At 36.4% G+C, this 132,334-nt stretch overlaps 1 protein-coding gene across 5 annotated transcripts; it reads right to left on the reverse strand.

Moving 5' to 3' along the window:
- Nucleotides 1-18,611: 18,611 nt before the first annotated feature.
- LOC137393636 (uncharacterized) lies at nt 18,612-119,730 on the reverse strand. 5 transcript variants are annotated; one of them, XR_010978309.1, is made up of 11 exons: nt 119,613-119,730; nt 106,051-106,170; nt 89,623-89,737; nt 88,043-88,174; nt 87,616-87,701; nt 81,473-81,594; nt 70,158-70,255; nt 67,616-67,737; nt 49,214-49,284; nt 20,483-20,693; nt 18,612-19,420 (listed from the first exon to the last, which is right to left on the reverse strand). XR_010978309.1 is itself a non-coding variant. In XM_068080274.1 (8 exons), exons 5-8 carry the CDS (start codon nt 87,660-87,662, stop codon nt 19,150-19,152), a joined length of 600 nt encoding a protein of 199 aa, XP_067936375.1. In that variant the 5' UTR covers nt 87,663-87,701; nt 88,043-88,174; nt 89,623-89,737; nt 106,051-106,170; nt 119,613-119,730; the 3' UTR covers nt 18,612-19,149. The 5 variants fall into 5 exon arrangements, 2 of the variants coding, with proteins under 2 accessions (XP_067936375.1, XP_067936376.1); XR_010978308.1 differs by lacking the exons at nt 18,612-19,420; nt 20,483-20,693 and adding an exon at nt 29,161-29,867; XR_010978310.1 differs by lacking the exons at nt 18,612-19,420; nt 20,483-20,693; nt 81,473-81,594 and adding an exon at nt 29,161-29,867.
- Between the last annotated feature and the right edge of the window lie 12,604 nt (nt 119,731-132,334).

Genomic DNA, 132,334 nt, shown 5'->3' on the forward strand with positions numbered 1-132,334 from the left:
ATACATATATATGTATATATACATTATATATACATATATATTTATATGGTTTATATTTGTCAAAGTGTCTGATTTCATACATTAAAAAGATCTTTAGGGAACAGTTATCATTATAACGGCTTACTTCAGTGAAAGTTCAGTGAAAGCACAACTCCAAAGATCTATGAATGATTCCGAAGTGCTTAGGATTGACTTACCACATGACTTGCGCTTGCTCATTGAACTCTTCAGACACTGATCTTTCATCAATGCTCTTGGAACACGTCTGGCGGAATGTTTTTATCTAAAACCAAAAAGAAATTATAGAAAATGGAAAATCTGGCACCGTCAGCAACTTGCTGACCTTGTATCTTGTTCCTGTTGAACAACCAACAATATTTTGACAATCATGGCCTTTAGCTTTATTTTTTTCATGTTCTCTACAAAACAAAGTTTTCTTACGTAAAATATTGTTTTATTAGGATCAAAAACAAAAACAGTGTGATAACTGATTTCTTAGTACCCTAAATGTGCATTAAGGAACTTTGGCACACCTTCCTGTTCTCTTAAAGTTAGCCCATTGTTGCTCTTACCTAAAAAGTAGTTAGCCTTAAATTTTGCTGTTAAACAACCTGATAATGAGCAGTATTCGGGGTGTTTACTCTCCCACCCCCAACATTCTCTTCCTGTTTACTTTTCTTTCTTCTTTACTTAGCGCTGTTTTATCTTTGGTTTTTTCTCTCTCGTAACATAAGCTCTACCGCAGAATGTAACTTGAGCTTGCTCATTGTACGCATACTTTGTGACACTCTCTTCTCAACCTACACACACTAGTTCATACACATTAGTCTTCGAAACATCTTACCGTATAGAGTTTAAGACTGCTCCAATTTTTAATCAATGGAATGTCCTCCACTCGCTTATCCATTCTTGCCAGTATGAGCATTTTCTGCAAAGATTTCCGTGAAGGTGTAGGACACCAAGCTGACAAGTTGTGTTGACCTTTTGACCTACTCTGACCACTTCTTTGGTAGCTTTTCCATCGACCAGAGACAGTGCTCAGCAGAGCTAAAGTCGCTGCAAGTTTCCAAACTTCCATTTTTATGTGTTTGAGGTTAGAGTGCAACTTGACCACTGCAAAAGAGAACTTGTCAAAAACTCTTGTCTGTTGGTCTTATATACAAGCTGATTAATGTTACAGGTGCTCTGGTTGGTTGAGTGGTTCAGTAATAAAGCGCCTCCTGTTACGGCTGCTGTGATTGGTCCATTGAGTCTATAATCTTATGACTAATAGGAGTTTGGAAATTCCATCCCAACAAATAGTTACATCATCTACAAGGAAATCAGAATAATGACTAATTGATAGTGCTATGGAAAGTCTGCTCTGAATCCAACTTTAATACGGATACAGTAGCTTAGATGATAGACTGGATATGATAACTTCTCTTAATGGAGTAGGAAGATAAAACAACGATAACGGCTTTGTTGGTGAGAAAAAGAGATTACCTCAATGGCTTGTAATATAAGTATTCCAACTGAACCGAGCTTTCCATTAGTAAAGTAAATGGAAAGAGTAAATGAGCAGAAGTCCGGGAGCCGCCGTCTCCCCAAGGCTTGATAACAAGCTGTGCATTCTTGGTTAGTCATAAAACACTTATTCTATTTGTTCATGTGAGTCACCCAACCCTTGCATAGTTCTCAAGCAGGATCTTCAGTAAGCTTGTATGCCATCTCTATTGACGGTATAATCCATGATATAACTTAGAAGTATGTGCGATGCCCCAAATCCCTGTCAAACATTTCTAAAGAAGTTTCCTTAGCTTCAGGCTTCACCACCATAGAGCTAATTTCATTCAAGACTATAATAACGATATCAGTGTTTTATGAGGATCTCAGTGAGACTTTCAGATTGTTGTAGCCCAAGTCCCTAGCTAATGCTAACAAAAGAACTATGTCATAGACTACCCTCTGAACATTCAGTAATTAGCTACGCTAGTAACCTGGCAGTCTGTTACTTCTGTTACTGGCAGTCTGTTATTAAAAAACTTACATTCACTTGCACCAAGAGAGGTTGTCAAGTGTAATAACTATGTGCACAATTATTCTATGATGTAGTACGGTTTTATTACAGTGTAGTTGGTAGCAGGCCTGTCTGCTAAGCTAAATGTGGGAGGTTAGATTCCATGCAATGCAATTTGTTTTCCTAATGTAATGTTTTTCTAATGGCTTTGGACAAACACATGTCTTGCTATAGTAAAAACTAGCTATGCTACCCGGCGTTACCGGGTAGTACCCGGGTACTACCCGGTAAACGCTACCGCGTTTACCCGGGTAATAGAAAAGTCTTTGAACAGAAAATTGATTTGTATTTAACATATAACAGCATCTGCCATTCTAATTTTCAAATTACATATCATGAGAAAAGTGTTTTGTCTTATAAACAATGGGAAGTAGTCAGAGTTGCTCGCTATTAGCCTGCGTGCTATCAGCCAGTAAAGTTAATAATGTGAGCGAACAGCTTTTCGTGACGTTATGCTATGATCGGGTCGCACGCAAAGCCGCTAGGTATTTGCTCTTATATAATGACTTTTATTGGCAAGCTAGCAATTCAATTTTTGAGGTCTAGTGGGTAGGGCGTCAGACTGGTCAACGGCAGGGTCTGAGATCAAATCTTTTTCGGTATGGAATCATTATTCCAAAATTTTAAGATCTACAGCCAGACAATCAAACCTACGAATACACATACAATGACCAACTTTGAGAAATATATATATATAGATTAAAGCAAAGAGCGGTGTCGCATCATGAAAACATAACAACAAGGCACATTTAACGGGTCGTGACAAAAAAAATCAACACGAAGCATTGCTTTATTATTTCATGTTCAAAATATTTTTAGTTACCTCTTTTAAAACAAATGGTTTAATTTGTTATTAGTTTACTTCTGGCCATGATGTCATGTATTTTAGACACCACCATTGCACATATTCTGTAGATTAGCAAACGTTATTTAGAACTACTTCCTATAATTAAGTTGACAGACATATTAAGTTTGAACATCTTTTCAAACTACGTGTCAATTTCAAACTATAAGCTTTTTAGCAAGCAGCTAGTTATAGGAAAGTAGCTGTCTTATTATTTTGATCAGATCAGAAGATAAGCATCTTAACTTTCTGTTTGGAGCAGCATGTACATGTATGTATGCTGTCTGTCTTCAAAGTGTTCTACAGTATGAGCCACACAGAAGCGCAGAGAACATCTTTATTTCCACCCCTGATGTCTATGTTTATCTTAAGATAGTTTTCATTGTAGTCAGTGCAATGATAGCTCTATGCTATGCATGTTTATAGCTGGGCATAGTTGTCAGTATAAATGTTTGTATACTACAAAAATATGCATTATAGCATATACTATCAATTGAGTTGTGAAATATTCTATTAATAGTATATGATTTTTCATATTATGTATGCCATACTGGTTGCTAACTATGCCCATAAGTACTACACATAGTATACATAAAGAAAGCTTCTTGGCAGCTGTGGTGTAACGAGTTCCACTCTGGACTCACGAGCAGCAGGTTAGTGGTTGAAGACCCACTAGGGGATGTCAGAAATGGCATCTGGTTTTAAATTGCTGCTGTGCCGTAGGACACACTGGTGATGCTGTCAGTGACATGGCGGTGTTGTCACCGACCTTGCCAGCAAGGTTAGTGACAAACTCCGCCACCCCATAAAACTTCTGCTAGTCAGTTGAGTTGTTCCATGGAAGTTGTTTCAGATTTTCCAAAAATGTCCAAAAGGCACATACATAGAGTTGAAATACTATCTTGATTTATGTACATGAATGAAGCTAGCCAGTAAGTGTTTACTATATGATGAGCTGTGTCCACTCTGAAAGCATTAGAAAAAAAGACAACCTCACACAGGAATCAAACTTAGATATGCTGTTTTGCAGCCAGGCATAATACCAACTGTCCCGCTGGAGTGAGGGTTACTTACATATATAGTATAACGTATAATCCTCCATATGTTACAATTATAATGTATAACGAAAACACATAATGATCTCTCAAGGCGCATGAGACTATCAGAGTATTAGTTTGGATAACTTGTGAAGAACATCATACTGACAAATAAACTATTTCTGAAGCCTGTGGTTTCTGAAGGAATTATCACCTACCTTCAAAAACCTAACTAACTTGTCAGAAGTTGCACACGCTGTTACAGATAAATATAGCGCTTTAGATCAGCGCTGCAGCACTTGGTAACTCCTCAGACACTGATATTTCATTAATGCTCTTTAAACATATCTGACGGAATGTTTCTATATCTAAAACCAAAAAGACATTATAGAAAACAGAAAATCTTGCACGGTCAGCAACTTGCTGACCTTGTATCTTGTTGCTGTTGAACAACCAACAATACTTTGACAATCATGGCTTTTAGCATTATTGTTGTTTTATTTTCTCTACAAAACAAGGTTCTCTTACGTAAAATATTGTTTTATTAGGTTCAAAAACAAAAACAGTATGATAATTGATTTTTAGTAGCTTAAATGTGCATTAAAGAAATTTGGTGCACCTTCCTGTTTTCCTAAAGTGATCCCATTGTTGCTCTTACCTAAAAAATAGTTAGCCTTAAATTTTGCTGTTAAACAACCTGATAATGCGCAGTATTCGGGGTGTTTATTCTCCCACCCCCAACATTCTCTTCCTGTTTAGTTTTCTTTCTTCTTTACTTAGCGCTGTTTCATCTTTGGTTTTTTCTTTTTCGTATCATAAGCTCTACGGAAGAATGTGCTTGCACTTGCTCATTGAACTCCTCAGACACTGATCCTTCATCAATGCTCTGAACATGTCTGACGGAATGTTTCTTTCTAAAACTAAAAAGACATTATAGAAAACAGAAAATCTGGATGGTCTTGTATGATCTTGCGATTCGCTGATCTGGCACGGTCAGCGACAGCGACTTGCTGTCTTGCGACTTGCTGACTTGCTGATTCAGCACGATCTTGAGTAAACTTGTATGCTTCATTGGCATCATAGTCCGTGATTAAATTCAGAAGTGCATGGGCTGCCCAAACTACAGCGCTACAGTGCTTTTTCATTATCAATGACTTTAATGAAATATGTAATGAATTTTTCTATTTACTGAATTCTTTTGCTAATATGATTTTTATCGATAAAATGTTGACATGATAACAAACTACAGCAAGATAAGAATGTATCCAACAGCCCGGTATCAGTTGAGTTTGGAGTTTAGCTACATGGAGGCATCGATAATCTAATACTCTGTGAGCTTTTATTTGACCCCTGTTGTTTTTCTTATGGAAAAATGAGAAAAAATTTTTGCTCGAACTGTGTTTCAACTTCTATGCTCTCAAGCTTTCAAATGCAAAGGTCAACAACAAACCAATGATCGTTGGTTTTTATGATGTATTGTAACAGCAATTTCTAGGATCTTTCAAATGTATTATTCTCCATTGCTATTAGTTCCTGTTTGTCTTCAATGAGGAAAATAGAGTTTAAGTAAAAATTAAATTTTATTAACAAATTAAATTGTATTAACAAATTAAATTGTTTTTGCATCTGGATCAGCACAAGTAGTTTGTTACTTAACTCACAAATTTTCTGCTCATAAAACGAGGGGAGGCATGCGACGTCCCCCAGACATTTGCACTCACTTCATGGACCCGTTTCAGTTACTCATCAGACTACAACAAGCTTTTATAAGGCCTTCCTACCTTCCCCACTGAATGTAGCTGAATGATTGAAATCAAATATCGAAAAGTTGGAGACGTGTATGCGAATGCCTCAATCTCAAACTTAACCTTTTTCCAGTTCTTCTAAATTACAGCTAGAGTTGTATAGGTCTGATACAACCATAGACATTGTGTTATAACTGCTGCTTTGCTTGCGGACGATAAAGATTTTTACATCATGTCCGTGTTCATCGGCTTAAATATTGGCTTTCTTCTTTTACTTTTAATGTTTTAAGAAGTATCTCAATTGTCTCAGTGTAAACCGCTCAAATAAACTTGCAAATATTTCAGGAATGATTCAGCTAAAGCGAATTCAGAAAAAAGGTTTCTTGCATTCTCTTTGCTTATTGGTTGACCAAAACCCGCTTACAAGTACAATGAGAGGTGCTAACGAGGAATTGATAGCTTGCTCGTGACTGGATGAAATTTGAACCCAGAAAAATGTGAAAATGTTCTCACCTCAAGTTCAACATTGGCAGTCACGCTATCAGATTACAGAAAGTGTGGGCGAAATATGTAAACAAATAATATGTGTGATACGCAGACTAAAAGACTATCGACTAAGAAAAACTGACAAAATACAATCATTGTATCTGCTCGACTGCCTCCCACGCGGCTAATAATATCACAAAGTGAGACAAGCTGTTTGTGAGCAGGAAGGCGCAGCCAGAGCTTCCTTATTGTCAAAAACCATTTCTTGATAAGAAAAAGCAGATAAATGATTACGAAATTAGAATGGATTGATGAGAAAGAGAGAGTAAGAGAGTACACGTGCTATTCTCTATCCAATTGAGTCATCGAGTCACATGGATGTCGGAAACAAGTAGACCAAGAGTTTATCATTGCTCAAACTTGACATATTTTCCAGAGTCGTCATTTCTGTCAGTGCACTCACCAGCAGCAAGCGTCAGCTCTGTTCATCTCTTTAAAAGGTGACAGAACAAAACTTATTGCATGCATTAATACGGAAAAGGGGATTGTACAATAGGCAGCAGTTAGTAGCTACTAGGGATATATGATCACAGCCTATGCTTGTTTGTAAATACAGTCCAAACTCTGCATAGGAACTCAGTTTGTTCCGGCATCTGTTTTGTACGTTAAAAATGTGCTCACTAAAACATATTAAAATTGAATTAATTCATTCCACAGCACTAAACGAAGTTTCAAATAAATACTTCATTCAGCATTAAAACAAATACATTATCCAAAAATTATTATTTTATTAAGAAGCTGAATTACACATAAAAAAATAAATTTTTCATTGTCAAAAAAAGTGTTTTACTGGTTCTACCGTACCTTAGATGTATTCAACTAAAAGTTTAGATTTTACGTTGGAGGTGCAGACACAGCGTAACTTACTACAAACAAGACCAAAGGATGTTTAAACTATTTAGCTTATATATATTTTAATTCTTCAAATGTTTGTTAGTTTCATCAGCCTCCTCACTTTTAAAACTGCATCAGGGTTCTTACTAACACTTTCAAAACTATGAGGCTTAAAAAACTTCAAACATCGCATACTGAAAAGATTTCCACGTGTGGAGCAACATATTTACTGCAATCATACATCTTGCGCTGAAATATTTGTACTTTAATGCAACTGTACGTACAGGACTGGCTGTACAGTGCTAGGTCTGTATCTCTTCAAGTTAACTCAAATGTCATATTTTGCAACAAATATAGGTGAGACCCTCATGTTTTGAAGCAAGTAAAAAAATGTTTGACGTTCATCGTAAGCACATGTTTACTAGACTATCAACCCCTGCTCTAATTCAGCTTATAGAAAGATAAGTGTAAAAAAGGCTTATCACTATTTTACCAGAATCATATATTGCTCATTTTGTATTACGCTGCTCAAACCAAAAAATTAAACCGCTTTCAAAAACTGTGCTTCAGGGTTATGCTACCTAATATGAACAGTTAAGACCAGCGTTTGAATGCCCTTAATGCATTGGCATTATAACTAAAGGTGATATCTATTTTACCACATTGATAATAAAATTTCCTTTCTTGATGTGTTGACTTGATAGTGTTGTGAATATTTAATAATATGGAAAATCCTTTGAAAACATAAATAAAACATGAGCTCGCACAACTGGTATTCCCAGTCAATGAACCTAGGCAAGGCACCTGGCTTAATGTCACAGTACTAAAAAAATTAAACTGCCTAGCCTCAGTTCTTGCTACGGTAGCTCGGCGGTAAGGGTGGAGACAACTAGCTGTCTGGTTAAGGTCTAACTGTGGTCTAGCTATTATTCTTTGCACTTGTCCTTTTATCAGTAAACCATGTGAGATTATTTACGCAGGATGGTCTCAATGGAAACTAACAGAGTCATTGCATAAAAATGTTGAGAATTTCTGAAAACCTTCACAACATGACCTATGATAATGAAGTCAAAGTATGCCTTGGTCTAAACTCTCTCCACAATATTATTGGAAATTTTATATGTTGGAATTCATGTAATATTCCATCAATGGAAACATTCATGCATTATCAACTATGTAATAATGTAGACTCGGGTCTTTACACTTGGCTTTTAATCAGCAAACCGGATGAGGAGTGTACACAGGATGGGCTCTATGTAGAAAAATGTGAAAACTTTCACAACATGACCTATGATAAAGAAGTCAAAATATGCCTTGGTCAAAACTCTTTCCACAATATTATTGGAAAATTTATATGTTGTCATTCATGGTAATATTCCATCGATGGAAATATTCATGCATTTTCATCTATGGAGTATTTTAGCTAACTGATTAGGAAAATCTCCACAACCATTAAATATTTTTGTGCTGGAATCTTTTAATACGGATGTCTCCATTCCTTCACCAAAATGCTAACTTCCAGTTTAATCTCAGTCTGTTTTAACGCTTCGCCTAGAATGACTTATGATAGTCTTACAGACTCTCATCTACCCAATAGATTTATGATAGTCTTAGAGACTCTCATCTACCCAATAGACTTATGATAGTCTTAGAGACTCTCATCTACCCAATCGACTTATGATAGTCTTAGAGACTCTCATCTACCCAATAGACTTATGATAGTCTTAGAGACTCTCATCTACCCAATAGACTTATGATAGTCTTAGAGACTCTCATCTACCCAATAGACTTACGATAGTCTTAGAGACTCTCATCTACCCAATAGACTTATGATAGTCTTACAGACTCTCATCTACCCAATAGACTTATGATAGTCTTAGAGACTCTCATCTACCCAATCGACTTATGATAGTCTTAGAGACTCTCATCTACCCAATAGACTTATGATAGTCTTAGAGACTCTCATCTACCCAATAGACTTATGATAGTCTTAGAGACTCTCATCTACCCAATAGACTTATGATAGTCTTAGAGACTCTCATCTACCCAATAGACTTATGATAGTCTTACAGACTCTCATCTACCCAATAGACTTATGATAGTCTTAGAGACTCTCATCTACCCAATCGACTTATGATAGTCTTAGAGACTCTCATCTACCCAATAGACTTATGATAGTCTTAGAGACTCTCATCTACCCAATAGACTTATGATAGTCTTAGAGACTCTCATCTACCCAATAGACTTATGATAGTCTTAGAGACTCTCATCTACCCAATAGACTTATGATAGTCTTAGAGACTCTCATCTACTCAATAGAAGGAGGTAAAGATTGTAGCAAAATGCCACTAGCGTTTACGCCGCAACAAATTACCCAGCTGAATGTTTGGACACATGACCATATGATTTTGATAACTTTTATTCGAGATGTGCTATATATTCTCATAACTAACAACATAAAAACTGCATCCTTCTAAATTATGATTGGACCAACAGAGAGATTGGTCTCTTCGGCAGCATTGTAAAATTTTGAGCAATTGTGACTGATCTCACTTCAGTCCTTAAAGGTATAACTGGTCATTTATTGTTGGAACTACCTAAACCAAGTAGAGGAATATATGAGCCACTGCTGCCAGTTATAGCTCATAAACTATACATGCAATATAAATTATTATATTATAGTAGTCAGCCGATACTATAATATTTTATGAATAATGCACTATATATGCATTCGATACAAAATATATTACATATTTATATTAATAAGTTCTACTTCGTCATTGTTTGTGTTTGTTAATTCAAGTGAGTGCTACTCGCTTCCACATTTCTGGCTGATTTTCTCCAATTTTTCCCAAGCATATGCTCTGTACTTTCTACCAGGTCGCTAAAATATTCTAAACTCCATCTGGTTCCTGAGAATCAACCTCTCAAAAACCCACCACTGTGCTATTTGAGTGAATATGAAACAAATCGCAGACATCGATGAGCTTACCACTTATTTTTATACATAATACACAGTATTAACTTGATATTTTTGGTATAATAATTTTTACACGCATTAACTAATAGTCATATTTCATATATAATTTGTATTATGTACCGTGTGTATATATTATACTGTAACGAAAAAAATTGCATCAAATGACCTGATCTTCTGCAATTTCCTTCTAGTTAGTGGCTCTATAAAATTGATAACTTTGCAGCCTGCTGAAAAAGGCCAAAATATCTACAGATATTTACATTTTATTACCATTTTTTGCAAAATACATTACCAATAATATTGCAAAAACATGTTGTATCAGTTGAATGTTTCCACCATACTAAATGTGCATGCGTGGGGATAAGTCAATTGATGCTTTTAGTACAAATTTACTCGAACTAGCTGGGCTAATACTGCAGTTAGACCTAGGTCACAAGGTCACTAGGTCACAAGGTCAATAGGTCACAAGGTCACAAGATCACATGGCTTTTGCTTCAGACTGCAATATTTTAGTGTGAAAAAAGTTTTGAGTTGAAAAATTCTAGTATTTCACATCAAAAGACACTTTCTAAAAAAAACACTTAGAATGTTTGTGATATATTAATAGTTTCTTATAGAGATATTTTAAAATCACCGAATTAAGATTTAATAGCTGTCTGTTTTGTTTTTATTCCGCTTCAGACAGCTGATAAATTTTCAAGTTAAGTTTTCAGAATATATATTACTACTTGTATTAGCAAACAAAATAATTCAACGAATATTTTGATTTCGTTCTAATCAAATCTTTGGAGTAATGGGTATCATTTAAAAATGCTAAAATCTTTTCGAAAAATATAAGTACATGTATATCACAGTTGAGATACTTGTCTGTAGATTTGAGCATATCGTTGTGACATTCAGGCACTAAAATGTCTAAATATTTTCAACTGGTAAACTGGTAACTACCAACCCTCAAAATGAGAGCAGCCTAATGGTTTAGATCTCCTGACCTACAAACAGGTTGCGGTTGAATTCCACAAACATGTTTGTGTTGCTTGCAGTAAGCTCATCGAAGACATCACACTCGATCCTTGAGCGATTGCTCATATACCCAACTCTTATCAGTATCAGCTGTTTCTTGGAACATTTTCTTTTACCTTTTGAAATTAAGAGGGGAAGTTGCGATGTCCTTGATTTGCGTTTGAAGGAAAATAGTTACTACCATAACAGGTATCTCTCATCAATTTCTTTGGGTAACTTTTGTAATACCAACCAGCAGTTGGCTGTTTGAAGCTTTCATGGATTTTTTAGTGTTTATTAATTCCAAACAGAATTATTCTGAGATCAACTAATTATTTATGTGAACTTTTCCAAGAGCTAAAGCCTGGTTTTTGGCTATCAGCCAAGCGCTTCGAACAAACACCCAAGAAAATGCATCAGCACAACAACTGGCCTACAAAGCAACCCCATTAGCAATGATAGTTATAATTTATGACAAATGAAGCGGGTGAGATGTCAAATGTGTTACATAATGACCTTGAGTGGAAAGTTAGAGGCGAATCATGGCAGAATCGTGACAATTTTGGAAAAATTCACTGGAAGACCACTTTAGAGGTATGACAACTAGTAGCGAGTGAGAGACCCATCATGTGACAGTTGTGAAAGCTAAAAGTGTGTGAGAGACTGATCATAGAAAAATTATGACAACTAGTAGCAAGTGATGTGGCAAATCATGTGAGAGTTATGAAAACTAGAAGACATGTTAGTGGAAGTTTTCTATTTTAGTGGAAAATTTCTGAATGGCTTATGCTTTTTTCATGATAACGCAATTACCAGAATGCTAATGTTTCTTATGACAACGGATTTACCAAAATGCTAATGTTTCTTATGACAACGGATTTACCAAAATGCTAATGTTTTTTATGACAATGGAATTACCAAAATGCTAATGTTTCTTATGACAATGGAGTTACCAAGATGCTAAAGTTCAAGTAAAAGATCTAAGTCATACTTAATTGTAAAACTACTAACCATTTGAGGGCATGATTATTGTCACATTTGGAAATTTCTAATATAATATGGAAAGAATAACAGGATTGATCAATTCTTCTATTGGTTGTTAATTAAGCAGGACTTCCCTGTTATACAAGGCAAACCTTTTCTTCTCTTACTCTCACCCCACCTACCTTTCTAGCACTTTGCTATTGTAGTGTAATTAGGTTCTACCTCGAAATACAATAATCTTTTGTAGCCTTTTCTTTATGGATCAAAATTCATATTCTCCAAGCACTCCTGCGTCGCATTGATGTTAACATTTCGAATAACTTCACTTACAAAATCAACAGTCACGCCTACATTACATAGGGAACCTCAAATGGTGGAGCATTGTATGGAATGAAACCAGCTTCTTATTAGCAATGCTAGAAATAATAAAGAATGCCATTTAGTACTTTCAACCTTATTATTATTTATTATTTATTGTATCGTTGCTCTTTTGAAATATCAGTACTAAAATTTTGCTAGCTTTCTATCAGTTCAATTAACTTGTTCGAGTGACAGCAATCTTGGCAATCAATCAATCAATTAATCTTGGCAATAAATTTACTCACTCATCTATACTATGTTAAAGTTTGCAAAAGAAACAGCTAGACAAATACTGTATTTCCTGAACTATAAGTAGAAGTTTTTTTCCATGGTTTAGTGTGGGGTGTGCCTTATACTCGGGAGTGACTTAGGTATGAAATTATTGACACATTGTTGGTGGTATACCATTTCAGATGTTGTTTTGGCACTAAACCACTCTATGCCTGTTCTGTTAATTTCAACCTTGACGGTAGCTTTGCATATAGTGAAATATGCAGCCGAAAACGGTGATCGAGAAACAGAAAAGTTGGGAGTCAACGAAAAACTCGCAAGGGACAGGCGAAAAGCGGAAGTCAGTTTTACTGAAATGTAGAAAACAAAAAAGTTAATCACTGACTATAAGCTAAGTGGCTGGCCGCATGCTCTACCTATTGATCCAGCGGAGTCAATGAAGGGTTACACTGATGATGGTTTCATTAAAGGTTGACTTGCAACAAAATTCACATTACAGTTATTTGGTACCAAAAGATTCCCCATGTCTTACTCTGTTGTGTTGTAGGTGCAAAATATATGGGAATGTGATTACAAGCTCTTAAAAGCTCAAAAACGAACAGTTAATCGCAGCCACACGAGACTGCCGTAGTTTGGATTCGCTTTCCAAAACGGCTCAAATGGGACGTAGTTGTTACAGGATGGTTACTGTTTACACTTTCATGCAACCTCATTCGTCGAAATATTTTCACAATTATACTTCACGCATTCAATAAAACCACGTCTATTGTTTTTACGCGTCTGTTTTATCGTCATTGTAATGCTATCACTTTTAGCACTGATATCTTATAACTTACCGTAAAAATCTTTAAACTTTTTAACATTACCTCGAAGGACTATATATCATTGTCTGATAATCATGATGAGCCTGTTGGTTACCTGTGATAATCGAAAAGAGCTGCAAAAATTATTGGGTCACATGATCAGATTATGACTTGACGATTGAATAATGCCGAAAGAAAACTGTTAAGTAGCGAGCATTTATATTTGATACGGGGTCTTCGGTAAAACTCGAAGTGTTTGTCATAAACTAGTGCTACGATAAGTTTTACATTAAGCTTTTTATTGGCCTTTCAATTCATGTGAGAACATACGTGACAAGGCGATAACCAAACTGGAATGACTACGTCAAATAAATAAACAGATTCCAATCTACGGCGGCTTTTCGTTTTTGAGCTTTTAAGAGCTGGTAATTACATTTCCACGTATTTGACACCTGCAACACAACAGAGTAAGACATGGTGACTCTTTTGATATCAAATAACTGTAATGTGAATTTTGTTGCAAGTCAACCTTTAAGTTTTAGCTTTTAGATTTTTAGCTTACAGGGTATGTGGAGGGTCACAGATGTGTTTGGCAAACTCCTTAAGGTACGGCCACCCGTAACGAATTTTTCATTGATTCTGACCAAAATCTTGAAATGGACGAAAAACGCTGAACCGTTCGGCAGAAATTCACAGGATTGTCAAAGCTGTGCATGCACACCGAAATCGTTGACGAAACGGTTTTAATTGGCTAAACAAATTATTAGCGAGCACGATTCTAGCAGCTTTTGCAATTTATATAGTCCAAGACACTTATTACGACACACAATAAAAGTACCAGCACAATTCGACATGATCCATACGATGCAACTGCTTAACTTGCGCTGTTGTTGATTCTTCATTGTTCGAACACCATGGCTACAAATCGGTTTTTTTAATAATAGCAATATCTTTTTAGCAGCGAAATTTCAGTTGTAGAAAGAGTTTGCCATCTTTGGCGCTATCAAGTCAGTTGCATTGTATTTACTATGGCAAATTGCGTTAGTATTCTCTTGTGTGTCGCGTTATATGCCTCGGACTATATAAATTGCAAAAGCTGCTAAATACGTACTCGCTGATAATTTGTTTAGCCAATTAAAAGCGTTCCGTCAACAATTTCGGTGTGCATGCACAGCTCAGACAATTCTGTGAATTTTGGCAGAATATTTCTGTGTGTTTCATTCATTTTGTGATTTTGGTCAAAATCAACGGAAAAATCATTACATGTGGCCGTACCTTAAGTGTGTTATTTACGCAGTTATCAAAATAACTCTTACAATGTTATGCCAACATACCAGGTACAGCCTCAGTTGCGTCATGTAATGTAAGCACACTGTTCAGCCTGTTGCCTCTATTCTATTTTTATTTTAACTAGTTCATTATTTTGATTTTAAATGACATGTTTATTCTTGGTGTTGGATTCTATCCAATAAATTTCCTCCAAAAATGTCACTTCGGAGAGACTTTTATGTTTTCTCTTCCTTATTATGCATTTTATGGCCGGTACAACTTGCACTCAAAAACAAATTATACTCCGAAATACACTTCTATCAGTGTGAGAAATTAAGATGCGGGAGACATGCGGGAGCTTCTTGTTAAAATTATGTCGATATGCAATGCTTTCATTAGAGGTGGAACGAGACACGAGACGTCTCGAGTAACGACCTGTCTCGTCTCGTATCGGTCTCGTCTCGACTTAGCTATTGCCAAACTCGAGACAGGAAATAGAACTAAAGCGCCTGCGCACGGTTGTTAAAACATGGCTTCTTGCGGTAGCAACAACTCCATATATTGTAACGGATTGCGGGCAGCTGCCTTTAAAGTTATACCCGGTCCGTTACTACCTGTTGCTATTGATTATGTTGGCCACTGAGTCTAATCATGTAGTCCGGACAACGGCCTTGTTATATTTTAGTTCGGTTCTGTGTCCTTAAAACAGATACCGGGTCGTATCTAATTACTCTTCGGATAATCCAATTTAATAAATTGGATAACTTTTGCGGGTAAAATGTCTGTATTTTATCGTATCGTGTCTAAACACCAACTGCCCTTCATAAAATTCGGGCCTCTTTTACGTATATACTACTAATGGCGGGTAAAACTTGCCCGGACACGGAGAAACGAACGAAAGGCCGTGTCGACCATAGTCCGTGTTCAGTTAACAATGACGTTTTGTTAACTCAATATAAGATTATACATGTGCATGTATACAGTAATTAATATAATTTCATGAGTACAATTTAAATATAATTCACATACTACAGTTAATACACAAACAAAACTTAACATTAATGAAACGATAAGAATGAAAGTGTTATCGTGTGTTCTTTTAGTTGCGGTATTTCTTTGTAGAGCGACGGCTATCGGTTTCATTACACATTACATTAAATGTAAGACTTATTCAATAGATGTTAAAAATATACATGTACAAAGCAATATGTTTTTTAATAATTATGATCAATCAAGCTCAATATTCTTAGAATATATAACTTAGGTATTTTAGAGCTGTTTGTGTCACTTTTGTTTACAAAAACTACATGCATATCACTATTAAAATGTTGTATTCAAATCGTTTACACCAGGTGAAAATTCAATTTAAAAAGAGGTTTATCAATTTTATATATACCAAGTACGCTAGTACTTGTGTTGTGATATCATCACCAAATGCTCATTATTTCACTGTCTCGTGTCTCGAGTCTCAAATTTTCACAAGACAGTGTCTCGAGTCTCGTCTGAACTTGAAAAACCTGTCTCGTTCCACCTCTAGCTTTCACACTTCAAACAGCAGTTACTGCAGCCTCTCTGTTTTCAATCAAATATAACTAGACGAAAGGCATGTGGTATGGTGACAGACGTTAACAATTCAACATGATGAGCATTTAACAGTTTGTATTGTTCATGCATATTCAGGGGTGGTACAGGTCAAGGCCATGATATAGATTGATCCATAATATTTACAATATCAAGATATAAATAAAAACAGTAGTCACAACAGCGAGTCCTGACATATGGATAAAACATTAAACAACTCTTAATCGAACTTGTAATTTTACGTTGTGATTCTGTGTGCAGTTTTTCGTTTTGCAGGCACACCAGTCTAGGCTGGAGGAAGAGCTGGTGCACAGGGCTCTACAATTTTTAGGACTCTATGACCACTGCTGTCGCACTAGGAGAGAATACAACCCTAACTAACTGGTACTCAAGCTAACATATGAGAATATGATGCCGATACGCATGGCAAGGATGTTCTTTAGGCACTGAAATATCTTCTGTTGATGGTATTAGTTTGGTCTCCTTTGTTTTCAGCTGTTGCAATCCTTAGCTATGTCATTGGCATGCGTTGTAAGCACTTGGAATATCACCAAGTTTTTACCTAATTTCAAAAATAAAATTTTACAAAACAGGGAAAGAGACTCATAACAATTACCAAATCTATACAGACTTCAGACACCTTAAACTTAACATATTTAAATCTAAAATATAATATAGTATATAATATAATATAGTAACTGCCTCTGTACGTCTGCCCCATCTGTTTTTTTGTGCGCCTTCAATACGGCAATTACTTCTCCTTCCAGCATAACTAATGCTTCTCGCAATATCCCGCATCATCTCTCGGCCTTTCTGAGGGCCACCCATTTCATAAAGGTTGTGTTCTACTTAGTAAACACACTAAGGTTGTAGGCATGATTATTGCCACACACAGAAATTTTTAATATAACATGGGGAGAATAGCAGGATTGATCAATTTTCCTATTGATCTATTTTAGGTCTATTATTCTCCTAAGCAAGACTTTCCTGTTATACAAGACAAGCCTTTTCTTCTCTTACTCTCACCCCACCCACCTTTCTAGCACTTTGCTATTGTAGTGTAATTACGTTCTACCTCGAAATACAATAATCTCTTATAGCCTTTTCTTTATGGATCAAAATTCATATTCGCCAAGCACTTCTGCGTCGCATTGATGCTAACATTTTGAATAACTTCACTAACAAAATCATCAGTCACGCCTACATTCCATATGTATTGTGCTAGTTATGCCATTCTTCCTAGTCTAGTTCTGGTCAATACAGACGGTAGTATTATACATGCATATGCATTGTTCTACTCATTTTACCCAACATATATGACAACGAAAATAGCAATCTATTTATAGCGCTTTGAGAGGAACCTCAAATGGCTGAGCATTGTACAGAATGAAACCAGTTTCTTATTAGGAATGCTAGAAGCGCCCTTTCCATGCTTTTCAAACTAGCAGGTAAATTTCTCAAAACAGACTGTCAGATTTGATCTGTGATCATACTCTATGCATCCGCAATCCTACTCAGTGTGTCAGCGATCATGCTCTATGTGTCTGTGATCATATACCATGTGTCTGCGATCATACCCCATGTGTCTGTGACCATACCCATTATTGTTGTTTACTGAGTGTAAATGGTAAATCTTATTACTCAGGCTGCAGAAGGAATCGTCACTACAGAAATGTAAAACACTTGGCCAGAAATTATGATAAACTTATTGAAAACTGCTGCAAAATGAAAATCTGTTCAAAATAATAGTAAAAGCTGCAAATATTATAAGCAAAACCTGATGTCGATATGTAGGATTTAAAAACTAATCATTAAATTTATGATTGCCTTGTATAGCTTTAATTTGAGTTGACTAACATGTACAGAATACAGCAATAAATTCCATACTAGCAAAGATATGCTTCAGTACATCCAAGCCTTAGCAAGGCTGAGGTCATTAGACCAAGAAGTCAGGCATTCTCTATAGCTCAAGTAGAACTAAGTCGGCTAAATAGATAAACTTCCTGAAAGCTTCACCAATGACTAGTCAGGGTATCTACAGGGTCAGCTACTTCTAAATGAATCCCATATAATAAACATACACAAGACCTAAGGCTAACTTTTGCTGTGCGCTTTGGGCATACTGCATAGTCATGCAGAGTGTTTAAACTCATCAGCCAGTCGTTGCGTAGTGTCCAAAAATGGTACCTGATTGGTTAATCTCAATCCAACCAATGTTACTCATATCCGCATTACATTGTTTCATTAGGAGGTGCTGCAACAGCGATGAGGAAGCTTTTAAACAATGAACTGCAAGACAAGTCAAGCGTAAAGATATGTTTTATTAAAGAGTCGATACCCTATGATTTGTACAAAGTAAAAAGCATATAAAAATGGAAGTTTTGGAAAGAATATTATTTTGTTGAGTAGTATAACAAAACATGATTAGATAAAATATAAAATAGTGTTTTATCATCTCTTAGAACCATGACATATTCAAATAAATAATACCATAGATTGACTAATGATCAAAACTAGATTGCTGAATTGGTGCATAAGCTGTTAGAATTGCTCATGACCCAGTCCTGCAAATCAAAAATTGTTGATTGTTGGTGCACTTAATCTAATATCTAAGGCCCTAAACATAATAATATAACAAATGGCAGAACGAGTACGGAACACTTTTTCATCGTGCCATGAGTTAGATCTTGTCAATTGTCACAGGTTTCACAAGGACTGATGGTAAAAAATATTAAAATATTTGATAGATAAATAAATAATAAATACAACATATAGATTTCTATCGTTAAATAAATAAATATATTTATGTTCTTATTTTGGTTCAAGCTAGATTAGAATGTGAAGATATCTGTTCTTCGCTGCCATCTAGGACAGCAGCTATGAGCAGTACCAAGTGGTGGAATTATATTTTTGAATAACTATTTTTTTCATAATGTAGGTACTCCCGTCATCAGTGCACTCGTTTGGATTGTATGCTAGAAACTTTTGAGAGTTGATTTTCTCGCCGGGGTCAGCACTTAAGCCGTTGCTGCAATAGAATACATTTTCACGCCGAAAAGCTGGGCATCCGTCACGTGCAGATATGCTTGTCAGTGATGGATAGACTATTCTATCATCTCCGACCAGGTTGCCAAGAGTTAGAGAATATCTGAAATATACACAATATTTCAATAGATTTTGGTAATTACATAGTTTATTGAATTGAGATCAGGCTGAAAGCTTCTCTCGTACCTACTGTAATAGTATATGCACAAACACTTCACATCAATCAACAGTTCCTGTAAAAGATGAGTCACCGCAAACAAGGAAACCATCACGCAGTTTTCATTAATTGTTGTATATGGGAGTTGTCCCATCATTAATTATCAATCAAAGATGGTAGAGTTGATATTGATATCATCATTGGCAGTTATTTGTCAACTTCTATACACAAAAACCACGAATGGTTAAGAATGCACAAACCTACTAAATCAATCCAGTGTATTTGATGGATTATGTATTTTACTCCTTAAAAGAGAGCAAGCCTGTTTTACCAGTACGTTTTTTCTTTTCTAACCCAGCAAAATGTGAGTTAATTTAGGATCTTCGTTAAATAAAACTATATTGTCAGATAAGTTTTTGGCACAAGATCTTTACGCATAGAAGCTGTGGTTACAATAAAAATAGAAAACAATTTGAAGTGCAATAGTAACGTAAATGAATGAAAAAGCAATTGGCTTTTTATAGAACCGCATTTCTTTGATCTCCGATTCCTGCAGTGAAGGATATGCTTTAGATATGCGAAAAACAAAAACGCGAGCTTATTCCATGTTTCATCAAGATCATCAGATATCAATTTGAGACACAAAAACTTTTTTCCATAATAAGCTTGCAGCCTATGCCAGCTAACTGTTCAATGCCACGAAGAAGCTTTGAAGGCCACTATTGTGGTATAGCATCTTCGAATATCCATATTTTAAATAGAACATAACCATACACTGATGCTTATCCCCTATCATGTTTGCGTAGCAAAAGTTCCTCCTCCGTGAGCTACCGTAAGTTCAAATAAGTCAAATCTGAATGGTTCTTTGCCAAGCTAGCTCTCCGTCCGCTAGTCTAATTATTATTCCATTTACCAAGTCTCCCTTATTACTTAAACCTCTTAAAACCCTACACTACTATAATATATAATTCCATTGAAGCCTTTTTTAGATCATACTGAATAACATACGTTTTGACTTCGTTGTCTGGTTGGTAATCTTTGCTCGTCTCTGGACAGGTGCTGCTGCTGTTGGAGACTACGTTAAGCTCATACCATTGTCGTAGATGAATAGTCAATTCTTTGGCGTACTCAGCGGCTAGGTCGGATGGCACTCTGGCGTTTATACAACTCGCTGCACTTCTTCTCACGATATTTCCTAATGAAGCGGAATGTGCTGTTCCTATGAACAGGAATATGAAGAATAAAGGAGAAGAGATGTAAGACATAGTGTAAGAGATGATGCACACTCTTCAATCGTCAGTCCAAATATGAATATAACAGTTTCAACTCAAGCATTTTTATAGGCATAGGCAAATGCAAAATACATGTAGGAACTGGGAAAGTTGGTGATGTCACAGCCAATCAGCTTTGCTCAAAACGATATCCTTGTTGATCATTTGTCAACATATACAATGTGAAAGGGTCTGCAATATCATTAGTAGCAATGTTACCCTAGAAAAGCAAAATGTGTAAAACATTTTTATAGAAAATCAGTCGGCAGGGCTCTGGCTAAAGTTGGTGAAAAATGAGGGAGGAAGAAAAACCTGCTCTTATTCTATGATATCACAATATCACATGCTATGTGTATCCTTTTTCTCATCTAACATGAGTCAGTCTGGAAAACTGTTATCATAGAACATTTAGGAAAAAACTGTTTTTTCCAAAGATTATGTCATAAGATATGAAACTTTGTTAGATACATAGAAAATTGTTTCCTCACTACAGTTTACCCAAGCGAGTGAAGACCTTTTACGCATTGCATATGTGCTAAATGCTGCGCATGAATGTTTTGCTCTGCCAAAAAATTGTTTGGACGCTAATACTGATTAGTTCAGCAGAGCAGAAAAAGATTTGTGGTCAGAAGACATTGTGGAAGGTATTGGACAATTAAAAGATGTTTGTTCCATCGAAAGCAACAATCAGAACGCAGTTATCCCAGCAAATGATGAAAATATTTCTGTTTTAAAAGCGTCAATTTTTGTTTCTGCATGTAATATAAGTATGGTCCGTTTGTGTCATTTGTTCATGAATATATATTTGTAGCATTTAGTAAATTATCATTATACAGCTTGAAAATTTGCAAATTTATAGCATATTATTTGATAGCATCAAATCTGATCTTACAATTGATCGATGCTCATAACTCCTCTTCTATTGCACGTAAAAAGCTAGCTTTGGCTGAAAACGGTAGCAAACATATCAATGAGTGCAATGAGATTTTATGCAACATTGGTAAATATAAATATAAAATGAAAATATGTTTTTAAATTTAGGATAAATTGAAAATTGAGAGTACCAACAAATTGTAAAGAAGGACACAGGCTATAATATCATCGCAGGTCAATTGCAAGCAATAGATATCGCCTGGTCGAGTATTTCTCAGTTTCTCAATGCATATTTATTAAGAGATATTTGACAAGTTGGAGGTAAGTTAGCAGATTTATTGCATCTAAAAGATTTAATATCGCTCCACCGGAAAGAGAGCAAAATATAAGCAACATCCGCGCCCCCGTAACAGGGCTAAATTTATCTTCTGAAAATTCTGACGAGCCATTTGAAAAATACACCACCAGCCTCTATTTGAACGCCACCTCTATTTGAACACCACCTCCAATTGACCGCTACTATAAAGAAAGGGTTAAAAAATAGAGCGTCATGGCGTTCAATTAGAGGTTTTACGGTATATATATAATCATAATAAATATAATAATCGGTTGTCTTATAAAACATGAGCTGCTCTGTATAGCAACGGCGCAGTTTGGTAACTTTACTACAAATGTGGATAGACACTTATCATTGGTCACATTGATTTAAAGGAAAAATTTGCAATTATTGAGTGCAGGTATATCATTTCTGTGTTGTTATTATTATACATGCAAAAAATGATTAACTCACAGTCAAACCTGATAGCGACTACTGTAAGTCCAAGGGTACAAAGCAATAATATTGTAACACTTTCACCTAGGCTTACTATGATTGGATTTCTCTACCAATGAAAGCAATTCTTTGTGAATTACAGCACTGTAAAAAAATGTCTTGTACCCTTACTCAAATATTTCTATCAAACCATTATTCTCGCTGTATAATTGGCTGCCTCACATAACATTGCCATTCGCCTTTTTTCAAAATTCATCTATGTCTTCGTCTCATTGATGCCTTGCTTTAGATAAGCATCAGCTATATAAACAGCTTATCTTCCCCGGTTCCTCGATGATTACATTGAAATAGTTATGCCTTGTTTAAACAAGCTGATTGGCCGAGCCTGTTGCATAGCTGCCCAAACAGTTTGCGCAGCGACTGAGTAGCTGCCATTGGGTGAAAGCGGCCCAAGTAGGAAAATGACTAAGTAGGAGCCGACACTTAACATAGATACCTGATTATATTTTGAGTGTTATAATAAAAGAGCTCATTGGTCGAACCGAAAAATGCTACAAATTGCTAGAATGCAGATCAAGATCGTATTGGTTCTAATAAGCCGCTTCAATCAGACCTTCCTTGGCAACTGAATTACCCAAGGTCATCTAAATTTTGTCTACAAGAAATAGTGCAAACTGTACCAGGGGCTGATGTGTTTAGCGCAGTATCTACCGCAACATACAGAGAATATTTGCACTGCTGTGACAAATTTGAGCATGTGGTTAAACATTACCATCTCTATTTATCCCACCTTTGTGTCATTGTGTTCGTATGCTCGTTGGTTTGTGTGAACGATTTCATTTAAACTTTACCTTCATATGCGCCGTAATTTCCGCCAGATCGCTATTACCCTAAGACACTTATGTATTCGCCTCATCTAACTTTCGCGTTTTCGCGGAGTCATTCTCTCGCGAACATTTCATGAGCGAAACTAAACTATCATAACGAACGAGCGAAAACGCGGAATTAAATAGCTTTGTTCATTGATAGTCCAAGAAACAAATGGCAGCAAGCGATCAAATTGCATTATCGATGTCGCCCACATAATTCTACCTGCGGTTCACAATTACAAACTAGTCCCAAATTGAAATTTTTTTTCTTACCGGTGAACCGATCCTGAGAAATCTAATTATGTTTGTTCCACTGCATTTATTTTCACATCACTATATTTTCGCACTCATCAGAGCTGCGAAATTAAGTTGCAGCGAAATTTTACTCTGCATGCTACTCACAAAACTAAATACTAGCGAAATATAAGTGTCCTAGGGTATTTAGATTTAAAACTCCGTCTGGTTCCTGGCAACCAGCCTCTTAACAATGAACTTGCACACGTATTTAACAAATTTTATTAGAAAATATCGCTATTTTTTTAGCCTTTGCGGTTGTTTTTGATGTCTGAGGTGCTTTGACTGCCAGGATGTCTCAACATTAAAGTCGATAAAACTTGATCATAGAGAAAGATAGAAATGCTCAATAGAGAAAGACTTCTTCAAAAGTTTGTCAGTAGTCTCACTTTCCGTTTGTCCTTCTCATTATGACATTGGCTAATGCATTCAGGTCGCATCGTTATTGACATATACGTGTAGTTTATTTCGCAATGATAGATAAACATCTATACTTTCTTATGAAATCTACTGAAAAATTGGACAAAAAGCTCATCTTTAAATATTAGAAACTAAAGATTGCGTTAAATATGCATTAAATATAATTGCCTTCAATGAACACGTTTATGGGTTGGTATTGTGGAGGTGCACCAGGTTCTCTGATTGAAAACAAAAGACATTCCAGGCAATGCCAGGCTTACCCCTTATCACTATGTTTTTATGACACGCACGGTGCACAAATTTGAGCCAATCCACAAGTTAACCGCATCATGGAAGCAGCATATATCCGCAAGCTAAACGAGTTTTGCGATTCGCAAAACTTTATCGAATCCATCATGCTAGCGAATGATGAAAGCGGCACTCCCGAATGATACGCATTAAAATATTGCGCAGGCTACCCAGTCCAAACATTTTCATGCTTCAGTCGTTTTTATTTCAATTTCAGCAGTCTCAATGCCCCAGTGTTTAGGGCTATAAATAGGACTGCGCAGCTATTTATAGAGTCATTAATTAGGTTAATATTTGACCTATGGGGTCAAGAGCTAGCGGTAAATGTTCATTAGATGTTCATTGAAAGACTGGATTGCAAAGTATTTCAACTTGAGGACAGCCCGAATGCGCATCATTCCAGCCATGGAAACAGCGAGTGCTTCAATAGAACTAAAATGGCATCACCACCAAATACTCTAGCTTTTCGATAGAGAACACACTCAATGCTTCAACACCAAGAATGTCGATCAATGCAAATGGTTTGGACATAATGAACAGATTTTTCCTAGATATGCAATTTCAAACCAGCGTGACAATTTTATATTAAAGAACATCAAGCTAACAGTAACAAATTTTTATTACAGTCATTATTTAGCATGTGATCTCGCTTAGCATGTGATCTCGCTGAAATAAATAACAAATTTGTGAAGAATAAAACAATTTCCATTATAGAACGATGCGCCTACATAGACTAGGATGCACTCGTACTGAAATGGTACAAAACTTGTAGTTTACCTTAAATAAAATATAGCTGATCTAAAAGTTGAAACACTAATCTTTCGCATGGCAGCAGATTCGACAAGGTGTCTGTGGAAAGCCCCTGATGAAGGGCAGAGCTTCGGCGTATCTCCTTGGCTGAAGCTCGAGTTTTGTCGATTTTAATCTTGAAACATTTTGGCACTCAGATCACCTCAAACATCAATAATAATCGCAAATGATAGAAAAATGCTGATACTTTCTGATAAAATCTACTAGTATTTTGTGTAAGTGTATCTTTAAGTATAGTAAGGAGAGGGTAAACTGATTGCTGTGTGCTTCTGTTGGTATAGGAACTGTTTGCTAAACTGGGTTCTATTTTAAATAATCAGCACTGGAAGATTCCTTTTAGAAGAGTCTAGAACATTCAACCAAACTATTAATGATGATCATTTTAAATTGAATCCGGTATGGAAAACGTTTCCCAATCTACCAGAAGTGAACAGCAATCAATTTATCATTCTTTGTTCTTTTCGCTTTCCTACAGAATTGAACAAACGGGAGAGAGTTAATGCTATACTAATGATTCTGTTGGTGTTCGCTGAGAATCAAATGAGGAAATTGGTTTTCCTATCAGTTTCCATAAACTTCAGTCTGCGAATGACACTCAGTGAGCAAAAGAGCTCTTCAACCATTCTAATACTGATAGTTACCAACATGCTTGTAAGTAATTATTTACCTTCAAAACTTAGGAATGTCTTGAGAGGACTCTGAGCCAGCGGAGGCAATAAAAATATTACTATAGTGGCTCTGAAAGGTATCTAGCGGTAAAATCAAACCTTTATTGAGGACGGACTCATGATTGTAGGATTGGTCAAGGAGAAAATATATGATGTCCACTCCTTTGCCTGCTGCTATTAGGAGTAGGTCAAAGGAAAAATCTCTGATCGATCTCTAGTTCAACTGTAGTAAACTTACAGTAAATCAGATTACATAGTTTTGGAAATCTCTGTTCATTCTATGAAACTATACAAATAGGGTACAGAACTAAATCTTTTTGAGTAGCGAACTGTCGTAAAAACACCTCAATTTGAACTCCATTTCACTGTATTTTTCAACCCTTCTCCTATAGCATTTTGGTATATGGGCTATTGAAAATGTGTATAGAATCTTGTATCCTGTATATAGACTCTTGTATCTTGTATATAGAATCTTAAGAGCTCTCGTGTCGTATAGATATGAGAACTATATAGAGCTATTATTCATTCTATGATGTCTGAGGGTGAAGGAAAGAGAAATTTCCATTTCAAAGTTGTAGTCAAAATTACAGTGAATGATATCATCTGAATTCAATTAGTGAAACTCTGAAAAAACTTCCAAAATAAAAGATTTGGGAAAGTTTACATGATTAGATTCTCAGGACTATGAGATTATTTATAATCATATGAATAGTTGGCGTCATAACACTGTGGTTTCCATAGCGACCAGTGTGTTCCTATACACAGTCAAGGCTGTATGTATGACCATCTTCACATATAAATTTACTAACATAAGATCTTGCTCTACACATTATTATTTAGCTTTTCTACATATAATTTGGTTTTTACGTTTAGTTTTTCACAGATTTTCATATAACGCAAGTTTTAATGTTATATATATGAACTTGAAAAATGTTATTAAGGAATTACCAAATATTTCTAGACTGTGGAACTAACTGTACAAATGTAAAAAATTCTTATAGCAATACAAGTAGCATCGAAGAAGCGTTTTACATGTGAAGCATACAAATCTCTACACAAAATTCGTGAGCAGTGGTTTGATTGTATAGAACAATTCCGCGGAATAAAAGATTTTTAGAAAAATAAAAATAACTTTTAGCACAATTTCTTCCAGTTCAGTGTCTTCAAATCATAAACATTAGTATATATGCACGTGAGTTTCTAAATATATTGTCATTTAAATATATCCAAATGAAAGTCGACACCTTGATCGAGTTTATCAGTAATCTGCCTGACCGACTTCGTGTGGGGAAATAGGGTTGGCCACTCAGCAGCAGAACTGAATCTTCTGTGGTTATGAAGCAGCTGCATAAAACGAGAAAGCTCGCAGTGAAAAACTGCGTGTTCAATTTGATCTGGCTGGGTGTACCCAAGCTCACGTATGATTGGATAACGTGTTATTAGTGAGTGCATTGTTCACTCTATTTGTTATAGTCTGCTGATTCAACCACGATTCGGAATGCCTCAACTGGAATTGCAAAACAATAGAGCATGCAAATGGGAAGAATAATGCTGTGTCCTGAGTTTAGGAGCCATGTGGCTGCTCTTTGTAATTTTTGATTACTTTAGTCCCTGTGCACATAATTTCATAAATGATGGCAGTTGTCACATCAAACATGAAAAACATATCTTTCGTTTTTTTGTGATGTCATTTTATCGTTCGGCCATCTTTATAGACAATTTTATCGTTAAAAACACAAAGCTTTTGTAATGAATTTTTGAAAACGATGCTTTGCTTTGCAATTTTTTTATTATAGTATCAAAACAACAGCGAAAAGTACTGTTAAATAAAAGAAAAACGATCGTTTTCTACAAATATGGTGGCTTTTTCGTGAATGAGCGCATGTGCAAACGACTTGATGACGTAAAAAATGATGGATTGGGACGTGGGAAGCAGTGATATTAGACAGGAACGATTTCTGACCTAAAGTTAAACTTACCCAAATTTTGGTAGATTTTTTCAAAAAGTAAGTATTTTTCAGATTTACGATTGTTTTTTGATGTTTGATGTGATCTGATTGCGTGGATGTTTCAAGATTAAAACCGATAAAACTTAATCGTGATTCAAACACTCAGACGGAAAATACGCACAAAATGACTTCACTAGTTGCTATAGCTGATATCGACGTTTATAGATATCATAATCGCACTCTCGCTAAAATCTGAGCATTTTAACAGCGATCAAATTTTGTTGATTTTTATTGTGAAACATCCTTGCAGTCAGGTCACCTCAAACATCAAGAACAATCGCAAATCATAGAAAAATACGGACACTTTCTGATAAAAGCCACTAGAATTGTGTGCAGGTTCATCTTTATGTCTAGTTTATCCTTTAAAGAATAGACTGAGATCTGCAACGAAACCTTTAAATAAAATCCTTCAACCAGCTTTTTGGATACAACTACCGCAAGCTTCCAATTTATACAATTCTTTCCATCAACGTTCCAATTTTTACCTTTATAGGTTATCGCATAACTGCGGCTATCTTGCAACTATTCAGACATTTCATAACAATATAAGGGAGTCTAATCTATAACACGATTAGCAGGTAGAACTGAACAACTAAAGGCTGATGCACGCTATATATCGCTGAATGTACATATTAATCCCACAATAATTCGGTGATCGTCTGTGGTAACAACATTCACGCTATCACAAACCTATTGATGTTTATATCCGCAAATAGTTTGCGATATAGCGTTTTCATTATACAATGCGCTACAGACGATGAAATACTAGTTCTTTAGCAACCTTCACGGGAGAAACGATAGATCAAGCTATCGATGCTATAGCCAATCATCATCACTGAAATGGTGCACATTGTAATTGGCTGTCGCAGATGATTGGTGACTACCGGCAAAGTTTGTTTGACGAAGTCCTAGCTTAAAGTTCATTTTTAAGCTATGACAATAATTGTCACCTAATGCATTAACTCTCAGCTACTCCCGCCGACTGTTTGACAAACACAGGTTTTTTTCTGAACTGGTAGCTCAATAACTACTGCTTGCACAGTATCCGATCTTAAACTTGGGACAACCACTTGCTAGCGAGTGTCAGACTAACATCTAATCCTTGGACAACCACTTACTAGCGAGTGTCAGACTAACATCTAGTCTAGAGACTGACCACATGTTATTGGTTAGTTCACACAAAAAGACGACTAGAGCATGAAAACACTGTTTCCGTTATTAACAGTGCATCCTATATAACAAGACACGAGAGAATCGTATAAAAACTATATCAATAGAGAACTAAAAACCATATTATAATATCCAAAACCATCTACTTATAATTTAAATAAATAATAATACATAACATATTTTAGAATAACTTAAATAACTAGCTATTTAATCAAAAAGGATATTAGCTGAAGTGAGCTATCACGACAAGAATTACAAAGAGAATAACATTATAACAATATAATATTACAATTATAACAATATAATATTACAATTATAACAATATAATATTACAATTATAACAATATAATATTACAATTATAACAATATAATATTACAATTATAACAATATAATTGTTGTTCATGCAAGCAAACAACAGACCATTCTATATATCGTTAAAACAGATATGAGATATACTACTGAAACATCACTAATACAATCTAAATTTACTTAAACAATGCAATGAATCATTCATTGTATACCTATTATAGCTTTTTATAATGTGCCAATCCATAAAACCAACAACACTACTAAATTTCCACAATAAGTGCGCCAATTTTATATAATCACATGTACTGGAATGAGAGTTTCTTCAGTTCCATTCAAATTTTCATCCACTCTCCGCAAGTGATGCCCTGTCTTTCCACAGCGATGGAACTGGAGATTGGTACACATTCACACCCGCCGTAAATGTTGAGGTAAAGTGGTTCATATTCTATGCCCCCTGTACATACTCCGGTTTGTCTCATAATAACCAAAGTAGTATTGGTGTGCCTCACGTAACCGAGTTTATTTCTACCAGCTCTTTCGGTCACACAACTCGGTGTCGTGTTATTGCACATTTTGACTTCGATGATCTGTGGTATTATAAATAGGGTACCGAAGCTAGATACCATCATCTGACGCGTACTACAATAAATGGAATAAATGGAATAGACATATGCTTGCCATTGGTAAAGAATATGGAAAATATGGAATAGATATAAGGCACTATACGAATGCCGGGGTAATAAATAAGTCTTTACGCAAAAACTCAATTGTATTTAACATATACAACGTTTACCATTCTAACTTTCAAACTTGTTATTACGAAAAAAGCGCAAGAGGATTCCTATACTTAAGAGAATACCACTACCGTGTGAAAAGCATTTAGCTTTTACAGTGTCATTGAAAACGGAAATATGAGTGTAACGGCATCAGAAATTGAAACGCAAATTTTAAAACTACAAATTAAACAATAGGATGCAATAAGAAAAGAATAGCTTGTAAAAAAATAAAAACAAACGCAAAAGGTTATATTAATTAATAACAAAAAGTGCACATTAAGCATGTGCAGTCCAAAATGGATACACAGCATACGGTAAGAATAATGGGAATGATAAAAGCGGCTTCGTCTTGTGTTTATGCGCACTTGTTTGTATAGACTTACGATTTGAATGTCGTGAATTCAAATCTGGTACAAAAATGATATTTTGTTGCTATAACTTTATCTATATGACTGGACAGACGAAAAACACTGAGATTTATATGGATAGAATAGGTAAACTATGGAAAAATATAATAAAATAAAACATAGAATAAATAAAATATTGAAATTATGGAACAAATATAATAAATAAACAAAATATGGGAATTATGGGTTGTTTTTTATATAACAGGGTTAACACTGATTGGGTTTGTTGTACGTTTAAATATTTTAAAGGAAATAAGCAGTCAAATTACTTGTCTACAATGTATTTCCGTGATTAAAAACTAACATATTTGGTCAAGTAGCTTAGTCAAACTTTGAAATGTTCATGCTTACATCTACACTATGGAAATGATCCATTTTAACCCACCAAAGCTTGACAGCAGAATGCAAAAAATATGCTCAACATTATTGTCAAATTCTACGCAGGTCTGAAACCCCTCATCAAAACGAAAATGTAGTGTAGAGAAAATAAAAAGAAACTTCTACAATAAGAAATCTGGGAAAGTTTTCACACAACTAAAATCCTAAAAACTATCATCATCATGAATAACTAGTATCCTAACATTTAGGTTTCCATAGTGACCAGTGAGTTCATATACATGGGCAAACATCTATATATAGATATGTAGATATATACATGTAGATATATGATTATTCAGCTGGAAATTCCACCTGAAGAGTGCAGAAGCACCAAACAGACATGTAGAGACCCCAAAAAAGAACACAGAGCCGAAAAATAAATACGGTTAACATATTCCAACACTCGGCACTTTTCAGAGTGTAGAGTGCTGTTAGCAGTAGGCCTGACTACTCATCTATTTTATATATGGAAAAAACGCTGAGTGAATATTTTTAACTGCGAATCTTGTTGTAATGTTTGTGTTATACCATCTTCATGTGCTCGGGATTTTGAATTTTGGTACACGCAAGCACGCATATGTATATGCAAGTATATATATCTATGAAGGTTATGATTGCGATAGCCAATGATGCCTTCCTATTAAAACCAAAATCCCGAACCTGCGAAGATGGAATAACCAAAAAAGTACAACAAAATTCACAGCTAAAAATATTCACTCAACGTGTTTGTCCAACATTGTTCCCCATTCGCGTTGTAAAATAAATTTTCATTGAACAAATTAAAAACATCTATTTTTTTTTAGTAATAGTAGAAAAACTGTTCACCAGCAATTGTATGTAGAATAGCTTATACGTGACCGTATCGGTTGTATTTCTGTGCGATTTTGCCGTTGTGTGATCATTATTTTCGCAACACGACAAATTACTATTAGGAATTATGATGCAGTAGTGTATCTGGTAGATAATCAAACACCGAGATGATTGATTTTTTCTAACACTATGTTTCCATGACCCGCATGGTGCACAAATTTGAGCCAATCCGCAAGTTAATCATGCCATGGAAACGACATAAATCTGCAAGCTCAGCGGGTTTCGCGATTCGCAAAACTTAATTAAATCCATCACGCTTGCGAATAATGGAAACAGCACTTGCGAATGATGCGCATTCAAATACCACGCCAGATATTCAATATTAAACACTTCAATATTTCCGTTAGTCCTTTCTCGATCGAGTTTCATGTATTTGCGTCGCTAACTGCGTCACCATTTATTAACTTATAGCGTACCATTCCTTACATTTTTTCAAAAAGCTCTGGAGTCAATCCGCATCATGCGAATGTCCATAGAAACACTTATTTCGCAACGTGCACACAACTCCATATCCACATTAGCACATCATGGAAACATATTGTATGAGGCCGTATAAGAACAAGCGCTACGCTTAAATATCAGAATGCTAGATGTTTTAAGACTCTCCAAATCAGACAAGAGAAGATTAGTTTGACGCCTGTTATCACCAACAACCCAAAGAAACAACTGAAAAATGGCAAGGAAAGTTGTAAACTATAAAGCCCAAACATATCATAACAAACCCATTAAATATGTGTAGTCCACTTTCCAGTTCGCAAATCAATAATCTATCTAAAGACCAGTTGATTTTAACAAGAGAATCATTAATTGGACGCCAGAAAACTCTACTATATATAGAAACTAGATTTTTTATCTATTACAAGCCAACATACCCGGCCTTGCCTGGGTAAACAATACAATACTTTATTATTTTATTCTAATAATTTCTAAACAAATATAACAAAAAATAAACAAAAGAAAGATACACGTAAGCAGTCTTTATTCATGTTTGGCATAAGATGGCTGATTGGCTCTCTTTCAGCCTCACTGCCCAATGCATATTTTTGGCACGTGTGCTGCTTATAGTTGCTGCCACAAAGTTTCCAATTGTAAACACGCATTTATTTTAACATTTATTATTAACATCGAACATGTATTTTAAACTTTAGAGGGCTAATGAAAACCGGTAACTTAAACATATTTCTCTAGACTAAGAATTAGGTTCTTATAAGCCAACCAATTTTGCGAAGCGAAATGACGTTGAATTCGTTCGGATTTTACTGTTTCTATGGTTTGGAGTGGAAAAACTCCTAACCCATTCAAAGTATAGAAGCCCAGTGATAATGTTTTTTCGGTTCAAACGTTAAGGCATGGTGACCCTAAAATACCTTTGGGCCCTAAAACCTGGGAGAATATTAACAAAAGGCACATGCAATTTTATAGAGTGGTTTATAGACAAAATTATATATAGATCACTGATGAACAATTTGAGAGAGCTCTATTGCAGGTAGGCAGGCATTCATGATCACATAATTCGCATGTATTCACCCCAGGTGAAAAAGACATGAGAACAATATCAAACTTACCATCCAAGAGAACCACAAGAGATGGTAGATAAACTCTCACGTACAAATCCTACATCAACAAGCGAAACATTATTGACGGTTGCATTAGCCGGAGCGTCAGCAATGCCACAGCGCACTCTATCCCAGTATTCTTGGCAAGCTTGAGGATCTGCTGATCCATTGGGACAGCTTGACGAGCAATATCGCAGAGAGGAACATGTTAGAAAATTTAACCCGAGAAATACTACTACTCCGTATAACGTATGCATTGTGAAAAGTATTGACTATCTTTATGATGCTGAATGTTTTCACTAGTTGAAAGAAAGTGTAAAAATTCAGGTAATTTTTTTCTTTATATTTCCTCGACTATTGCATTTTAGCCAATCATTTCTTGGAAAAGAAAAATTTGACTAAATTACATTAAATTCCACCACATATTTTTGACACGTGTGCTGTCAGGATTTCCTAATTGTAAACACGCAATACAAAACATGCATTTTGAATTTTACAGTCAATGAAAGCAGGTAATTTAAATTTATTCCCTTAGACTATGAACCAAAGTTTTAATGAGTCAAAAATGCTGAGGCAAACAAAACATATACATAGTGTTTCCACGAGCTGTGCTTGTATACTATAATAACGAAACTGATCAGACTACTATTACAACAGACAGAATTACTTCACAGGTGATGTTTCCGGTTTATATAAATATCGCTGATTCATGTTGCATTTATTCCAAATGCATGTATCAAATGCATTGCAAATAGACCTATCCACCATGGCAATGCTTATGAACTTTAGACAGCCAGGAAAATCGGATATGGTGAATGAAAGTCAAGTAGTGAGCTCTGCACAGTCGTGTTGTTCTAAAAATAAAAAAGCCTCTACCATTGCTATTCTGTCTACCTTGATTACCTCTCAATATATTGGGCAACTTTCAGTCATAAGATTCACCTTACCGCAAGGAATTAAACATTATCAAGAAGAAATGTATGTCAAAAATGACTAAAATACGGTTTCTGTAATAATTTGAAAATAAATTTTACGCATAATGTAATAGTGAAAGGCTAATGGAAGTTCGTTTATTTGAAAAATAAGAGGCTAATCTTGCAGGCTAGAGGGCTGAGAATTGTACAGATGTGATTGACGAAAACGGTTTGACTCAAGTTTCCCGTGAAATTCTATAAATCTGTAGATCATATGACAACTCCAATATTAATAGCAATTCATCGACAGACGGAGCCATTGAAAAATTTGAAAATGCGAACAAAGAACAGGGAGGCATTGAACAGATTGCCTAATCACTTCCAAATCAAAGTAGCTCACTTTTCTTTCTCATGTGGCAAGAGCATTGCGAGGCCCCAATAGTAAAGTTTTTAAAAATAATGAATTATTCTAGGGTTGGTCACCGACCATGCCATGACATGACTGTCAGCCATGGCTAACATGGCCATTCCAGCCAATGACTTCGGCTGGAATGGCCAGTCATGCTCCATGGCAGCAGCTAATGCTGAAAATCCAGCATCTGCAACAATGTGTGAATTCCAATAACGAATGCCTGCCTGAACAGAGAACCTGGATAACAATGCGTATACACAGACTAGGAAGCTAAACGCTGATGCTAGTCAGCTCATAGAAACTGCTACTCACAAGTATGACAAACAAAAGGAGAGTGTGAAAAGCTCTCTGTAGTCCCGTTTCATTCATGTCAACATAATTTTCTAGAGCGATTCAAGGTTGACGTGCAACAAAATTCACATTTTAGTTATTTGGTATCAAAAGATTCACCATGTCGTCCTCTGCTGTGTTGTAGGTACAAAATATGTGGAAATGTCATTACAAGCTCTTAAAAGCTGAAAAACGAACAGTTAATCTCCGCCATTACAAAACCGCTGTAGATTCGAATCTCTTTCCAAAACAGCACAAATGGGATGCAGTTGTACAAGATGGCTTCTGTTTACAGTTTCAGGCAACCTCATTCGTCGAAATATTTTTACAAATATACTTCACAGTATCAATAAAACCATGTCTATTGTTCTTACGCGTCTATTTTATTATCATTGTAACGCTGTCACTTTCAGCACCGATATCTTATAGCCTACAGTGAAAATTTGTTTAATATTTTAACTTTAGCTCGAAGGAGTACATATCATTGTCTGATAATCATGACGAGTCTGTTGGTCACCCGTGATAATCGAAAAATGCTGCAGAAATTCTTCGCCAAGTATGGGTCACATGATCAGATTACGACTAGACGATTAGACCAAGTCGAAACAAAACTGTAAAGTAGCGAGCATCTATATTTGATACGGGGTCTTCGGTAAAACCCGAAGTGTTTGTCATAAACTAGTACTACGATAAGTTTTATATTGAGCTTTGTATTGGCCTTTCAATTCACGTGAGAACATCGCGTGACAAAACAATAACCAAATGTAATGACTACCGTAAGTCCTCATGCTCGTGCTTGTGCTCAAAAACAGATGACTCACGAAAGAAAAAATAATCCTCCAACAAGCCGGCTGTGGTATCTAGCTGCCCTTACCAACAAGCCGCATATGCCCACTGACCGCGCTAATGACTGAGGTTTTGTCGACCTTGACTCCTTTGGGAGCGAGAGTGTTGAGACGGGTTTCGCTATACTCCTGTCCTCTTGAATAAGAAGGCAGGCTACATCAGTACATGTGAAAAGAATTTTCTTTTACTTCCATGTTTGAATTAAAATTCCTGAACCCTTGCATCAAGAACTTACTTGCCATGTCTTAGCTAGATTTTTATTCTCCTCGATGTAAGCAGGTATTAACACGTTCCCAACCACTTGTCTCTCCCTCGTGTGTCACGAATTCATATTGGATTAGAGCGATAAATTCTTCTTCAGTCTAAAGTATTTCATAAACATGACCTTTAAAACAAACGAGTAGGTCACCAAAACCCCGTACATGAAAGTGTATAATGGCTGCGATTCTATGGTTATAGCGCAGAACTGAGCAGAGACCAAATTTATCGAGAAGCCGCCCTGAGCCGCACGTAAGTTTTAAAAACTTGGCTTTAGCCGCGGTCTATGACCTTGAACCAGAAGCCGCGCCCAACGACAAGCCGCGTGGCTTGAGCATAAGGACTTACGGTACGTCAGAGAATTAATTCCATAAATAATGATTCCAATTTACGATGGCTTTTCGTTTTTGAGCTTTTAAGAGCTTGTAATCACATTTCCCCACATATTTTGCACTTACAACACAGCAGAGTAAGATATGGTAAATCTTTTGATACCAAATAACTGTAATGTGAATTTTGTTGCAAGTCAACCTTTAAGCATCACCTAATATGGCACACATGAGGTAGCATACAAAAACAGAATCTCAACGTTTCTAATATTGGTTGTCTCTAATCTTTTTCACAGATAAAATGTTCGTACCAAATTTTATCTTTGAAGAACTGATCTCCTAAGTGATCTTTCAATCATTGCAAACAGTAATCATCAAATATTTCTAATATAAAAATATTATAAAATACAATATGATAATTTATCATGGTTACTCATATCTGATCAAATTACTGTAATAAATAATTAAACTAACTTATCGATGTAGTAATTTTATGATGTGATTAGATTTGGTTATCTAGATGCAACAGACAGTTTTGATTCACAGGTTCAACAATACAATTTTTTAGTTTTAGTTTATTTAAAAGTTTAGTTGTAATTAGTATTTACTCTGTCTGTTATAAACTAGGAATATTTGGAAATGAAAAGTGCTTAAACAACGTATTCAAGATAATCACCTAGAACAGCTTAACCATTGTGCAAAATGTGCAGTGAGTTTATCAGTTTGAAAGTGTGCATATCCTTTGAATTTACTAATTTGATTCTATGAATATATGGAAGTCTGCAATCGCTCTGTCGAAAAATATGACCCTTACTAAGAATATCAATGAATCAGGTGAACGGTGATACTGACCGTTGCTGCAAAAACACTCTGGCACCATCACATTAGTCCGTACCAATTATAACGTAATCTAAAAATAAAAATTCTCTCTAAAGCCACCATTTGGTATGCGACAGGTTAGTAAAAAATAAAAATGGTACATACTGTCCTTGTTTAGTTTATAAGACAGTTTGTTGACTACCACATGCAAATTCCTATTCAAACTCACAACTGAAAGATCAGTTTTCTGGGAGCCACAAAAATTTTTAATAAAAACTTATGTGGTTGAGATGAAAAATCATTTAGCCGCAAGGCTTCAAGTTTTTCAGCATGCTCCATGTCAATAACACGATTTCATTAAAATTTTATAGTGGCTTGCACCATGTAAAATCTTTTTTAATTAGTGAAACGACCAAGATCTGCATGTTGCCTCACCTTCCACCTAGTATTCACTAATTAACCACAATTCCTCAGTCTTAGCGATTCGACTGGTTGTAGTTAAGTTTTATGCCTCATGACACGTCGTGGTCACCAAATCTACCATTACAGATTGTTCTAGGTGCTGACGATGCTTTGCAACCAAGACTACACCCGCTAAAATTCATCGAAATGAATTGGCTGCAAAACCGATGATAGCATTTCATTACATTTTAATATCATTACGCTATTGTTAACATTAGGTTATTTGACTGTGACAAGCTTAACATTTGACTGTTTGGTGGTTGTCTCACGAAAAACTGCATGATTTTGAACAGTACAATAAAAAACCAACATATAAAACTAATCCATTCCAACATTTGCTTTGCATGTCAAAAGCATTTTATGCTGGATAAAATATTCTTATGTAATTATATATTTTGGTCAAACTCTTTGAGAAAGTACACACAACATCAAAATAAAAGAATTATATAAATAATTATAAGTAAAAACAAAACTTAAAACGTTTCTACAAAAAAAATTAATAAAGAAACAGATTTTATTTGTTAATGTACTTTAAAGAGATGTGAACTGAAGTGTAGGTCTATTGGTAATATATGCATCGTAATGTACTATGACTTCTGATAGAGTTTAAATTAACTGAATTTCTATACTTTTATACTGTTAACATTTTTGTTATATTTTAAAAAATTTTACCGGTTTTTTTTTTACTTTTACCAAGAAAATGGAAATGCTTCAAAAAATTCCGTCTGTCGAAACTAATATTTGTACAGAGTTTACTTCGACAGAGATTGACATTTAACTACACGTAAATGAGCTCAAGGTGGCCTGACTAAACTGAGATGGCTTTTAGCTGGTGTTAAGTCCACAGGCCAACTACATAACGTATGAGGTAATAAACCGTGATAGCATAGCTAGAACGCATAAAGATGATGACTGATGAACCCTTCCCTGGTTTCCCAATACATATTCAAATTAATCAACAGACAGACAACTTAGCATAACAAAATATTTGATGAAAAAAAACTTTCCAATCTGTTGGCAGCTGCCAATTTTTCAAGCTGTTGGCCTAGGCCTACAAACTTTATTATTGCAGCACACTAGATGACTAGAAAACAACACAACAACATAAACAAACAACATATTATTTGGAAATAAATCCCATGTTTTTTTACAAACTACAGCTTTTATGACGGTATACAAACAGCTGAGCAAATAAAGTTTTTGCGCATTGGTTGGCAGCGGCGTCACTCCTTCACATTGTTTCCTTCTTCTGCTACATTATACACGAAAAAGGTAGCCAATCTTAGCTCACTACCTGAGATATAGATTATTAGGAAAAGAGAATGGGACATGAAAAACAGGTGACTCGTAAAAATGCTGACCAGTCACAGCTCATCAGATATCTTCCCTTTCCGGGGAGAGGAATGACTGGTTTGTAAACTAACTTTAAATTGTGTACATCATGTGAAGCAAAACCTTTCCTAAAATTGAATACGGTCTAGAAGGGGAAAGAGTACATAGGTAACTAGAGACTTGGCCCTTTGAACTTTGGCTGTCTTCATCAAAATATGTCAGTAGCTCAGGGCAATTTGTCAAACAGTAAGATGTTTTGAAACTTTTATTAAATATATCGAAATATTCTCATAATCAAATGATATTTGGTAAAACACTAAAAAAACTAGTCCAACAACACACAGCGATTGTCACCAAATATAAATAAAAAAAATTGTTTTAGTTCTTTAGGCTAAAACCATGAAAATGTTTATGCTTTTAATAAATTCTAAAAATGTTTGCAGTAGCATCTTATCCATCACGCACACGCTCATCATCATTTGCCAACTCGAAATAATCCGCAAAATTATAGTTAGCATCACATAGTCATCTGCATCACAATCATCTATCACAGACCAACAAATGAGTCATATCAAGTCATCCCAGTAAAATTGTTATAATAATGAAGTAAGTTGAAGATATTTGAACCCGATGAAATTGGAAGTAAAATTTTCGGTCCAATGCCCTATGCAAGAATTATTTTGATTGGTTTGCGCCGTTACATAGAAACAGGATTTGTAAACAGAGCCATGTGGATGCCGCTATACTGGCATTCAGGAATTCTGACACGTAACGCAACGCAATGCCAGAATACAGGCTGTCGAGGTTCAAAGGGTTAACGTTCTAATATTTACCAACTTTTCATACAGCGATTATGCAACGCAACGAAACTTGGGTGTACCAGTGCCCAAGCCACCAAGCAGGCTAGGCCACGAAGCAGATCATGTTTTCATAGAGCAATAAAAGAAGAGCGAAAGTTGTGCTACGCCTTATGCCAAGGTTGTATCTTTACCTATGCGCACGAACAAGTGCGAGGTCGTTGGTCGCTAAGGCCATATCTGCAGCAAATAGACATAGCAACACATGACTTCCAAACAGCAACATAACCATAATCAATAGTAGGAGAATTATAACGGAATGAGTGCGACAGGTCTGTTGCCTAGGTAGCATTGTACATCAATGCTATCAAAGTAACATGATATGCCATAAGGGTCGAGTAATTACGCTATCACTACCACTCCCTAACTCATGACATTTACCCAATCACTCCCCGAGACTATCTAGAGTCTATACATAACAGACTTTACTTCAAATGCTACTTTACCCAAATTTTTTAAACAAAGTTAATTGTTAACACAGAAGCATAATCTTGTATATACGAACAGGTTTCCTGATCCTAGACTGTATAGACACCATTCATTTGACCGCTTAGCATTTAGCATAGCGCAGTTCCTCTAGAACTGAATAGGCTACCATATTGAAGCTCTAAGCTTGCAGAGCTCATAGGAAAGAACAGAAATTAAATAGAGTAAATAGTTTTTTCTCCTCACTTTTTCAAAAAAATGATGTTTTAGATAAAACTGATGAAACATAATTGCGATACACTGAGTCTGACAGAGTGTGTATATTTGATAAGATGAAAAACAAACAGTTTAGTGGAGAGCTCTTTGCTGAAGAGAAGAGGTTTTCTAGCTTTGCCTATTTTTGAGGCTTCATTACCAAGAATTTTAACTGGTCTGTCATTAGAAATTACTGTACTGTCAGCAGCCTCTTCCCTTTCACATTGGGTTAAAAACACCCTCTGTATTTCGGTGATATCTAAAGATGATATCATCTAAAGGTGATATCTACATGTAAATATCTAAAGCAAGGTTATCTTAGTCTAAACGCAATTGGCATGTAGGCTACTCGGAATAAAAGATATGCTGATACGCAGGAGATAAATGTGTCACTCATATCGTTCTCAAGCTAAATGCTTTTAACTAAATGCTTAAATATAACAATAATATGTTTGTAAAACGCTATTTTTATAGATCTATTCATTCCACGAAAGCAAAATGTTGAAAGAGAAATAATTAAGAGAAACCAGTGTCACGAATAGTCAGGCATGTTTGCAGAAGGCATTCTCGCTACAGTAAATTGTGAAACCACAAAAGATAAGGTAAAGTCTAATAAAAACTAAAAAGTTCCTTGATGAAATGTTTATAGGCAATTATTGCAGATATGTAGATGTTAAATCAATAAACAATTGGAAGACGCCCAGCACAATCGGTTGGCTTACAGGATTAATGGGTGTGGTCTACTAGATAATAACAACGGGTGTCAAAATTCTCAGCTTACGCAAGTAACAAACCAATAAAAAATTATGCTTCAGCTGAAGTCTGTGCTAATCTAGTTGTAGCTGCAGCCCTAGCGTGATCAACACACTTATATGTATTTTAAAGGGTTTCATGGTGGTGCCATATTCATGTATTTGGGTTGGCTATTTATTTTCCTGTTTGCTGTTAATTTGACTCGGAGGATGATTAATCGGTAGGCTGCCTGAACTGGTCATTATATATTGCGCATTGCACTTTCAATGATGAATATGTAGTGACAAAGTTGTCAACTTTGATAAAAGCAACCAAAAAATGAATTAGTGAAATCTTATTGCTTACAAATTGCAAACGTTATTTTAGTGATTTATTAGTTCTAATTTTATACTTACCGGTAGTTGTTTACATATTTACAAGATTGCCACTGTATAAAAGCGAGATATCATTTCAGGGCAGCGGTACAGCATGAACAACGAAGAGGTGCGCTCAAAGGTATGAGTGACACTCTCAACTGTATCTCTCATGTAGATTATAGTATTAGCTAGTTTCGTTACAGAGAGTACAAGGTATGTGATTTCTCATTTTTTGCATAGCTAGTATATATTACTCAACTGTAAGTTTATAGTTTCAGCAGAATGGCTATAGTTTAACATTTCAATGCTTGTTACAGCTGTTTATTGCTGTGCCAATACAGGATATATATTTCAATATACTACTGCTTGTAATTTGCTGCCTAGTGGCCTATCAATGAGTTAGCTGCAAACCTCTTTCTGTATGACTACTTATCAATTCTACTTCTACCAATGATATCTTTCATAACTGCTTAAAGGTTGACTTGCAACAAAAATCACATTACAGTTATTTGGTATCAAAAGATTCACCATGTCTTACTCTGCTGTGTTGTAGGTTCAAAATATGTGGAAACGTGATTACAAGTTCTTAAAAGCTCAAAAACGAACAATTGACCACAGCCATCACAAAACCGCCGTAGATCGAAATCAGTTTATTTCTCTGACGGAGTCATTACATTTGGTTATTGTTTTGACACGTGATGTTCTCCCGTGAATTGAAAGGCCAATATGAAACTTATTGTAGCACTAGTTTATGACAAACACTTCAGGTTTTACCGAAGACCCCCGTATCAAATATAGATGCTCGCTACTTTACAGTTTTGTTTCGGCTTGGTCTAATCTTCTAGTCGTAATCTGATCATGTGGCCCATACTGCGCGATTAATTTCTGCAGCATTTTTCGATTATCACAGGTGACCAACAAGCTCGGCATGTTTATCAGGCAATGATATGTACTCTTTCGAGCTATGGTTAAAAAATTAAATGAGTTTTCATGGTAGGTTATAAGATATCAGTGCCGAAAGTGACAGCATTACAATGACGATAAAGCAGACGCGTTATAAGAACAATAGACATGGTTTTATTGAATGCGTGAAGTATATTTGTGAAAATATTTCGACGAATGAGGTTGCGTGAAAGTGTAAACAGAAGCCATCTTGTACAACTACATCCCATTTGAGCCATTTTGAAAAGAGATTCTAATCTATGGCGGTTTTGTGATGACTGCGATTAACTGTTCGTTTTTGAGCTTTTAAGAGCTTGTAATCACATTTCCACATATTTGGCTCTTACAACACAACAGAGTAAGACATGGTGAATCTTTTGATTTCCAATAACTGTAACGTGAATTTTGTTGCAAGTCAACCTTTGAAGAGTGATGTAAAACTATTATATATTATGTAACTGGTGTAAATTTTGACTGCATGACGAAATGTTGTCTATTGACGCCTTGTTATAATACACATAATTCTATTGTAGTTTTTGCGTTGTAAACTTTGGTCAATAAAGTTTGCATCAGTCACAAACCCCTCTCATATCTACACGGTATCTAGCTACACTAATAACTATATGTATATGTATGCTATCTGAGAGTAATAGAGCTATAACTTTGCATACCCATCAGCTAAGATGTTATATTCAAATTTTTAACAATCTTTCTATAAGATAGTAGGTAAAGTCTATAAAAGATAAGGTAAAGTGTAAAGAAAACCAAAAAATTCATCTCTTAAATGTTTATAGACAGACATTCATCGCAGATATGTAGATGTTAGATCAATAAAAAAATGGAACTGCGCCCAGCACAATTGGGTAGTTCACAGGATTAATGGATTTGGTCTACCAGATAGTAATCCATTTGCTATGCTGTCACTTGAAGTCTCATTTTTAATACAAATAGAGACAATATTTCTTCTCCAAGTATTGATTAATACAACAAAAATCTAATTTTTCAATGTGAAATTCAAAAAGTAAACTAACACGAACATAATTCACTAATACTATAGCCTGCTTACAATCTACTATAAATCCTTTAGAAGCAGTTAAAAACGCAATGTCATCATTATTATAGGCTCCATGAATAGGTTGAGTACAGAGAAACAAGTTTTAAACAACTTCGGTGAATTCTAACTGTTTACGATCACCGGGTTTCCATGCTTCGAATGGATTCGGAACTGACCTCTGCCAATAAATTCGTACCTTACCTTTCCAATGATTCAACGTTGCACTTTATCGATATTTTTCATAGACTAGCGATGTACTCCTCAAAACAGAATTGCAAAAGTGGACTCGCTTTCTGGTCATGGTCGCTTTTCAATTCACGTTTTGTACATTTGTTGCATTCACTCACCCTTGATGCCTGATGAGTTTTTTCTTTTGTTTTGTTTATTGCCACCGTCTATATTACAAAAGAGCAACATAATTTACTACTCGATACACAGTTATTACTTGAGAGGTCGCATGAATGATAGTCTCTTTTATGATGATGAATTCTATATAGAATCGAATAGGAAAAAAAGCCTATTTGCAGACAAGATGAAAGCATGATATTAACAACATAGATAATATAGTCAAAACAGAAGAATGATACTACAGGATGTTGTAACCATAATTAAATAAATAGATAAAAATATGATTATTTCGTTGCCGTCATATGAGCAATCCACCGTTTGCGATAGTAATTAGAAGAGATCCGCGTGGTGGTGTGATAAATGCGCTGAAATTCTTTAACTCCAATGAGGAGAGCTTATCCAGATAGCGCTATTCATATGCAGCGAATGTTTTGAATAGTAGTCTCACTGCAAGTGCTTTCGAACAAATTTAGCGAAGTGAAATGGCGCTGAATCTGTTTGAATTTTACCGTTCCTATGATTCCGAGTGGACGAAACTCCAAATCAATTCGAAACATGGAAGCCCAGTAAAACTTAAAAACATATGTTGGGGCTATCCAGTGGAGTGGGCTATAGAATAGCTACAAATATTGGGGCTATCCAGTGGAGTGGGCTGGAGAATAACTATATATATCGGGGCTATCCATTGGGCTAGGAAATAACTACATATATATTCAGTCCATATTTTTGAATTTTTTGCCTACATAAAAAATATAATATTATTTTTAAGCTGTAATCCAGACAGTCCAACATTACAAAAATAAGTGAGGTGACAATGCTCTATCTGGTTGACAATAGCTGAGACAATTAAAAATCAACAGACATTAGACTGACACAGACTGATACAATTTTTGACCATATAAATCATCTCAGTGAAATACTGCTGATGGGAGATAAATTGCCCTGAAAGGATGAATCAATTGTACCAAAAGGTAGTCATAACACCACAATGTAATAAATATGTTGACTGCTTTGCTCCGAGGTTGACACTTTAGGTTGTCACTAAAGTATTCAAAAACAGAATTATAACTTGTCTTCTTTTAATTAGGTTTGTTTGAGATCATCCAATTTTTTCTATTCCAACTTTTAGAATTCTCTTTGCAAATATGCAGACAGACGAAGCTGAGTCAACTGCATGTGTCACACTGTTTTTCTGAATGACTATCACATGTATTAATTTGATGTCCAACAACAAAAAATGATAAGTTTTGGATTGTATTAAAAATGTTGCCCTTGAAGCTTCCTGATGAGGCTGATGAATATCGGTACTTTATATATTCCAAAAATTGATCTTGTTGAGAATCAAAGAGTTTTCAGTCACCGGCAGTGGCTAGTTGAACAAAACCTTCTGTCTCGCTGAAATCACACACTTTAGGACGTATGACACGGCAAGGGAGACTGAAGAATTGAAAACTGACATCTTTTAGCCTAAGTTGTCAATAACATGAATCATCAAAAACAACAGAACCCGTGGGTAATCAGAAATAGTAAGTCATGTTTTTGTAATAGGAATGTCGCAGCCATAATATACTGCCAATTTTGTGGTTCAGCTGATTTTGTGGTTAGCTAAACGCTACATTAACGCTTTACATGTTGTTTAGTAAACTGTTACTAACCACTTCAGCTATTTAATGCCATTAAGTCACAGACTGCATTTCGTCACAAAATTACCATAAAACCCCTATTTGCACGCCATAGCCCTCTATTTTTCAACCCTTCCCCTATAGTGGCATTTTCGCCTATATTTTTCAATGTTTTCGGCATTTAGTATTTTCCGACTAACTCGTCAGAATTTTGGAAACATAAATTCAACCCTTTTACGGGCAAAGTGATGCTAATGTCGCCAATATTTTCACTCTCCTTCGGGTGGATCGACATTAATGCCAGCGACCTCAGCATTTTTGTTAAACCGTTTTTCAAATACCTCGAAGTATCAGATCGAGTTAAATATGGAACTGCTTCGATTGTAAATTATTAGCCTGATACAGTTATTAATGATTTCGATGGTGTTGCTTTCAAAGTTTAAAAAAACATTAAGCTTTTGAGTTAGAAAACGGACATTACGGTTTTAATTTTTAAAGACGCTTTTAGGTTAAAATACGCCGTAATGGCTGCAGTTAAGTCATACGATGTTCCTGAAGAGTATTCTCATCATTCGTCAAAACATTTAAAGTCTTCAGGTAAGGTCGCCAACCACATTATGGACGAAGGTGAAAACAATGGATATGGTTAGACGCTGGTCACTTCGAATCGGAGTATAGTTCTGATGATTGTGACAATTGATCTTATCAGGTACACCGGCACTAAAATCATGGCAACCACTACAGTAACAACAAAAGAATTAACTGTTATTGATATAGCTCAGTCATTATTAGTACTATTTTGTGGACACTTTGCTACTGATCACTTTCTAAATTATGGGTTCGTAAAGACCAAAGAATGTCAGTGGTGGGCAAGTAGAGGTGGTATCCAATTAATTAGTGGAGCTGTATTTTTCAACTCTTTTCTATAGTGGCATTCTATTAGAAGTGGTGTTCAAATATAAGTGACATTCAAATCGAGATTTTACGATAATCACATTTAACATGTTCAACAGAAAATATAACACATTCCACAACTGCACACATATTTTAGTTGCAAGCATTTTCACTTGAAGCCTCAAGATCTCACATTTGAGACCTTTTCATCAAATGTGCAAAGTTATTGTACCACTTTTTTAAATGAATTAGGCCTAACTTATTATGTATTTCTATATGTAATTTGTCTTCTGTTGCCTGTTTGTTTATGCCCTACAAACACTAACTTGTTATTAAATTATCTGTCCACATGTGGTTCTCTCTGATACACCCAAGGTTTTAGAGCTAAAAAAGTTTTGGGGTCACTAACCTGAACAGGCAGTAAGGCGAAAAAAATACATTTTGGTGAATGAAGATGACGCTAAATACTATTTTGTAATGACAATTTAAATTTTGGCCAATGAGGGCTTGAGCACATGACACTCCATTAATTAAGCTGACACTCCGATCAACTGAGTTAATCAACCACCTTCCAAAGCCTCAGAATAATTGTGTCAATCAGAGACAAAGACTGATTATTTAGATCTATGTTTTATTTATTTGTTCCAAATATACTAGAATAAGGGAATAAAAACTAGAAATTGAAGTTGTATTTTTACCCAGGAATTCCAGGTTTGTTAGATTAAAAACTTATAAATCATGTTGCAGACTTTAAACATAATTCTACAAAGACTCAAACTAATTCACATAGAAGAGGCAAACAAAAAGTATATGCGAAGCGAGTTTATTTGTTTAAGATCGGCCAGTAGAGATCATCTGGTAATCAGTCTATGACTCTATGTAAATGTCTAAGAAGTAGGCAGTTTACAGCCTCTATAGAAATAATATAAAGCCAATTCCTTAAAGTTGATAGCAGTGATGGAACATACAGAAAATAGTCGGACAATTTCTTCGGCAAATATTCTTACAAATTTTAAATGCTTTAGTACAAATATAAAAAATTTTAAACTAGTAATCGGTTTCATATACATTATTTTATTCACAATGTAATATCATACTGTTTTTAAAGTATTAATGACTCGCGATAAACATGACACATATAAATGTGACACATATAAATGTGACACATATAAATGTAACACATAAATGTGACACATATAAATGTGACACATATAAATGTGACACATAAATGTGACACATATAAATGTGACACATAAAGCTGAAAATGTGAAGATGACACATGTTAAAGTGACTCATGTTAACATTACACACAGAGACATAAACGTGACACCAACCACAATAGCATTTGCAGGATTGTTGAGTTTTTAATGTACTGACCAAATGAAAGCAATTGGTCCATAAATGACTGAAGCAAACTGCCCAGAGTAATCAGCAGGTGTAATAGCTATGCGTACAATTATTCTGAAATGCCATTGGGCTGTCGGTTGGAGCAGTTGTTAAGCTGCTAATGTTGTGAGTTGCTAGAGTTGTTAACGCTATATCTGGGCCTCGGACAAACAGACAGACGTATATCTTATTATAGTAAAGGTGATTGAAGTAACTAGTCTGTTCTGAAGTGTAATGTTGCAATAAAATTGGGTTATTGTTGTTATTGAAGCAATTAAATTTGAGTGAAACTTCCTTAAAATAATTGCCATACCAATTACAGAAATGACTGACAGCAAGCACTTGTTCATTAGATCACCAAAATCCCATATTCCACTACACTCCACTACGCAGCTATTCGTTGAAAATATATATGTGACATCGTCGCAAAAACAATCTTCATGAGAACTTATTTTGAATAGGCAGCAATAGTATTGCTGCCATCACACAATCTCTCGGAGATGTATAAGAATACCCAGCATGAAGAGAGTTAGTAAACTCAACCCTGTATATATAACTCATATGTTGGAGCAACTAGTAGTCATGTATACAATGTAACTAGTTAAACTCATTTCTCAAAGTTCTCTTATAACTCCCTGATAAATACTTCACAGAATGACACATAACCTTAAAACAAATGCATTATATAAAATCTTTAAACAATCAAACGTGAAAAACAATGCAAAACTGTGCAAGCTATTTAAAACCCGCAATAATCAGGTAATAATCAGCAAACAATTTTATTTAGTGTTTTGTTTTACAGCCAGACGAATGGAAATGTAGAATTGAGGTATCAAAACAGAGGTATTGTTGTTATTGAAGCAATTAAATTTGGTAAATTAAAACTTCACCTGGTCTACAGTAGAGGTAGACCAGGTGAAGTTTCAACTAATTTACCTCGCATCATTTCTATTATTTATTCATGTATATAGTTCATGTTTAATTTTTTATTAGTTATTTACGTATGTATATAGTTCATGATTAATTTTAGATTATTTATCTATGTATATAGTTCATGATTAATTTTAGCCTACTTCTGCGCTCGCACTTACTCGGCTGCAATGCCGTAAGAAACTTAAAATGTCATATGCTTAAAAATACTTCTCGTGTAGTTGAAATTTAAGGCAGCAAATTTGAACGAAAATTGGCATTACTTTATTTGGCAACCATAGAAGATGAAGTAAACCGTTGGTGGGTGTTAAAACCATCCGAATGTTGAGCTTTTCGCTAAAAAACTTTATTTTAAAAATGTTGGAAAAGTTCTTTATACAACTAGCCTGTGGTCTACTTATAGCAGCACGGAAAGAAGCGCAATGAAAATTCAAGGGAGACATCAGCTATGAACTAGAAAATCAGACGCTAACCTTTATAGTCCTCGGAGTTGTGCCAAGTCGTAGCATCATCTCTAGAGTAGATTATATACAACCTCTTAGACCTGCAACACAAAGCTGAAGTCAGCATTTTAAAAAGTCATAAAGTGGAAAAACAATTACTTAAAGATGAGCTTACACAAAGCTTTAGTATATTTTATCATAAAGTATCAGTATTTTTCTATCATTTATAATTGTTTTTTATGTTTGAGGTGATCTGACTGCCAGGATGTTTCAAGATTAAAATCGACAAAACTTGATCACGATTGAAAGACTGAGATTTAAGCGCAAGTGTGATTGTGACGTCTATAGTTATTGACGACATAATAGAGACGTCTATAGTTATTGACGACATAATAGAGACGTCTATAGTTATTGACGACATAATAGAGACGTCTATAGTTATTGACGACATAATAGAGACGTCTATAGTTATTGACGACATAATAGAGACGTCTATAGTTATTGACGACATAATAGAGACGTCTATAGTTATTGATGACATAATAGAGACGTCTATAGTTATTGATGACATAATAGAGACGTCTATAGTTATTGACGACATAATAGAGACGTCTATAGTTATTGACGACATAATAGAGACGTCTATAGTTATTGACGACATAATAGAGACGTCTATAGTTATTGACGACATAATAGAGACGTCTATAGTTATTGACGACATAATAGAGACGTCTATAGTTATTGACGACATAATAGAGACGTCTATAGTTATTGACGACATAATAGAGACGTCTATAGTTATTGACGACATAATAGAGACGTCTATAGTTATTGACGACATAATAGAGACGTCTATAGTTATTGACGACATAATAGAGACGTCTATAGTTATTGACGACATAATAGAGACGTGTAAAGCTGCAACTTGAACACAATTATAGCGAGGTCAATAACTAGAGAGACAGGCAGTAGGAGCATTTAGTAACTCCATTTTTGTTAGTAATTTTCTTCTTGAGTATTTGATTTGTTGATTTTAATCATGAAACATTATGGCAGTCAGATCATGAGTAGTCATAACTATTGTGTATGCTTACATGTAAGTAGTCATATCTATTGTGTATGCTTACATGTAGGTAGTCATAACTATTGGGTATGCTTACATGTAAGTAGTCATAGCTATTGGGTATGCTTACATGTAAGTAGTCATACATATTGTGTATGCTTACATGTAAGTAGTCATTACTATTGTGTATGCTTACATGTAAGTAATCATAACTATTGTGTATGCTTACATGTGAGTAGTCATACCTATTGTGTATGCTTACAAGTAAGTAGTCATAACTATTGTGTACGCTTACATGTAATTGGTCACAACTATTGTGTATGCTTACATGTAAGTAGTCATACCTATTGTGTATGCTTACATGTAAGTAGTCATAACTATTGTGTATGCTTACATGTAAGTAGTCATATCTATTGTGTATGCTTACATGTAGGTAGTCATAACTATTGGGTATGCTTACATGTAAGTAGTCATAGCTATTGGGTATGCTTACATGTAAGTAGTCATACATATTGTGTATGCTTACATGTAAGTAGTCATTACTATTGTGTTTGCTTACATGTAAGTAATCATAACTATTGTGTATGCTTACATGTGAGTAGTCATACCTATTGTGTATGCTTACAAGTAAGTAGTCATAACTATTGTGTACGCTTACATGTAATTGGTCACAACTATTGTGTATGCTTACATGTAAGTAGTCATACCTATTGTGTATGCTTACATGTAAGTAGTCATAACTATTGGGTATGCTTACATGTAAGTAGTCATAACTATTGTGTATGCTTACATGTAAGCAGTCATACCTATTGTTTATGCTTACATGTAAGTAGTCATAGCTATTGGGTATGCTTACATGTAAGTAGTCATAACTATTGGGTATGCTTACATGTAAGTAGTCATACCTATTGTGCATGCTCACATATAAGTCATAACTATTGTGACAGTATTTTATGTTTATCATTGACCTGACGATGCCGTTCATCTTCATTGATTCACAAGATATTCATGGGATATTCACGAGATTCCTTGATTGTAATTATTCATGGAAAACGCATAGAGTATGGCAGTCAATGCATTTTCTTTTCATACAAATTATTGTGACTCTTACAGCTAAAATCAAATTTGGAACAATAACGATTGTGTCAGCTTTATCTGGGAAAACTTTGCGTTTTCCCCACCTTTATCACAATGGGCCAAGCAGGAACTTTCAGACTTCTCTGTAATGGAAATTCTTTTTTCCAGAACCAAGACTGCGCCACGCATACTAATGAAATTATAACAATGCAACAGTTCCACAGACACTATTGTCATCGCGGATTGTCCGCAGTCTATGTTGAATAATTGATAACTGATGTCATAGTCATAACAGTGAAAACCCAGAGTGTCACAACTCACACCTAGACAAGGTGTGAGTGCAGTTACAGCTTTTATTGACAGAAAACGTGTATTTAATCATTAAGCAGGGTTGAGAAAAAATACTGCTCTATACCTACATTAAGAACTAAATGACCTATACTTGCAATAAACTACCATTCGTTTAGTATTTACAGTAAGTATATGTGTCTCATGAATGATGCAATGCATAATGAATCTATTATAACACTATAAACTATTAATATACTATAATCTTCCTGGAAATTTCTCAAAGCCAAGATATGCCACTGCGTGGCAATTGACGCTCTAAACTGACAGCCTCGTAGAATGTAAAGTTGCTCTGACATGCCTAGAGCACTGGCTCAGGCAATCGATAGCAACGCTTCTGACAGCTAGTAAACTCCTTAGAGCACCAAGGTGTCATGACATAAGCCTAGATCATGCCTTATCACAAGGTAATATATGAAGTGCTACTGAGATGAAACCCATATACGAAGCAAAGAAAATTTAAATGGCCAGTGGCAGGGACTGACACAATACCCCTAAAAAGCTAAGGGGAGAAACTTATATTTTTAAAAGAACAATATAGTGGGAAATGTGCCTCATGTTTATCTTAGCATTGGAAGGGGAGGTAAAAATAATTACAGACAGCACAAAGATGCGTTTATGACAATAATAAATTTTTATCCTGCCAAGCTATGGCGAGCTATATGTTAATTGTACAACAGGTGACCACATCGCCTCTTTAATCAGGCAAAGCCTATGCTAATCACTTTTGAACAAATAGTAGAGTAGAAGTGTTGGAATGTAAAGGACACTCAACTCTGGCTACAGCTAATCTTTTCTAAGCATCGAGATTAATCTCAATTGGGGAGAGGGAACAATTTGCGATCAAATCTCCCTCTTGGTAACACCAGTGACATTTGTTGGAATAGAACTCCAACAAATGTCGGCGATAGCCTGTTTTTCTTTAGACCGACGGGCTGTTTCTTTAGACCGTTTTAAAACGTCTAGTTATTGAAGACATGCCCAGTAGCAGAAAACAATTTAAGGTTGGATGTCCTTCCTGTCACCACCAGTCACCTTTTTAGGAATTGAACCTCAGCATGTGTTTGGGAATTAAATACCAACGTGTTGCTGGCAGGTCGGACGTTCTAGACCATTACGCTATAGCTGCTCCCACCTCATGGTAGATTCTGTGAAGCAACAGTTGTACAATCCTAATTATATATGACACTGATAATTTACACATCATTTACCAGGCACCAATTATTCTTGGTTTTTACACTTATACACATTGTGTATTAGTGCTTGGAAATCAATTTTGCGGAAGTAAATGTCAAAAGTTAACTAAGCAACATGGATATCACCATAATAACACGTGGTGAATCTTTTGATACCAAATAACTGTAATGTGAATTTTATTGCAAGTCAACCTTTAAGGTTGGATGTCATTTCTATCACCACCAGTGACCTTTTTTAGGAATTGAACCTCAGTTTGCTGTTTGCAGGCCAGCTGTTCTAGATCACAGGCTATGGAAGATATATCAGCCAAATCTTGACGCACAAATTTAATTCGTTCTAATATCTGCTTTGCGCGTTGAAACTGAAATGTTACAACCAACATTCTAATAACCAAAAATTGCCATTCACCTAATTCAACGCAGGGCCAAAAACCAAACAATAAATATTTGAAGTAATTACATATTTGTACTAAAACAGATGCATTATATAAAACTTTGTAAAAGCTAAAATAATTTCATTAAATAATTAAGCTTTTACAAATTTTTGTAAAAGATGTTTGTTTGAATTTTTAACAAACAACTTTTATGTTTGTTTGAAAAAAAATGTTTGTTTGAATTTCAAAAAGACTATTGCTATGCTTCCTCATATACCTCGCTACTTGCTCAAAAAGTCTCACGAATGAGGTATACATGATTATATACCTAGACATCTGATATCATGCGGTCCTGGAGAACTTCATGACTAAACCTTGAAGATTCCATGACATCAAATTTTTCGTTCAATCATGACTAGCAGTTACATAAGAGTTCAAAGTCATTTTGGAACGAGCAAGGCATTATGTTCCAACCACTCATCCAGTAATATAGCCTATTTGATTTGCTAGAAATAATAAAATGAAAGTATATATACAGAAGCTCGGCTAATGGGAAAAACATGAGATGCGATAATAAAACCAAGCATAGGAGAGACAATGGAATACCTCACAACGTGCCATGAGCTTGGAAAAGTGTCTATTCTTGACGGAAGATTAATGCAACAAATATGAAGTGACTGAAATTTGTAATTCAAATCAAAGAATAGCATAAGTACATTTTACATACGAGTGCCTCAACGTACGACAAAATCGAGATATGTGCAAAATTTCGAACAAGTTTTTACCTTGAGATATAAGAAAACTTGAAGATACGAGCATATGAATTGTTTTTTATGTGTCTAGTAAGGGGCCAAGTATGCGTGAGGCCTTGTTCAGGAACAGCTTCGATCAGTTTTGTCATCAAATCAGTTCAAAAGAATTTTTAAAAGGCTGGCGAAAAGTTATTGAAAGCAAAGCAAAAAGCGCCCAGTCGAAAAAAATAATAAAAAACTAAAACGAAGGCAAGATTAAAATTAAATTTAGTAAAGGAATAAAAACTTAGCTTCAAGTGTGTGTTTAGTAAGCTAAATTAATTTATATTTAATTAATATATATCAGAAATTAATTAATATATATTAAATTCATAGTTCATGTTATGTAGCGCCATAAAGTCAGGTGTACCGAACGCGTTGCTGTCAAGTACATATCTCATAGTGCCCTTAGCCTCTATACATCCGCCTTGAAGGTAGGAACTCCATGCAGTTCTGTACGTAGTAATATTACATTTTGTTGCAGATCATGACCGCTAAATAGGTATTTGTTACTTTGTAACCATTGGTAGTAAAGTGCAACAATTAAAAACACATTTTTTCATCGAAATATCCTGTTTTTATAGTATAGGAATGATTTAATTTGTATTTAGTTATTTTATATAGGAACGATTGATTTGAGACACAAGAAAATTGTCATACGAGCTCAGTGCTGGAATGTATCAAGCTCGTATGTTAAAGTATGACAGTAAATTATAACAACGGGAGAATGAGATGACAATCACTAAAAATAAGCGACTTTCTTTTTAACAAAGGAACATTGCTTTCATTGTTTCCTGGTTCACAATCACGCGATTTACTTTTTAGCAAACATTCAATTGTCTGATGAAATTTCATTAATATTACATTATTAAATTAGTCGAGCTTCACTCAGCTCACGCCATATAAATCTAAACAAAGATCATTTGTGTAATTTCAAGTAATGACGGCTGATGATAGCCCACTTTAGGAGTGCCTTTTACTTCAATCTAATAAGTGACTCAACAAATATCTTCAGAGACATTTTGTAAAAGGTCTGGGCCACCTGACATCTATGTCATCATTTTGCAATGAAGCTCACGGATTACACTCAATTACAATTAATCTAAGAGAGTGCAGAATGACTCAAACACTTAATCAGAAATAAAATCAAATGGAAAGAAATGATGAACAAAAAAACATACTGATTAAAGCGCATGATGCAATTCAGAAACACCGGACCAGACTTAATACTGAGGCATACTATAACAAACACTACAGGCAAAAATCCAGACCAATTTTGATTATAACACTTGTAATATAGATTAGATATTTTCGTAATAAGTTTAGTAATTTGATCCTTTCAGAATATCGTGGCTTGAAAAGCTTTTATATAATTTTAAAGCACTCCATTTTTGTTAAAATTGAAATTTGTAGAAAAACCTCTACTTAGGAAGTTCTTCATATAGCACTACACTTGAACTAACTTTCAATATACAATTGTTTAATTGTATATAATATAATTTATATAAAATTATATATAATAATATATAATATAAAATAATATTATATATTATTATATATATTATATATAATAATATAATATAAAATTATATATAATATATAATTTTCAATATACAATGTTTAAAGTTTCATGAACCTTCACTGTTTTATTAGTTGAAAGTAAAGAGTGTAAAGAGAGTAAGGGAGCTAATTAATAAGAATGAATAAAAAGATTAAAAGCATAACAACTTCGCAAGGTAAGTTAGTCGATACTTCTTGTAGTGTAAGTACGAGTGCGTTAGACCACATACCACTGTCACCTATCTTCCGACCTACACACATTGAAACTTATACTTTTGCTCTATTGTTGCTGATGTTAGTGCCAATAAAAACCTATTTTTATCAATTTAGTTCATAAAACCAACTTTCTATATGCAATGTTTTACATCATTTTATATTACCATTTGTTTGGTTGTTCTGTGTAATCACCACTATCATTTATTAATGAGTTATTATGATTTTAATAGGCTGTGACCCCCACGAATTGCTAGCTATCCTTATATTACTATTTGTACTATAATTTAGTCTGAGCATATGAACTCCATCAAGTAACTCCATACATAGAGATTTGAATTTAGTTTTCTGGTAAATTTTGAATTATGTTTTCAAAATATACTCGCTAGTAAACTGTAAGGTAAACTCATCAGGAGGTAAGCCTAAAAGTCAAGCATTCATCGTAAAGGCAAAATCATCAGCATTCATTGAAAGCGTCAGAGCTCATGAACTGCCGCCTCGAACCCCTCTCAGATTTTCATACTTTTCCAACGCACTGGCACAAACTACTGATTAGTAAATGTGCCTCATTCCATTCATTCACATTATTTCATAGACATGCTTCTTTCTCTTACGGTAACCAATGTAGCACTTTAACAAATCCATTTTCTACTTCTTTAATGCAAGCTGTCTGCAAATGCACAAAAAGGTCACGCTAGGTGCATATCCTTTCTCCTGCAGTCTCAAGTGAGCACCAGATGCATCAACTGAACCTATGACAGTATCAGAACTCAATGTTTTTGTGCCCACATACGCTTAGTTCGAGCGTCTCATGTCGCAATGCCCTAGCATTTGCAAGTGCCATCACACTTTGATATGACTTCATACCCTGTATGTTAGCTATATTTGTAGAATAAAGGACCCAAACATAGCCAGCACATCGTGAAGCTGCATGATACAGAACTAGATATGTTATAAAGTGTAGTAAACAGCTTCTGGTCAATGGCTGCACCCAAAATAAGTTATTGCATTGCGCTACTCTCTAGCTAGTTTGCAGGGAACATGCGTTTTGATTGGTGAAGACACGTAGTTAATTTAGCCAATAAAATTAATTGCTTAAATTAGAAACTATGATTTATTGTGACTATAGAATGCTATTATAGTACATAAATACATTGGTGATATGCCTTAAAGCCAGATCATATACCATAAACACTTTAGGCTATGTATATACAAACACAATACTTCCGTGTTTGCGTTGAAAATTGAAGTTATTTTCAATAGCATAGTTATATATGGCTCAATTAATTGTCCAATTGTTGTCAAATATTTATTCCAGTATCTTGACAACAAAACACACAAGAACCTGGAGGCTACAAGAAGAGAAAACAACTAAGAACCAATGGCTGCAGCACTCCAAGGACGCCCAAGAAACAAACAGATTGTAATATATTTTCAACTTTTACAGACAAATGCTACAAAATGGGCATATTATAATGATAATTTCTAATCATTAAATTATTATGAGACGCCAAGGTCAATTTTTAATAAAATGGTTCCTGAGCTGAAAAGGACAACCTGAAATATTTCCACAACTAATAACATGAGCATTCACATCCTTAAATCATGATTTACTTGGAAACACTCAAATATAACTGGCAGCCCAAACCTGAGTTACATTAACTTATCTGCGGTCCGCGCTTCTTTACCTTTCATTGGCTTACATCAGTATTTGATTCAATGCCATTGTGAAGGGACGCATGGCACGCAAACATGGGTAAGCGCGAGAGAAGACAACTCACGCATAAAACACGACTAGTTAGAGTGGAACGTAGACGTAAGTAAAACACATTTGTCAACTTGATGTAGGTAGGTTGGGGTGAGATAGGAATGTGTGAAAGGCGCCATTTTAAACAAAGCAAGTGTGGGATGTGTAGATGAGTACAGCTCGTCAGTGTCAACTTTAAGTGAGTAGGTTTATGTGGGACGCAGAGGTGTCTAAAGGCGTGGTCACACGAGCACCGAACCGACGTAGGATCGGTTCGGTTCGGAGGCTGGTTCGGTTCGGGGCACATGTCACACGGCCACCGAAGTAACTTCGCTTCTTAGATACCATACGTATAGAGACAAGACACGGTTTCATTAGTAGTTTTTATGTATTTGAGTTAAATATTTCTATTGTAAACAAAAAACTTTGAGGAAAAATTATAATTACACAGCAGATTTATCAGAAGATCGTTCAGTTGCTCAAAATAAATCACTCGATACAAAGATTTTGCTAACTCTTCCCATCAACATAATTACATTTTTTTTATTAACATATGAATGTTTTTCTTTGCTGAGTACATAACAAACAAAATCAGTCTTTATCATAGTACTGTGGTTTTACATAAATAAATCAGTCAACGATAGTTCATCAGGATGAGTATGACACATTACTTATATTCCACACAAAAGAAAATCACAACCATTCCCTTACATTTATGCAAAACTTAAGTGCAACATCTTACATTTATGCAACCCAATCACAAGTCCGGGTGAACCTTGTCGTAAATTGCTTCATGTTGTTTATTTAACGAAATAAAAGTATCGTCCCATTTCTTTTTTAACTGTACTCACACGCACGTAAGAAAAAATGTGACGCGTGCTCGCTAGAATTCTAGAATTTTAACCAGCCAATAAGAGCAAGGGTTCGGCACGAAATTTCGAGCAGTACCGAAATAGTTCGTTTCGGTCAGAAATGTCCTCAGCCGAACTTTTTAGAGCTGAAAACGACGTCATTTTGCGTCATTTAGTTCGGTTCGGTGCCCGTGTGACCACGGCTTAAAGGTCCTCTCAACTTGTATTGAACTGGTTACTAAAAATTAGTAAGTATGCAGACACAAATACCAGTTAGCAAACAGGGCTTTACGATGATGCGTATTCACTAAGGTTAATTCTATTCCACCCAGTTCCTCATACCTTTCTCCATTACTCAAGACATCACCTCATGCAACACCTCAGTAGCAACACGCCACTGGTGATCAGGCAAGGAATGACTCATCCCTGTTCATTAGTTACACAAATAATTGCACACAGACATCAGTTAGCCTTTTTATATTATAATGTATATAAGAGGAGCTAGTTGAATGGCTTAGGATTGACACTAGGTAACTTTAGGTAACTTTTGCTGACACTTACTTGTATATGCACACATATATGCACACATATGTATGTATGGATGTATGTATATACATGTATGTACCAGTCCTGTGTCTAAAATAGTGATGATTTAAATATTTGAAACCGATCTCCTATGTAGTGATTCGAGTCAGCTTTCATTCAATTTGAGTACAAAAGTGATATAGAATTTGATATGCAAATTAATCAAGTGATTTAATATTTAGATGTGATAAACAAATCGCATTGTTAACAGATATTTTTCCTTGAAATGTTTTGAAGATAACTGATTGGCTCTGAATGCTGTCCCCAGCAGATTAGCCCTTGTGAAATTACTATCAGAAGCAGTTGGGGTGATATGATGGTGGTATTACAAGGCCCAGCCTAATGCAAGGTATCCTGTGCTGTCAATAATATTTTCACCTGCCAATGCATTGATGAAAAAAATCTATCACACATTAACAAACAGCAATGGTAGGAAAATTACATCTCTTAATTTAACCATTTGATGTCCTTCCCATTCGCAAATTTGGAAATTTTTATATGATAACTTTTGGTTAATAGCTACTTGATTTAATAATAATACTGGAAGAAATTTAAGAATATGCCTATTCTTAGGTAATGACCTGTGATGACCTTCTACCAATAATGACCTGTGAATTATTATTATATTATAAGAATTTTATTACATCTAGAATGGTAGGTAGAACCGCATTATAAATTATGTAATTCCTCAAACTGACAAAATAACATAGAGCAAAATTTGCTCTATGTTATGTTAGCATTTAGTGCTATCTAAGGTTGTTCTCAGGATATTGCCAATCCCTCCAACATCTGCTTCAACAGCATATCTATATATATTTCTCAAAATTTGTCGTATGAGTATTCATTGTTTTGATTGTCCAGCTATAGCTATTATTTTAGCATTACATCCGCACGTTATGATGCCCTTGTTAAGAAATTTTTTTTTGTAAGGTTCAATTACTATATATGAGGTCAAGGCCAATTCTTCTTACGCGGACATTTATGGGAAGAGCTGCGACATTTTCCTCCGTTCGATCAGATAAAGACAGTATGATATCTCATTTATACATTTGCACCAGTATCGATTGAGTAGTAGTTCTGGTAGTGCTTTGTGTTGTTGAAATAAATTAAAACAATAAATAAAAACAACTGTGAAGGTTTTCAAACTTTGTCAAACAACTGTAACTTTCAAACTGCATATCATGAGGAGAATGTTTTGTGCAGGTCAAATAAATTAAAAAAATAAAATGATTATGAAAAGCTTTAGATGTAAATGTGAAATAATTAACAAGTCAAGTCTGCTTTGTTGCGATTACGATAAGAGCTGATTTGGTAATGATATAATTAATACCAACTGAGAAAACAAAATAAAAATTCTGACTATGTTGAATTAATAATAACAATTCTTGCATAGAAGTGTGTGTGTGTGTGTGTATAAAAAAGGTTACTGTACTGTACTATCAGAAGCTATCTATCAAAACTTTAAATACGATGATAGCGGTAATAAAAAGGTCTTTGCGCAAAAAATTGATTTGTATTAAACATATAACAACATTTGCCATTCTAACTTCCAATCTACATATCATGAGAAAAGTGTTTTGTGTAGTTGAAATAATTTGAAAGAAAATAAAAACAACTAAAGGTTTTCAAACTTTGTCAAACAACTGTAACTTTCAAACTTCATATTATGAAGGAAATGTTTTGCGCAGGTCAAATGTATTAAGAAACAAAATAAAATAACTATAAGAGGGTTTAGATACAAATGTGAAATAATTAGCAAGTAATAGCTACATTTAGTCAGTTTTTTTACGTTTCCATAACAGATCATTCGATAATTCGGTAATGATATAATTAATACAAACTGAAAAAACAAGATAAAAATTCTGAATATGTTGAATTAATAATAACAATTATCTGCATATAGAAGTGTTTGTTTGAAGGTTACTGTTCTATCAGAAGCTATCCATCAAAACCTTTCTCATGATTTGCAGTTTCAAAGTTAGAATTGCAAATGTTGTTATATGATAAATACAAATATTATTAAATTTTCTGAGCAAAGACTTTTTTAATACCCGGGCAACGCTGGGTCGCACAGCAAGTCATAGTATATATCATAGCGTATATCCTAGTGTATATCATAGTGTATATCATGGTGCATACCGTAGTGTAAATCATAGTATATATCATAGTGTATATCAATGGATGTACCATAATATATATCACAGTAAATATCATCGTACATACAATAGTATATATCATGGTGTATAGCATAGCATATATCATGTATACCGTAGTATATATCATTGTGTATATCCTAGTGTATATCTTAATGTATATCGTAGAGTATATCATAGTATATATTAGTGTATACCATGGAGCATATCATAGTGCATATCTATATACTGTATATATTTCTCTGTGTGTCGATCTATCTGACTGTCATTTTGGCTATAGATATAGCGCAAGCTGATTATTTTACCAATGCGACCATGCGTTACGATGCCCCTGTTAATAAATATGTTTCGTAAGGTTCAATCACTATATCTGGGGTCAAGGCCAATTCTTCTCACGCGAACAATTGTTTCCATATCGTCATAGTCAAAGTTTTGATAGTTTCTGGTGGAACAGTAACCTTTTTTATACACAAACTTCTATGCAATAATCGTTGTTATTAATTCTACTTATTCAGGATTTTTATTTTGTTTTCTCAGTTTGTATTGATTGTATCATTACCGAAGCAACAATAGCAAATAGTGACATCATTTTGCACACATTGTTTTTCTGAATGTGGTAACAGCGATCAGTTTTGTAGATTTTAATCTTGAAACATTTTAGCAGTCAGATTGCCTCAAATATCAAAAAATATCGCAAATGATAGAAAAATACTTTCTGATAGAATCTACTAAAATTTTGAGCAAATTCATCCTTAAATGTGAAAATGTACAGAGTACTTGAATTTAGGATACTGTTCATATGTACTAAATATATATTCTATATATAATATACTAATATATTATATTGAATATATTAAGTATATTCAATGAAAAGAGCAACTAGACATGCCATTTATTTACTTGGATCAGACGAAGCTAACAGAGTCATCAGATTAATAAGCGGGTATTTCTGAAAACTTTTCTGAAATGTGAGCAACGATAAAAAGGCCTTAGTCATAACTCTCTCCATAATACTATCGGGAAAATTTATATGTTGGTATTCATGTAATATTCCATCCATAATTTACTTGGAAGAACGCATATTTCTTTTGGAAACCTGAATATTTTATTAGCTTAAAAAATCTACTTACGTACCACATCTTCACTCGAATCATGAGAATGACTGCAAAAAAATTGTTGTCACATATTTGAAAAAGTGGTATAACATGAAGAATCTATTTTAAGAAGAATTGATAATCCTTTGTAAGAGGCTCGAAAGATTGTTATAACACGATTAGCTGACAGAAGATAACGTCCTATCACATGAAGTACAAAAATTCGGAGTAATAGAAGAGTTTTACGACATGAGGATTTAATTGTTTGGAGGCTAGTTTCAGAGATATTTATCACTGTGTAGCGATTTATCTCATACCCGACAGTTTTCCGATGGAGCGATACTGAAACTAAAACGCACGAGCTTCTAGTCTTATAATAGGCTCATTACACGGCCTTCCAAGCACGCAAGCATTCATGTAATAAATCTTTTTGATTACAACAACACAAAACAGTTTCATTTCACGCTACCATTAATAAAAGCATTAGCAATAATTTACTGTTTTGTTTACATAATAATATCATGATATATCGTGAATCGTCTATTTTCAATGTCGAATCGTCTGGTGATTTTTGGAAATTATAAAAATTTAAGTAATAATGTAGATGGCTAAAAGCAAACAAAATTATCTTGGAAGAGAATATCAGATTAGGTGAAATCATTAAGAACAGGCGGTACCAAATTTCTGAAAGTTTCTTTTAAAGATAGTCTAATAAGTCTTATTTCGCGACAGAAACACAAAGCCGCTTTCTTAATGACCTTTGAGACACAAAATACTTTTGGTTTGTGACTCTCAAAGCCCATGACAAGAATAAAGCTACAGGCAAAGCATCAAATGTTGAAGTGGCTTAACTCAACAAGGTCATGTACAAAGATAATAGTCTGTATGATTTATGCAGACCAGGCTGGCCTCAAATATTTTGTGGTACTTGTAGATATTATAGGGTCAAGGTGGCAGATTATGACGCCGCAACCACCATGTGGCAGAAATACACAGCAGATATAATTATGAGCTTACTTATTCACTTATTACAAAAACTTGTACCCTAGTAGTCTAGTGTGCCATGAGAGATCGTTAGGTGTGCCGCTAAACGTACAGCTACAAGTGCCAAAGGTTTCAGCCGAAATCATGAAATATATGAAAATTTTCGGAAACACAAAGATATTTGCTTCGTATTAAATTGAAAATTCAATAGAACGTGGAAAGTTTAATTGGTGTAAGTAGACAAGCTTGATTTGAATAACAGGAGTCTTATAGATAGCCTATGGCTAAGATAGGTAGCCAAAGCCTCAACCATGGTTTTTTATCTTGCCGCACTTCGGAGAGAAAATTATATGTATGGTAGCCTTATATTATATATACTAGTACCCTAGCAGTCTAGCATGTTGTGAGAGATTGTCAGGTCGATAAAGCAAAGAGACTAAGTAACTCCACAATTATTCAGAATTACTTGAAGGTGGTCGGTTGGTGCAGGTGTCAGAGTGTCAGTCTACCAATCTGATTGTCATGAATTGATGTCTCAATAAAATCAATCTTTTAGCCTAACTCCTAACTTTAGCTTCCGACAGACAGACAGACAGACAGACACCACTCTTATGATAGGAAATATATAATTCTGTGTTACTTTATCCATACAATTTTTCATTTTTATCTTTCCACTGCAGATCTTGCTGTTTAGAAAAAGAAAGCAAAAAATTGATTTAAATTGACATTGAAGGTGTACGCTCCTTCAAATTAGCGTAAAATTACTGTCATCCCGAATGCTGAACCAAAGTGAAGGTGATAAGAAGAGAAAAGTTGTCGATACAAATAAATGATACTACAGTTACTATACCGCCACTAAATTAAAAAGTTAAGTTTAGTTTTTTTATTTTAAGGGCCAAAGGGGTAAGTTTGGGATAATCTTGGAATGAATTAGGCAGTTTACTGTTTGTATAACATAAGATCCCTATATAACGTTTGTAGAACATAATATCCCTATATAACGTTTGTATAACATAATATCCCTATATAACGTTTGTATAACATAATATCCCTATATAACGTTTGTATAACATAAGATCCCCTATATAACGTTTGTATAACATAAGATCCCTATATAACGTTTGTATAACATAAGATCCCTATATAACTTTTGTATAACATAAGATCCCTATATAACGTTTGTATAACATAAGATCCCTATATAACGTTTGTATAACATAAGATCCCTATATAACGTTTGTATAACATAAGATCCCTATATAACTTTTGTATAACATAAGATCCCTATATAACGTTTGTATAACATAAGATCCCTATATAACGTATATATAATATAACGTATAACATAAGATCCCTATATAACATATGTATAACATAAGATCCCTATATAACGTAAACGCTCTCGAAAAGGATTATTTATGTCGAAGGAACGTTTCCTGCAATAGTATTTTAATCATTTCACGCATAAGTGTTCAAAGTGGAATGAAATACTTTGATCTTAAGTTGTGTCGTTTTAAAATATTTTTATTTTGCATTATAATTTTAATTTTATCTTTTATTAAAATAAAACACATTGGCTATTTCTATATATTTTTATTTTTTATTCTCAGATTACGATATGAGCCTGTACCGATATAACAACACATTCCCTAGCCTTCTCTAGTAATAAGGTATGATGAGAAGTTCAAGGTACTGGTGCTTTATTAATTACCGGCCGTCTCAAATTTCATGCTAGGAAATAATGTAAAATAATATATAAAAATTCAATTTTTAGTTTACGAACTAATAAAAACTGTCAATATTTATTTTAAGAAAAACAATTTGTTTAAAATTTCAAACAATTCTCTTCTCGAAGAGCCTTCTGAAATGAATTGTGGTCAACAAAAAAACCCGAAGAGTCAGGTTGTATTTTAAGATTAAGCTTTCAAATGTTTAGAGAGTAAATAGTTTATATTCTAACAATTAAGACACTAAACAGTTTCTCTTTTTCTCTCAAGACACGAGCAGTCTTTTGATGGTTAGACTCCGTGCGCTATAACTGTTCATCAGAATCGACTCATCCTTCGTGCGATAAAACTGTCAAATGTCGGAGCAAATTTTCTTATAATAGAGTAATAAGCTCCCTGGATATTTTAGTTACCATAGCAATAAAACAGATGCATTACATAAAACTAAATAAGCATCAAAACAAAAAATAAATTAAGTATATAAACTATTAATAAATGAAAATAAGTTTCTATTGCCACTTAACGGTTAAATTAAAGACAGGCGAATGGTAGATGTAGTCTAACTCAAGACTAAATGAGATCCGCATTTGACAGCTGTTATACCCTATCTTTGATCTTCACAACCAGTCTTTTTTCTCTCTCATTATAGGATATTTTTTCTATTTTCGCTCTGTAGCCTGCTAGTCAGCTAGAAAGATTTCTTTAAAAAAATAGCCCAAACTTTTCTTCATGTTTTTTATTATTTTTTTGTTTGTTTAATTCTAAAAAGAAATTTTTTCCCCCTTTGTTGCTATCACTCAGACTGATCTTCTTGGAATGCTTGATTTAAACCTATAAAAAGGAGATTTAAAGCACTGCTTAATATAATTTAGGTAAATTAGGACAACACTAAGCAAAGGAGAACTGAGTATTCCGTAAAACCTGTATTGGAACGCCACCTCTATTTGAAAGCTACTATAGGAGAAGGGTTAAAAAATAGAGCGCCACCCTTTAATTGTATGCCATCTCTATTTGAACATCACTTTGACATTCTTTGATCTTCCCAAACCAATAATAGCATGAGATCAGTAGAAAAGTGTCTACAAAATGGTGCTAATAATGACTCCTTACTAAATCATTACTAATTAATTCTTTCATGGTTGCTGTTTGTATTGAAGTCAGTTTTATAACTCCAAACCTTATGATTTGTTCTTTAAAACTTTGAAAGCAATGACATAGACATAATTAATAACTATATCAGGCTGATAGAAGTTCCCTGTGAAACGCGGCCTGGATAACTTGATACTTCGACGTTTATGAAAAATGATATGGCAATTACGACGCTTCAGAGAACTTGTGCTAGGAGCGCATATGGCTAAAAGGTTATCATTATTTTCATGAAAAGTTTTTCATATAGCAACACGTAAAACTTTTGCTGAAGAAATGCAGAAGAAAACAGTGCAGAAGAAAAGTTCAGGTTCGCAGACTGTGGAAGGTATTGAACAGCCAGATGATGAAATAGTTCCATATGAAAGCAATAATCAAAACTATGTAGATATTTTTGTTTCGGAAATGTTAATTTTCATTTCTGTGTGTATTATAATTATGGTTTGTTTATGTCACTTGTTCATGAATATATATTTGTAGCATTTGATAGATGATTATTATATAACTTATAAACTCGCAGGTTTATAGCATGCTATTTGATAGCATCATTGAGGTTATCTTAACACGGCTTACAATGGAGCGATGCTCATAACTACTCCTCTTTTATTGCACATAAAGAGCCAGTTTTGGCTGCAAATTGTAGCAAACTTACCAATGAGTGCAATGAGTTTTTATGCAACATTGGCAAATATACATATGAAATAAAAATTTGCTTTCAAATTTAGAATGAAAGAAAAAATTGAAAGCTCCAACAAATTGCAAGGCAGGATATAAGATCATCGTAGGTTAATCGCAAGCAATCAATCAACTGATAGAGATATTTCTCAGCTTACCAAGGCATATTTATTTAGAAATAAATTATAGCAGATTTAGTGCACCCAAAAGGGTTAATGTCGCTCTGCTCGAAGGAGAGTGAAAAATAAAGGTGGCATTCGGTCTGTCCGTAAAAGGGGTAAATTTATCTTCCCAAATTTCTAACAAGCTATTTAATAAAAGAACACCAGCCTCTATTCGAATTCCACCTCTATTTGACAACCATTATAGGGGAAGGATTGAACATTAGAGCGCCATGGCGTTCAAATAGAGGGTTTATGGTATATGCCTTGACTTGCACAACTGCATTGTTTTGAGAAACCTCTAATGTTGCATGTTTGAACATCATTTGATTGGAGGTTGAAAAATGGCAAGGTTTGAGTGCTTTCAGTGTACAAAAAACATGTCAGGAACTTTCTTTTAATGTTATAGTTGCACATCTTCCAGTATAAATTATCACATGCTTTTAAAATCCTGCAAAGGTACGCATCCGTCACTTGCATCATCAGGATGTGCAATTCAGGAATATCTCTCCGCGTCTCAAGTGCGCTCACTACTACACTGGACCAGGCACGAGATTTGTCAGGAGTTGAGATACGAGGGACTCTACCCGTGCTAGCTGTGTAAGAGTGGGACTCCACCCATGCTAGCCTACTGAGCAAACCTTCAGCATAAAATTAACGATAAAAAAAATTCATCGTTGCACTCACCAACTGAGTATGGCTGTTTGACCCAACCAACTTGCTAAGCCAACCCATATCTCTATTATTCCTGTTAACTATTCACTTAGGAGTTCTGTGTGTGCGTGTGTGAGGATGTAATGGGTAAAGACCTACAACAGAGTGTATAAACACGCATTATACAGCAAAAACTATCTATATGAAATTAATCTGTTCCAAAATTGGCTTCATATGCCGAAACAGCTGTTGGAGTAAAAATCTTTAAATAGGAATATTTTGTTAAATTTGTTACAAAGTTAAAAACCTACCTTTAAATACTTCAAGTGATTAATTACCTCCATTCTATCTTTAAATATAACAGCCAGCTTTTTTATTTTCATTTTCACTTTCCTTTCCACACTTTCGGTTTTATCACTTTCACTTTCCTACTGGTACTAGTGCATTATTATTATATGATGCTTTTCTATTATATTATTTATATATAGATTTAATAATATATATTAAACATTAATGAATATTCATTATGATATATATTATTAATATTATAATATATATTACATTTATTATATATATTATATTATTGATATATTACTGTATAAATAAATATATATAATAATATACATTTATACATGTATTATTTATATATAAATATTCCATTGTCGTCATTCTGAGAAAAATTGTTTTTTAATTTCATGACTACTTCTACTTATACTAGCCCTCTTACGAACATTTTAAAACAAAAAAAACAGAAAGTTTATCTCTAATACATTTGCAGAATGAGGTTTCTTATGTGCAGAACAACAGGCTAGCAGATGGTAAGATATGACATAATGACAATTACTAAACTGTTATGAGGCTTTGTCCTTTTAATACGTTTGCTTGATTTTTATCTTCGACATCAGCTTGTGTTTTTATGAGAATTGGCCTCTAAAGATTGCTACAGTGTTTATCGATAGTCGGCTCATGATTCTACGAAACAAGGTTAGATTTTAAAACAAAAAACAGAAGGTATGCAGCACAGTTTAATATTATTTAAAGACTACAGAACCAAGATATGAAATAGAAAAATGGGAACATAAGTACTGATTTATACCGCATCATTGAGAGAAACTTAATGCTTTACGTAAGGAGTCACTTTGTCAATAACATTTTTGGTACAAGTTTAGGTCAGATGTCAAAATAGTTGTAGGATGAAGCGATGATTATTCAAGGTTTGATTGTATATTGTCAGTCAGATCTCTGTGGCTGTTGAGTTGAAGACAAACTTTCATAAAATCTTAGCAAGTTTCATCAGAAGGCATCAATACTTTTCTTGATTGTTGCGATTGAGATTGTTTTTTATGTTTGAGGTCATCTGACTGCCAGAATGTTTCAAGATTAAAATTGACATACAAGATTAACATCGATTTAACTTTATCACAGTTAAAATGCTCAGAAGAAAAATTTGTGCAAAATAATGCTACTAGTTAGTATTGCTGTGATAGTTGATATCGGCTATTGCATTCAAGTTGCAATGTTCTGTATTCTGTCTCTATGTTCTGTCTGTCTCTATGTTCTGTCGGCCTCTATGTTCTGTCTGTCTCTATGTTCTGTCTGTCTCTATGTTCTGTCTGTCTCTATGTTCTGTCTGTCTCTATGTTCTGTCTGTCTCTATGTTCTGTCTGTCTCTATGTTCTGTCTCTCTTTGCTACTATGGGAGCTATAGTCACACTTTTCCTTAATCTGAACATTTTAATAATAAGACTAGACCCATGATAAAATCACGGGTCTGGTGTAACTCAAGACTAAATGAGATCTACATAAGACAGTTGTTATACCGTATTTTTAATCCTCACAGCCAGTCTTTTCTCTCTCACTTACTATAGGATATCTTCCTCCTATCACTTCCAATCTCTTCCTCGCTAGTTAACTTGGAAAATGTGTTTAAAAAATGGCCCAAATGTTTCTTCACGTTCTGCGTCAGTTATCCGTTGGTTTAATTTAAAAAACCATTTCCTTTTTCATCATTACCACCACTTACACAATATTCTTAAGATTTCAAAACTATAAAAGGAAGCTATAAAGCGCTGAATATAATTATAAAATCAATCTAGAATCTGAGTATGAAAATGAGAATTGAGTACATATGTACTACCTTGCACAACGGAATTGTTTGGAAAAAATTATGATGTTGTAGGCTGGAAATTTGTTCAAATTTCACATCAGAAGTTGCAAAAAAATTAATGAGATCTTATGATACACTCATATACATGTCAGGAACTTCCTTTTTATGGTATACTCGCACATTTTTCAAATTAAATTATCACATATTTTTAAAATCCTGCAAAAGTAAGCATCCATCACTTGCGTCATCATGATGTGCAATTTAGGAATGTTTTTCCACTCCACGTGTTGAGGGCACTTCAGCGACACACTTGACCAGGTGTTAATTGTGAGATTCGGCAGAAGTGGAGATAAGAGGAACTCCACCCATACAAGTCGTGCGTAGTGGGACTCCACCCATGCTATCCAACTAAAGAAATTTCTAGCATAAAATCTGTCATCTATAAAAAAAATTCATTATTGGACTCACCCACTGAGCATGTCTGTTCCACCCGCCCAGCTCGCCCCGCCAACCCATAACTCCTTTATTCCTCTTAGGTACTCATTAAGAGGCCTGTGTAAGTGAGGCTGCAGGTGAAAAAAGAACAGCAACAAAGTATAGCCATTTGCTAGACACCAAAAACTTAATATATGAAATTAATTAGTTCCAATACTTGCTTCGCATGCCGAATAGTCCTTGAGCAAAGATTTCTAAAACAGCGCATTTTGCTAAATTTGTTCCAAAGCTAAAAACCTAACTATAAATACTTCAGAGAACCATATGGAGTACATTCCATATTTAAACAACACAGCCAGCTTCTTCATTTTCACTTATTTTTTCACTTCAATTTCACTTTCCTACTCAAGATCGAACCACTACTAGCCTTTTAAAGAAGTATTCCAAAGATGTTCACCCAATTTTTTTTTTAATTTTCTGTCATCATTCTTGGTAAAGCATTTTCTATTTTGAGCACTATTACTGCTCACGCTAGTTTTCTTACAATCCACGATTTTAAAACTAAAACAAGCAGGTATGCAGCACGATTTAATACTATTCAGAGTGCATATAGCTAAGCTATGAAACAGGAAACTATAAACATATGCACTGATTTATGAAACTGCATCAAAGTCGAGAATCCCGTTGTCAAAGAAGCTTCGGTAAAAGTTCAGATCGGATGCCAAAAAGTTCCAAGGTTGAGGTGATCATTAGTAAAGGTATATTGTCATAGTCAGGTCTCTGTGGCTGACAAAATGAAGCATTTGTAGAAGGGGGTTTCTAATACAAGTTAGAATAAGATGAAAATGAAAAGATAGTCATTAAGATGTTACAAGGCTTTGTCCTTTTAATACACCTATCTGGTTATTAATTTCAACATCTGTTTGTGTTTTCATGGGCGAATTGGTCTCTAAAGGTTGCAACCATGCCACATCATGATTACATGGTGTTGAATGTAGAGCCCATGACCTAGATTAAATATAATATGATTATTACAAATTATGGTCTCTGATTAGTTGGTCGATAGAACCTCAGAAGATCGGCTTTTTATTAGCGCTATTGGATCCCTGGGAGTAAGAAGTACATGACAGAGATACACCCAAAGTGTTTGGATCCGTCACAATTTCAGGCAAGCTATGGTAGCTTTTGCCTTGCATACAGGAAATACTATGATAACTCAGTTGAGAAGAATCTATTGATAGTAGATAAACACATGCGTGTTGATGCAGCATCGAAAGCTACAAGCCAGTCTCTGTAGATATTCTAAACCTTTTTGGACTTCAACAACCAAGCGATCGCATTATAACTAAACTCTTCAGCGTCGGCTAAAAAACTCTCTTATGGAGTTTGTTCCACTATTCTTTGATCATGAGATTCTTGTGTCGGTAACATATAGCTAAGAACGGCAAGTGAAATATAACTCAAACTTTTTTGTAGAAACGCAGGATTACCTGAATGCTCAGCGTGTACCCTATTCAATCATAAATATTTTGCAAAATCTTATCATGAATACCCTTCTAAGGTGGGCGCATGCAGTCAAAAAGCAGTCTTAACCAGCCGCATAAAATCTCTGTATATGCATTATTGCAGATATCACAGAGTGTGAAAATCCAAAAATATTTTAAACTATTTTAATATATAGCAATTTTTAATTGCGTGTGTCCGTTAATCTACACAAACGCCATGCATGTTCACATCTATTGCCCATTTTCATCCAATTTTCACACTCATTGTCTCCTGTTGGATGGCTAAAGATATTTGGTTTAGAACTCTGTTTGATTCCAGAGAATAACCTCTTAAACACCCACATGTGGACTATCTGACAGAAATTGAAGAAATCATGTGCATCGTCGTGCCTACCGCTCGTTCGCTTTGTTTCTTAGTGATGTCATTGATTAAAACTTTTCCTTAAGGGTTGACTTGCAACAAAATTCAAATTACAGTTATTTGGTATCAAAAGATTCGCCATGTCTTACTCTGTTGTGTTGTATAAGTGCCAAATATGTGGAAATTTGATTACCAGCTGTTAAAAGCTCAAAAACGAAAAGCCGCCATAGATTGGAATCTCTTTATTTTTCTGACGTAGTCATTACATTTGGTTATTGTCTTGTCACGTGATGTTCTCACGTGAATTGAAAGGCCAATAAAAAGCTCGATTAACGGTTCGTTTTTTAGCTTTTAAGAGTTTGTAATCACATTTCCACATATTTGGCACCTACAACACAGCAGAGTAAGACATGGTAAATCTTTTGATATCAAATAACTGTAATGTGAATTTTGTTGCAAGTCAACCTTTAAAGTTTTCATCAAGATCACTTGATGAAAGTTACTTCAAATTCGTTTTCAAATAAATTCGTAACTACCATAGTTCTAGCTTTGCAATTCTTCCCTAACTTTTGGCAATCATTGAGTCAGTTTTTCAGAGATACTTTCTTCCATCAAAATATTGTGTATTACAATGTGTTGGCCCACAGCTATATTTTTATCGAACTTCAATGTATTCACTTTCTGTTCATATTATGAACATTCTAAAAAATATAAATAAAAACAAAAACATACATAATTACTCTGCCTCACTCAACAACCATACAGAAGCTTTATGATGTTTCAACTGTCATTTATGAGCTCAGAGAGCGAAACTACTATAAAAAAAGGTTAGGAATATAAACTTGAAAGCCGGGTTTGCTTACTTCTATACACGAGTCGCAGTAAAAGTTCTTCATTTTGCTTGCGTGGCGGTTTTGCTGCAGCAATTAAGAATGAATTAGAACGAGCTTCATTGTTAAAGACTCTCAGGCTTTAAACTCTCAGGCTTTAGACTCTCAGGCTTTAGGGCGCACAACGAAACAGGAGCATAACTTGTAGAGGCCTCATCAACAGTACGGATATTTATATGTTGCATTATTGAAACCCATTACCTGAGATCTATGTCCATGTATATTTTTTGTAGCTAAGTCTGACAAACAATTTGACCAACTGCAGCCATGTAACAAATGCATTCATGAAATGCTGAAAATGTTTTATTACATTTGGCCATGAATTTTCTCACTAGTACTAAAACAATAACTATGTCAATCGTGTATCATTGAGGGTAGCGTGTATAGCATAACTCCAAGTGTATTGGAAAGCTTCAGTGACTGTTAATCGCATATCCTGTCTCAAGGACAAATAAAGAGTACCACCGGGGGAATATGAAAGCACATCATATCTTAGATTATGCAGATGCCCATTCAGTAGGATCTGTTTACTATGCGCAAAAACATCCTCTTGACAAGATAAAAAAGACAATAAAATTTAAGCAAACAATTTCTAAATGAGTTGAAAGTATAGTACTACAGACAGAAACCTCATGTTACGATTTTCTTAAATTTCTTGGTGGAGAAAAGCCAGACAGCTATCTGGGCTTGAACCACTAACCTCCCACATGTCAGTACAGAGGGCTAGTCACTACACCACCAGTGCTTCCTTCATAAATATGACCATTAAAACTAAGGCGGCTTCGATATACCGCAAAACTTGTATTTGAACGCCACCTCTATTTAAGCGCCACTATGGCAGAAAGGTTGATAAATAAAGGTTGATAAATAGAATGTCCCCCTTTAATTGAACGCCACTTCTATTTGACCACCACTTCTATTTGACAGTCTTAATCTTCACGAACCCATAATAGCAAGTGATCAGAAGAAATCATCCACAAAACTGTAATAATAATGACTCCATTACATCAATAACAACTAATTCGTTTGTTGCTTCTGTTCGTATCCAAGTCTATTTTCAAACTCCAAGTCTTAAGGTTTTTTCGTTAGAAGCTTTGATTGCTACACCATAGAAATAATCTAGTAACTGTATCAGCCTAATAGCAGTTCCTTTTTCGATGCAGTCTTATTACTTTGATGTATGTGGGAAAAGCTTTTGCATTCACGATGGAAAATGTGCTACTATGTATTTTAAGACTAACATTTGAGACTATTCTGATTACACGCGGTTTTTCTTTATTCGTGCAAGAAGGGCATACATTTATTCTATAAGGCATCGCGTAAAGGTCTTGCTCCGGTAAAAAATTGTTTGAACGCTAATATCAACTAGCTCATCTGTGCAGAGTAGGAGTTGAGGTCAGAAGACATTGTGGAAGGTATTGAACAGCCAGAAGAATATGAAACGATTTCAAATGAAACAACAATCAGAACGAAACTGTCCAAGCAAACGATGCTAATATTTTTGTTTTAAAAATGTTAATATTTGTTTTAAAATGTTAATTTTTGTTGCTGCGTGTATTATAATCATGGTTTTTTATGTCACTTGTTCTTAAATACATATTTGCAGCATTTGACAGATTATTATTAGAAAACTTTGTAAATTTACATATCTATGGAATATTATTTGATGGCATGATTGTCGGAATCTGAAGTCAGCTTACACCGGATCAACGCTTGTAGCTCCTGTTCTATTGCACATAAAAAGCCAGTTTTGCCTGCGAACTGTAGCAAACATAACGATGAGTGCAATGAGCTTTTATGCAACCTGGTTAAATATAGTTTTAAATTAAAAATAGACCTTCAAATTTGAAATAAAATAAAAACTTGAAAGCTGAAACAAATGGCAACGCATGCTATAAGATCATCATTGATTAATTGCAAGCAATAGATATCAACTAGTAGAGACATGTATCAGCTTCCCGTGCATATTTATTTAAAAAATCTACGACTAATCCCAGGTAAGTTAGCAAATATTTTGCCTCCAAAAGGGTTAATGTCGCACCACCCAAAGAGAGTGCAAAATATAAGCGACATTTGATTCACCTGTGAGAGGGTTAGATTTATCTTTTCAACATCCTGACGAGGCAGTTGAAAAATTTAACAACACTCTTTATGTGAATGTCACCTCTAATAAAGCGCCACTCTAAAGAACGGGTTGAACAGTACAGCACCATGGCGTGCAATTAGAGGTTTGAGGGTAACTTAGAACCATGTATGTTTGCAGTACACCCATAGCAGTCGTACAAATCTATATATATATATATATATATAGTTCTCAAATTTTGTCTGTGTATCTGTCATTGTGTATGTCCAGCTATAGCTATTAAAACTTGGATATTTAAAATTTTGCATGATAATAGATCTGCACTCGCGTAAATCGCTACCGTATTTAAAATCTATGCGCTCTACACAAGGTGTATTGGTCAACGAAGTCATCATATACCATTTAGCGAATGCGCACGCTAAATGACGTATTATTTGAAATTCTATGAATTCTATCACCTCTATAGAACAGGATACTTTTTTTCGTTTTCTTGAACTTCTATTTTCGGTTTTTCGTAAGATTCAATTGCTAAATCACGGTCAAGGCCGATTCTTTTCCATGCGGACAATTGTATCATCTCCGCAAGAAGAACCTTTACATTTTCTCTCTGCATGTTAGGTCAGACAAAGACAGTACGATATCTCATTTTTATATTTGTACCAGTGTTGAGAGGTACCACTATCGTTGTACTCAAAGTTTTGATGAATAGCTTCTGGTGGAACAGTAACTCTTCTTATAAACACACTTCTATGCAAGAGAAGGAGTGTTATTACTAATTCAACATATTCATGATTTTTATTTTCTTTTCTCAGTTCGTATTAATTGTATCATTACCGAATCATCTTTTATTGTAAACGTAACAAAACCGACTTAATTGAGCTATTACTTGCTAATTATTTCACATTTACATTTAAAACCTTTTATAATTGTTTTATTTTTTAAAATTATTTGACTTGCGCAAAACATTTTCCTCATGATATGAAAGTTTTAAAAGTTAGTTGTTTGACAAAGTTTGAAAACCTTCAGTTGTTTTTATTTTTTCTCTTAATTTATTTAAACTGCACAAAGCACTTTTCTCACGATATGCAGTTTGAAAGTTAGAATGGCAGATTTTGTTATGCTAAATACAAATCAATTTTCTTTCCAAGACTTTTTTATTACCCTGACAACAAGTAGCACAGTTAGTATATGAATAAACAAGCATCTTTTCATTGCTGGATTAGTTTATATGCTCAACTTGAACATAAAAAATAACTATTCCTAAAAATGACACAATAAAAACAGTCTCTCAGTTAAAAAAACTTCCTGATCTCAAAATAATCACTGGCATACAGAAATGGCTGTCACTAAGTATGAAATAAGCGGTGAATGTCTGAATATCTTTGCTAGCTGCAATTTAAACATTGTTTCAACGGTATTGCTTAGAGCTTTTGTTGTGGGTCTTCCTTGTGATGCAATGAACAAACTTTTAATTCGGCCCACGTAGGCGGTAGTTTCTTCCTATTGCAAAATTGAAATATCATCTTGCATCTCATTAACGAACAAGTGTTGTTATAATTTGCAGGGTCACCACTCCACCAAACAGCCAATAGACAACTTGAAGTCCCATTTGTCATTACAAGTGTGAGTCTGGAACATTCATATATTTAACATTTTTCGAGTCAGTCTAATATTTCACACTTGACCTCGTTTATTTATATATTTGAAGCAGATGATTTACAAAGCCACAAAAATCTGAATTTTTCGTAACTCGTTGCGTACCAAGAGCCGAGTAGTGTGGATGGCGCAGCGTTTTTGTATTGTCAAGAGCCGCTGGTACAGCTGTAGTAGGCTTGGTATAAAATGTTCCTGATTAGTGAGTAGCTTATTAATTAGCCTACAGCGTCTGACATTAGAAAACATGCTTACAGCCCATCCTGAGCTTGGTTTTGCTTTGCAAAACTTTTGTGAAATTTCTTCGCAATGACGAGTCACCTTAGAAGCATCACAGCTATATAGCAAGGTTTCACAAATTGCAAATTTACAGATTTCTGATGATTATCTATTGAAAAATAGCTCAACTGAGAGTGATTATTTGATTTTTAGCAGTGAAAATAATGCCGTAAGCTGTAATAATAGTGATAACTTGTCCCCCTCGCAACAGGTTCAACTCATGGTAGCAGCGAAATGGGTCAAAAAGTGTCAGAACTCATTCAGCAACACATTTGCAGCTTGTTTATGGTATCAGATGATGTAAAATTTTATGCTGGTTAATTCGGTATTAAAATGTTTTCTTAGATTGTGTAGTTCAAAAGTTATGACAAGTTATGACAAAACCTATTTACTGAAAAGTTAATTATGTCCCTGTAAAAATTCAATTTTGATATCTAAAGTCTTGAGCTATGAAAATCTGGCTAAAATAATAATTGACAATTATTTTGGACTCCTTCGGTGCCAATGTTAGCATGTTAAACTTTGGCCTGTCTGGTTCATCCTGACTGAATATTATTAACTAATAAACATAAAAGCTGGTACTGATGATTTATGTTATCAATGTATGTTATTTATAGCAGTCAAATTGAAAATTCTAACACTAATAAACAGAAAAGTAAGATTACACAAAAACAGCATATTATCACTACTAGCAAGCTGGGAGTCACGAGCGTCGTCAGAGTCCGTCGTGCATAATAAGCATGTCCACATTTCTTCTTATATGTGGATGAGTGGTCGAGTAGCCCAGTTGGTAGAGCATGCTTTACCGCAAAATCTGAGTTTGACTCCTGTGTGAGGCAATCTTTTTCTTCTCGACACTGTTACAGTGGCTCCGGACGGACGGACAGACAGACTAGCTTTTATTATATTAGATAAGATTAGTAAACTGGCTGTGATGCATCATGTATTTGTATGCATAATAATTCTAAAGTCCCGCAAGGTGCAGGTGGTAGAGCACTGGGAGGCGATGCCAAATGTTGCAGGTTCAAATCCCGTATGATGCAAATTTTTTTCCTACCTTTGACTGTGGCTTTGGATGGATGGCCGAATGGATGTGCAAACAGACAGAGCTCTTATTATAGTAAAGATCACTGGCAGCACTAAGAAGTATGTGAATTTATAGAAAGCCTTGCTCTCTTTAGAGAAACTTCCATCCGCTTTAGAATTGGATGGAAATTAGTAATCAAAACCCAGGAAGCTTTTTACATTGAACTGATTTTATTTTGGCACAAGGTCAAGGTCAGAGTAGTTTTAATTCCCAAATTTGGTTCATCAAATGCTTCATCTAACAAGCAATTTTTGTGTATTAATAATTGAGATCTTGTCACTTGTAGTAAGATTATCATATTATTATCACAGAAGACAACCAGAAAATTATGAAAATTTTTCAACTAGGCCAGGGTTTCTTCAAATGCTTTATGCAACTATCCCTTCCCACGAAGATAACCATGCCATTGCAATGCTAACAATTATGCCATATTTTGTTTTTCGCAATTTTTTAAAAGCCAAGTTTAATGAACTATATGTATTCGTTACTTAGAAATATCCCATCAGAACTAGTCTTGTATAAAACATTCAACCACAATTTATTGTCCAACTAGCTTCGGAAGCTAAAAGGAAATATGTGTGCGATATGTAACCTACATAAGGAACTGATATTAACAATGGATATATTGATGAGCCCCAGATTTACAACCACTAAGTTTCCACGGTGCGGTTGGTGGGGAGTTGGAGTTGTGCACACATTGAGTTACATAAGTGTTTCAATGGATCGCATGTTGTGGATTAATGCCGGCAGTTTGATAAAAAAGGTAAGGAATTCTATGTCATAGGTCAATAATTAGCGTCACAGTTTTAGCTTACATAATTAGCTGGCGCGACATTTTCTAACGCATCTTTCACAATTACCGTTTTCATCATTCGCAAGCGTGAATCATTCAGTAAAGATTTACGAGTAATATAACTTGCTTGACTTGTGGATTTTTTCATTTATATTTTGCGGTTGACTCGCGAATTGACCAAATTTACAGATTAACCTCACCGTAGAAACATAATGATTAAAGAGAAGCATGTTAGATGATTCAGAGAAAGTGACCAGCATTGCTACCAGGTCATCTCTACGTAGCACAGAGTCTGTACGTACGTAGCACATACCAGGTCATCTCTACGTAGCGCAGAGATAAGTGCCGCGCAAATGCGCCGTGAAACACCATCCCCCATCCCAATATTATTTGTCTCTGCTAAGAAATACCGACATTCATCGATCTATTTTCTAAGACTACGTAAGCTTACAAAAACAATTACAAAAATAAAGGAAATGAATTAGTTGCGTCAAGTAGAAAAACAATGGTAACAAAAGAGTTTAATTTCTGATTAGGTCTGTGAAGAAATTTTCTTTAAATAGTAAACCAAGTGTTTAAAGAATGATGCATCAAACCACAACTATTTATTCAAAACTTGGATATTTCCTGATATTTTTGTGCAATAATCTTTTGTCTTTGAATGTTCTGTAATAGGGAAATGATGAGAGTAGATTTCAATATGAATCAGCGTAGCTCAGGCATAAGGTATGACATAAAGTACAACATTGAGCTCCTCTGGTAACTCCAGCCATTATTAGGGAGAATTTAAGGGTGACAGAAATATTCCTAATCCATGATTACTTATAATTAGTTTTAAACTGTGAATTCATTCGACAAGTTTTATCATTATTACTATCTGTTTTCAAAAATATATTATTGTTACACGTGACACTGCACATCACAGCAACTAGCGCATCTCTGGTCATGCCACTAATTGGGCCAATTTTTCATGACATTAAATTTTAAGCAATGGTGCAAATAACAGAGCCCTGCAGATTGATATGGTTATTATATTTTCTATAGTAATCTCTTTCGATAATCTGATATTCAACTTTTCCACAAAAATTACAAACGAAAATTAGCATGGAGGCATCGACAAACAAAGATGAGAACAACTTTTCTTCTCATGTGGGGCAAGCCTCTTGCAGTTCCCTCAAGGTTAATGCATGCCAGATAGACAGTGTTATCTAAGCAATGCAATATTTTTTTCATGTTTTGGCCAAAGTTACTCATAAACAATATTGATGAAAAATATTTTAGACAAAATTAATTACCGGTAATTATAATAAATAGATAAAAAGGGTTTTAGGTGCGCTAATCATGACAAGTAACATAGAGGTCAGCAATTTCTGTTATAAAGACGCATTCATGATGGTTTCAAGGTCAGTGGCAGTTCTTACTGCCTGAAGAATGACATAACACCATCAATTAGCATAATTTTTTTTTAATTCTGAAATAATAATAACATAAAACTATTAATCATATTTACATACCGAGTTCTGAGAGAGAGAACAGAGATCTGACTTACCTAAATTTACACACAATATTTTACCACCATTTCAATCACCAACTTGGCTCAACAACAATGTGGTAAGCCTACCAGGAGACTTGGCGTCTGACATGCCTTTCCTGGAAACATGTCGTGTTTAGGGCACCTGGAGTGCACGTACCAGCGCAGCATCACAAATGTACCGCTTCCATTAACCAACCCCATCAGTTCGGCCACTACCGGTCACCATTTTGGTAAAAAATCGTTTCCAAGAAACGACTCGGATGTTGTTTTTAAAAATTGCTATTGTGCTGGCAAGTACGATTCTAATTAAAAGCTCTACAAGTAACCGCAGTCTTAGCATGGAGTGATGCAAATGCAGACTATTTCGTCTTAACAGCGCGTTAATTATAATGGGCAGACAACCGCAGAGGATCGCGAAGCTCTTACATGATCTCAAAATAAACTTAAAAACTAACAATACTTATCATTTGAAAGAAATTTAAACATTGAAAATCACGCAAAGTTTAATATAGAAAAATTAGCCTTAGTTCTACTGCCTCTCTTCTCTACTATTTTTAAGCCCTATAGACATGTTCAAGTATACATCTTGGCTAATCATATCGTAGCAAGGAAAGACAGCATAATGAAATTCCATAAATAACAAACATATTTCTTTGTCATACAATATTAACTATTGTTGTTAGTACGTCGCATTTTTAATATATTTGTCAGTGATAGCTGCTAAGCTATATAAAAGAGACAAGCTAGGTGGTAGACCCTTCCCTTCCCGGGAGGTATCTTTATGACAAGTTATGTCTTCTCTAATCTATTCACCTCTTACTAAGCAATAAACCCTGCCACAATGGCATATACCCCAACACTTCACAATAAGCATTAACCCCGTTTTGCTATTCTAATAATAATAATATAATATTAATTCTAATATTCCTTTGCTATTTTAATTTGGATTTAGTCAAATTTATACCCCGACAGCGCGTTGCTGTGCTTACCACTTGCACGAGAAATATTTCCACAGCTATTGTTCAGATGTATTGGAATTTTTAGCAATGTTTTCAAAACAGATTCAACCACGATCTTTTACAAAAGATCTGAAGAAATGACCTAGACACCGTTGAAATGTTACTACAGCGTCTGACAATAAAATTATATTCTTAAAATCTTACTGGAATCTTGTGCATATCTTTCATTCAATAAGCTCTAGTTCTCTGTCTTGTTCACTTTTCCGACTGCACGCTTTCCCTTTAGAACAAGTCTTTCCTTTATAGCCTTTTAAATTGTATCAAATCTGAAAAATGCATTTTATTAAACATTAAATTAAAGGAATTAAAGAGTAATGTGACGGTAGACAGCATTGGGAGGTGACTGACTACACAACTACACAACCTGATTACGCAACAACGAAATGAGGCTTTTGCTTAACCGAAGTGATGTCAATGCGCGAGCCAAATATTGTCGATGGTGCATAACTGCAGCAACCGACTCAACTCTGCCTGATTCAACAAACTTGATCCAACTCGTTTGTTTAAACTAGTGTTACGGCAGAGCGGGGTGACCAGAGTTGGCGAGACCGACTTCACGGTCACCGGCATAGCCAGGCCGAACCTTCCTATCATAGTCGGCTCGATTGCCGCTAAGCCGACTGTGAGAGGACAAAAAGAGAGGTGGTGCCGATCGTACAGACTCAAAATGTAAAGAAGACCATCGCAATCGCTACAGCAGAGTCGTACTGCGCAAACGCTCTCTGCATGCATGCTAATCTATTATACATGTATATACAACTTCCATGACATTCTAGCTTGTCAAGATAGATCGTCAGATGTGTCGACAAAACAGAAAATAGGTAGCTGCGCAATTGTTCATAAATATTGTAAGGCAATCGATTGATACAGGTGTTACAGCGTCGGTCCACCGATCTGTAGGTCACGGGTTGGAGTATCACGGAAAGATCTCTTTTATCTAAACCTTGACCCTTGGATACAGATAAACGGTGAACCATTAAGACTTAGCAAAACTTACAAAAAAATTGTTCGTTCATAGGTTAGTAGTTCTCAAACTAAAGTTTACAATTGCTTCATTATTGCAGGCTAATTTTACAGAGATATTTTCGGACAACGGTGTCAATATCATGAAAGTCCTAAAGACCGTGGGTTATGTTGTCAACGAACAATAAACTGAAGTTACTACGCAATTGCTAGAAAAGTCGCAATTATGCGTTTAAGGCACTCGACCATAGAAAACTCATTTATGCGTCTATGGCATCGAAAGGGTTAAACTCTCTGAGAGTCATGAGTGTCATGACATGAAACCGCCTCAGTACCCTCCCAAAAAGACCCACGGTGAGGCCATTTCAAGTGAATGGTAATAAAAGTGTTTTGAGAGTGGCGTCATGACGCGACTCGGGTCTTTTTGAAAGGGTATTGAGGCAGTTTCAAAAGCTATCAGAGTTGCCTCCCCTACTACAGGAGCAATTTATATCAGAGGCCCTTCCCAACACCCCGTAGGAAGACTTAAACTCTCACCCTACCGCATGGCAACTCACAGTGCTATCCACCACACCACAGCTGTGTATATAACAACACAATTGCCTAAACACGAGTAGATTCTTACTGTGATAAGAGATGCTTTTGTACATCTGTTCAAAACAAAGACCAGAGATTAGGATAAAAGATTGCCTTCGACGGGGCTTGAACTCATTACATTCAGCATGGTAAATCAACACACTAACACCTGCTTCAATTGACCGCCTCTAACTACGTGTAAGTATAAATTTTTATTAATACCAGTATAATCATCAACGAAGTGATATTTTTGTTACGTGCTAAAAAACGAAATGACAGAAATCAATTGATGAAAACCTCATAGCATATTATTAATGATGCGCTGTAGAGGCATATGCATCAATGATGTCTTTACAACATCATCATGTGCCACAATCGTCACAACAACTTGAAGGTACTTTATGGAACTCTAAATGGTATGTACATACCTAATGTACATAACCCTTACACACAGGGAACCCTTATAGCATGCTAACCGTAACCGACAGCTGCACACTATATAAATAAAAAATAACCTAGTATATTTTTTGTGTGCTGCCCTTAACGTAAAATTACTGTAATCATGAACCCTAAATCAAGTGAAAGTGGTGAGAAGGGAAAATCTATTAAATTAAAAAGTTAAGTTAAATTTTTCCCTTTTTGAAGGGCCCAAGGGATGAATTTGGAAAGATCTTCGAATGGATTAAGCCAATTATATGTATTTTACTGTTTTTTAAAGTACAATCCCTATAATATAAAGGTTATCAGAATAGATTATTTATGTTAAAGGAGTGTCTACTGTATGTATATAGTGACTATATATTAGAGAGCAGCCAGATGGGAGGAAAGACCGCATCTTTGAAACTGACAATGATGATTAATAACATATGTTTTACGTTGGCCTCCACCAAATATACTAACAATATAAACAATTTTAAATTTTCCAATTAGCTATAAATCATTATTAGTCATTATCAGTCATAAGTGCTAGAACATAAATAAAAAATACATATCCGTCATTACTACAAAATATTTTATTTGTAATAATTATTATAATAGCATTATTATAAAAATTCAAGAGAATTTGGATCTTCAAAAACAAATTCAAATCAGGCCTTTTTGTCTAGCTTCACTATTATTATAATATTACAGAAAAACAACCCAGAAACCACATAGGCCTACAGAAGATCGTGTATTGGGAATGACATGCAGATAGTCAACTATCTCCGTAGCTCTGAGTTGTCTGGATATTGTTAACCAAAAACTGTATGTTCAAAAACATTTGACATCAGCTAGCTCTTCCGCAATAATTCAAATATGGAATTAGTTTAAATCGCGTGTGTACCACAAAAGGCATCAAGCATCACTAAAGGCCTCTGCTCTATATATTGATAGCCTGACTTTGGAATGAACTTTGGGTTGCAACATCATAAGTAAAAAGGATTATTATATGTCACATTTTGGTCAATTTAATCATTATTCATCTACGCCCAGCTAACCTGAACATAATAAAAACTATATTTAAATAACTATTATTCGGATAAAACCTCGTCTTCCATTACAAATTTATTCAAACAAAAGCCTGTACAACACTAGACAAATCAGCCCTGGTTATTACTGCCATTACATGGTTGCAATGCTAAGAATGACCAGGAATGCAAACAAGACGTTTTAAATGCCAGTTGATCAAATGATGTAAATATTTCTCCATTTGAACTGCACTATTGACTGAACACTCAAGTTGGTAAGCCAAGCATTAGATCATGCATTTAAAATATCTTTGAAATGAGCAGGATACAACACAAACCAGTTAAAGGTGTGGCAGGCATTCCAAGGCTGTACCTATGAGAGTCGTTTTGTAATATAATGTAATTAATTAAGCGTGACGACACGCGGGCATTTAAATTAAACATGTGCCAGTGTCAATTAATCTGGAACCAAGGTGACCAAATAAATAATTTTTTGCGCAATTTATCATAGAAGCCATTTAATATCTAGAGAACAATACAAAACACCACAAACTATATAAATCCAAACATAAAACAATGACTGGAATGAAATAAATCAATTAATCTAGACAGGCACACAATGGTTCAAAAACATTAAATACTAAAAATATCATAATAAGCGTGACTACATAAAGGAAACAATCCTCGAATTCACGTGGCTCTTGGTAAAGGGAATCTATAAAATTCTGCAATGTCACAGCATCAGCTGATAGGCCAGTCGTTTCCTTGATATAACTATGTTGCAAGCTGTCCAGTAGATTGGAAGACTAGGCTGGTGGTGGCACGGAGATGAAGAAAAAGGTGCTGCCAACAGGAAGCTATTAACCAATGGGTGTGAGTCAACTGAGAAAAACTGAAACATCTGAGCAATGGTGGAGGTAACTCCACAGGACCGGGAGTAAGCCTTTTCGCAAATGAACAAATGACACATGGCCATAGTGCTACAAAGTTATTTGTGAAAACACAGGTCATCTAATTGTTGTAAATTAGGTTTAATTCATACGGTCACCTTGTAGCACAAACTAAAGGTCACCTAGTAGTGCACACTACAGCCCACCAAGTAGTAGATACTACAGAACCCCTGCAGAAGACACTACCTATCACTCACCTAGTAGTAGACACTATAACCAACTTTAATTTTAAAAATAGGCTCAAAACAATTTTATTTTTTAATATGTTTTTATCCTGAATGGCAAAATATTATTTTTTAAAGTCATCAAAGTTGTATTACAAGTAAAACTACTTGAGCGTGGAGCGGCTTAAAATACAGTCAAACCTGGATAACTCGCCCACGGATAGCTCGAACACATGGTTAACTCGAACGGTTTCTTTGGTCCATTCCCACGTAATGATAAATTGCTATAGATAACTCGACCTCAACTCTGTTAACTCGAACAGTTTTTTGCCCAACGGCTACCGAGATGGTTGTTATCGCTTTAGAAAATCACTTTATTCCAAGTCATAGAGGTAAACCTCAACTTTTCGTAAATCATAGGCGTCGTTATTACCACCGTCGGCAAAATATTTTTGTCAACGACTTTTCTAAAGGTTTGGTGAATTTTGATTTTTACCAAACATCCGCTTAGCGATCGTCTTTCAGAAGCATGGAAAAGCGAGGTGACCTTCGCATAAACCTCAAGAAAAATCGGCAAAATTGATCTCGGTTAAAACTCTCAAAAGAAAAAGATGTCTTCTCTTCTGAGCATTTCAACAACAATCAAGTTTTGCCAATTTTAATCTAAAAAACGTCTTGGCAATAACATCACCTCAAACAACAAAACAATCTCAAGTGATAGAAAAATCTCCTATACTTTTTGATAAAAAAGTTTTAAACTTTACATTAGAAGCATTTAATTTGAAACAAGCCATTTATGCTTTTGATTTCTATTATAGTTTGTATATGTGCATGTATCTATTAATAAATAAATACATGGACTTGTGACAGTGCTCTGATAACTTGAACGCTCTGATAAATCGAACACTTTCGCTCGGTCCCGTAAAGTTCGAGTTATCCATGTTTGACTGTATATTTAAAATATATTTTGAAATATACTCTTTGACAATCAGCCAGCTGATTACGATAAAGCAGCAGGTACAAATATTAAGCACTCCTAATTCACATAAGTACGCTAGCGTCAGCGACTGTTGTAGGTCAGTGACAGCATGACAGCAATGTCACTGACCTACAACTTCATCAAAAACATGGGTAGGCTTGTTATTTCTCTAGTGCTCTTCCCTCCTTGAATAATTTCCCTAACTTACAGTGTCAAAGATCAAATGTATAACAGATGGTTTCAATATTAACTAGTGATTCCATGCATGCGCCGTGAGAAATTGATAAATGTAATAAGTATGTGCTCAATTATTCTTACATGTGGAAAGGTGGTCAAGTGGCGCAAACGGCGGTATGTTTGGCTAAGAATCTAAATATTTCTATGTTCAAATCCGGTGCGCCGCAATTTTTTTCCCTGATGCTCTTAGCGTGGCGATAGACGGATGGACAGAACTCTTATTATTATTATAGTAAAGATCAATACCAGCGCTGCAACCGCATTATACAACCTAGCGAATTCTTAATAAATAGTGATGTGAGTAGGCGCAATGGAGTTTAAACAGAAGAAATTGAAAAGCAAGACTATCAAAGCCTAAACCTTCCATCAGGAAGTGCTCAGGAATCATCATATCAACAACACAAAGTGTGAGATTACATTCAGGATGTCTAGCCATTTGCATAATTTATTGTAGGTTACTTTTGTCATACAGTGTTTATCTTTCATTCGCTGAACAACCGGTCGGTGGGCTAGTGAGTCTTCAAGTTTGGTTAAATTTCACGCAGTTCATTGTTCAATGTCACTCCATTCAAAGCTTAGCTCGTTCCTCACCGAAAGGCCGTGCAGGCCAAAAGGAGAGAAAGGAAGCTAATGAAGTATTTAGTAGAAATCTAGTAGCAAGGTTTTGTAACTTTATATCATGTTTTATTCTGGTTGACAAAGGTATGAATTCGGCTCAGATACCTGTTGACCTGATACAGTGTTTGCTTCAAGGGTATGAAGTCGGCTCAGATACCTGTTGACCTGATACAGTGTTTGCTTAACAAAACTCTGCCAAAAAGTAACAGTTGTTGAGAAGATAATTCTATCGAGATCCATAGTTACAGACTCTTTCTCAGTAAAATAATATGAATCTTATCTGATTCATTAAACCAAATATGATCTAAATCATATTAACAAATGAAACACCGCAAAGAGCATTTGATTTTACCTTTTAAATAAGAGAGACCGAGGGATCATCCTATGATAGGCTTCCATTTCAATTCTTCAATCTCCAAACGGCTTCATTAGTCAATTCTAAAAAATTAATGGAGTTTTTCACATTGCCATGGCATTTCTTTTACAGATTGCCAACAAAAAGAGATTTCAAACATTACATGAATTTGATAGACTAGAAGATTGGTTGGTAAAGACAGATTTACAGACTGATAAAACAATAAAAGAACGAAATTAAATCATACATTTTCTGAGGCCCATTCTACTGACCTTGACACAGCTCTGCAATGGCTGCTACAGTTATTACTCTGTAGAATCAAAAGAGTTGAAACGGAATGCTCATAAGATGTACTGACCAAATTTCAGTTATAGAGAGTAGCCAACAGAAGCACATTGAATGATATGAAACAGAAAGGAAGTACCTTATGCGAGCTTTACAAGTCAAGAAATATGCCTAGTTTAACTTGTAGATATTATTCTTCATATACCAAGCCTTGCTAGAGGGTTCTGAGCATTTCGAGTGATGTCACTGCTCTGTAGTTCCGTAGGTGATACTGTAAGAGACACGACAGTTTTCTTTGTCTGAACATAGCATCAGGATGAACGAGACAGGGTTTTGGGTTTGGCAAATGGCATATCTGGATATGATTGTTGATTTTGTCAATGTTTTTTTAAATCCAACTTTCAGATTTTCCTTTTGCTAGCATTATTCTCTAACAAATTTGTATGTTTCTCACAGTTTTAATTCAAGAATGTCATCCATTTTGCATGAAAATTTACAATTTTATAGAAATACACAGAGCATGTTAAGATGAACTGGTAGAAAGTAGTCAGTTTGGCTCACTGTAAATCTTTAAACTTTTAGTTAACTTTTACTCTGAACCATCGCCAAGGTTATTTGCCCGTTCCTAATCTCAACTAAGAACCTTCTCAGTGATCTTATCCAATAATCACAACAAATAACAATAAACGCCGGGAAAAAATAAATATTCTTGTATAAAGAATGTTTAGTTTATGAATTTATTTAGTTTTATGAACCTTTAGTCTCTTTACTATAATAAGAGTCATGTCTATCCATGCTTCTGTTCGAAACCAAGGTCACAAGTCACAAGGTCACAGGTTACAAGGTCACAGGTTGGGTAAAAAGATTGCATCGTACGAGATTTGAACTCAAACACATACCGTACTTTTCGGACAATTAGCCGCTACTTTTTTCTGATGATTTGAGCCATGCGTCTTATTAAGAGGGTGCGGCTAATCTGTGGCTTTTTCTTTGACCGCTAGGGCGCATTAACCAGAATCTCTGGTTAGTGCGCCTCTAGTGGTGAAAAAAAATACGAAACAATGCCTAACGGTACTGTTCCGTTAGGCACTAGGTTAAAAAGCGTCGGTTAATACGAAAGTGCCGTTAGGCACTTCCGTTTTAAACAGCAAAGTTGCTGCCGTGTTAAAAGCACCCTCCTGAGTTCTGCAGCCTATACAAAGGTGCAGCCTATGTATTGTTTTATTATCGTTTTTGGAAAATAAAGCAGATGCGGCTTATATAGGGGTGCGGTTTATAGTGCGAAAAGTACGGTAGTTACCCAAAAATGAATAGGACTCTTCATACCAACAGAGAGGATCTTTCATTGTTTTCATTTGAAACGTCACAAGCTAAGATAATAGCAAAATTATGCAATAAAATTGTCAAAACTGACGACCAATTTTATGTAACCTGAAATAAAACATCCTCCTAGATTTGAATATCTCAAATCAAAATCAACCAAAATGCACGGAAAAAATGATATTAATAATATTCTATACTAAGTATTTTGTTCAATTATGAAAAAGAAATAAGATTAAGAGCATATAACTTTAGATGATTGGTGGTTTTGGAGAGATGGACAATGAATAGATGTACATGCTATCAATATTACAATGCATGCTATACAAAACTGACAGGCAATGAATGATAAGACGTAATGTTCTAAAAGCTAGGTTATTTTTGTACCAATGAACTTGCCCTATGAGCAGAAAGATTATCTGGAATACTCTTGCACCACACTAGAGCGAGCAAACTGTGAATGGAAAGCCTCCGTGGTATGAGATACTTGTTGATGCCTGCCTGTTATTTTGGCCTGTAATCACGATTGAATGAAAAGGTTTCGAACTCTCAAAATATATAGTAGAAAAAGGCTGCTACCTTATCGAACAATAGAAACAAATTTGAACATATTGAACCACAATGCATGACATGCATTGTAAGAATAACTCTGTCACTCAGGCTTCATCCGTAGTTTTAACCCTTGGGATTGCCGGACAGTTGGGGCCACCTTCCGCCAAACCATCAATGGAACCTCTAAATTTTTTTACCTAAAAATATCTACAAGCTAAAAATGTTTAAAATGTATATTTAAAAGCAGCATGTTGTTTCATTAGATAAGAAATAAATAACTCCATTTGATTCAATCTCATGTTGTGGCTCCCTAAATACTTAAACCCTCCCAGAAAATTATAATTTACCGCGAAAGTCAAAAGCGTACCATTGATGTTGTTCAGTATCCTATCCTAGTTCACATTCGTAAATAATTTATAAAAGTAGCTTTAATACAGCAGAGTTTCTTACTTAAAACAGACATCTGAATTGCAATTAGAATTCACAATAAATTATGTAATAACTGTTTAAACCGAACTGCATTATGATTGCAGTAGTTCTGATCAGGTTTGGTTTGAAAAAAAGCCGCAATAATATTCCAATGGCTTTCGATAAATGAAATGTTTTCTTGCACATTAATATTGGAGAAAATGCAAAGATATTAGCTTGAAAAAGATTCCAGGCATTCAAGGATGTATCATTCAAACTGCCTTTTGGTGTTAGTAGTGTAACTGCACCCAAAGCAGAATGATTGACATAGGAATCTAAGCTTTGTCTTCCGCTAGTTACTGAAGATTGGTGAGAAGGAAAACATATATCATAATGAGAGTAATTGGACGAGGTTCTAGGGTTGTTTCAATAAGAATGCTAAGCTTTGCTCCATGGTCAGTTAACTTCCGCATAAACCACAACTAAAGATACATGCCTAACAGTGGGGGACCTCCATTTTCCCTCTGTTGGATGTTGGAAATTCTAAAAACTCTGCTGACCAATTTGTCATGGCCGTGGAATGTGAACAACGGTTGTAGAGTGACATTTCCTTAAAGGTTGACTTGCAACAAACTTCACATTACAGTTATTTGGTATCAAAAGATTCACCATGTCTTACTTCGCTGTGTTGTAGGTGCCAAATATGTGGAAGTGTGATTACAAGCTCTAAAAAGCTCAAAAGCAAACAGTTAACCGCAGCCATCACGAAAACTCCGTAGGTTGGAAACCCTCTCCAAAACGGTTCAAATTGGACATAGTTGAACACATTGTGCTTCTGTTTACACTTTCACGCAACCTCATTCGTTGAAATATTTCCACACATTCAATAACACCATGTTTATTGACCTTCGGCGTCTATCTCATCATCATTGTAATGCTGTCACTTTGAGCTCTGATATCTCAAAACCTAGCTTAAAAAATTAATTTAATTTTCTACTTTAGCTTGAAGGAGTGCATATATCATCCTCTGATAAAAATGAGGAGCCTGTTGGTAACCTGTGATAGTCGAAAAATGCTGCGGAAATTGTTCACGCTATTTGGCAGGAAATATAGGTCACATGATCAGATTACCACAAGATGATTAGACCAAGTTGAAACAAAACTGTAAAGTAGCGAGCATATATATTCGATAAGGGCTTTCCGGTAAAACTTGAACTGTTTGTCATAAACTAGTGCTACAAAACGTTTTATATTGAGCCTTTTATTGGCCTTTCAATTCACGTGATAACAGCATGTGTCAGAACAATAACCACGTCGAGTTGAGTACGCCGTCAAAATGAAGGGGTTCCGAACTACGGCGTTTTCGTGATGGCTGTGATTAACTGTTCCTCCTTTTTGAGCTTTTAAGAGCTTGTAATCACATTTCCACATATTTTGCACCTACAACACGGCAGAGTAAGACATGTGGAACCTTTTGATACTAAATAACTGTAATGTGAATTTTGTTGCAAGTCAACCAACGTTAATACCAGCAATAACTGCGACAAGTGAAAAACCTCGAAGTAGCGTCAACCTTTCATTTTTATATCCACTAGATAAACAGTAGTGTACATATTGCCAGCCGGTTTGTGTACAGACTAATTTAGCCAATGATTTAATTAGCTGGTTCACCGTGGTGGTTTACTAAAAAACGATGATCTAGTCTAGTGCCCTTGTTCACCCTTTTTACTGCTAAGGAAATGCTGCAAGTGAAATGCTGCAAGTGAAATGCTGCAAGTGAAATGCTGCAAGTGAAATGCTGCAAGTGAAATGCTGCAAGTGAAATGCTGCAAGTGAAATGCTGCAAGTGAAATGCTGCAAGTGAAATGCTGCAAGTGAAATGCTGCAAGTGAAATGCTGCAAGTGAAATGCTGCAAGTGAAATGCTGCAAGTGAAATGCTGCAAGTGAAATGCTGCAAGTGAAATGCTGCAAGTGAAATGCTGCAAGTGAAATGCTGCAAGTGAAATGCTGCAAAGACCTCTACTGACTTCAACAATTCTGTGAATAGTTTTTGAATGCAATATCGGCAAGGTAGGCGAGAGCCATTCTTGCTCATCCCAAATAGCTGTACTTTGCCTAGAATAATGCTGGCGTGAAACTTGGTAAGAATTTAACTCAGTTAATCTACATGGTTATCTACATGTTAATCTGAAGCTTGATCTATATGGTAATCTACAGGCTAATCTACATGTTAATCTACAGGTTAATCCACATGTTAATCCAATGTTAATATACATGTTAATCTAATGTTAATCTAAGGTTAATATACATGTTAATCTAAGGTTAATCTACATGTTAATCTACATGTTAATCCACATGTTAATCCAATGTTAATATACATGTTAATCTACATGTTAATCTAATGTTAATCTAAGGTTAATCTACATGTTAATCTAAGGTTGATCTACATGTTAATCTAAGGTTAATCTGCATGTTAATCTACAGAAAACATAGTAATTTGTGTTGTAACTAAAATCCACTGTTAGCTTAGTGGTATGCAAGCTTTAAAACGCTGCACATGTAATTCTAATGCTTAGCCATGACAAAAACAATTATATTATATGAAGTAAGAGAAGATAAAGGTAATCCTTGCTTAGAGATTTAGAGAGTTGACCAACTCCAGAATCATTAATTGGGTACAATCAGGAAATGCTTAGCAGCTTGTTCTACATTCCTAGCATTCCTGTGGCACTTGTCTCAACATGTTACTTATTACAAGCTGTAACATGTGATTTTCAATTACTGTCCTTTCTATTGACTGTCATCAGGCTCCAGAATGTGCTAGAACACACAAACTTGTATGTCATAACAGCTAATAAAAAATCGTTGGCTAGCAGCATTCACTTACATCAAGTAACACAAACATCATAACTTTGGCCGCCTATTAATAAGACAAAGTTGTTCAGAAAAATGTATCACCACCAATTTTAACTACATATACATTTCCACCATCGCACAACTAGTTTGTTCAGCAATAGACAAACGATATATCTGTAGGTAGAGCAAAGCCCAAAAAATAACCATATATGTGGGTATAGAAACTCACAGACCCAATGACTAACCGCAAGTGGCAATCACTTCACAGCTCAGCTGCGCTGAGTTTAGACGGCTTGCTACAGTCAATCGATCCATAACAGGACATTTTCAGGTTATTTTCCGCTAATATCATCAGAAGGTTTTTGTTCCTGTGCATCTTTGACAGCAATTTGTTTCACAGGAAACAGACCCAAACCTTATTTCTTTATTACCATAGTTTGTTAAAAGTGTACATCTAAGCAGACAGATCAGACTGATAGGTAACTCATATGTACTACTGAATGGCAAGCATTGTAGTTATGTGCTATACAGGAGTGTACCTGAGATAAGAGTAAATATTAGTGTATAGTACTATCTAACATCAAGTGATTTGTACAGCGGGGACCAAAATGATTCCTAGTCTGAAAGAGTGTGAATAATGGCATTACAAATACAATTAATAGTCAGAACTTATGTGATAAAAAAGGCTTAGGGAAGTGGGTTAAGTTATCTCAAGAGTTATCCTTCCATGTATTACATGTACAGTATATGGGAAAATCCAGATCCACTGGAGTTTCCTAGCATGATTCACTATTCAACATAACTCAGGATTGTCCTAAAAAACCTCTAGGTCATACAGGATTTAGAATCCCGATATGCAAAACATGGGTTATTCAAAATTTTTTTACTTCTATTGCAGCATATATTCACTGCAAAAAACCAATCTGCTAACCATAATAGAAGTTTCTTCACGAAACAATTATCAATATAGCGATGCCGAGGTAACTCACTTTGTTCACATCTAAATAATTTATATTTACATGTGAGCAAAGTTTACATGTTATAATTCTAATTTCTAAGCTTCTTTCTTTTCTATTATCAAGCAGCATTATGGTAATCAAAGAGAAAATAATTCCTAAATAGTTTTAAACACCGTACTTAGGCTGAAAATATATGGCAAAAATAATTTTGAACAACTCTAAAACATAAAATTAACTTTGGACAACATATAAGTAAAAAACCAATGAGTTGATAAAAAATTGAATAGTATTGTGATAAAAACATTCTAAAAGCAAGAATTTATATAAATTAAGAGGTATAGAAGTTTACATACGTAGCAAGGACGATACGGCAATGTTGAGAAGGAGCTTCAAAGAGATCCTGCTCCTACTTTGTGAAAATCTTAAAAACGGCAAAGAGTCCTCAGTTTTGAATATGTGAAAAAGTTTTGCCTTAGCTGCTCAGAAAAGTACAGTGCGCATTTAGGGTTGTAGTGTTTTATTGTCCTAAATGGCAGCTAATCTAGCAAAATTAAATGAATACAGCAATGCCTCTACATATGAGCTTAATACATTTTAGAATTGAGCCCCTTTGTCAATTCTCTTGTAGCTCAGAGCATTTTTGCTGTATAAAATAACTAAATATAAATTAATCTGTTTCCGCTTTCTGAAAAACCACCTAAAAGCGAGATGTAACGATGAAGGTGTTTTTAATCATTCTAATTGATCACCTACTCTCACCAACAAATACCTATATAGTGGTTATGATCACCTACTCTCACCAACAAATACCTATCTAGTGGTTATGATCACCTACTCTCACCAACAAATACCTATCTAGTGGTTATGATCACCTACTCTCACCAACAAATACCTATCTAGTGGTTATGATCACCTACTCTCACCAACAAATACCTATCTAGTGGTTATGATCACCTACTCTCACCAACAAATACCTATCTAGTGGTTATGATCACCTACTCTCACCAACAAATACCTATCTAGTGGTTATGATCACCTACTCTCACCAACAAATACCTATCTAGTGGTTATGATCACCTACTCTCACCAACAAATACCTATCTAGTGGTTATGATCACCTACTCTCACCAACAAATACCTATCTAGTGGTTATGATCACCTACTCTCACCAACAAATACCTATTTAGTAGTTATGATCTGTGATAAAATGTAATATATTACATATATCATTATGTGCAGTAGTGTAGGGAGTTCTTACTTTCGTGACAGTAAGCCGTAGCTGCCAACAGAAAAGTGAGTGAGACTTGACGGCAACATATTCAGTATGCTACACTTTTCTGACGCTACGCAACAACCTCTGAATTTAACTTTAAGGTTGACTTGCAACAAAATTTACATTACCATTATTTGATATGAAAAGATTCACCATGTCTTACTCTGTTGTGTTGTAGGTGCCAAATATGTGGAAAGGTGATTACAAGCTCTTAAAAGCTTAGTTGATAAAATAATGTTGAAGGTCGATTAGCCGATTTCGAACATTAGAGTTAAGTGACATTAAAGGTTGACTTGCAACAAAATTTACATTACCATTATTTGATATGAAAAGATTCACCATGTCTTACTCTGATGTGTTGTAGGTGCAAAATATGTGGAAAGGTGATTACAAGCTCTTAAAAGCTAAAATATGAACAGAAAATCGCAGCCACACGAGACCGCTGTAGTTTGGATTCCCTTTCCAAAACCAGTCAAATGTGATGTAGTTGTGAGAGATGGTTTCTGTTTACACTTTCTTGCAACCTTATTCATCGAAATATTTTCACAAATATACTTCACGCATTCAATAAAACTATGTCTATATTGTTTTTACGCGTCTGTTTTATCGTCATTGTAATGCTGTCACTTTTAGCACTGATATCTTATAACTTACCGTAAAAAATCGTTAAACTTTTTAACCTTAGCTCGAAGGAGTACATATCATTGTCTGATAATCATGACGAGCCACCTGTGATAATCGAAAACTGCGGAAAAAATTATTTGCGAAGTATTGGGTCACGTGATCAGATTACGACTTGACGATTGAATAATGCCGAAACAAAACTGTAAAGTAGCGAGCATCTATATTTGATACGGGGTCTTCGGTGCAACCCGAAGTGTTTGTCATAAACTAGTACTACGATAAGTTTTATATTGAGCTTTGTTTTGGCCTTTCAATTCACGTGAGAACATATGTGACAAGACGACAACCAAATTTCGTGGCTACGTCATCGAAATAAAGAGATTCCAATATACGGCCGCTTTTCGTTTTTGAGCTTTTAAGAGCTTGTAATCACATTTCCACATATCTGGCACTTACAACACAACAGAGTAAGACATGGTGAATCTTTTGATACCAAATAACTGTAATGTGAATTTTATTGCAAGTCAACCTTTAAGTGAATTTATCCTATTAAGCACACATTTGAACATATGTTTTAGCCTTATGTTGGAATGATTCTTAATTCTCATTGTGACTTCATTCTCATTTTTTTATTACATTACAGCTTGGCTCTTTTTAACTGTTAACCTAACATATATCAAAATGGAGGGTCGACGCGCCACTTGGCAGTCTTCACTTGTCAGTCAGTGCTGGTATTGAGTAAGGTGTCACTCTACAACCAAAATCCTTTATAGGCTTGTTCATATTACACAGTCATGATAAATTGGTTAACTGAGGCTCTAGAATTTTTAAATTCCAATGGTGGGAAAAGGTCCCCAAACAAATTTCAAACATACAAATGGTGTCAAGTTTTGGCTTGAATTCAAGTTAACTGACAATGTAAAAAAGCTTTGCATTATTATTAAAACAATACTAAAACCTTATCATATATATACATGTAACTTCCAGCATTACACATGCTTTCATTCTTACCAATTTTTAGTAACTTGTAAATCAAAGCTTAGATTCCTATGTCGATCATTCTGTTTTGGGTACAGTTCTACTAAAATTGAGAGGCGGTTTGAATATGGTACAACCAAAATCTTTGACAGGCAAACTGACTTTCTAGAATTTCCAAAATCCTATATAGGGAAACTAAAGATCCCCAGCCTTCCAAGCACGCAAGCCTTGTTGAGTTATGTTGAGGTATAAACCGATGATGTGAGTCAGACCATACTCTGCATGCACAGTTTAGTTTGCTCACATTCATCATAACATGGCATAGTTCAGAGGTGAATTAGCCAATCATTGGGCGAGTAATCTTGATATATTAGTCATACACTTTTTACTTCCTGTTGATGTGATGTAACACAAACTACTCTTGTGAACTCTGCAGTCAAAGTCTACACTAAGTCTATATGGTTTTGGTCATTTAGTAACAATAAAGATCTGTAACAGGTACATTTACAGTAACAGGTACAGTTCAAACAGCAAAGATCCGTACAGTAATGGTAAAATTCATTGTTAACTTATGAAGAAATATTTAGCAATGGTATAAAATCAGTGAGTCATTGAAGTGGTATATGGAAACAGTTGGTATTCCAAAAACTTATCAAAATTCTGCCATGTAGAACAATGTCTAGAACAATGTCTGCTTAGAGAAACTAATAGGAGGAAATATATATGAATCAATTCTTTTGGAGTACCTAATAGTAGACTAGAGTCTGAAGAGGAAGTAGCGTGTTTGATGAGGAAGCTAAGGGTGCTAATCAGAAGGAGACAACTCCAATGTAGATTAAAGATCATGTTCCTTCCTATTAAATAATTTTTTTAACTCATAGAGGAAAAAGGAAATGAGTCATTGGAAAAATAAGTGCTCAACCAATGAGTGAGAGAGGGTTAACTTGTTGTTCCCCTGGGCAGTTGTAAAGTTCCAGGCTGTGACTTGAGGATAGCATGCACTCCCCTTATTGTAGCCCTCGTCTAGCATAAGTTTGTCGTTTATCACACACAATCAAAATAATGGATTACGAATGTCAGGTGGATTGACATCACACGACTCATAGAAAGCGTATAGGAACTTGTATTTTTAATATTATAGAATATATTAATGTGAAAAGAATATTAATAATAGTAATAATAACAACACTAATAACAAAAAATATAAATAAACAGTATTCAATTAAATTTTGAGTTTTGACTGTTTGACTGAACAAACATTTAAGAAAGTAATTTTCTATGAAGAGGCCACGATTAAATATTTGTCGTCATAAAATGCAAATTAAAAACAACTAGACACAATATAATTAAAGACTTAGAGCTTTAGATGCAACTTATCATTTGTTGAAATCCTTATGTGAGACTTACTGGGCTTACCAAGTATATTGTGAGGTAGTGTAGACAACTCCATTTTTGAAAGCATTCACAAAATAAAATGTTCATTTAGTATTTTAGTTGTTAAAAACTCTGCAGTGCACAGATGGGAAAAATAACAAAGAACGCCGACTCATAAAATTTGAATGATTATATGCTACATGTAGAGTCAAGCCTCAACTATGCTACATGTAGAGTCAAACCTCAACTATGCTACATGTAGTGTCAAGCCTCAACTATGCTACATGTAGAGTCAAGCCTCAACTATGCTACATGTAGAGTCAAACCTCAACTATGCTACATGTAGAGTCAAGCCTCAACTATGCTACATGTAGAGTCAAACCTCAACTATGCTACCTATAGAGTCAAGCCTCAACTATGCTACATGTAGTGTCAAGCCTCAACTATGCTACATGTAGAGTCAAGCCTCAACTATGCTACATGTAGAGTCAAGCCTCAACTATGCTACCTATAGAGTCAAGCCTCAACTATGCTACATGTAGTGTCAAGCCTCAACTATGCTACATGTAGAGTCAAGCCTCAACTATGCTACATGTAGAGTCAAGCCTCAACTATGCTACATGTAGAGTCAAACCTCAACTATGCTACATGTAGAGTCAAGCCTCAACTATGCTACATGTAGAGTCAAACCTCAACTATGCTACCTATAGAGTCAAGCCTCAACTATGCTACATGTAGAGTCAAGCCTCAACTATGCTACATGTAGAGTCAAGCCTCAACTATGCTACATGTAGTGTCAAGCCTCAACTATGCTACATGTAGAGTCAAGCCTCAACTATGCTACATGTAGAGTCAAGCCTCAACTATGCTACATGTAGAGTCAAGCCTCAACTATGCTACATGTAGAGTCAAGCCTCAACTATGCTACATGTAGAGTCAAACCTCAACTATGCTACCTATAGAGTCAAGCCTCAACTATGCTACATGTAGTGTCAAGCCTCAACTATGCTACATGTAGAGTCAAGCCTCAACTATGCTACATGTAGAGTCAAGCCTCAACTATGCTACATGTAGAGTCAAACCTCAACTATGCTACATGTAGTGTCAAGCCTCAACTATGCTACATGTAGTGTCAAGCCTCAACTATGCTACATGTAGAGTCAAACCTCAACTATGCTACATGTAGAGTCAAGCCTCAACTATGCTACATGTAGAGTCAAGCCTCAACTATGCTACATGTAGTGTCAAGCCTCAACTATGCTACATGTAGTGTCAAGCCTCAACTATGCTACATGTAGAGTCAAACCTCAACTATGCTACATGTAGTGTCAAGCCTCAACTATGCTACATGTAGAGTCAAACCTCAACTATGCTACATGTAGAGTCAAGCCTCAACTATGCTACATGTAGAGTCAAGCCTCAACTATGCTACATGTAGTGTCAAGCCTCAACTATGCTACATGTAGAGTCAAACCTCAACTATGCTCCATGTAGAGTCAAACCTCAACTATGCTACATGTAGAGTCAAGCCTCAACTATGCTACATGTAGAGTCAAGCCTCAACTATGCTACATGTAGAGTCAAGCCTCAACTATGCTACATGTAGAGTCAAGCCTCAACTATGCTACATGTAGAGTCAAACCTCAACTATGCTACCTATAGAGTCAAGCCTCAACTATGCTACATGTAGTGTCAAGCCTCAACTATGCTACATGTAGAGTCAAGCCTCAACTATGCTACATGTAGAGTCAAGCCTCAACTATGCTACATGTAGAGTCAAGCCTCAACTATGCTACATGTAGAGTCAAGCCTCAACTATGCTACATGTAGAGTCAAACCTCAACTATGCTACATGTAGAGTCAAGCCTCAACTATGCTACATGTAGTGTCAAACCTCAACTATGCTACATGTAGAGTCAAGCCTCAACTATGCTACATGTAGTGTCAAACCTCAACTATGCTACATGTAGAGTCAAACCTCAACTATGCTACATGTAGAGTCAAACCTCAACTATGCTACATGTAGAGTCAAGCCTCAACTATGCTACATGTAGTGTCAAGCCTCAACTATGCTACATGTAGAGTCAAACCTCAACTATGCTACATGTAGAGTCAAGCCTCAACTATGCTACATGTAGAGTCAAGCCTCAACTATGCTACATGTAGAGTCAAGCCTCAACTATGCTACATGTAGAGTCAAGCCTCAACTATGCTACATGTAGAGTCAAACCTCAACTATGCTACATGTAGAGTCAAGCCTCAACTATGCTACATGTAGTGTCAAACCTCAACTATGCTACATGTAGAGTCAAACCTCAACTATGCTACATGTAGAGTCAAACCTCAACTATGCTACATGTAGTGTCAAGCCTCAACTATGCTACATGTAGTGTCAAGCCTCAACTATGCTACATGTAGAGTCAAACCTCAACTATGCTACATGTAGAGTCAAGCCTCAACTATGCTACATGTAGAGTCAAGCCTCAACTATGCTACATGTAGAGTCAAGCCTCAACTATGCTACATGTAGAGTCAAGCCTCAACTATGCTACATGTAGAGTCAAGACTCAACTATGCTACATGTAGAGTCAAACCTCAACTATGCTACCTATAGAGTCAAGCCTCAACTATGCTACATGTAGAGTCAAACCTCAACTATGCTACCTATAGAGTCAAGCCTCAACTATGCTACATGTAGTGTCAAGCCTCAACTATGCTACATGTAGAGTCAAGCCTCAACTATGCTACATGTAGAGTCAAGCCTCAACTATGCTACATGTAGAGTCAAGCCTCAACTATGCTACATGTAGAGTCAAGCCTCAACTATGCTACATGTAGAGTCAAACCTCAACTATGCTACATGTAGAGTCAAGCCTCAACTATGCTACATGTAGTGTCAAACCTCAACTATGCTACATGTAGAGTCAAGCCTCAACTATGCTACATGTAGTGTCAAACCTCAACTATGCTACATGTAGAGTCAAACCTCAACTATGCTACATGTAGTGTCAAGCCTCAACTATGCTACATGTAGTGTCAAGCCTCAACTATGCTACATGTAGAGTCAAACCTCAACTATGCTACATGTAGAGTCAAGCCTCAACTATGCTACATGTAGAGTCAAGCCTCAACTATGCTACATGTAGAGTCAAGCCTCAACTATGCTACATGTAGAGTCAAGCCTCAACTATGCTACATGTAGAGTCAAGCCTCAACTATGCTACATGTAGTGTCAAACCTCAACTATGCTACATGTAGAGTCAAGCCTCAACTATGCTACATGTAGTGTCAAGCCTCAACTATGCTACATGTAGAGTCAAGCCTCAACTATGCTACATGTAGAGTCAAGCCTCAACTATGCTACATGTAGAGTCAAGACTCAACTATGCTACATGTAGAGTCAAGCCTCAACTATGCTACATGTAGTGTCAAGCCTCAACTATGCTACATGTAGTGTCAAGCCTCAACTATGCTACATGTAGTGTCAAGCCTCAACTATGCTACATGTAGAGTCAAACCTCAACTATGCTACATGTAGAGTCAAGCCTCAACTATGCTACATGTAGTGTCAAACCTCAACTATGCTACATGTAGAGTCAAGCCTCAACTATGCTACATGTAGTGTCAAACCTCAACTATGCTACATGTAGAGTCAAGCCTCAACTATGCTACATGTAGTGTCAAGCCTCAACTATGCTACATGTAGAGTCAAGCCTCAACTATGCTACATGTAGAGTCAAGCCTCAACTATGCTACATGTAGAGTCAAGACTCAACTATGCTACATGTAGAGTCAAGCCTCAACTATGCTACATGTAGTGTCAAGCCTCAACTATGCTACATGTAGTGTCAAGCCTCAACTATGCTACATGTAGAGTCAAGCCTCAACTATGCTACATGTAGAGTCAAACCTCAACTATGCTACATGTAGAGTCAAGCCTCAACTATGCTACATGTAGAGTCAAGCCTCAACTATGCTACATGTAGAGTCAAGCCTCAACTATGCTACATGTAGTGTCAAGCCTCAACTATGCTACATGTAGAGTCAAGACTCAACTATGCTACATGTAGAGTCAAACCTCAACTATGCTACCTATAGAGTCAAGCCTCAACTATGCTACATGTAGAGTCAAGCCTCAACTATGCTACATGTAGAGTCAAACCTCAACTATGCTACATGTAGAGTCAAACCTCAACTATGCTACATGTAGAGTCAAGCCTCAACTATGCTACATGTAGAGTCAAGCCTCAACTATGCTACATGTAGAGTCAAGCCTCAACTATGCTACATGTAGAGTCAAGCCTCAACTATGCTACATGTAGAGTCAAACCTCAACTATGCTACCTATAGAGTCAAGCCTCAACTATGCTACATGTAGAGTCAAGCCTCAACTATGCTACATGTAGAGTCAAACCTCAACTATGCTACATGTAGAGTCAAGCCTCAACTATGCTACATGTAGAGTCAAACCTCAACTATGCTACATGTAGTGTCAAACCTCAACTATGCTACATGTAGAGTCAAACCTCAACTATGCTACATGTAGAGTCAAGCCTCAACTATGCTACATGTAGAGTCAAACCTCAACTATGCTACATGTAGAGTCAAACCTCAACTATGCTACATGTAGAGTCAAGCCTCAACTATGCTACATGTAGAGTCAAGCCTCAACTATGCTACATGTAGAGTCAAGCCTCAACTATGCTACATGTAGAGTCAAGCCTCAACTATGCTACATGTAGAGTCAAACCTCAACTATGCTACCTATAGAGTCAAGCCTCAACTATGCTACATGTAGAGTCAAACCTCAACTATGCTACCTATAGAGTCAAACCTCAACTATGCTACATGTAGAGTCAAGCCTCAACTATGCTCCATGTAGAGTCAAGCCTCAACTTGCCATCGCCTCTCCATAAAAATCTGGCAAAATATGATATGAAATCGCAGCAAATATGTGGCTTATAACATACAAAATAATTTTCAACATAACAGTATAAAAATATTAAAGATGATATTAGCTAACTTAGCCTAGATTTCACCTAATTCAAACTAGAGTGTTGCGTCACGTATCTTTACAGCCCGTCTATCTCTGCTGAGCCTGCACTTCCGTTATGGCCTCTCTGCAGTGAAGTAATCATAAGAGTAAAAGCTGCCGCGATTGATTATTAAATTAAGATTTTGTTAATTTAGTTTTTTAAATATATAATTTAATTGCTACTTATTTTGGTATGAAGCATTTGTTTTAATGCTATATAGCACATTTAGTTCCTAAGCTGTGAAACAAATTAAATAAAACATAGTGTACTCGTATAAGAATACTTGCTCCAAAATGCAACAGTTTTAATATATGAAGCTCAAAATGTGACTGGATAATCCATCAATGGCTAACATCAATGGATAAAATCACGAAAACCGGCAGTGGCACCAATGCAGAAGCCAGTGTCCAACTCTAAGGTAATAGAGTCTGACTTGATGTATAACATGTAGGCTTATTTAAAAGAACGAACTATTTTTATATATAAAATACATATACGTATATAAATATATAAAATTCAGGCTAAGGGCCAAGTTCATATTGGACACTATATAACCCTTTCCACACATCAAAAAAATCATCGAAAAAATTTTATTTCATGTTTCTTACGGCTATGTTTAGATAAATGTATCATGAGCTTCTTATCTATTTTGTGCGTCAATTACTGGCAATATGAATCATACATAAAGATCCATCAAACAACCTTTTACCTTTCGTAATTGCATGCCTATGACATCTACTGCAGGTGAGTCAGGTGTTTCCTTCAGTGACACCAAGTATGCTATTTTTACAGGACTGCATGACACATATTCTTTTAAAAAGTTATAGTGATTCAATTGTAAATCTGTGCCCTAATTACAAGTCGCTTTAGGAGCTTGAGTGAACGTATTGTGAAATTTCCTAGTTGTCTTCTCATGTTCTTAGTTGTACATATAGAAAACAACTCTAAAGCCATACTAGTCGAGGATAGCTGGGCTTGTTTTACAAATATGAGCAAGTATGTAGATCTTGCTACTATAAAAAGGCAATCTGAATAAGAGTGAAATACAAAAAAAACATGGTTGATGACAAAAAACTTTGGTAATATCGTAGCCGTTCTGCCTTATATCAGTAAGAGCTCAAACGAACCTCAGAGAACTGACTAACCAATGTTTGAAGTTAAATTGCAGAATATACTCGTCACCAATAAGCCACATCGAACTAAATAAATCTCACTTGTCCATTATTTATTTATTTTCAACCAATCAAAAACTTGTCAAATGATCGATCATTTACATTTGATCGTATACACGTTTCTGATAATTATTCTGAGATAATCAGACCAGATTAGATTTCAAAAAGTCTGGCATCCTTCTATCATGAAAATACTCGGTTTCACTTTTAAGTAGCCTTAGAACCTTAAAACTTCTGATTTTGAACTCGATTTAGGTAGAAAGCTTTACAAAGACTGCTAGATAGGATTATTAAAAAGATTATTGTAATGCAGATATCCTAGACATCTAGTACTACAGTGCAGCCTCAGGATACAATTTTGATCCGTTCGAGGGTTGGCAGTTTATAGTGAAAAAAATCATATATCGGGGTATAGAAACCATAGTAATTATATAACGCAAACAACACCTGGTAAAATTCATCAAAATCTTTTATAAGTGCTGTACATATTGAAAATTAGTAACAAAATGGTATGTTAACCTTAGTAACTATAGTTACATACAGTAATTTCATTGTATTCAGTGATTATGACCTGCAATGAAGTGTATCATTATAACGTACTGTAGGGAGTTCTTACCTTCAAGACAGAAGTGCATATAACATAAACTTTAAAATCACCTCAAATAAGTTTGGCTTACTACACACACACGCACGCACGCACGCACACACACACACACGCACACAATTATAGTTAAAATACACACTTAAAGCTAAGTTTTAGTATGTATTTTTAATTATTTTATTGAATTTCAACTTTTAATCACTAAAATTTTATCACTTGTAAGTTTCTGTTTTCGCTAATACTAGAACTTTTAGCAAACTTGTTCAAAACTTTTTTTAACTCAATTCGACAAAACAATGCTGTCTTGGTAATGAAGTAGATTTTTGTTAGCAGGTTAAGGGAAGTTGTCTGACCACCGACCTCTTTGAAAAGATCACAACTCCAAGTTTGCTACTGGTTTAAAGTGAAAATATTACCTTTTACACATGAGAATTGATAAGTTCAAAAGATCGGTCATCGGATTAATCATGCTACATGTATAAACTCTAATAATAGTACCACTCGCAAAGTTCGGGCCAAAAGTAAAACTTCTGTGCAATGATTAAAACAGTTTTATAACTGCTAATACCCTGGCAACCTGATGGGCTGTGAGACATCGTCAGGTGTAATAAGTAACTGCACAATTATTCCAACGTGATGCAAAACAGCTGATTGGAGCGGGTGGTAGTGTCTGTCTGCTAAGTGGAGGGTTGTGGGTTTAAACAACTAACTACTGTTGAAGATATTATGTACCTCCATCCCACATAGACAAATGACAATGCCATTTTTAACCACTACAATAAACTGCACAAGACTTCAAGATTAAACTACAAATGTTTTTACTAGTTTCTATGACACATGCTAGACAAGCTGCATCATCCGCTACAATCGCTGAATCAACAGAAATCTACAAAAATCTATATAAAACCTACAGCCCATTGAACAAGTGGGAAATGACACGCAGAACACATACATGTGTAGCGAGCCAGATCTTCCATTATAGACATCACTCACCTTTACGAGGTTCGATTCAGCTAGGCTATCAGACCAACTGGTCTGCAACATCTGTTAGCGTCGCCCGTGACAAGTCTGGTCCAAAGACTGTAACCTTTGACAATCTCTTCAACGACTTATCTGATAAAAACATAACAGGATATTGCAATAAGGCAGACATCGTAATGCCAGAACAGATCATAATAAACTGGCAAACTTATCAATAAACGGTCTTTGGCGTAAAAACCAGGTTGTAAGCAGACTTCAGACATGATTGGTAACTTCAAGATAGCCTAGTCAGACTTGCATTTATAAAGTAAATTGTAACAAATAAAATTAAAACAAACTTAATTTTGGAGTTGTAATCACATTACTAATTACACAAGAGAAGATAACTATTTTAAGATAAACTTGTTTTAGCTAGAATTTTTTGTAGTTTATCTATCCATCATGAGGTATGATAAGATTTGTATTTATTATTCGCGCAGAGTTCAGGGGTCTCGTGAATAACTCAAAGTACCTCAACACACTGCTTTAACAAATTTGACCGACTTTGTTTCTCCTTATAGAACTTTGGTAACATTCTAAGGGTCATGGTTACTTCTAACTCTCTCAAAGAATTCACAATCACAACAGTTATGTCATGTGTTAGAGGACTACACGTTAACTATTTTAAACAAATTTCCATTCGCATTAGGGTTGGGATAATGTCCAATGTTCTATCCAAAATGTCCAGTTCACGCGCATTTCGTACCTGCATATGCACTATTGAATGCTTCACGACATATAATAACAACAAATTCATGTCTTAAATATCGCTCTTATGCAAAATGGTTCAACAGATCATGGCCTTTATTAATTTTTTCTCTGCCATCATAAAACTGTGAGCCTTTCCTTAGATTTAACATTGTAGTTTATAAACTGCTCTTTTAGGAATATCGTCCATGTAATATGCATCCGCTTTGCATTTAAACATATATGTAAAGATATATTTTTTTAGCAAAACATATATAAACATATATTTTGTTTATATGTATTTACATATATATATAAACAAAATAAAACTTTTGTTTTATATGTATCATAGATGTTTTACTTGCAGCAGAAGAGAGCAAAAAATAGGACAACCCTCTGCAAAAGCTAAGCAAGTATATACTTTAAGGTAATAAATGCCTGGGCACATTGTCTGAAATCATCCCTGATAAAACTGCTATTGCTACATAAAAGGTTACAGGATTAACCTCAACAGATAATAAAAAACCATCGTAAAAGAAGCACTATCAAAGTCAATAAGGGCATGCCAAAGATAGCTGAAGATCGTCCAGGCCTATATTTTCAACTTGACTACAAAGTTGAACACACAAGTAGGCCTTGATTATTGTGGCGCTTATAACACCAAAGACTATTTTGCACGAGTAACACTCGTGCTATTCGAAAAATGGCCAATGGTTGCATAGTGTGTAATTAGATACAGTGAGGTCAGTAGATCAATGCAATCCATATATATGTCAAAGTTTGTATGTATGTGTGTGTTTTAGTTTGTCCAGTTATAACATTTAGGAATGAAATATCTGTTTCATGTTAAATTTGATCTTGAAACCTCTCATTCACCAGGCAAATATCTTAACTATTAAGCTACGCGAGATGTATTAAATTCTGAGGCGATATATGTCGCTATGTGGGTGAAAATACCGTTTTCCTTTCTGCGCGATGTCATTTTATACTCGCTCTCACAGCTCTTATTAGAAAGTACTCGAAGTACTAGCTTACTCAAATTAGTCATTGGCAATGTGCCAGACTAATGGCAAATGGTAGGTAACTACATTACTTGTCACTGCTTATAAGCAGATTTTTAATACTCGTGGAATGCCGGGATTTTCACTAGTCTTAACTATAACAAAAACAGTGTCCTTCCATCTGGAGCCACGATAAAAGCACTAGGTAAAGATTACTTTGACCAAGAATTGAACTTGGTTTTCTTGTTTTGCAGGCCAACACTCTAACCACTACACCACTCGGTCGCACAGCCCCAAGATGAATTACACATCTATTGATTACTCATTACAACCTCTTACGATGCACGAGTCTGCGAAGTGTTCTAGTTCTAATCGCTAGCTGAGACCTTTATATGTAGACTCTTATGTTTATCGAATTGAACAATTTAGCAACAAGCTCATAAACTGTCGATAATGTCTTAATTTTATGAGATATAATGTCAAAACTAACATTGGTCAGATGGTATCTGTTCCTAGTAAATTTAAATTCTAAGGAGCCTCTGGTTTTATGAATGCTGGGCAAGAATCTAATCTGCATTATTCACTCAAGTAAAAATACCGACAAAAAATTCAGTGTGTGGAATTATTCAAAACAAAAGTGCACTAAACTTCAAATGTACTCTGTTTTGGTACATTTGATTTTTAGAACAATTATAGTAATAACTGAGATTTGTACTACTGTTATAAATACACGCTCACTAGGCAGTCCCGTACACCGTGAGAGACCGTCATGACTAATCAGTATGTGCATAACCCATGAGCGAGTGGTGTGGTGGTTGGCATGCCGGTTTGCAAAACCGAGTACCTGAGTTCACATCGCGTATGAGGCAATATTTTTCCTATTGCTATTAGTGTGGCTTTGGACAGACACTGCTCTCCTCTTATCATAGTAAACATCGCTTATATATCAGCCGATGAATTCACTGAAACCACTTAAGGTCGAGTAATCTTCTTTTTGCAAGAAAATGCGAAGGTAAAAGGTTTATGGAAACTACTGTATATGAAACTTTCTTAAAAATGCATTGCCTATGAAGCCTAAATAAACATACATTGTCTATGAAACCTTTATCAATGAACATCTCTAAATGCTCTTAGAAACCACTTAGGCTATAAAACATCCAGGCAAAACAAATATGCACAATTACCAGTAGTGAACATGAGTAAATGCCGATTATGCAAAGAGAATTTTTCAAGTTTTACAAGTTTACAAAGCTTTTCTGCAGGAAGAAATCTGCCAAAGAAGCTATTAGTTGGAGCCGGTCCATAGCAACTTGGCCAAAGATTCTACACATCAACATATGAAACCATCTGAACATTGTGCAACTAAACAAACTGTGCCAGCCTCCAGACGTGTACCTGCCAACAATCAGTATTTGTGGCAGAACATATCATCTATATATTTCTCAAAGTTGGCCATATGTCGCCTGTAGGTGCGTCCAGCTATAGCTATAGCGCGCGCTGATTATTTTACCAATGCAGCCACACCTCACGACGCCCCTGTTAAGAAATATTTTTCGTAAGGTTTGATAACTATATCTGTGATCAAGGCTAATTCTTCTCGCACAGACAATTATATTGTCTCCGTATCGTCTTATTCAAAGTTTTGATGGATAGCTTCTGGTGGAACAGTATAACCTTTCTATGCAATAATTGGTATTATTAATTCAACATATTCAGGATTTTTATTTTGTTTTCTCAGTTCGCATTAATTGTATCATTACTGAATCATCTTTTATTGTAATCTTAGCAAAACCGACTTAATTTAGCTATTACTTGCTAATTATTTCACATTTACAACTAAACCTTTTCATAGTTGTTTTATTTTTTTAATTTATTTCAACCACACAAAACACTTTTCTCATGATATGAAGTTTAAAGTTAGAATGGCAAATATTGTTATATGTTAAATACAAATAGATTTTCTGTCCGAAGACTTTATTACCCGGGCAACGCCGGGTAAAACAGCTAGTCTATATATATCTCAGTGTTTATCACTTGCCTTTTGGTCATTCCCATGTCCAGTTATAGCGAAAACGTTTTAGGAATGAAGCTTTGTGCTTGATTTCAACAGTAGACCTCAAGTTCTGCAGATAACCATACGAAAGCAATAGACTACATGTCCAACTGGCAAAAGCAATGAATAATAGTGCAAATCATAATGATTACACCTGCCAATTTTCAAAATACTCACGCTTGAGTTAGCACGCTTGAAGAGCGTGACGGCGATTTTTTTTACAAACGCTGGCACAAGTTATAATAACTATCCAATTATAATATGATTAACTAGCCTAAGTTACTCAAATTCATTGGATAAAGAAGCTTACTCAATTGAAAATAACTTTTCTGTGCAAAACTTTTTTATTACCGATGCAAAGCCGAATATTCATCTAGTCATTTATAAGAGCGATTCGGAAGGATCCGGAAGGTCTCCCTGATGCAGAATGAAACACTTCTTCAGCATATATCAAAGCTAGCAAAGACAGCTGCATGGCATGTGCGCAGCATTGTCAAAGAACATACATGCATTTCTCATTAGCTAGTTTTGGAACAACTAATTGACTTAAAGGAACTTGGTTGAAAACCCTAATGCACTGTCCAGACTCACCATCATTGCGTAGGCTGGAGTACGATAATGATTCACACTATTCGTTGCACAAAAGTGTAAACACTGAATGCATCGCTAGTTATCCAATTCCTTTTGTTACAGCTGTAAACACTGTTATCACTTGGTGCAAGACCCTGGATTACGTACGCTACTAGACTTTAGTTCAATCTAGTGAGGAAAATCTTTAAATTTCCTCCTAGTGCAAAGTTAAGAGCAGTTTTTTACTAACTTTATTGGCAGTCTTCACTAAATGTGCTGACATTTCCACCAGAACACACTATGATCAGCATTCGTCATAATATAATGTATGATGAAATAAGCATTCATTGCTGACAGTACAAACCTTGACCACCAATACAAACTTTTCAATGTATAATGTGAATGCTGAGGAAATATTTGTCACAACGCAGCAAGTGACTACCAACATGCAGCAAACGAAGTGTGTTGAAGCATCGCAGTTTGGTAAACTGGTGCATATGGACTCAATCAACTATCTTAAAGATTGACTTGCAACAAAATGCACATTACAGTTATTTGGTATCAAAAGATTCACAATGTCTTACTCTGCTGGGTAGTAGGTGCAAAATACATGGAAATGTGATTACAAGCTTTTAAAAGCTTAAAATGAACAGTTAATCGCAGCCATAACGAAAATGCCGTAGATTGGAATCCCTCTCAAAATGGCTCAAATGTTACGCAGTTGAACATAATGTGCTTCTGTTTACACTTTCATGCAACCCCAATCGCCGAAATATTTTCACAAATATACTTCACGCATTCAATAAAACCATGTCTAATGTCCTTTCGCATCTACTTCATTTTATTTGTAATGCTGTCACTTTGAGCACTGATATCTCAAAACCTAGCCTAAAAATGTTTAGCCTTAGCTCGAGAGGGTGCATATCATCCTCTGATGAACATGAGAAGCCTGTTGGTCACCTGTGGTGGTCGAAAAATGCTGCAGAAATTGTTCGCGCTATTTGGCAAGAAGTATGAGTCACATGATCAGATTATGACTAGATGATTAGACCGAGGTGAAACAAAACTGTAAAGTAGCAAGCATCTATATTTGATACGAGCTTTCCGGTAGAACCCGAAGGCTTTTCATAAACTAGTGCTATGAGACGTTCTATATATTAAGCCTTTTATTGGCCTTTCAATTCACGTGATAACATTACGTGTCGAAACAATAACCACATCGAGTTGAGTACGCCATCGAAAGAAAGGGATTAAAACCGACGGCCGTTTTTTAACTGCTCGTTTTTAGTCTTTAGGAGCTTGTAATCACATTTCTAAATGTCTTGAATCTACAACAGGGTAAGACATGGTGAATCTTTTGATACCAAATAACTGTAATGTAAATTTTGTTGCGAGTCAACCTTTAAATATAACTTGATTCTAATAGCGAATAGCATTTAAAAAGAAAAGAAATGTACCTCTTAAAACTATTGCAGTAACCATGAATGTATAGATATTACAAATGTACAGCAGTTATGACATTGTTTTCATGCACATATCATATCAAGTGTTAGGCTAATATTTGCCATTTAGGTACATATGGTGAAATATGTTGGGCTAATATCTACTGCGGTTGAAACACTAAAAAACCTATGGCAAATACAAATGCTAAATGAAAAGAATAAAGCTAAGAAAGAAAACAACGAATAATTGGAAATACATAACGTCTACCGCAATCTACCATAGTCCAACTTTTGTTTACATGCTCAGGCACGCGCAAAAACTTGATGAAAAAGTAAAAGTTTAAATTTAATGCGCTGGTTAAAAGTTTACACCTACTATTAAAAAATTAAATAGAGAAACAGAAAAGGTGAATAAATACAGTTAAGCACAAATAGACTACATGCATGCAAGGGAGTTCATTTAACAATGGAGTCGATTAACAACAGCATCTTCAGAACGCAACTCCATTGTTGAGTGAGCGCTACCTGCACTAAGAAACTAGAAAACTGGTCCCTCAGCTTACAGTCATGACTTTGTCAGGGTTCTTCTTAATAACAAACGTTTAATACTATTTGACATAATTGAGAAAGAACTAAATTAAGTGTTCTATTGCAAAATATGCATGCTCAGATTTTCAAATTAAATGCTAGAATTTACCTCTTTTATTGCTCTAATCTTGTAAGAGATTTTGAATGAGAACAGAGTAAGCAATAAAATGTTGGCATAAGTTAGCTCAATTCTATTATAAATCAGAGAAAGTATCGAAAAAGTAAATGTAAAAAAGATACATGCAGAACAAATAGCTGCAATTACTTTGTAGCTTTAGCCTTACATGTGGCAGTGGGGTCTTCTTAGCAAACAAAGCATTTTTTATTTGATATTCACAAATTTAATTTATGAAAACTGACTCATTGAACTATTAATACCCTATTTAAAGCACATAAATTACATAATTTTTGCATCATATATTTCAATACAGCAGAGTCTTGGCTTTCGAATTAGTCATTGTTTGACATGGTGAGACAGACATTGGTTGGTGTTTATAGGATTTCCCCAGAGCTCTACAGCAGAAATTTTCAATGGTATAGACTCGAAAATTGTGATGTCACAATTCTCATATGCGGTGTTGTGTGCTCTTACCGCTTATTTTATTGCTTACCGCTTATATTTATCAACTACAATAATGACGCTAGTGGCAGGCGAAGGTAGGACAACTCCAGAGAACCAATGAAGATGACAAAGGAGTCAGTGTCATTAGCTCTCTATGTACAGATTATTTCTATGATAAATAACCCAGATTCCAAGCACAATACTATGTTTTCCCGATGATACTATGCACTAGCCCTCTTTTTTCATTGTGATGTTGAGGGTCACGAATGAGACTAATTAATTTCAAGCATTGCGTGATCTCGCAAAAGTGCGATTGACATATAGTCCTAGGGCCACGCAACTGCAGGTCACAATTTAATCGATGTGATCTCATTACCATCATCAACGACAGTATATTTATTGAAGCATAATTAATTAACCCAGAACATGTGTTTGTATTGGTCGGGCGTAGCACGATCTCCAGACATTGTTGATTATCTCGAATCCTAGTTTATTATATACGCTCTCTGGGTTTAACAGCACCGATTGTCACAAAAAGCGCAGCCTCAATGGCAGTTAAAGGGATGACTACCTAAGGCTAAATAATAATTGTGACATCACATTGTGGGAACCGCAACTAAGTGTTTTTTATTGCAGGACATACTTTTGACACTCCGTTGTTCATAGTTCTATTATTCTTTGTGAATTGAATATAAGCTCATTCGAAAGCCAAGACTTTGATGTATTGAACTATATAATAAAAAATTATGTAATTTATGTGCTTTAATGAACAAGCCAACTTAAAATGACATCAGCCATACTGAGTGTAACCGACATCTAACATGCGCATTCACATATTTTTAAATAAAATAGTCATTCATATTGTAAAGGAATTTATCGGCCCTTTACGTTGGCAGGATCTAGGCAATTAAACAAAGTAGGGAGGATGAGTATGGTTTTGTTCAGTTTTATTAAGGAAGGAAATTCTACTAGCTGGGAAGTGTATGGCTATTGCTCTGCTCAACTGAGTGAGCGCGCTCTTTTATATACAATAAGCTCACTCATTCCAGCTAATAGAACCGAGTGAGAAAACTGGCTAATAATGGAAATAAGTAGAACCGCTAATTCGCTGGCATAGTTACAATGTGTTACAACAGTGATACAGCATAAAACGAAGGCGTAGTGATATAGTATAACAAACAAATAATAATGATGAAATAGAAATAGTAACACAAAATACACATATAAAATATTTGCATGAATTACAAAGTCCCGGCGTCCACCACACACTCCCCTCCATTAGAGTGTGTCTAAGTGAACAACACGAGTAGACTAATCAGCTGAGCCCACGTCTATAGCTGCTTAACATGGTTTTCAAGGTGGGTAATTTCTTGACTAATCAATTGTTTGTCGTCAGTAGCTGGTGTATCCTGGTCCTGCAGGCCTTCTTTTCAAACTGTCTCTCTTCTTCGGAGGTTATTGCTGCATGGCCTGAATATGGTTGATCAACTGGAGACTGTCTTATTAGAGTGGTCAAATGGTCTGAACTGGGCTCCCAGGTCGTCTGGTCTGTAGTTAGGTCTTCATATTCTCTTGTTGTCTGATTGACCCAATCACCGTACCATTCCGGTTTTTGTCTAATGCGAGACAGATGGTGGTTTGGCTCTCCTGTAGTCGTGATGGGATTTTCCACGGCCTGGGGGGACATCGCTAGGTGTATAGAGTCCAGGTCCATATCTAACTCACCGGGGCTTTCTAGAGGGGAGGGTTTTATTTCCTCTCTATCTTCGCATTGGGAAGGTGCTGCAGGAGGTTCCGGGTTCGAACCCTTGTGCAAGTTTTTGTGCAAATTTTTTGTGCAAATTTCCGAGCATGTTTTCATTTTCGGCATGGGTCTGCGGAGTTACCGTTCTTATTTCGTCGAGCTTATCAACTGAACTCATTTGGGAAGGGAACCCCATCAACTCCTCATTAGTTTGTGGGCAACTTTATCGTAAGGGCCAAGCCCTCTTGGCTTTTTTATATTTGGCCCTCTTCGAGGCTCAAGCGTTGCTGGAGCCAGGCTAGGGCTTCCTGGACAGGCATGATAGGATTTCAACCTGAACTCGTGTTGAGTCGAGGTTTGGTCTTGTCTTTCCACCACATCGGTGTGGTTAGGCCAGGCGGTTATGACTTAGTAGGGGCCCACAAACTTAGGTAGCTTAGTGTTTGCCTCTCACCGCCGCCTGTTCACCAAAAACACCCAATCCCCAGGTGTGAAGAGCGGTGGCTTTTCTTGGTCTGCCTGCCTAGCCTCCAACTGCACCTCCTTGAGGGTCTCATGTGCTTCTTCCAGCCTCTGCTGCTTCCGCAACACATAGTCGCTAGTGGATTGCATCTCCCTGGGGTGACATTCTAACTGGTCAGGCAGCCGCAACTACTTGCCGAACATCATGAAGTTGGCCATCTTGCCTGTCACGGTGTGGGGTGCCTCAGTACACTCGGATGAGCTGGAGCAGGAACTCATCCTACTCCTCCTGGCCTCGTTCCAACAACACGGCTCTCAGAGCCACCAGCCACCAGGGTCACCCAGGCCTCGATTGTTTCTCTCTATGATCCCATTTGCCTGGGGATGGTAGGGACTATTCTGTGTCTTGCTCCCCTTCCAGAGCTAGCAGAGCTCCTCCATCAGTTCGCTTTAAAATTGAGCACCTTGGTCTGTATGGTTGTGTTCTGGAAGCCTGAGGTAGCAGAACATTCTTTCATCGAGGGCAATGGCCACCACCAGAGGCGTGGCCTACGGAATGTCACCTGCCACAGATAAAGTGGCTCGAGAGCACTAAGATCCACTTGTTGCCCCTCGAAGTGGTGGGAAGAGAGCCTACCAGGTCGACGGTGACCTTCTGCCAGAGTCAGCCAGCGTACAACCGTGGCCGGCTTCTAGCAGGCTTAGTCCTTCCTTGTTTGGCGCCCCGGCACACCTCACAGCTCCGTACTAACCTGCAGAAAGCGGCTGTTAGTCCAGGCCAGTACCAGGTAAGCTGGAGGTCGATTACCATCCTCCTACCTCAGAGCAGGTCATGACATGTGTCTGCCAGATAGCTGGCTCCCTTATAGCCAGGAGGCACATGGAACACCACCAGCTTTGACTAAATGAAGCCACCCTGGCTCCCAGCACGCCATCTTGCCTGATTCTCAGGGATTCTCTCCTGCTATGCCGAGCCCTGAGCTCCTGGCTCCCAACTCCAAATGTTCCGAAGGCACTTCGGTTTGGCTCCGAAGTGCTTGGTAGATTATGGCTGCGGCACTCTTGCCCTCGCTCTCCAGCCGAGCTAACTGGTTAGTCAGCTGAGCCTATACCTCAGGTCCTAAGGTGGCCTCGACCGGCTTGTGCCCCTGTGGAGGCAGGGTGTCAGCCTGTATGACCGGTCGTCTCGCGAGCAGTTCTGGTGACCTCTGCCCAGCTCTTACGTGGTTTCTGGTGGCAACTAGCACTGCCTCGGGTCATCACCTGCTCAATGTCAGAGAATCCCAGGATGGCCTCGACCGGTTCCAAGTTGACCTTGGCTGTCACAGGAAAAACAGGGAATCGCACCCGTTGACCGGCCACCTCTCGCCAGCCTGGTGATCCCTGACGGATCATAGTTCCCCGATTTCTTTAGCCTTCTTCTGGTCTTCTCGGTTCATCTCCAGCCGAGTTGGGCCCCCATCGCGGACTCTATCTGGGCACACTGTTGGCAATCTTCGCAGGTCTGTCTGCTTAAGCCACCTGCATTGCTGTGCTTTAATCCTGCACGGTGTTAAGGCGCGTATTTGAACTCGGCTAGCACCTTTAGCCGATGTGCCACCTGGTGAGAGGGCACCCTCCTGCGGCAGAGCCATCATGGGAAGGCATGGGCTGTGCGAAGCCGAAACTCCTGTCCGTATAAGCACGGGCGAAAGTGTTTTACCGGTTTGACCGCTTGCCAACAGCTCTCTGTGTGTCACACAGTAATTTCGCTCCGACAGAGTGAGTGTTTTGCTATAATAAGCAATCACTCGTTCCTGATCGCTCTGCTGCTGTGACAACACAGCTTCCACGCCGCACCCACTGGCATCCGTGTCCAGGATATAGGTATTCCTTGAATCCGTATACCCCAGCACAGGCACTGTAGTGAGGCTATGGCGCAGGATGTGAAAGGCTGCTTGCTCCTCTTCAGGGCTCTTCCTGCCCCACTAGGCGGTGGAGGGGCCTCGCAATGGTGGCAAACCCCAGGATGTACCGCCGGTAGTACCGACAGTACCTAAGAACCCTTGCAGTTTCCAGACTCCACGCGGGGTTACCCACCGCTCAACAACCTCCACTTTAGCTGGGTCCGTGGCAACCCACCCATTCGCTACTCACTATGTGGCCCAGGTACCGCACTTGGGACTGTAGCAGGTGTGACAATCTCCCCGACAACTCCCATCGGACTTGTCGGGGAGATAGTCCAAATCGGGCTCGGATGGCTTCCACGACGGCTGCCACTCCGACTGCTCTTCCGCAGGACTTCATCTCTCCTTTTAAAGCTTCTCTGAGATGCAGTGTGCTGGCTCCCTCAATCCACCTATATGCAGCTGCGATTTCTCTAAATCTGGTAATAAAGTACTCTGGGTCTCCGACGCCATTACAATCGGGTGTTTTGAACTCGTTCTGGGTTCCAATTTAATCTGACAATTTGCCCTATGGCGTCAGTTAGTGGATCCGTGTCCCAGTCTACACTCCTTGCCTCCTTTGAGACATGACTTTGAGCTTCTCTTCGAGTGAGGGGTGTCATTATAGACGATCGTGGCCTGACTAAGAGTCCTTAGGCCTTTTGTGGCAGTATCGAGTGTCTCACAGATTGGGGGATGGGTGGCGTAGTACCAGTCACCAAGTATTCTCTGGAGTGCTGGATAACCTGTTTATTTTAAAACACCAGGTTTCTCTGCAAATGTGGGAATAGCCATACAGCTAACTTGGCCAGATTCGGAGCTCGCGGTGTTTGCCGTACTACTCCGGTTTTCCTCTACTGAGGCTGCCTTTGCAAGCAGATCAAGAGGTCTGCAAAAGCTTGATTTCTAAACTTTTAGAAAGTGCCTGCCAGGCTCGGCACAGTCCCACTGTTGCTACCAGTGTAAAGGAATTTACCAGTCCTTTACTTTGGCAGGATCTACACAATTACATAAAGTAGGGAGAATGAGAATGGTTTTGTTCACTTTTATTAAGGAAGGAAATTCTACTAGCCGGGAAGTGTATGGCTATTGCTCTGCTCAACTGAGTGAGCGCGCTCCTTTATATACAATGAGCTCACCCATTCCGGCTAATAAAACTGAGTGAGAAAACCGACTAATAATGGAAATAAGTAGAACCGCTAATTCGTTGGCATAGTTACAATATGTTACAACAGCGATACAGCATAAAATGAAAGCATAGTGATATAGTATAACAAATAAATAACCATGATGAAATAAAAATAACAACACAACATACACATATAAAATATTTGCAGGAATTACAAAGTCATGGCCCAGCGTCCGACACAATATAATGAGGGTTGATTGATATTATATATATATAATGTTGGCATTCAACCCGAAAAAATTTGAAAAATCTAAAAACTCGAAGCATTATAGCACAACCTTATGCTAACATAAAGAAAACACTTCATAAAAACTTTGAAATTGTTTACAATCATTGGTAGAAGTGCCTGTTTCAGACCAACTTTAAAACTACACTATCTGCATGATGTGTCACATTGCTAGAGCTTGCTTTGAAAACATTAAATATTGGACATTCATCTCAGCAATGCTAACTTTTTATCACGCCATTTTAACCTTCATTTTGTTTGGATCTATTTATTAATATTCTAATATATATATTATTGTACTTTATCTCGCATCTTTACATGTTTTTCTTTTCACTTAGACAACGCATCCACATGGGATTTTAAAAGTCTATTTTTTTAGGTCTCCCGTCAGATTTTACCATTAGCTTAAGGACACCTATAAACTTTCTCGGCTTACATCCCATAACTACGTTCGCCCAGTTTAGGCTACAAGTTTTGTTCATCTGAGCACATCGTATGCCAATTTCTGCTATAACAAATTGTACCTTCTACCACAAAGAACCGCTATTCACAGCTGTATCATAGCAAGCCCTCATACAACTTGGGTTTTTCCTGAAACACGCAATGCTTAAATAAAACTCACAGCTGTATCATAGCAAGCCCTCACAGAACTTGGGTTTTTCCTGATACACTCAATGCTTAAATAAAATGACATGCTGATGGTTTTCAATCATGATGGAAAAATGTTTAAAAAAAGATTGTGGTTTGCTCTCATTATTGGTCTAAAATAATCATATATATATATATATATATATATATATATATATATATATATATATATATATATATATATATATATATATATATATATATATATATATATATATATATATATATATATATATATATATATATATATATAAGCCTATAAAACATGTCTTAAAAGCTCTTTAGTCATAACATTTGCCAATACTTATTTTTTTGCATGTACTTCAACAACTACACTTGACTTACAAAATAAGTCAATATATTGTCAAATCGATGTCTGCAACTTGTTGCGTGATCATGTCACGAAAATAAGTAGACAAGTAACATGTATGTACTCACGAGTAAACCGAACAAGAGCGTAGACATTACCAACGGAATCGTGTCCAATTATTAACTTCAAAATCTAGCAGCTCATCGCATGGCAATTTTTATCATAAGGAACCGCGCGTCGATTGCCTTGTACTTCCAGGTGACAGACAATAACAACATCGAGTGTTTGCCTTAACCGTTGTACTTTCGCGTAGTGCAGCTTTTTCATAAAGTTGTAATCAATAGAACAGTAATAAAGTTATTCGATAAATGTACAGTCGCATTACTGGCCTAAGCATTTACGTAACCAAAACGACGCATTATCGTGGACAACCGCTATACGAGGTTGCAAATTAGGTGTAGTCTTTATGCATACATACACATACTTGAATGCGAGTAATACGAGTGTATACGAGTGCGCAGTCAACCAACATTGTAAGTTTTTGGGCGAATATCGGAAAACAATACCAAGACGCAGCTCTCGCAGCGCGTTTCACTAGTCCGGTATAATTGCAGTGGCTCAAAACCTGGTCAGTTTCTGGGTCGTTTTGTAGGGGTGGAGCTTAATCCGGAAATGCAAATGTTTTGTCGGCACTAAGCGACGAGGTTTTACACATGTGCCAATGTTTAGTCGGTTAGAAATTGAGTCTGTAATCTTTTTACTTTTTGTAACAAAATAAGGCATAAACATCGTTTTAGACAAATCTTTAATCAAAAATATGAGCTCTTTCATCAAACTAGCATAACGTATTCACATAGTTGTTAATTGTAGTTTTGTCGTGTTAAGACGAAATAGTAACATGCTCACGAAACGGAAAAAAATCTTCTCAAAAATACATCATTAATTATTCTGTATTCGTTTATACAGTGTGTATGAAAAATATCTTACATACGTTGTAATATGATTGCACTTACATGTATGTAACGCGGTATTATATAAGTTATTGAATATTTGTGATTATGTTCTAACCAAATAAAATGCACATTGAAACAATTGTCTACTTTGCTACCATTCTGAGAGCTAAAGAAGATTCTATTTCATTTTAGTGTAACTATTTATGTTAGCGTATCGTAAGACAAAGATTGTGAAAAGGCAACAGAAGACATTAGCCTATCTTATCTTTACTACAAACACCGACTTCTCCAACAACTAACTTTATTTAGATTTTAAACATGACCGCACTCTGTAGGTATTCATTTGTCAATTTGCTTATATATTTATTATTTATGTACAGCATTGTGTGACCAAAAAAATTTTTTTGATTTGTTGGGCAAAAAATATTTTCTTACTGTTGGCATGATGATGTATTTTCTTGTTCCAGTATAAATAATGCATGTGGCAATTGTTGTGCATCATTGTTAGCAGCTTTCCCGTTACCTCCACAAGCACAATGTAGCCAATTCTGGAAAATCAGAGGGCAGCACACAAAAAACCTTTAGCATGATGTATGTCTATTGGCATTGCTGACATTGTACAACCAACATACATTGTTTGAAAAGTTGATGCGCAATGACAAAATGTCTGGTGATGGACCACTGGAACAATGATGGGAAGTAGGTTGTTTTAGTTATCGCACGAATCTATCATGATAAATTGTAAAGTTTAATAATTTTACTTTATTTGATATAAAAAGAAAATGTTGCACATAACTTAATTACTACCACATCAGCACCAAAGCCGTAAAAAGCCTTTAACAAGCTCAAATGAGAACAGAATAACACAGTAGAAAAGGGCTACATATACTACATGTAGATATGTGAAAATAAATGAATATAAGTTTGGGTTATTTAAAAAAAATCAGTGTTGAAAATCCTGAATGTTTTATGTATGTAGGTATGTTTTAATTTGATCAATATATTCACTCAAAATTGAGCACAGTACAAGCTGTAACAGTTCGAGTTTTTGCATATAAAAATATTCCTATCTAGAACAAGTTTGTTCTCTATGGCTGCAGATGAATTGGCAATGAGGTGGAGGGCACGCCAGATGCCGTCTGGCGTGACCTCCCTTCATTGCCAGTTCACCCACAGCTATAGGGAACAAACTTGTTCTATGCCTATCTAGATATTGCATGTATTAGAAAGCCTCAGGAAGCATTTTTGCTCTGTCATTTCTTACTCCCTGCAAACTCCTCTTGGAAATCCTTGACCTAAAATAAAAACAATCATAGCATGTGTATTTACATCTCCTTGAACTTGTAAAGTACTGTGAATGCAGTATTCAAGTGGCATTATTTGCGACGATTTTTGACTTTGACAGGAATATTATTTGTTAATTTAATGAAGTAGATTGGAAAGTTACATTGGACATTGTGATTAGCTATAAGTTAATTTGGCGATCTCAAAGAACCGGGCAAATCTGCTTTTGCTAGTTCCTGACTTTATTACTGTTTTTACAGTAGTTTTATTTCACAATTATTTCCTGGCTTCATATATCTTCTCCGATCCTACATTGCTCAACCAACTTAGCCCATAGAGTTGACTTAAAGAAGACAACAGCGAAATTAGTCCAAGTACTCAGTCTATGAATCGGATGGTGTTGTGGCACCTTGTTATCAATTTCTCAAAGAGTTGATAACAACTCCAGAGATGCTCCTAAATCCTGATTAGAGATTTGCAAATTACATCAAATCACCAATCATGAGATTGGCATCAAAGCACCATAAAACTGGATTACCCAGTTTGTAAATTAAATCAAATTAAAACCATCAATTACATAGTGGATGATGGTTTAAACTTCATTTTATTTGAAAGCTGAGCAGTCAACCTTCTAAGTGATTTGATTTGGAGCAAAACGCATGCCAGCGATTTGATACGCTTTACAAATCTGGAATCAAAGATTTGGGAGCATCGCTGCACAACTCTCTCCAATTCAGACGCTGAGCACTTACACTAAAGTGACACGAAAGCATCATGCAACAGGGTTCTAATTTTAAAACTGAGTTACTGAATATTATCACTCACCGGACTGTTAGGTATGAAAGTAACATCAGGTCTCTGAGTTACATCTATAATGCTGTCGTTTGTGGCATTTCGTAGATGCTCTCCACATCTATGGAAGCTTGCATAGCCTCTGCTCTTACTCCTACCCGTCCTGAGCAAGCACTGCATTTCCTCCTTATCTTGAGCTATAAATCAGAATGCTCGAGGCATTAAACGTTTCGCTGGGTGTGAACAGGCAACTTAACAAATATCGCAGTTGGCAGCAAATAATTTGTTTCTAAAACCTAATCCTGCCTACACAAGGGGTTTTTCTGCATTATCCTACTATAACTTCACGTTTTTCTAGCTACTAATTTAGGGCTATAAATGGCTTGAAGATCCGCCTACCAATGAAATTCCACATTTAACCATAATTAATATTGCACGATTTGCTTAAAATTTTATTGCTGGTTATGTGAGTTCCTCCGTGTTACTATCAGATGTATTGTCTTGAGGATGCGGTCTCTTTGTTGGATTCTGTGACTAAAAATGTAAACAATACGTAAATTATGTATATCGACACCATGTGACAACATATATGAATTTATGCACATGCATAGCATATTTACATTTGTGGGCACAATCTAACTAAATTTAAATTGGCAAAAGAGTCCAAACAAAGGCCTTGTTGCAGGGCTCCAAAATAAGCATTCATTTTATCTTGCTTTTAATGATTGTTTTTGCAAATTTTAGGTGTAAAATATTAAATGAAAAATAAAATATTACGTCCAAGTTTAACCAAAGGTGTGAACTGCGATATAATACTATCTGGCGCGTGTGTGAGGCCTCGGGATGAGAAATTCTCAAGAAAAATGAGACAGATTGCCGTAAACTTCACTGGCTATTGGGGCAAGGATATGGTATCTGAGCATTCCAATCAAGTCCTTGTTTCTTTGCAATTCTACCAAATTTCTATGAGAGTGTAGATGAATTAAAATAAGAGAAAATGTTTTTGAACTTTGATGTACTGTGAGACCGAAAGCAAAGTATCGAATACAGCTTAGACATGTCGCAACCCTCACAGTAGTGTAGACTTAGATTTACTGCATTCTCTGATTTCGGCTTACAAGAATATAAATGTGCACGCACGCTTTTGTTACAAGATAGCTATTTCAGAAATAAGACAAATTAAAATCCATAAAAGTAATAAATATTATTTATCATCTCTATGTAAAATCCATACTATACTATCTGTGCATTTGCAAAGACATGGAAGGATAGCCCTGTCTAAATATATTGAATATACAATGACCGAGTTTTGCTGTCCAAAAATATTCCTTATAATAGGCTGAGTAAAATATTCTTGGTGTACCGGTAACTTACCCTCCGCTGTTCTTTGTACTTTTCCTTCTGGGTTTGCTGTCTTTCAGGGCTGTACATGCAGCCATACTCTTTTTCTTCGCCATACTCTTTTTCTTCGCCATACTCTTTTTCTTCGCCATACATACATAAATAGCCTTGACTGTCATGAATGACGTTCTTACCTCTCCAAATATCTTCACCTTGCTAAATTAGAGCAGATAAAATTTTAAAATTAAGAAACATGGTACAGATTTTTTAGATTCAATGGCTGAAGACGTTGTAGGTTTTTAGCCTTACTAGATTGCTAACACTCAATTGGGAAGTAACTGCTGCATGTATATGATGCTTGATACATTTATTGCTTGCTTGATTGTAGTTATTAATATATACAATGATTTTTAATGTCATTTCAATTGCATGCCAATGCTTGTACACTGAAGCCCATGTATATCTTGTAATCAAGGCTACACTAAAAGCTTGATTGTAATCCACTGCATGTCTGTATATACACGAATATCCACTTCGTCAAATTAAGCTTAAGACTTGAGTGTCTATCTAGTGTCTTGAGAGAGTAATCCTTTATTGCTGAGAGGTAGATGGTGTGTATCCAGTGTGAGTTGCTAGTGAACTGATGAAAATTGTGTCAACTCTGCTTCAAGTAGGGCCTGTGACGTCATAGATCACATGGTACAAAAACAAACCAAAAAGGGCTTCATAAAACTGCAGCATAAAAACATATAAGCTACTATTGACATGTACTTCTATTGCACAACAACCAAGCATAGGCCTACATTTTACAATCAAGGTTACACTTCACAATCAAGGTTACACTAAAATATCCGAGGTATAAAATGTTCATTTTCAACACAAGATCACAAATTAGGTAGTGGAGAAAAAGTGCTTTAAGGATATGAGATTACCTTCAAAAAGTCTTTCATGCTTGTTGAATATGCCGTCCTCATGGTTTGTGTAAAACTTGTTGCCATATTCGATTTCGTGGGCTTTGATGGCTTGCTCGGCCTCGTCTAACAATGAGGCAAGAAGGAGCGGCATAATGCTTAAATGCACTGCAATTAAAAAATATATTTGGTAGGCCCTCAGGCTCCTCGTAGAAGTTGACTGTCGTCAGCGATCATGTCATTCAGCTATCGAGGTTTCGATAACCTACCGACATGATTGCCGACTACAGGCATGGGAGGCTGTAATAAAAAAAGTGGACGACAATTACGACACCGAGTTTCCACCATTGTCGTCGCAGAACAAAACCCTTAAAACGGAAATGATAGCCCTAAAAAGGGCTGAGGTGGTTGGTGAGACTACTGGCGCTCAAAAGTCGATTTTGACTGGTAGCCTGAGAGGGTCACTGTCGTCCCCGATAGGATCTACCGATGGGCGAATGGTCTTGGACCCCACTTCATGCTTGTAAAGGCGAATGAGCTGTCAATCAGTGTGTACCCGTAATTGTAGACGTCAGAATGCGCAAGAGCTGATGACGTCTTTTCTAAGCCTATAATCCGGCAGCTTCAAATTGCTAACTCAACGGATCTATATTACGTTCATCGCAATTCAGACAAATTTGAATAGTCATTTATAAGGCGCACGCTTAACACTTGTTCAATGTAGAGTGTATGTATGTGTGATACTAGCAAATTTTTTATGTTAACCATTTATTACCATATTGTTCTAAGATTTGCATGTTACTATACAAACACAAAAAAAATTATTAATACTCGTATTGCGTGGTTAGTTAGTGACAAATGTTATCGTTTTTGTATTCGAAATATGCTATTGTGGAATTGGTTGACCTGATTACTGTGCAGCCAATCAATTTGTGGATTTTTCTTGGGATTGCTATATAACCTGCCGGTTTGATCATTGTTGGTTGTGTTACTGCTTGGTACTGAGAGATATAACACCAATAAAGATACTGCGTTCTTTATAATAAGCTCTGTTTGATTTTCAAAAGCAAATAGGGTATAAAATTCTTGTCACTGTTTCTGCCTTTAGCATTGTGATATTAGCCAGCGTATCATAGCTGCTTTCACTATAAATGCTATTGACCGAACATCAAGAATTATTGCGCTTGGCTTGCTAGGGTGTACAATTGAGAGAAGTCACCATCGAGTCTGTTTATCGGCTCACCATCGAGTCTGTTTATCGGCTCACCATCGAGTCTGTTTATCGGCTCACCATCGAGTCTGTTTATCGGCTCACCATCGAGTCTGTTTATCGGCTCACCATCGAGTCTGTTTATCGGCTCACCATCGAGTCTGTTTATCGGCTCACCATCGAGTCTGTTTATCGGCTCACCATCGAGTCTGTTTATCGGCTCACCATCGAGTCTGTTTATCGGCTCACCTTCGAGTCTGTTTATCGGCTCACCATCGAGTCTGTTTATCGGCTCACCATCGAGTCTGTTTATCGGCTCACCATCGAGTCTGTTTATCGGCTCACCATCGAGTCTGTTTATCGGCTCACCCGCGAGTCTGTTTATCGGCTCACCCGCGAGTCTGTTTATCGGCTCACCCGCGAGTCTGTTTATCGGCTCACTCTCGAGTCTGTTTATCGGCTCACCCACAAGTCTGTTTATTGACTCATCAAGTTGTGGAACTCGCTCTTGAGTTGGGAGTTGTCTATCCTTGTCGAGTAGAATTTACTTCACTGGTGGCAGCAGTGGGATATTTCTGCTAGAGCAATCTAGACGAACCCAGAATGCCTACACGCACTCGACGACAGAGGTTAGAAAAGGAAAGGTTAGAGAAAGAGAGGCTAGAAATGGAACGGGGGTGTCATGACCATTACAGTGGTGATGAGGAAGAAATAGGGCGGCCACACATGAAGGCAGCTGTCCCACCACATCATCCAATCCCCGCACCCACATTTGATGGAACAGAAGATGTAGACACATTCATCACTAGCTATGAAGCCATTGCTAAACATAATAGATGGAGTGATGCTGAGAAGAAGCTACGTCTTCGGCTATCCCTAAAGGGCCCTGCTACAATGGGAACTAATGGCGACTCATGTGAGGAAGTGTACGATAAGCTACAATCGCAGTATGGACTCACTACAGATATGGCAAATACTCTTTTGCGGGGGTTGAAGTTAAAACCTAAAGAAAGCGTTCATAAATTTGGGGAAAAAGTAATGACATTGGTGAAAAAGGCGTACCCAAATTTAACGACTGATCAACAGGATCAACAAGCGAAACAGGAAGTTCTGTGTGCAGTGTCAACAATGCCACAATTGGCATGGACATTACGGTTGTCACCACCAAGTTCTCTCGCAGAGGCAGTCGATATCATCCATAAATATCGCTCAATGACAACTGCCGATGTAGGGATCCACCGGTTAGAGACAGAGGACGTCCAAGACCTAAAGAAGCAAATAGAGCTGCAGGCTGAAGAGTTTCGCAACTCTCAAAAGGAAATGCTGGATAAATTTGCTTCCATGCAAATGGAACTAACCCAGAAATTGGTGGAATCACAAAGACAGTTGGCAACCTCTCAGCGAGAGCTGTTAAATGGACTGGCGGCTAACCGGAGGCCTCGAACCACCAAGGACATACGCTGCTACAATTGCCAGGGTTTAGGACATATTTCTCGTGACTGCAGACAAAAGAAGGCGGGAAACGAATCAGTTCAGCAGTCATAGGCCCCGGACAAGCTGAACCAAACCTAAGGGGTGACACACTAGTTAGTTTCTGTCAACCTTCCGAGGCCACATCGTATTATGTTCGGGCTCAGGTAGGAAAGACAAAATTTACGCTTCTTCTCGATAGTGGTTGTTCCCGTTCCATAATTCCTAAAAGAGTCCTACAACAGCTACCTCCGTCTTCCTTCACCCACCCCCTACCTGTTGAAGGCCAGGGTGTGCTTGCAGATGGCCAACGAATTCCATTGGAAGGGACAACAAAAGTCACATTGAAGTTGGGCAATGAAGTATTTGTAACGAACTTCATCATTGCCGAAATAGATAATCATATCCTGCTGGGTTTTGACTTCTTCAAGAACTTTAACTGCCAGATTGATTTCAAGAACAATCAGCTGGTCTGCCAAGGACAGAAGATCGATTGCTGCGCTGCCAACGGAGAGCCCTTGCAGGTCAAGGTCCAGGCCAAATACACTACATCCATTCCACCCCGTAGTGAGAAGCTCGTTCAAGCTAGGTTGAATCGCGTTTGGAGGCATGGGGCAGCGTGTATAGAGCACACTGGTGGGCTGCCAGGGCTAGTAGTGGCCTCATCCATACATCAACCGAAAAATCAAGATGTCTGTATACGCATGATGAACTATTCAGATGCGGAAATTGAGCTGAAATCGGGACAGGTCGTCGCAAGCTGTTCCATAGTTGGGGCGGTGGAAGATAACCCAAGCATGGGGCCGACCAATGGAGCGCTTCCGGAAGACCTTGAGAATGCTTTTCAACAATGGTGCCATAGGTTGGACGATAACCAAGTAAAAAGGGCAATGGGGTTATTGCAGAAAAATCAGTCAATTTTCAGTACAGGCAAGTATGATCTTGGAAGGACAGCTGTTGTCCAGCATACCATTCCTTTGGTTAGAGATGCACGACCCATCAAACAAAGGCCTTATCGGCATGGCCCGGTTCAAGAGGCAGAAATAGAAAAGCAAGTGCAAGAGCTCAAGGAACATGGCTTAGTCAAGGAGGGCCATGGCGCTTGGAGCTCCCCAGTTGTGTTGGTGAAAAAGAAAGACGGCAGCTGGCGCTTCTGTGTGGACTACCGTAAGCTGAACGAACTCACCACCAAGGATGCATACCCTCTCCCTAGAATTGATGATAGCTTGGATGCCTTGGGTGGTAGCAAGTGGTTCAGTACTCTAGATCTTGCCAGTGGCTATTGGCAAGTGGAGCTAGAAAGTTCTGCCAAGGAAGCTGCCGCTTTTACTACTAGATCCGGTCTTTGGGAGTGGCAAGTTCTTCCTTTCGGCCTTACCTCAGCACCATCTACATTCGAACGATTAATGGAAACAGTTCTACGGGGCTTGCATTGGCGCACACTGTTGATCTACCTAGATGACATAATTGTGTTCTCTGCCGATTTTGACACTCACCTAGAACGCTTAGAAGAGGTCTTTCACCGGCTCCAGGCTGCCGGATTAAAGCTGAAGCCATCTAAATGCACGCTTTTCGGGGAGAGGGTACATTACCTGGGGCATGTGGTGAGCGCTGATGGGGTGGAAACCGATGCGACCAAAATTGAAGCTGTTAGCGAATGGCCCTTGCCCAAGCATAAGTCTGATGTCAGGGCCTTTCTGGGCACTTGTGGGTATTACCGCAGGTTCATTGCAAATTATGCAGAGCTATCTCGACCACTCAGCCAGTTGTGTTCTACCCGAGCAGAATTTTGCTGGGACAACAAGTGTCAGCATGCCTTTCAGACTCTCAAGAATCATCTGACAACTGCGCCGGTGCTGGCCTATCCAGACTACTCGAAACCATTCATTCTAGATACGGACGCAAGCCAAGTGGCTTCTGGAGCGGTCCTGGCACAAGAACAAGATGGTCAAGAGAGAGTAATTGCATACTATTCTAAGATGCACTCACCGGAAGAAGCGAACTATTGTGTGACGCGGCTGGAGCTATTGGCTATTGTGAAGGCCCTAAAACATTTCCGTCCGCAACTATATGGACGGAGGTTTGAGATACGCACTGACCATGCCAGCTTGCCATGGTTACTGCGAGCTTCAACGCCGACAGGTCAGCTAGCCCGATGGTTCGAGGTACTCTCGGAATTCGAATTTACCTTGAAGCACCGCAAGGGGCTGAAACATAATAATGCAGACGGACTAAGTCGGCAGATCTGCCAAGATTGCAAGCAATGCCAACGCTACCTTGTTCCCGAAGCATCCCAAATGCAGCCAGTACGCATTGATGCAGTATCCACTCATCTAGCGGGACAGCAAATTGATTTGGCCAAGGCTCAGGAGTTGGATGAGCACATTGGCGATGTGTATCATGGGGTCCGGGAACAGAAACCCCCTTCAGACCGGTACCTGGGATGGCAGGCAGAAAAGCTAGTTAAATTATGGGAGCACCTAAAATTAGATGAATCTGGTGTGCTGCACGTAGAGTTGCCTTATCAAAGTAGACGAGTCTCAAGGGTGATATGTCCCCGTGTTAAACAAGCAGAGGTAACACAGACCGCGCACCAATCTGCCCATCTTGGTTTTAATAAGACCCTGGCCATAATCCGCCAAAATTGGTTTTGGCCTGGCATGACGAGTTATGTCAGGAAGTGGGTGAATGGATGTGTTGCTTGTCAGAAAGCAAAACCAGCACGCCACCGACACTCTGACCCCCAAAACAAGCTGGGGGCCGGAAGACCATGGCAGGTTATTGCGGTAGATTTATGTGGGCCCCTGCCAGAGACTACCGACGGTAACACCCAGATTTTAGTCCTCGCAGATCATTTCACCAGATGGTACGACGCCATTCCAATCCGTGATGGGCAGGCCTCAACAGTAGCTAAGGTTCTAGATGAGCGAGTGTTTAGCTACTTTGGGATCCCTGAAACAATACACACGGACCAAGGAGCACAGTTTGAGTCAGCTCTATTTAGGGCCTGCTGTGAATTATGGAACTGCAAGAAAACCCGTTGCGCTCCCTATCATCCCCAGGGAAATTCGATAGTGGAAAGATTGAACCGGACACTGGGAAATTCCTTGAGGGCTATGCTGGCCGAGTCAGAACACCAGGAATGGGATCGCTTAGTGCCCCAAATCATGCGGATCATACGGGCTACGCCACATCGAAGCACTGGAGAGACGCCCAACTCATTGATGCTAGGGCGAAATGTCCGACTGCCGCATGACCTCCTGGTCAACTACCCAACCGGGTTAGATTTTACAGAGGATGAGTATGCTGCACAATTACAAAAAGACATGCAGACCGCATACATAAAACTACGGCAGCATCAAAAATGCAAACCTCGGACGGATGACAGTGAAGAAGAGCCAAAATTTGTCAAAGGTGATCAAATCTGGCTCAAATCATACTTTAAGACAAAAGGTAGAGGGACAAAACTTCAACCCAAGTATGTTGGGCCTTACCGCATTACAAAATCTCTGCCCTATCAAACGTACGAAATGGAGCGAAATGGAAAATTGTCTGTACAGCACGAAGGCCGGATTAAACTGTACCAGGAAGCTGGTACAAGCGCTCCTCCGGGAGAGAATGCTCGGGCTCGCAGACCAAGCTTTGTGGGAAGTGCAGAAGATGTAGCAACTAGTTTTGAGCCCGAACCCCCTGCCGCGGAAACGTCAGTGAAGCCAACCAACCCTGACGTAAAGCAGCGACCTTCTAGGGTAAGCAAGAAGCCAATGCATCTACAAAATTATTGGCTCAACAAAATGCAAACAGACAATGATAAGTTATCAGCCATTCTGGGACAGAATTCTGCCTTAGGAGGGGACAGTGTAATAAAAAAAGTGGACGACAATTACGACACCGAGTTTCCACCATTGTCGTCGCAGAACAAAACCCTTAAAACGGAAATGATAGCCCTAAAAAGGGCTGAGGTGGTTGGTGAGACTACTGGCGCTCAAAAGTCGATTTTGACTGGTAGCCTGAGAGGGTCACTGTCGTCCCCGATAGGATCTACCGATGGGCGAATGGTCTTGGACCCCACTTCATGCTTGTAAAGGCGAATGAGCTGTCAATCAGTGTGTACCCGTAATTGTAGACGTCAGAATGCGCAAGAGCTGATGACGTCTTTTCTAAGCCTATAATCCGGCAGCTTCAAATTGCTAACTCAACGGATCTATATTACGTTCATCGCAATTCAGACAAATTTGAATAGTCATTTATAAGGCGCACGCTTAACACTTGTTCAATGTAGAGTGTATGTATGTGTGATACTAGCAAATTTTTTATGTTAACCATTTATTACCATATTGTTCTAAGATTTGCATGTTACTATACAAACACAAAAAAAATTATTAATACTCGTATTGCGTGGTTAGTTAGTGACAAATGTTATCGTTTTTGTATTCGAAATATGCTATTGTGGAATTGGTTGACCTGATTACTGTGCAGCCAATCAATTTGTGGATTTTTCTTGGGATTGCTATATAACCTGCCGGTTTGATCATTGTTGGTTGTGTTACTGCTTGGTACTGAGAGATATAACACCAATAAAGATACTGCGTTCTTTATAATAAGCTCTGTTTGATTTTCAAAAGCAAATAGGGTATAAAATTCTTGTCACTGTTTCTGCCTTTAGCATTGTGATATTAGCCAGCGTATCATAGCTGCTTTCACTATAAATGCTATTGACCGAACATCAAGAATTATTGCGCTTGGCTTGCTAGGGTGTACAATTGAGAGAAGTCACCATCGAGTCTGTTTATCGGCTCACCATCGAGTCTGTTTATCGGCTCACCATCGAGTCTGTTTATCGGCTCACCATCGAGTCTGTTTATCGGCTCACCATCGAGTCTGTTTAT

This window comes from Watersipora subatra, chromosome 4 (assembly GCF_963576615.1).
Source record: "Watersipora subatra chromosome 4, tzWatSuba1.1, whole genome shotgun sequence".
In the NCBI taxonomy this organism is placed as follows: domain Eukaryota; kingdom Metazoa; phylum Bryozoa; class Gymnolaemata; order Cheilostomatida; family Watersiporidae; genus Watersipora; species Watersipora subatra.

Coding starts and splice junctions, on each gene's coding strand:
- LOC137393636 (XM_068080275.1), bottom strand. CDS start 87,662: ATGGAAGCCTATCATAGGATGATCCCTCGGTCTCTCTTATTTAAAAG. Junction 49,285..87,615: donor CGGTCTCTCTTATTTAAAAG/GTAAAATCAAAT, acceptor TTTGTGTTGCAG/GTCTAAGAGGTTGTATATAA. Junction 20,694..49,213: donor CAACTCCGAGGACTATAAAG/GTTAGCGTCTGA, acceptor TCCTGTTCATAG/GAACAGCACATTCCGCTTCA.